Source organism: Carcharodon carcharias, chromosome 13, assembly GCF_017639515.1.
Source record: "Carcharodon carcharias isolate sCarCar2 chromosome 13, sCarCar2.pri, whole genome shotgun sequence".
Classification (NCBI taxonomy): domain Eukaryota; kingdom Metazoa; phylum Chordata; class Chondrichthyes; order Lamniformes; family Lamnidae; genus Carcharodon; species Carcharodon carcharias.
In genome coordinates, this window is record NC_054479.1 from 67,174,873 (window position 1) to 67,319,051 (window position 144,179).

The window sequence follows — 144,179 nt, forward strand, 5'->3', positions numbered from 1 at the left end:
GCCTAAGGGAGATGAAGAGTTCTGAAAAACAAAAATAAAGAACTTTTAAATGTTAAAGAACATGACCCCTCATGAGCAGGGACGTGTTATCAATGAGATGTAAATTTTTTAATTTTATTTTTATTTGCTGTTGGAAACCTCATCCCGCCTGTGGATGTGATTTCCTAAAAAGTAACCATAAGGTTGGATGGGCAGTGAAAAATTTAAGCTGATTAACACTTTAATGGCCTTAATAGGCCTTCTAATTGCCAGCAGGTGCACTGCCGACCGAACTATCACACAACTGCACGTTGACATCGGGATGCTTGCCCGACCTCATCACGCATCATCTCACGCTCGAGTGGGTCGAACATCCGCCCGCTTGCCGAGGTGAAAATTCTGCCCATGATCTATGTTAATAACTTGGATAAAGGGACTGACTGTATTGCAGCCAAATTTACTGATGATACAAAGATAGGTAGGAAAGCAAGTTGTGAGGAGGATGCAAAGAGTCAGATGTTCACTATGTAGGTGGGTAGCTCAAGTCAGAAATTTTCCTGGCTCAGTTAAAGTGTCCCAAATTTCTCAACTTTTGTTCTGGGGCAGTGGGTGTGGGATGGAATTGGGCCCCAATGCTGATCAGAGGCAGCCACAAGGGCTGCCCCTCACACCCCATCACTCCCCAGTGACCCTTCACACCCTCCATGCCAACCCATGCTGCCCAAGCACCCCCTAAGGGCCCTCATGCCATCCATGCCAGCTCATAGCACTTCCACGCCCATTCACCCAGTATACACTCTGTAGAGAACCTTGGAACCCTATAGTAACAATTGCATGTGTGGAAATGCTTTAAAACCAGCCATTCATAACATTCTTTAAAAAAAACTGCTGCTGCAGCAATCCTATAAAATTGCCAATCAACCAGGCTGTTAAATTATCAATAATAGAAACTGTAAGCACTTGAAACCTCTTGTGTAAATAAACATTGAGCCAGTCACAAAATAGATCACAGGAAAAAAATCTTATAAAGCTATCAAACAACGTTTTCCCTTTTGTGCACCTGTTTCAACAAAGAAAGCCTTTATGGAAGTCTGGGCTCTGGGCTTGCAGCCAAGCATATATATATATTTATACATATATATTAAAATCATAGAATGGTTACAGCGCAGAAAAGCCTAAGAAGCTATTTGGCCCATCATGTTTGTGCTGCCTCTCTACAGAAGAGAATCAACTATCCCCAGTTTCTAACCTTTCTGCATGGTCCTGCAAAGTTTTTCTCTTCAGCTGCATATCCAATTCCCCCTCTCTCCTCATCAGAGGATAATGACCTGAAACATTAACTCTGTTCCTCTTTCCACAGGTGCTGCCTTACTTGCCAAGTATTCCCAACATTTTCTCTTTTAAAAAGCTCCCTGAGGCAGCTCTCTGCCTTCAGGGTGCTTTCTCTCAGTGCCCACCCATGCCCGCATTTACATCATCACTCACCCTCCTCCTGCCCCCACCCTGGCAGCACTGAGCTTTCCAATTTGTGTTTCACACTGCCTAGCTGTTAACTGGCCAGTCAACATGAAATTGCGGTTAGAAGCTGATCACAGTCAGCGGTCCATTTCCCAGCCAATCCTGGATCATGCCCGCCTGCTGAGCTAAAAATTCAGGCCATGGTGATTTCAACAAGGAATGCCGCAAAATTCTAAGAAAGACTCAAATTACAGGGGAATGAATGGGATAAAGCACATTAGAGTTTCAAATGGAGCAGCACAGTATAATTAGTTAAGCATGCTCTTGTTAAGAAAATGCTAGATACAAATTGGAAAAAATGCCAGATGTCGTTGAATCACAAACTGGCGAACCATTCGTTTATTTATTGTAACACACCCCACACTACAATTGGCAGAATGCCAGCTGAACTGTTTCTTGGCAGACAGCCTAGAATAAGGTTTACATTACCGAAGGTACATTTAGCACAGTCAGTCGAAGAAAAATAATCCGGGCATCCAGGCAGGAAGAGAGTCATGACAGGAGCAGAGTGCGAGAAAGAAGTCTGAAGTTGAACCAGAAGGTTAAGGTGAAAGAGCATCACCATAAGTAGTTGAAGTGACTACCAGGAAGAATCATGAAAATATCGCACATATTTGGCAAGGTGTTTGGTGGTGGAAAGGTTAGGTTTGTGCATATAGATCATGTTTTACCTTCAGAGATTCACAAAAAAGGAAGTTCAAAAGAATCTAATGAGACTGATGAATTGGATAATTGGGATATGAATAGATAGTTACTCCAACACAACCTTGTTCAGATCAAAGTCAGTCAGACAGACATGTATGATGAAGTGGGAATTTCAATTGAAGGTCAGTGACAAAATCAGCTCTTTTGGAAAAAATGTTTCCTCAGAGTCAAGTCCAGATGGATTGAGGTCCTTGCCCAAGTTCTGAAATTTTGGATCATGATATCCTCTTAGGAATAAGAGACCAATGTTACGTTGGATCTGTAAATAAATGAAAAACAAAAAACGTATGGAATTTGAATGTTTGTGTAACTTTTTCATTAAGAAGGGTGGAGTGTAATAGCAACTTCATGTGGCTATTTGTGTGTGTGTGTGTGTGTGTGTGTGTGTGTATATGTGTGTTAGCAAACCAGAATAAACCAGCTTCAGTTGGGTACTTGACTTCCATGTGGCACACTGTTTCTTTTGCCCTGCAAAAGTATTATAGCATACACCGAGTTCCTTCCCAATCTGCAGCTACTTTAAAATGATTACGTTAAAAAAATTAAAATGATGAGTCTGAATGAAAAGACTGTTGATGCTGCAATGTAGTTGATATCTCCCTTTGCAACACCCACCTGGTTCTGCTTCAGCAAGATTGTTTTTATCATCAATGCTCAGGAAGAATTTAATTTGTTTATTACGTTCACACATTGTGTCTCCCTGGGTTATTCATAAACCTGTATACAGTGTTACAGCAAGTAAGGAATTCAGCACAATTATGGTTATCAATTACACAGGCCAATCAGTAACCTGCAGGTTTGCCACCTTTTCGATAGTCTGATTCAGCAAACCACTTTCCTTCATCTCTGACAATAGCCTGGATGACACCCCCTGATGTAAGCTTGGTTATCATCTTCAATGTATGGTGCCTCTCCTGCAAACCTTCTTGTACAGCCTGAAAACACAAACAAGGTCAGTAATTGTGAATTCGTCATATAACTTTAGGTTTTGTAATTTAAATAATGTATTCCAGAATTTTTTCCCTGTAAGTTATTGATATTGGAATGGTGTAGGTGAGGAGAAGATACACTTTGTGAGGTTCTGTGCTACTGGTGAGGTCTTGCAAACAGTTAACACTGGAGCAGGGAGAGCTCATTTAGCCCCTAGAGCCTATTGCATTAAATTAAATCATGGCTGATCTGTACTCAAGGAAGGAGCCTTTATAACATTGCTCTGGAACTTGAATCCTGAAAAAGGACTTTACAATGGAACAAGATTGGTAGTTAGGAAGACGTTTTCTTCAATGATAGATGCAGAAATCATAACAGGCAGATTTAAAGTAAATCATTATTTTCCTCGAACTATTGAATGCATCAGATGTAAACCTGCCTTTCCAACTCAGGAGGAAAAGGTTTCCAATTAGACTTTTATATTCTATGACTATAAACAAGTCAGAAGGCCAAACTTATGATAATATTTTATTTATTTTTCTAGGCCTGCTTTTACACATGTAGCTTTTCCCAGAGTGAGAAGTTTTGTTTCTGTTAAAGTCTTTGGTGAAATAATAACCAGAAATCCTGTATTTAGAGAAGTTCTGTTGTAGCAAAGACCAAATTTCACAGCTAGCATTTTGCAGGGCCTATGCTAGATCATCAATGTTAGTCTTAAAAGCTCCAATTATCCTCCAGCATCCATGTTTCTATCTCTGTGAGAAAAACTGCCTCCAGATTTCGATCCTGATTAGCCTAATTCTAATTTTAAGATTATACCCCCTCGAGAGGAAATAGTCTCTCCATACACCATCAAATTGTTTTAACATTTTAAACACCTTGATCAAATCATCCCTCAATCTTTTGTATACAAGAAATACTAGCTGAGTTTATGCAACTTTTCTTCATCAAGTAACCCTCTAAGTCCAAGTGTCATACTGGAAGACGGCAGGCCATGGACTCACAATTTGCATCATCTGCATTTGAGAGCTCACCAGCAACAGAGAGCTACACAAAATTTATCCTCTTCAGCCCACTTAGTAACCTGAATAAAAGTAATTCTAGGGCAGAATTTTGCCCTTGGTGTGTGGGATCCGTGGGTTTTACGCAGGCGGGCCAATTAAGGCCTGCCCAGCGTGATACGGGGGTGGCAGCACTAAGCACTGCTTGTGCAGGTGGGAGGAGGAGGGTGCGCAGGCCTAGCACGCACTTTGCATATGCGCACAAAAGGGCGCTGAAAAATCTCCCTGAGGCATGGAGCTGCCTCAGGGAGATGAAGGAAATATTGAAAAAATTATTAAGCAGCACAGAAAATTAATTAAACATATCCCCTCATGTGACTCTGTCACATGAGCAGGGACATGTTTTCAATTAAAAATTCAAGTTTTTATTTCATTTGTATTTGATTCTGGAAACCTCATCCCGCCAGTAGATGAGGTTTCCAAAAAATACAAAGGCTGCTTGGCCTTTTTGCCTGCCCGTCAACCATTAGGCTGAATGAGAAGTGAAAAATGCAGCACAATTGATCACTTTATGGTCTTAATAGGCAGACGTCATCGCGTGTCATTTCACGCTTGGTCGGATCAGGCGCACAGCCACCCACCGAGCTAAAAGTCCTACCCCTGGACTTACTGGGTGTCACAATCTATAAGAACAATTTATTTGGATCCAGGCATGTGGCATGAAAATCTCTTCTGTAATGCTGCAACATTTTGTATCAAATGGGTTTGTGGTTGTCTGAACCCAATGGGAATAAGGTCACAGCCTAGCCCAGAATTCACCATAAATAGTAACTCGCCCTGAATTACTCTCACATGATTAAAAACATACATTTCTGAGGCCAGGTCTAGCCCTGAATTAGACCCTATATCAATCTTCATCAGCAGACCCCTTACGGCAGGTTTACCAGCAGGTCCCCAGCCAAGGTTCACAATCTCTGGATCACGTCTTCAACAGCAACAAATGATGATGACATTAAATGATGAAATTCTTCCCCCCTCTAACAGCTTATATTTCACCTCATTTCTATTTTTCTTTAGTTCTGATGAAGAGTCATACGGACTCAAAACGTTAACTCTTTCTTCCTCTCCACAGATGCTGTCAGATCTGCTGAGTTTCTCCAGCTATTTTTGTTTTTGTTTTTGTTTCAGATTTCCAGCATCCGCAGTGTTTTGCTTTTTTCTAAATGATGATGAGAAAACCAGGTGATATTGTAACAGTCCCAGCAAGTCCTGATTTGCTTAGCTGATCCTTTCCTCCTCTCCAGTTAAAAGTGATATTGAGACCTGTTGAAGCCAGCAGAATGCTGGAAAGAAGTTCAGGTCAACAGATAAAAATGTGGAGGCACAAGACCATACAGTTCCCAGCCAGAAGGGTGGTGGAACACACACATGACCACCCTCATCACTCATAACAAACTATCCTCCCATACTGAACATGAGTTCCTGGACGTAAAAGATTAATCTCTCTGTCTGCAAGGCTTACTGACTAGCCAGTTGCCAGCAAAGACAGTTGCACAAATTGTGCAGGTCTAACTATGTGGACCAATACCAGAGGAGGTATAAGCCTTATGGTGTATGCCACTGACAGTAGCATAAATTTGCATTAGTTTAGGCTTAAATAGCTTCAAAGATCAAAGTAGGACCGCTTTTTCTGTTCACTGTTGCTGTTTTAATAAAGGCTTAATTGTGATCATATAGAACCATAGGAAAGTTACGGCACTGAACTCTCTTCAATCCTTGGTCTGTGTTGAGTTGATTTGAGAGGTGTTATGGTGATGACAATCTTAATTTACAAAGATCAGGAAGGTTAGAGGAGTTAGACCCTAGTAACTTGAGTGTTATTTAATGAAACTTGAGCAGTGCACAGCTAAATGTTCCAAAACTTTGTCTCTTGCTAATCTGGGCCTAGGCTCTCCAAGTTTAAGTGTGATATATCGCAGTATTGATGATGAGGGAACTAATAAGAGGGACAAACTAACTAAACCTCGTCCTCAACAATCTACCTGTCACATATGTATCTGTCAGTATTGGTAGGAGTGACCACTGCATGGTCCTCGTGAAGCTGAAGTCCAGTCTTCACTGAGGATTCAATGAAGAGTGCAGGAGGGCATGCCAGGAGCAGCACCAGGCACACCTAAAAATGAGGCGTCAACCTGGTGAAGCTGTGACACAGGAATACTTGCATGGCAAACAGCATAAGCGGCAAGTGATAGACAGAGCTAAGTGATCCCACAACCAACGGATCAGATCTAAGCTCTGCAGTCCTGCCACATCCGGTTGTGAATGGTGGCGGACAATTAAACAACTAACTGGAGGAGGATGCTCCATAAATATTCCCATACTCAATGGTGGGGGAGCCCAGCACATCAGTGCAAAAGATAAGGCTGAAGCACTTGCTGCAATCTTCAGCCAGAAGTGACGAGTGGATGATCCAACTCGGCTTCTTCCGGAGGTCCCCAGAATCACAGGTGCCAGTCTTCAGCCAACTTGATTCGCTCCACATGATATCAAGAAATGGCTGAAGGCACTGGATACTGCAAAGGCTATGGGCCCTGACAACACTCCAGCAATAGTATTGAAGACTTTATGCACTCTCAGCCAAGCTGTCCCAGTACAACTACAACACTGTCATCTACCTGGCTATGTGGAAAATTGCCCAGGTATGCCCTGTACACAAAAAGCAGGATAAATTCAACCCAGCCAATTACCACCCCATTACTCTCCATCATCAGTAAAGAAATGGAAGGGGACATCAACAGTGCTATCAAGTGGCATTAGCTTAGCAATTGCCTGCTCACTGACAGTCAATTTGGGTTCTGCCAGGGTCCTGACCTTGTTACAGCCTTAGTTCAAACATGGACAAAAGAGATGAACTCCAGAGGTGAGATTAGAATTACTACTCTCGACATCAAGGCAGCATTTGACCGAGTGTGGCATCAAGGAGCGCTAGCAAAACTGGAGTCAATGGGAATCAGTGGGGGGAAACTCTCAGCTGGTTGGAGTCGTACCTAGCACACCGGAAGATCGTTGTGGTTGTTGGAGGGCAATCATCTCAGTTCCAGGACATCACTGTAGGAGTTCCTCAGCGTAGTGTCCTAGGTCCAACCATCTTCAGCTGCTTCATCAATGACCTTCCTTCCATCATAAGGACAGGAGTGGGGAAGTTGGCTGATGATTGCACATCAGCATCATTCACGACTCCTCAGATACTGAAGCAGTCCATGTCCAAATAAAGCAAGACCTGGACAATATCCAGACTTTGGCTGACAAGTGACAAGCAACATTCATGCCACATAAGTGCCAGGCAGTGTCCATCTCCAACAAAGCATTCAATGGCATTACCGTTGCTCAATCCCTCACTATTAACATCCTGGGGGTTACCATAGACCAGAAAGTGAACTGGACTAGCCATATAAATACTGTGGCTACAAGAGCAGGTCAGAGGCTGGGAATCCTGTGGCGAGTAACTCACCTCCCGGCTCCCCAAAGCCTGTCCACCATCTACAAGGCACAAGTCAGGAGCATGATGGAATATTCTCCACTTGCCTGGATGAGTGCAGCTCCAACAACACTCAAGAAGCTTGACACCATCCAGGACAAAGCAGCCCGCTTGATTGGCACCCCATCCACAAACATTTATTCTCTCTACCACTGAAACAGAATGGCAACAGTGTGTACCATCTACAAGATGCACTGCAGGAACTCACCAAGGCTCCTTAGACAGCACCTTCCAAACCCATGACCACTACCATCTAGAAGGACAAGGGCAGCAGATAGATGGGAACACCACCACCTGGAAGTTTCCCTCCAAGCCTCACACCATCCTGATCTCGTTACAGCCTTAGTTTAAACATGGACAAAAGAGATGAACACCAGAGGTGAGATTACAGTTACTACTCTTGACATCAAGGCAGCATTTGACCGAGTTCCTTCACTGTCGCTGGGTCAAAATCCTGGAACTCCCTCCTTAAAAGCACTGTGGGTATACCTACAACACATGGACTTCAGCAGTTCAAGAAGGCAGCTCACCACCACCTTCTCAAGGGCAATTAGGGATGGGCAATAAATGCTGGCCTAGCCAGCGACACCACATCAGACGAGTGAATAAAAAGAAGTATCCTCCAGCATGTTGTGTGGCACTACACCGTGCTATATGAGGTAGATTCAGAACAGATCAAGGAGCCCAAAACTGGTTATTCATAAGGAGCCCAAAACTGCTCATTCTTAAAGGCTATCAGCAGCAGCTGAATTCAACCACATGTGACCGCATGGCCTGGTATATCCTGCACTCTACCATCACTGGATCACTTCAAGGGATCAATGAGTGATTCAATGAGGAATGCAGGTTGGATACCAGGAGGAGCACCAGGCATACCTAAAAATGGGGTGTCAGGCTACAACACAGGAAAACTTGCGTGTCAAACAGTGGAAACAGCATGCAATAGACAGAGCTAAGCAATCCCACAGTCAACAGATCAGATCTAAGCTCTGCAGCCCTGTTGGATTGAGTTGTGATTGGTGTGGATAATTAAACAACTAACCAGAGGGGCAGCGCCACAAATATCCTGGCCCGCAATGATGGGGGAGCCCAACACATCAGTGCGAAAGATAAGGCTGAAGCTTTTTCAGCCATCTTCAGCCAGAAGTTGAGTAGATAATCCATCTCAACCTCCTCCTGTGGTATCCAATATCACTGATGCCGGTCTTCCGTCAATTCGATTCACTCCACGTGATTTCAAGAAACGCTGTCGGCATTGGATACTGCAAAGGCTTTGGGCCCTGACAACATCCCGGCAATAGTAGATTTGTGCTCCAGAACTAGCCACACACTAGCCAAGTTGTTTCAGCACAGCCACAACAACTGGCATCTACCCACAATGTGAAAAATTTCCCAGGTATGTCCTGTCCACAAAGAGCAGGACAAATCCAATCTGGCCAATTACTGCCCCATCAATCTACTCTCGATCAGCAAGATGTTGTCGACAGTGCGATGCAGTGAACTGATGTTCAGTTTGGGTACTGCCAGGGCCATTCAGCTCCTGACCTCATTACAGTCTAGGTCCAAACATGGACAAAAGAGTTGAATTCCAGAGCTGAGGTGAGAGTGACTACCCTTGACATCAAGCATTTGACTGAGTGTGGCAACAACGAATCTGTGGGAGTGCCTACATATGGATTGCAGTGGTTCAAGAAGGTGGCTCATCACCGCCTTCTCAAGGGTGATTAGGAATGGGTGACAAATAATTGCCTTGCTAGTTCACGAAAGAATAAAAAAAGGGGAAAACATGTTTTTTTCTATGTCAGGCCATCGGAAATTATGTGGACATCTCTATGTGAGATTTATGACTATACTGAAAAATAATCCACAGACTGTGAAACACTTTGGGACATCTGAGGATGTGTTAGGTGCAAGTTATTTTGTTCTTTACTTTTTGTTCCATTTGTTCACGGAGTGTGAGCATTGCTGGCAAAGCATTTATTACCCATCTCTAATTGCCCACCCCCCTCCCCCACCCCCACCCCAGGAAGGTGGTGGTAAGCCATGTTCTTGAACCACTGCAGTCCATGTGGTGCAGTTACACCAACAGTGCTGTTAGACAGAGGGTCCAGGATTTTGACCCAGGGATAGTGAAGAAACGGCAATATAGTTCCAAGTCTGGATGGTATGTGGATTGGAGGGGATCTTGCATGTACTGGTATTCCCACCCATGTGCTGCCCCTGTCCTTATAGATGGTAGAGAGCATGGCTCTGGAACATGCTGTCCAAGGAGGCTTGGTGAGTTGCAGCAGTGAATTCTCTTTCAAGCATTGGTTGGTTCACGGTTAGAATACCATGTGTGTTTTTGGGCACCACATTACGGCAAAGTCTTTGAAGCTAGAAATAACATTCAGCATAAATTCACTGGGATGACACCAGGGATAGGAAACTAGAGTTAGAAAAGGGCTTGAGATTCTGTGGAAATTTGGGAAAGCTGAGAAGAGATTTAATAGATGTTTTTAATATTATGGAACACTTTAATAGAGTGATAGGGAAATAGTCTGGTTGTCGCTAAAAGGAAGTAAAGAGGCTCAGGGTGACTTTTAATGATAAGTTGGATTAATATTTAAAATGAAGGGAGATACAGGGATAAAAGGCTGCATATGATGTAATGTGATTAGTTTTTAGTTGCTATAGCAAAGAGCTGTCACAGGCATGATAGGCTGAATGACCACCAGCCACACTGTAAGCTTATGTGGTTCTATATTAATAAGACAGTGTATGAGATTCTTGAAGTTAACAGCCAGATTGATTGTCCCTTACAGTTCTAAACATTCCTATGCTTCACTACATTGAAATGGGGAGGTGGTGGTGTTCGGGGTACGGTGGGAGGGATGGGGGAAATACAACCGATTGACCCTATAGAAACATTAACTAATATATAGCCCATACAGAGGTGTATGCTCACAACACATACCTTCTCCACAGCTTCCTCAACTTCAATCACACTGGGGAATAGCTGATTGTGAACTCTGGGTTCAGTCACAGCCCTCTCAACATTGTAGTTAAACCACAACATGTTCATTATCACCTAGATATACAAGAGGAACAGTGAATGAATCTGACAAGAAGTAAGGCTTCTCAATAAAATAGCCTCCTGGTATTTCTTTCCTCTCTGGTTCCCTATTATTCTGGGTTGATCCTCATATAAGACTTATACAGAATTAGGCAGTCCCATAACCAATGGGTGAGATCAAGGTTCTGCAATGCTGCCACATTCAGTCATAAATGGTGGTGCACAATTAACCAACTAATTGGATGAGGCTCCCAAAAAACATTCTCATTCCTCCATAACATGGGGAGGGGGAATGGTGGGGGCAGCATGTCAGTGCAAAAGACAAGGCATTCACAGCCATCTTAGCAGGAAGAGTGGATGATCCAACTCAGCCTTCTGAGATCCCCAGCATCATGTATGTGAGTCTTCAACCAATTTGATTCACTCCACGTGAAATGGCTGAAGGTACTGGATTCTGCAAAGTCTATGGACCCTGACAACATCCTGGCTGTAGTACTGAAGACTTGTGCCCAGACGAACAGCATGTCTATCCAATTAAGTTGTTCCAATACAGCTACAGAACTGGCATCTTCCTGGCAATGTGAAAAATTGTCCAGGTACGTCTTGTCCACAAAGAGCAGCACAAATCCAAGCTGGCTGTATCAATCTACTCTCAGTCATCAGTAAAGTGATGAAAGCTTTGTTACCATTGCCATCAAGCAGCAATAACCTGCTCAACAATGCACAGTTTGGGTTTCACCAGGGCCACTTGGCTCTAGACCACACACCATCCTGAGTTGGAAATATATCGCCGTTCCTTCACTGTCGCTGGGTCAAAATCCTGGAATTCCTTACCTAACAGCACTGTGGGTGTACCTACACCACATGGACTGCAGCAGTTCAAGAAGGCAGCTCGCCACCACCTTCTCAAGGGCAATTAGAGATGGGCAACAAATGCTGGCCTTGCAAGTGACATGCACATTCCAAGAACAAATATGAAAAACAAATATTAAAAATACCATCAGTACATACCAGAGCAGTTGCTGTGATGATTTTTGATCCTCCTGAAGCTCCCACCACCATCTTCACTGACTTGTTTTTATCAAGTATAATGGCAGGGCACATTGAAGATAGGGGTGTCTTACCTATTCAGAAAAAACATACTTTTAAACGACTCAAGTTCAAGCACAGCATAGGAATGTGTTGATAAAGTGTGATATGGAACACTGAGGCATTAGTCAGGTGAATTCCACCTTAATTGTGAGGGGATTACTTTTTATTAATTAATTCAGGAAATGTAGGTATTGCTGGTAAATAGTTTTTACAACTTCCCTAAAGTGATAAGAAGATACATTATGGAGGAATGTGAGTGTAGTTTCAAAAACTATTTGCACAAAAAATAAATCTCTGTTCAACAATTTAAGGATTTAAGAATTTAAGAGTTTAAGATTCTGTATAAGGTAAAGGTGGTTTAGCCATCGTCCCAGAACTTGTAATGGCATGCTCTTCCTAAGATCTAGGCTTGTCACTTGGGTGTACTTGACCTGTAGGTACGTTGGTATCTTATTATTGTCAGAGTGCTGATTGTTTTCTTGCTGGTCTTCCATAATTTCACTCTCCGAGTCCATCTTTGGATGTGTTCTAGACATAGTTGGACTGCTAGGTGTTATACAGTTGTACAATTTCCTGAGCTGGCTTCTGTTCCTTCTTAACGTTGCTCCATTCAGTGTTGTGATGCAGGATCCAGGTCTATTGTACACTTTGGATACTTCTTCAGGTAATCAAGTCCCTGGGCAGGATAGGACCTTTTTTCCTACATGGAGTTCTGCATGTTGGTTTTTGAGAAGTTTCTTCTGTACGTCTGAGAACTGGGGTAGGCAAGGTTGTCCTAACCTGCCTTCTGAACATGATTTCTGCCCAGGTGTTGATCTTAAATATAACATTGTGATAGGGAGGCCTTCTTTTAATTCCTTGCACTTTATGATTAATGATGTAACAATGCAAATCATTTGCTTGGCAAATGGATCTGAGATAGTGTGGCAAAGGTGTCACATGGTTTATGCCTCATTTAGGACCGTAAAAGGCCTGCCAGTGTATTGTGGCCCATTGTCTGATATTATCTCTTCAGGCGTACTGAATAAGCTGAAAATTAAACTCATTGGCCAGAATTTTCATCTCGTAGACGGGTGCACACATGGCCTGAACAGGAGTAAAATAGTGTGCGATGATGTCGGGTGAGTGTCCCATGGTCATTGCACACTGGCATGATATTTTGCTCGGCGAGTGCCAGAGCCACACCCGCTATTAATTAAAAGGCCACTTAAGGCCCTTAACAGTCCAATTGACTGAGTTTTCCTTGACCGTGCGATTTTTCTGCCCGCTGCATGGGCAAAATGGGCAGGCAGGCAGGCAGCCTACATTTTCACAAAACTCATCAAAGAGCAGGATAAGAAGGGACAGCAGCATCGCCATTGAGTAATGAGGAGTTTTGGAGGTAGCTTGCAGCTGGTTACTTATTGGTACTTGGCAGCTTCATCTCTGTTTGGGGCTTCATTGTTAGCATTTCCAGGCTTCATTTCAGGACTTACTGGTGTCTGCCAGACCCCTGGAGGATTCAGGCCATGTGGACCCTTCCAAGTATCTGGCAGCCTTCTGTTACTCTGGTAATGGGGATTGTGGTCTCCGCTGGAGGCACCTCCCCTGAGGAGCAAGAGAGAGGCAGAAGGGAGAGGAGGTCAGGTGTCCCTATTCAGCTTCCAGGGGAGGGACCTGTGGGAGGAGAGGTGCAGGCACAAGGAGCACAGGGCCAACAGGTAGTCGAAGGCGGAAGGGGCTGCAGAAGATGCCACTATCCTACTGTCAGGGTTTACAGGCAGAGATGCAGCTACCTCAATATGTCTGAGGTGAAATGCCAAAGGAGGCTCTGCCTCTCAAGGGGCATGGACAGGGTGGATAGGGAGCAGCTATTCCCCTTAGTTGAATGGTCAGTCACAAGGCGGCATAAGTTCAAGGTGAGGGGCAGGAGGTTTAGGGGCATGTGAGGAAAAGCTTTTTTACCCAGAGGGTAGTGACTGTTTGGAATGCACTGCCTGGGTGGGTGGTGGAGGCGGGTTGCCTCACATCCTTTAAAAATTACCTGGATGAGCATTTGGCATGTCATAACATTCAAGAATATGGGCCAATTGCTGGTAAATGGGATTAGGTAGGTAGGTCAGGTGTTTCTCACGTGTCGGTGCAGACTCGATAGGCCGAAGGGCCTCTTCCGCACTATGTGATTCTGTAACTCAGTGATTCTGAAACCATGAACTCCATTTGCTAGATGATTGGCTCTGAGATCAGCTCCAACTGTGTGGGTGAACACCCTTTACCAGTGGCTCTGAAGGTCACAGTGGCCCTCAGCCTCTATGCCTCCAGCCCTTTCCAGGGCTCAGTAGGGAATCTGTGTGGAATCTCCCTATCAGCTGTCCACAGTTGCGTCAAGCTGGTGACAGAAGCTCTGTTCGGGAAGGTACTGACCTTTATTCTTTACTGTATGGACGAGGCCAGCCAGGCTGAGCGAGCCAGAGGCTTCGCAGTGATTGCTGGGTTCCCCCGCGTCCAGAGTGCTATAGACTGCACACATGTGGCCATCAAGGCGCCAGCGGGTCAGCCGGTTGCCTTCATCAACAGGAAGGGATTCGACTCCATGAACGTGCAGATAGTGTGTGGCCACAGGATGCAGAATCTGCAAGTCTGTGCAAGGTACCCGGGCAGTTCTCATGATGTGCGTATCCTGAGACACTCCCAGGTACTGAGGCTCTTCAGTGCCCCAACCGACTGGATGGATGGCTGCTGGGTGACAAGGGCTATCCATTGAAGAGGTGGCTCATGACACCTCTCTACTATCCAAGAACAGAGGCAGGGAATCTTTACAATACAAGCCATGCCTCCACAAGGTCAGAGGTAGAGAGAACCAAGATGCACATCTGATGCCTGGACTGTTCAGGTGGAGCACTACAATATCCTCCAGAGTGGGTGTCACTGCGCTCTCCACAATCTGGTGCTGCCAAGAGGGGACCCACTGGAGGAAGAGGATCTTGACACAGCTCCATAGGCCACAGATGATGAATCCAGAGTGAGTCAGAAGAGGAGCATGGTGAGGAAAACGCTGAGGGCATGGAGCCAGACCTTGGTAACGTGCAGGGAGGCAGGTACACCAGGGATGCCTTGATCCAACGCTACTTCAGATAGGCTATCAAAGGTCACCTACAACCATGTGCCAGAGCTGCCTCTTCCATCCCAGATGTCAGAAAGGACCCTTTCATTTGAACCCAAAGAACATTCATTGCCTGTGCAATAAAGTTCAGAGCCACCTACATCCAGCATTACATACTGGCATACCCTGCATCAATGAAATAAAAAGGTGAAGCATACTCAGACCATGATGACAAAAACAAAATTTATCTCATTTTGACAATTCCAAACTATTTACATAAACTTCTCTGGTCTTCATTCTCAGACGAGTATAGTTAAGTAAATATAAATTAACATAAAGTCACTCATGACCTGTCCCTCTTGTGCTCATGGGGCCTTTAATTTACATTTCTGAGTGCTACGTCTTGGAGCTCCCCCATCGCTGGCACCGGCATTGGAGACAGCTGTTCACTCTGCTGTCCTGTTGGCCTTGATGACCTTGGTGGGTGTCCTCTGGCCAGTGGAGCCTGTACTGTCCCCGCCTGGGAGGGAGTGGCCAGTGCCAAGGCTGGCATCTCTCCAGTTGCCGCAGCCTCATCAGATGCCACAGTCACTAGCAGAGGGGCAGAGGAGCTGCTGCCGTCAACTAGAGTGCCCTGAGAGGAGCCTATGGAGATGACAAGCAGCTCATATGCCAACGTGAGGTTGCTCTGGACCTCCCTGCTCACCATTGATGGACAGGTACCTAGCTAGGATACTGGGTGCCTCATCCATCTCTCACACTGGTACTGACCACCTGAGGTCATTGCCTGTGTGAGGGCTTGCAGGTCTGAGCGCAACCCCAGGAACCCGATTCTGTCCCTGGAACTGCCTCTCTATGAGAGTCGCCATTCTCTCCATGAAAGAGGCAGTGCGCTTGGCCATGATGTTCAACACAGTGCTCACGCTCCACATGGACTCCTCGATCACGGAGACCCTCGTGGATCTCCGCAAGATCTTCCCGCACATCCCGCTGCATGTCCAGCATCTGCCGCCTAATGGACAACTCCAGAGGCTCATCATCTGCCTTTGACCGATCATCATCCTGGTCTCCAGCAGCCCTCCGACTGCTGGTGCCCTAGGCACTCTCTGCCTCCGCCTGTACCTCAAGCAAGTGTGAAATGCCCTCGCCAATGTACACCGAGATACTAACCACCGTTCTAATGTCCACTGAGGTGTTGGTATCTGCGCTGGTGCCCTCTTCAGAGAGCGGATGTAACACTGGTGAAAATGATGCCTGGTGATCCTCCGGCATCAGTGGTGGCCCTTTGGGGTCTGGAGAGTGAACGCCTATTGGTGAACCTAAAATAGAGAAGGGCATGTCATTAGTTAAAGTCATCACACTGTCACTGTGAATGCCAGACATCCTGGTAAGACAATGGAGATCTGCATCTTGGTGCCATCATCTTCCAATGATCAATGGGGGATCCAGTTTTGAGACTCCCATTAATGAGGGGACTTCACAAGAATGTTTGCACCATCTGAAACTCTCAGCTCTGTGAATTGCACTCTTACCTTCATCAGACACCCTTGCATATGGACTGTGCCGGCCCTCCGGCTCCAGGGTTTCCTGCTCGAACCTGGTCAGCAGCAGCAGGCTGTGCAGCCCTCCGCCTATCCATGACCTCTCATCTTGGTTATGGCTCATCTTCCCCTGAGAGGACAGAGTCCAGCCTCTACCTGCAGTGCCATTGCAGCCTGGCCAACTCCAGCTGAGGTGCACCTGACGGAGAGGTGGTGGTGGCATAGGGAGGTGGTCGTGGCATAGTGTTATTGTTGCTGGACTGGTAGTCCAAAGGCCTAGAGTAATATTTTAGATCTCTGAAGACGGAGGGGCATGTTAGTGGGGTGGTGAAAAAGGCAGATGGGACACTTGCCTTTATCAATCGAGGCATAGAATACAAAAGTAGGGAGGCCATGTTGGAGTTGTATAGAACCTTGGTGAGGCCACAGCTGGAGTACTGTGTGCAGTTCTGGTCACCACATTATAGGAAGGATGTGATTGCACTGGAGGGGGTGCAGAGGAGATTCCCCAGGATGTTGCCTAGGATGAAACATTTAAGTTATGAAGAGAGGCTGGATAGACTTGGGTTGTCTTCGTTGGAGCAGAAAAGACTGAGAGGCGACCTGATCGAGGTGTACAAAATTATAAGGGGCATGGATAGGGTGAATAGGGAGCAGCTGTTCCTCTTAGTTGATTGGTCAGTCACAATGGGACATAAGTTCAAGGTGAGGGGCAGGAGGTTTAGGGGGATATGAGGAAAAGCTTTTTTACCCAGAGGGTGGTGACGGTCTAGAATGCGCTGCCTGGGAGGGTGGTGGAGTCGGGTTGCCTCACATCCATTAAAAAGTACCTGGATGAGCACTTGGCACATCATAACATTCAAGACTATGAGCCAAGTGCTGGTAAATGGCATTAGGTAGGTAGGTCAGGTGTTTCTCACGTGTCGGTGTGGACCCGATGGGCTGAAGGACATCTTCTGCCCTCTGTGATTCTGTTACCGGGCACATCTGAGTCATGGCACTCGAGCCACAAGGCACCCAGTCCATGCAGCCAGGGCTCACCCACATGGCCAGCTCTGGCATAATTGACAGTTGGCACTCTGACTCTAGAACCCCTGAGGTCCACTGGGGGACAGCCACACCTTAACACTTCTACACACTGTCCCATGCCAACACTGTACTCACCCTTCCTGAGCGCAGCAGCTCATTGAAGTGCTTCTGGCACTGCACCCATGTGCGCTGCACCACATCATGGCTGCTCACCAGGGCTGTCACCTCCTCACATGCCCTCTTGGTGAGGTGCGGTGGCCTCCTCCTCCTATCTCACGGTTGGGGCCCGATTGCGGGCAGCAGTCAGTTTCGCTGCCACTCCCAGGCCTGCCCGCCACACCTGCCTGATGAGGGGAACATCCTGCCCTCTGTGCCTGCCACAGATGCACTTGAGGTATCCTTCAATTGTCTGATGATCAGAAACTTGGAAAAGTAGGTAGTGATTAGGAGAAAGTCGTCGCCATGGATAATGAATGAATTTGTTGCAATTTTAGACCATAGATAGGATGGAATTTCATGAGGGTGTAAAGGTTCTTTATGTTGATGGGACTGGTGTCGCTGGCATGCTTCACTCATCCTCACTGTATTCTCGATATTGTTATTAATCCCTGGGCAATGCACAGTACACCTTGCCAGGCGCCTTGTCCACTCTATATCTTGGAGAAGAGCTTTGAGGGAAAGCACCTGTTTTCTCTTAAAAACCACACCTCTAGAAATACCTAGTTCATCTCCATTTAATCAGAAACATCTGAGGGTGTCTGGTACTGTTTGTACATTATCAAGCCAACCTTCTACTAAATGCCTTCAGCCGTGGATCATTTGCTGTTTCCTCCTGGAGCTTGGATGCACTTGTATTGACCAAAATTGATTAGATTGACCTTGAATACATCTTCTATGTCAATGTCTATGCTGTCTACTTGTAGCTCTAGCAGGATATCTGCAGTTCTTTCTCAAATGAGTAACCTGGTCAGTGTGCCTCAAGTAACTATTTTACTACCAGATTTGGAACGGACTTTGAAGTCATTGTAGTCTGGGTGGCAGACATGTCATTGGCCTGCCCCAAATCATTTTCAATGGTTTGTGGTTAGTTTCCACATGAATTGTTTACTAAATAGGTACGCGTGAAGCCTTGTGATACCAAATCCAGAGCGAATGTCTCTGAATAAGGGGCAGGCCATTTAAGACTGAGATGAGGAGGGATTTCTTTCACTCAGAGAGTGGTAAATCTTTGGAATTTTCTGCCCCAGAGGGCTGTGTGAGCTCAATCATCAAGCATGTTCAAGATAGAAATTGATAGATTTCTGGATACTAATGACGTCAAGAGACATGGGAATAGTGAGGGATAATGGCAGAGAGGTACAAGATCAGCCATGATCTGTTTGAATGATGGAGCAGGCTCGATGGGTTGAATGGTCTACTCCTGCTCATATGTTCCTAAGACAAGTCCTTCACAATGCAGCCATTAGTGAGTGTAGATTTTGGTCATGCTCTTTTTTGGTTTTGCCTATCATCCTATTATCATTGGTGATGCATACACATCAAGGAATATTTTCTGTAAGTCTGCCCAAATGTTGCTGGCATAGATCCTGGCTGATGGATAAACCAAAGGGTAATCTCTGGAAGCTGTATCTGAAAGTAATGGTTTCTTGAGATCCCTCTGTCAAATAAACCGACCAATATCTTTGTTTTGTGTCCAACTTGGAGAAAAACCTTGCTCCTGTGAATTTGGGATTCAATTCCTCTAATGTTAGAATCATGTGTGGCCACCTCTTTAGCGTGAGATTTAGATGTCTTGGGTCTAAACATTCCTGAATTGTGTCATCTTTATTCAGCATGCATGTGATGGAGCTGCACCAGTCGGTGTGCTGATTCCTACGACAGATAATGCTGTTACCCTCCATATCATCCAACTCACTCTTTAGCAGGGATTTTCCACAGCATCAGGTGTGTTCATTGGGGTGAGTGGACAATATAGCATAATCGGTTTCACAGTGGCATGCAACTAGTTTGCGATCGACTGCTCAGCCTGCCGATGGTGGGCTGCGTTTCCCTCCATCAGATATTGAGAACTTCATTGTAATACATCTGCATATCATTACTAAGCCTGCTGGATTGTCCACCCACGTCGGCGGGAAAGCACGCCGACGTGTTTCATGACAGCATATATAAGGCGTACACTTGGCGAGCGACACTTTGAGGGGAACACAGAGGTGAGTACAAAGTAAAGTTGCGTGGCGCTCTCCAGGGTCACCTGTTGGACTTCAAGCTTGAGGCGCATTGAGGGGGGAAGGGGGTCAAGGCAACCCTGCGATTGAGGTGATTTGGGGGGGGATGGGGTGCTAGGACTAGGGCTGCCCTGCGGTTGAATGTAGCGCACAAGCATTTGGGATGGGGGTTAGGGTGGGCGAGGGAAGCGGCCACGCATTAGGGACACCTAATATAAAGTGACCATTCCTCTAAAACTGAGACAGTTCAGACACAGCCATCGATATGATTGGAGTCGGGCTTCTAGCTTATCTGCCTACTCAAACAATACAGAGGCAAAGTGCCACCAAGTGCTCCAGAGCTTTTCACCCCTTGAGCATGGACTGCAAACTAATTTGAAGAGCAACCAGCATTAGCATTGAAGCAGTGGGCTGAATGTCCTCCTTCTGGGCTATAATTTCTGCGTTTCACTTGACAGTATGATCTGGAATGTATTACCTGAAAAGGTGCTGGAAGCAAATTCAATTGTAACTTTCAGACGGGAATTGGATATTCACTTGGAAAGGAAAGACTTACAGGGCTACAGGTAAAGAGCAAGAAAGTGGGACTAATTGAATTGATGTTTCAAAAGCTGGCACAAGGCACAGTGGGCTGCATGGCCTCCTTTTGTGCTGTAAGATTCTAGTTATCTTAAAAGACACAATTCCCACTGAGCAGGATGAAGAGCAGCATGTCACAATCTATTAAAATGGTATCTTTAATTTTCCATCAGTTGAATCTACACATCTAAACAGAGCCATACCTGGCTTGATAAAGTTGGCTGGGGAAGGTGGAACACCAAATCCATTCAAAATGACCGGCGAAGAAAAGTCATCCATTTCATTATTGAAAATAATCCCATTTGTGCTGGACCTCACCTTCGATCCAAAGCTGCAAAAACAACAAAATACGTCTTTTTACAGCAGACATCCTTCATTCCATCCACCCTGTATGCAGAAGGAGCAGCTGTCCCTTATCTTTTTCATGTTTCGAACACACCCAGTGACAGATTGTTACCAAATATTATTCCTACTTTCACACTTTTCAAGTTTTTAAAAATCCACAAATGATGCTAAATTCTGATTTACAGTGCATATTTTCCAAGTTTCTGCTGTCAATTGGAGCCTCACTGGGCAGCTGTATTTACCAACTATTTATTCCTTTGGACAACCATGGAAAATGCACCCAAACTAGCCGCAGGTGCTTTTGACTAGCAAGGTTTCTAGCCAGCAGAGTGGATTCTTCAAATTGGCACTTTGCAGACTGACTGCAACAATGACTGTTTGATCATAGCATTTTCAATTACATATTACATCAAATTTACAGCACATAAATAGGTTGTTCGGCCCACCTGGTCTATTCTAGTGTTTATATTCCACATTAGCCTCTTTCGATCCTCCTTTATCTCATACTATGGGAGGCGATGGCATAGTGGTATTGTTGCTGGATTAGTAATCCAGAGACCCAGGGTAATGCTCTGGGGACCTGGTTTGAATCCTGCCACAGCAGATGGTGGAATGTGAGTTCAATAAAAACTGGAATTAAAAGTCTAACAATGACCATGCGACCATTGTTGTAAAAACCCTTCTGGTTCACGAGTGCCCTTTAGGGAAAGAAATCTGTCGTCCTTATCTGGTCTGGCCTAGAAGCCAGACCTACAGCGATGTGGCTGACTCTTAAATGCCCTCTGAAATTGCTTAGCAAGCTACCCAGTTGTAACAAACTGCTACAAAGTCACAAAAAAGGAATGCAACTGGATGGATCGATCTAGGCACTGGAAATGACATTGGCAATCTCAGCCCTGTCGACCCTGCAAAGTCCTGCTTACTAACATCTGGGGGCTAGTGCCAAAATTGGGACAGCTGTCTCACAGACTAGTCAAGCAACATTCTGACATAGTCATCCTCATGGAATCATACCTTAAAGATAATGTCCCAGACTCCACCATCACCATCTCTGGGTATTTCCTGTCCCACCAGCAGGACAGGCCCAGCTGAGGTGGCAGCACAGTGGCATACAGTCGACTCCAAACCCCTTGAATTCTCATGGCATCAACTCAAACGTGGGCAAGGAAACCTCCTGCTGATACCGCCCTCCCTCAGCTGATGAATCAGTGCTCCTCCAGGTTGAACATCACTTGGAGGAAGCACTGAGGGTGGCAAGGGTGCAGAATGTACTTTGGGTGAGGGACTTCAATGTCCATCACCATGAGTGGCTTGGTAGCACCTCTGCTGGCTGAGTCCTAAATGACTTGGCTGCTAGCCTGGGTCTGCGGCCGGTGGTGAGGGAATCAACAAGAAGGAAAAACATACTTGACCTTATCCTCACCAATCTGCCTGCCGCAGATGCATCTCTCCATGGCAGTATCAGTATGAGTGACCACCGCACAGTCCTTGTGGAGACGAGGTCCCTCCTTCACATTGAGGATACCCTCCATTGTGTAGTGTAGCACTACCACCATGCTATATGGGATAGATTTCGAACAGATCTAGCAGTTCAAGATTAGGCATCCATGAGGTGCTGTGGGCCAACAGCAACAGAGGAATTGTACTCGAACACATTCTGTAATCTCATGACCCGGCACATCCCCCACTCTACCATTAAGCCAGGGAATCAACCCTGGTTCAATTAAGAGTTCAGGAGGGTGTGCCAGGAGCAGCATCAGGCATACCTAAAAATGTGGTGTCAACCTGGTGAAGCTATAACACAGGACCACTTGAATGCCAAACAGCATAAGGAACAAGTGGTAGACAGGGCTAAGCAATCCTACAATCAACAGCTCAGATCCAAGCTCTGCAATCCTGCCACATCCAGTCGTGAATGGTGGTCCACAATTAAACAATTCACTGGAGGAGGAGGGTCCACAAATATCCCCATCCTCAATGATGGAGGAGCCCAGCACATCAGTGCAAAAGATAAGGCTGAAGCATTTGCTACAATCTTCGACCAGAAGTGACAAGTGGATGATCCATCTTGGCCTCCTCTGGAGGTCCCCAGCATCATGGATGTCTTCAGCCAATTTGATTCACTCCATGTGATATCAAGAAACGGCTGAAGGCACTGGATACTGCAAAGGCTATGGGCCCTGACAATATTCCGGCAATAGTACTGAAGACTTGTGCTCCAGAACTTGCCACGCCCCTAGCCAAGCTGTTCTAGTACAATTACAACACTGTCATCTATCCGGCTATGTGGAAAATTGTCCAGGTATGTCCTGTGCACAAAAACACAAATCCGACCCAGCCAATTACCACCTCATTAGTCTACTCTCCATCAGCATTGGTAATGGAAGGGGTCATCAACAGTGCTATCAAGCAACACTTGCTTAGCAATAACCTGCTCACTGACGCCCAGTTTGGTTCTGCCAGGGCCACTCAGCTCCTGACATCATTACAGCCTTGGTTCAAACATGGACAAAGGAGCTGAACCCCCGAGGCGAGGTGAGAATGACTGCCCTTGACATCAACGCCGCATTTGACAGAGTGCGGCATCAAGGATCCCTAGCAAAACTGGAGTCAATGGGAATTGGTGGGAAAACTCTCCGCTGGTTGGAGTCATACCTAGCACAAAGGAAGATAATTGTGGTTGTTGGAGGTCAGTCATCTCAGCTCCAGGACATTACTGCAGGAGTTCCTCAGGGTAGTGTCCTAGGCCCAACCATCTTCAGCTGCTTCATCAATGGCCTTCCTTCCATCATAAGGTCAGAAGTGAGGATGTTCGCTGATGGATGCACAATGTTCAGCACCATTCATGACTCCTCAGATACTGAAGCAGTCCATGTCCAAATACAGCAAGACTTGGACAATATCCAGGCTTGGGCTGACAAGTGGCAAGTAACATTTGCACCACACAAGTGTCAGGCAATGATCATCTCCAACAAGAGAGAACTGAACCATCACCCCCTGATGTTCAATGGCATTACCATCACTGAATCCTCCACTATCAACATCTTGGGGATTACCATTGACCAGAAACTGAACTGGACTAGCCATATAAATACTGTGGCTGCAAGGGTAGGTCAGAGGCTAGCAATCCTGTGGCGAGTAACCCTGACTACCCAAAGCCTTTCCACCATCTACAAGGCACAAGTCAGGAGTGTGATGGAATATTCTCCACTTGCCTGGATGTGTGCAGCTCCCACAACACACAAGGAGCTTGACACCATCCAGGGCAAAGCAGCCCGCTTGATTGGAAGCACATCCACAAACATTTAATCCCTCCACCACCGACACACAGTAGTAGCAGTGTGTACCATCTACAAGATGCACTGCAGGAATTCACCAAGGCTCTCATACAGCACCTTCCAAACCCATGACTACTACCATCTAGAAGGACAAGGGCAGCAGATAGATGTGAACACCACCATCTGGAAGTTCCCCTCCAAGTCACTCACCATCCTAACTTGGAAATATATCACCGTTCCTTCACTGTCACTGGGTCAAAATCCTGGAACGCCCTTCCTAACAGCACTGTGGGTGTACCTACACTACACGGACTGCAGTGGTTCAAGAAGGCAGCTCACCACCACCTTCTCAAGGGCAACTAGGTATGGGCAATAAGTTCTGGCCCATCCAGCGAAGCCCACATCATGTGAATGAATAATAAAAATTATATCAATCATATAATTCTCCCTCAGGCACTTTACTAGCTTTCCCTTTCAGACCTCTATGCTATTCACCTCAAACACTCCAAGTGGTAGCACATTCAACATTCCAATTCTCTGGTAGAATGGTTTCTCCCAAATTCCAACTAAGTACCTGTGATTTGCAGTCATGTAGGAGATGTGTTGTAGGATGGCTGAATTCTACTATTTATAACAGAGTTGATCTGCAGGCACTTCTTGGGTGGAAGCTTTAAGTTCATTTACAATATACTCAGCAGCAACTATACCTATGTTTTCAACTTCAACTTCGTGGGCAGAATTTTCCTGTTGGCATGCAGAGGTGTAAAATGACAAGTGTGAGGACATTACCACGCACCATCATGATATTTTGTTGGGCAGGGGCGCGATATCTGCTGTGCATCCGTCGTTAATTAACGAGCCACTTAAGGCCCTTGACTCACCAATCGACTGCGATTTTTCAGAGTCCGTGCAATCTTCTGGTCGGTGCACGGGTGCAACGGGCAGGCAGGTGGGACACATTTGTATAAATCTCATCCACAGGCAGGATAAGAGGGCTCATTGGGGTCGCAAGTGTGCTCTATCAAGTATTGATTTTTCAAAGATTTTGAAACTTGCCTGTGTGATGTGCAATACTTCAAAACACATACCAGCTGCTTTGTCTGGACCCTTAACCTTCAGGTCAGCACTCTGCAGTGAGGAATTCTTTTTGGGCCTGCAGGTTTCTGGAAGCCTTCCCACAGCCTGGGAATGGGAGCTGAACTCTCCACTGGAGGCAGCTTCTCTGAGGGGAAGGGGGGGCTAGAAGGAGGAGGAGGCCAGGAGTCCACATTCAGCCTCCAGGGGAGTCACCTTTGGGAGGACAGGCACAGGCACAAGGGACGCAGGACCAGCAGGTAGTCCAAGGCAGAAGGTGCCAATATCCTGCTGCCAGGGTTTACAGGCAGCGAAGCAGCTACCTCAATATGTCTGAGGTGCAGTGCCAAAGGAGGCTCTGACTCTCAAGAGAGATAGTCAACTATATCTGTCAGATGATTGGCCCTGAGATCTCTGTTAACTGTGTGGGTGGACACTCCATGCCAGTGGCTCTAAAAGTCACAGCTGCCCTCAAGTTCTATGCCTTTGGCTCCTTTCAGGGCTCGTTGGTGAACTTTGTGCTGTCTCTCAATCAGCTGTCCACACTTGTGTCAAGCAGTTTGCAGATGCTCTGTTCAGGTGTGCATTGACCTTCATCCTCTACCGTTGGGATCAGGCAAGTCAGGCACAGTGAGCCAGAGGCTTCGCAGCCATTGCTGGCTTACCCCGCTTCCAGGGTTCAATAGACTGTACACATGTGGCCACCAAGGCGCCAGTAGATGAGCCTGGTGCCTTCGTCAACAGGAAGGGCTTCTACTCCATGAACGTGCAGGTAGTGTGTGACACAGGATGCAGATTCTACAAGTCTGTGCAAGGTACTCAAGCAGCTCCCGCGACACCTACATCCTCAGACACTCCAAGGTGCCGGGGCTCTTCAGTGCTCCAGCCTGGCTTGATGGATGGCTGCTGGGTGACAAGGGCTATATCTTCAGAAGGAAAGGGGGGAATGCAGTTGACGATGAAGACGTTGACACAGTGGCTGCGGCTGCACACAATGAGTCCGGCAGTGAGTCCGAGGATGAGCACACACAGGGAAATGCTGAGGGAGTAGTCACTGACCTGGGCACACTGTAGGGAGGCGGGGACACCCGGGAGGCTTTAATTCAACGAACCTTCACACATCTCAGCTGGACCTCCAGGACGATCCTGGACTGTAGGCTTCATACTCAATACCTATGTGGCAAATCTTCCAGGTTAGGAACAGTATCTAAGGGCCTTGTTAATAAAACTGAATGTCCCACAAAGCACTCCCAACATTTTTGGAAACCATACACATGCAGAAGAAAAGAGGCACCCTCAGCCATGGTGACATGTCTGAATTTAATATCACAGGCAAAGAAACTTAATGAAACAAAATGACAAGGGCATTCTAATTCAAAGCAAATCATAAAGACCTCATCTTGGGCCAACACAAAAGCACCAGTGATAAACCCGTGCTGTGCCTAAGGTCACTTATGTTTATGTTTCCGGGTGCTACGTCTTGGTGTTGCCCCATTGTTGGGAGTGGCATCTGAGATAGCTGACATCTGCTGACTCTGCTGTCCTGTTAGTGTCGATGACTTTGGTGGTTGCCGTCTGGCCCATGGAGCCTGTGCTGGCCCCGCCTGGGAAGGAGCTGTTCCACAGCTGGCATTTCCCAGTTGTCACATCCTCACCAGATGCTACAGTCACTGGAAGGGGGGGTGGAGGATCTGCCACCCTCATCCGGAGTGGCCTGAGAGGTGCCCACAGAGATGACAGGCAGCTGCTGCGCCAATGTGAGGTAACTTCAGACCTCCCTGCTCACCGTGGATGGATGGGCACCGAGCTGAGAAACTTGGTGTCCACACCATCTCCCACACTGGCACTGACCAGCTGAGGTCAATGCCGATGTGAGGGCCTGCTGGTCAGAGCGCATCCCCAGGAAGCCCTGACCGGTCTCCTGGAGGAGCCTCTTCACAAGAGTCGATACCCTTTCCTTGGAGGATGCATGGCGCTCAGACATTTGGCTCATTGCTTCGGCGATCATCTGCCACCACGGAGACCATGCCAAGCATAGCCTCATGTATCTCCCCCGATGCTTCCGCATACCCGACCACATTTCATGCCCCTGCTGCATAGTGGACAACTCCAGGGGCACATCATCAGGCACTGACTGAGGATGTGCCTGGTTCCCTGCAGTCCTCTGATTGCTGGTGTCATGGGCACTCTCTGTCTCTGCCAGCTCCTCCAGTGACTGTGAAGTGCCCTCACCACTGTGCCCCAGGACACTAGCTGATATTCTAGCTCCCACCGAGGTGCTAGTATCTGCGTTGGTGCCTGCCTGGCAGAGATGGTGTGACGCTGGTGAGGCTTCAGGTCCCTCAGATGTGAGAGGGGGCCTCTGCTGCTCCTCCTCCCAGCCCTGCTCCATGATGCTGAAAGGAAGAACAAAGACATTGGATCAGTTAACGTGGAGACAATATCAATGTGTATCCCTGTCCCCTGGATCATTATGCGCTCATCCTTCTATAACCAATGGTCAAGCCATGTTGCAAAATTAAATCACTGAACATTCAGCAGTGCAATTGCTGTTGGGAGAACAATGCTGACCTTACTGTTGGGTGTAAATACCTGGTGGTGGCACTCCAGCCTCACTGACACCAGTGGGCCTGGGCACATGGTGCCTCTCCAGATCCAGAGCCTCCTGCTCAAACTGGCTGAGAATGGCGATCTGCACCTGGCCACCGCCAGTCCTCACCTGCTCTGCAGCGTTTTGAGCATTCTTCTCCTGAAAATGAGAGACGAGCATTGATTCGTGAAAATTACACATGGACTCTCTTTGCGCACGGCCCACCCCAACCAGAGTGGGACATATCAGGGCTCCAGAGCCTCCTCATCCCGCTGCTGCCGAACACTCACACAAAGATGCTAGACCTGTTCCCCACCATCCACCTTGGACATATGCTGCCTACATCATATTAGGCACCACACGGTATACCCTTCCATAGTAAGGAGGTGCAAGCACATGGAGCACAGCAGATGGTTCGTTGCCACGCCACCTTGAAGCTCCTCTCCCAGCATGTCATCACCCTGACTTTGACATGTCCTGCAATTCAAATACAGCGCCTAGGTGCAGCTCCTCCAGGTTGCCCCAAAAACAGTCATGTGGTCTCAGTGTAACACATGCTGCGGGCACAGAACCCACCTCTTCACCACCCTCTCAGGCTGACCTCAGCATGGGCAATATCTGCTGGTCCACCCAGCAAAGGCACATGCCGTCAATGATTCAATGCAGTCAGACTTGTTGGCTGGGGGTGGGGGTGGGGGTGGGGTGGGGGGGTGTTGCTGGTGGGGCAGCATGTGGGGGAAGCTGACCTGCTGGGTTAAGTGACCAATGCCAACATTGGTCCTCACCCTTCCAGAGAGCAACAAGTCGCTGAAGCGCTTGCAACACCAGATCCAGGTGCACCTCCGGCCTGGCCTGCCCCGCTGGCCTACCCTGCGGCCTGGCCTGCCCTGATGGCCTACCCTCCGGCCTGGCCTGCCCCGCTGGCCTACCCTCCGGCCTGGCCTGCCCCGCTGGCCTACCCTCCGGCCTGGCCTGCCCTGCTGGCCTACCCTCTGGCCTGGCCTGCCCCGCTGCCCTACCCTCTGGCTTGTCCTGTCCTGATGGCCTACCCTCTGGCCTGGCCTGCCCCGATGGCCTATCCTCCAGCCTGGCCTGCCCATGTTGCCTCACCTCCGGCTGGGCCTGCCCTCCGGACTTGCATATCCTCCATTGCCACCCTGCACAGCCCTTCACCCAGCCATTGCGAGCAGCCTTTACAAGGCTACCAGGCCTTACTTTGTACAGGCTGCCGGGTCGCCATTGGACCCGGCGGGCTGAGCATGTCCGCTGCCACCCGCACACTCCTGCTATGCACGGGAGTCGTGAAGTATGCCGGGAGGGCCTTAATTGGCCCGCCCCCGTAAAATGGTGGTGCTGACCCGATCGCAAGCAGCGATCGGGCCCACACCCGCCCAAGCCTGCTCCCACTCTGCCCCCCATCCAGAAGATTCTGCCCCATGTCTACACTGACTGCTGAGATCACCCATGCTACTCTGCTCTTGGTTACTATGGATCATGTGATCTTCCCAAACAAATGTTATTCTTAAAGGTACATTACACACTAAATAAAACCATAATTACTACATTCCTCCCCCTTTAACTCAGATATACATATTATATTTACAAGAACATATTTTTCGAGACAACATAATATTTACACTGGGTGAGGAATTTACAAGTTCAGTCTTTCAGATGGTTTCCTGGTACGTGTGGAACATCGCAGCTCCACACCTTCAGATTCTTTGTCAGGAACCTTCTTTTCCGGAGTTGCCTGAACATCAGGTACTTTGGTGGAACTTGCAGTTCTGTATCCTCAACTCTTACAGGAACATCAGACATGTCAGTCCCGGCTTGAGTATCCTCAACAGGAAACGCAGACCCGGCCATGGTCACTGGTGGAACCAAATCTTGGTAGTTTGTCTCTCTCTTCCTTAAATGGTCCACATGTTTTTGGATGATCTGGCCTCCCACCTCCATGTGGTAAGATAGACATCCAGTTACCGCACTTATTTCACCCGGTAACCACTTTGGTCCTTCACCGAAGTTTTTCACGTATACCAGCTCTCACACGGTAAATTTCCTCTCACGTGTTTGCCAGCTATGTCTAGTTTTCTTGCTTGCCTGACTCCTTCAAACCTTCCCCTCTAAATTCCATATTATTAAGTCCTAAGATGGCGTTTCAACAGTAACTCCACAGGTGTGGTACTTGTTGTTGTGTGAGGGGTGGTCCCGTAATGAAAAAGAAATCGTGCTGGTTTGGTTGTCAAGGAATCACCAGATAATGTTTTCTTGCCTGCTTTGAATGCTTGAACTGCCCTTTCAGCCAGTCTGTTTGAGGAAGGGTGGAACAGTGCAGTTTGAGGCTGATAAACTGTTGAAACTCAGCACTCAGAAATGCCGTGCCATTATCGGAAACGACTACTCTGGTAATCTGTGAATAGCAAAACTCTGACGTAGTTTCTCAATTGTAGCGGCCGACATTGGTGACTTCACCTCATATATGTCCAACCATTTTGAATGGGCATCGACAATCAGCAGAAACTTTGTATCCAGGAAAGATCCAAGGTAGTTAATGTGTAACCTCACCCAGGGTCTACCTGGCCGCTCCCATGGGTGTAATGGAGCTGTCACTGGCAACTTTTGCAGTTGCTGACATTGTACACAGGGCTTTAGTAAACTCTTTTTCTCCATCCATCCCAGGCCACCATAGATAGCTGTGTGCTATGGTCTTCATTCTGGAAATTCCTGGATGTGCGCTGTGTAGTTCAATTAAAAGTGGCTCCCTTCCCTTTGGAGGAACTATCAGTTGTGCACCCCACAATAGGATGCCATCCTGGCTGGTTATTTCATGCCTTCTGTTGAAATATGGTTTCATTTAGTCAGATACAGGCTCCTGAGGCCAACCGTGTAGCAATTGTTCTCGTACCTGAGATAGGACTGGATCCTGACTGTCCAGTCTCTGATCTGTTGCGCACATATCAGCGAGGAATCTAAGAAATTTAACAGTAAACAGGTTCCTGTGGAACTGGGACATGCTCATCATTTTCTTGTAAAGGTAAACGACTAAGGGCATCGGTGTTTGTGATTTGGTTGCCAGGCCTATGTATGAAAGTGTATTTTTACGCTGCCAGAATTACGGCCCTATTGGTATTTCTGTATCTTCTTTCTATGTGTCTTCTTCTTTCTAGCACAGACTTTAATCTCAGCCTTCTTTATGACTTCACTATTGGCCAGACTTCTCTCAGATGCAAGCTCAACTTATCTGAGCTTAGTGGCTGCGTCTCCCAAAATTTCATTATCTGTCTGCTTCTTGGAAAATCCTGTGACTCTTTGGCTTCATTTAGTTGATTCTTCAGCTCTTCCATCTCTATTTTGTATTTGTTTGCTGCATCCTGGAAAATTGAACATTGTTGTGTCTTCTTTGCCAACTCATTCTTCAGTTGTTCAGAGAAGTGCTGAATTCTTTCTGTTTCTCTTCATACTTTTCCAGAGTACAAACTTTGACCTGAGGGAATCTTGTATTTGTGAAGATCTTTCAACAGGTTTTCCTTTTCCCTATGGAAGTTGTTCACCTCGTCTTGAACTCTGAAATCAAGCAGGGTCTCTTCAAGTTTCTTCTGCTGTTCTTTCAGGTTTTGGTTTAAGACAGCCTACATTTCTTCAGGTTGTTGAGTCCTTAGTTTTTCAGAACAGGAATGCTTCCAGCTTCCTTTTGGAATCTCAGTGGCCAATCAAGGTTGATTTCCCTTAGCCAATTTCACCCAGGAAAGCTTGGTCCTCTGCCTCTCAATGCTAACACTGGTAGCTTTGCCGAATGGCTTCCATAATGGACAGTTACTCAGCCTATGCCTTTTACTTGAATGTCTTCAACTATATAAGTTTTTATCTTGGCCACTGTTCATTCCAAGCTTAATTGATGTTCACCATTATTCAAATATCTGAAGGTATGTTCCCCAATTACAATAGTGGAAGCTCCTGTGTCTACTTCCATTTTAACAGGTTTGCCATTTACTTTCACTGTAACAAATATTGGATCTGTCTTTCCAACTTTCAGATTAAATAATGAGTAAATGTCTGAATGTGTTGTTTCAGGCTCTTCTACATTGTAGATTTCATTGGGCTTCTTCTTTTGTTTACAAGCCTGCTTGAATCTTTCCTTGTGCTGTCTCATCCATTTCTATAAGTTTAGTAGCATTCGATTTTTTTAAACTGCCAATTGCTAAAAGACTGATTGTTTCCACCCCTATTAAAATTATTCTTCAATTTCGCTGCTAAGTTATTTTTTTTTATTCTTTGGATCGTGGAGGCTGTTTCCCACTTTTTGGTAGAGTTTCGCTTTTTCACGCCGTTTTCGGCTGAGGTTTCCTGTCCGATGTGGAGGATGGCGCTATTCTGCGCACCCTGTATTGCTTTTCAATCTCTTACAGCACTTTCCATGGCCAGCGCTATCTCTAGCACCTTCTTGAAATCCAGATTTACTTCGGAAAATAATCTTTTCTGAATAGTGTCCTCTTTCACACCACACGCTAAACGATCTCTGAGCATGTCGTTCAGAGTCATACCAACTCACAATGTTCCATTAACTGCTTCAAATTTGCCATGTAGCATGCAATTGTCTCACCCAGGGCTCTATTTTGTGAAGTAAACTTGAACCATTGCATCGTGACTGAGGGCTTGAGTTGAAAATGGCCCTTCACGAGGTCCACCCATTCATCAAAATTCTTTGAATCTGGGGTGCTGGGTGCCATTAAACTTTGAATCAAGCCATAGGTTTTGCTCCTACAAGTACTCAAGAGGATCACTCCCCGCCTCTCTTTCCCGGTAACCTTGTTTGCTTGAAAAAAGAATGCGAGGCATTTTATGCATTGGGATCAATTCTCCCAAACTGTGGCATTTTGAAAGAGGATAATTTCTTTAATTCTAACAGATCTTGTTATTTACAATCACTGGCGAGGTACAGTGCTGATTTCTTTCTAACTTGACTTCTTCTGTTCAATCCTGTTTTACCCTCATTGCCAGTTTGCTGTAGGGTGGCTGAGTTGTACTTTTCATAATAGAGTTGATCTGCAGACACTTCTTGGGTGGAAACTTTAAATTTATTTACAATATATTCAGCAGCAACTACATGTGTGCTTTCAATTCCAATTCTATCTCTATACTGACCGCTGAAGTAGACCACACTACTCTCCTATTGGTTACTACAGATCATGTGATCTTCCTTAACAAGTAGTATTCTTATATTACACACTAAATAAAGCCATAATTACTACAAGATGATGAAAAGCAAGGTGAAGGTGACTGACAAGTGTCAGGAATCATCTTTTCTCTTTCCTTGCTGTTGCTGTGTTACTGGGGAGTTGAGGAGTTGTAGGAAAATGGAGCATTGGGTATTACTGCAGCTAGGCTAATGTGGGGAGAGTTACTGTCTGTCAATGGGTCACACTACTGCAAAGAATGACACCATATATCCACATGTAGAGCATATATACAGTTCTGGTTTCCATATTACAGAAAGAATATACAGGCACAGGACAACATGTAGAGAAAATTTACAAGAATTATGCCAGAGCTGTGAGGTTATAATTATCAGGAAAGACTGAAGAGGCAGATGGGAAAGTGTGACTTAATAGAGCCTTCAAAATTCTGAGAGAGTTCAATACGGTAGACAAAGAGAAAATGTTTCCACTCATATGTGGAATTCAAATCTAAGGCTCATAAATATAAGATAGCCACTAATAAATACCAGAAACCATTTCACCCAGAGAATTAGAACATTGAAAGTGCTACCACATGGAGTGATTGAGGTGAATAGCATAGATGCCTGTCAGAGGAAGCTAGTAAAGTATCTGAGGGAGAAAGGGAGAATGATATGATTAATAATGTGAGACAAAGTAAGGTCGAAAGAGGCTTGTGTGGAACATAAACACCAGAATAGACCAATTGGGTCGAACAACCTGTTTATTTGCTGTAAACTTCTACGTAACATGTCATTGAGAATGTCATTGCTACCTACTGCAGCTCATGTTCATAAGCATTAAGTAGATGCTAAAAGGAGAGACAATGCAAACTAAAAAGGAAGACTATATGGAAAGGCCAAATCTGAAATGGTCGGATCATGTGAATGAAAGAGTGACACTGGGTTGACAGTTATGGGAGTTTTGGACAGGAGAGAGTTAGATGAGGTCCTGTGAGATTATGATGTGAAAGTATTTGCATTTATATAGCATTTTAAACAACCACAATATGCCCTAAAACATTTTACATCCAGCTAAGTACGTGTGATTTGCAATCACTGTTGTAGGAGATGATGAAAAGCAAGGTTAAGGTGACTGATGTGTCAGGAATATTTTCTCTTTCATTTATTCTTATGGAGTTATTTCCCTGCCCCACATTGTCCATTCCCTGCAGTGCAGCACCTATTGTAGCTGGAAGGAGCTGTGGAAAAGTTCACATAGCAGCCCCTCCACCCTATGACCCTCTGACACTCAACTAGAGGAGAACCAAGAAGAAATGTTAAGGAGAAAGACATAAAAGCAGATATTATTACAGTGAATTAATAATTTAAGATTAGAAAGCTCTTACTAGAAATTAATGGTGCTGGTTACTGACACTGCACTGCCATCCTCTGCTACAAGGGACAAGTGGGCAGTCCCATGATCATCGGTCGTGTAGAAATCAGGCTCATAGTATCTTATAGAATGCGTCGTATTGTCTGTGATTTTACTCCAAAGCTGTGTTGCAAAATAGTTTGAGATCATATTGGAAATGAGCTGTTAATGAAAAAGATCCAAAGAATAAAATGATTAGGATAACGCAGTGGATGAGTAATTGACTTTTCACCTCTGAGAACAGGGTTCAAGTGCAGCCCAACTGAATGGATGAAAGTTCCTCTATCTGCTGACAGTTCAGGTCTTTCATGAACTGAGTTTGTACAGTTTCAGCCTAAAGCACAGAAGTACACAAGTCAACACTAGATTATCAGTCTCAGGTGTCAAACAGGGCACAAGATAGATGGTGTTGGATATGGGGGGGACAAAACTGTGGATAGTAGGAGCTGCTCTTCTGACAGTGGACCTGAAACATATCATTAGGACAATGACCAGCCAGCCTGGCAAATTCCAGCAACTGGCACACAAAATTCCAGCAACTCAGGAATGAAAGCAAAATACTGTGGATGCTGGAAATTTGAAAGTTCCAAAGAAGAGTCATATTTGACTCGAAACACTAACTCTATTTCTCCCTCCTCAGATGCTGCCAGACCTGCTGCTTTCCCCCAGCATTTTCTGTTATTATTCCAGCAACTCAGCTTCTCTTTCAGAGAATCATAATGGAATCATAGAGGGTACGGTCCTATGATTCATTCCAATCATAAAGCGCCGAACTAGAGCTCCTGGCCTGTCGTGCCAGTTTTGGCTTTTTGAAAAACCGATCTGACTAGTCCCACTCCACTGCTCTTTCCCCATAGCCCAGCAAGGTTTCCCATTTCAAGTATAAATGTAATTCCCTTTTGAAAGTTTTTTTATTGATTTTGCTTCCACAGTCAGGCAGTGCATTTCAGATCATAACAACTGTAATGGTGAGGTGAGTGTCTGCCCTTTACATCAAGGCAGTATTTGACTAAGTGTGACATCAAGGAGCCCTAGCAAAACTGCAGTCAATGGGAATTTGGGAAACTCTTTCCACTGGTTGGAGTCATACATATCACAAAGGAAGATGGTTGTGGTTGTTGGACATCAATCATCTCTTTCCCAGGGTATCACTGCAGGAGTTACTCAGGGTAGTATCCTAGGCCCAGCCATCTTCAGCTGCTTCACTGATGATCTCCTTCCATGATAAGGTAAGAAGTTGGCTGAACATTGCACCATGTTCGGTACCAGTTGCAACTCCTCAGATACTGAATCAGTCTTTTTGCCTGCACTGGAGTGCTACTTTGGGCTGCATTATAATGCTTCAGTTAGAGTTTGGTGAGAGAGGGACATTTAAGGATTAATTTCCATCTAAAGTCTAGCCTTTCTTTAATTTAGCAAATAATTAAAAGTTGCACTTTAGGTTGGGAGAAGATGAGTTTTAGTCCAGCTTCAGAACAGGGGTTATACAGGCTCTGCTTACAGCTGCAGCTAGTTAATTAGTTGACTGGCTTAAACAGGTTTTCAGAAGTTAGATTCAGACAGCATAAAAGCAAGCCTTTTGTCTGCCCTGGAGTGCTCCTTTGAGCAGCATTAGAATGCTTCAGTTGGAGTTTGGTGAGAGAGGGAGTTCAGTGAAGAGGGAGGGAGGTGATCCTTCCAATTTCCACATTCGCTCATTAAGGAGGGCAGTGGCCTTGGTAAGTAGGACCTGGTAAGTATTTCTTCTGTCCTTAATATTCTCTAAACTAGAAGAAGTAAAAGTAAAGGGAGTAATTTAAAGTTAAGTTATCGTAGGGCAGCTTGGCAAGTGGAATGCTCCTCCTGTGCAGTGTGGGAAGTCAGGGACACTTCCAGTGTCCAGGGCAACCACATGTGCAGGAAGTGTCACCAGCTACAGCACTTAAAATCTGCATTTTGGAGCTGGGGCTGTGGCTAGAGTCACTGTTGAGCATCTGCAAGGATGAGATCTTTGTGGATAGCACATACAGTGAGGCGGTCACACCGCAGGTAAAGAGTGCACAGGCAGAAAGGGAATGGGTGACTGCCAGACAGAGCAAAAGCACTAGGCAGTGCAGGAGTGCCCATCTCCCTCTCCAACAGATTTTCTGTTTTGGACACTGCTGGGGGAGATGGTTTCTCAGGGGAATGTAGGGAGAACCAAGCCCATGGCACCACGAGTGGCTCAGCTGCACAGAGAGTGGGAAAAAAGTGGGAAAGCAATAGAGGATTCTATCATAAGGGGAACAGATAGATGTTTCTGCAGCTGCAGATGTGACACCAGGATGGTATGTTGCCTCCTTGGTGCCAGGGTCATGATGCCACTGAGCGGCTGCAAGACATTCTGAAGGGTGATGGTGAACAGCCAGAGTTCATGGTCCACATCGGTAAGAAGAGAGATGAGGTCCTGAAAGCAGAATATAGGGAGTTAGGAAATAAATTAAAAAGCAGGACCTCAAAGGTAGTTATCTCAAGATTACTCCTAGTGCCATGTGCTAGCGTGTTTAACCTAGACTGGCAGGGGAAGGGGAACCTGAGCGGGGAGACACAAGAGAGGGAAACAAAGATAGTAATGAAAGACAGAAAAGTAGAAAGTAAAAGTGGAAGGCAAAGGAAACAAGGGCTACCAGCAAATAGGGCCATAGTACAAAAATTATGCAAAAATGTAAAAAACACAAGTCTTAAGGCACTGTCTGAAGGCACTGTCTGAAGGCATGGAGCATTCGCAATAAGGTAGATTAATTAACAATGCAAATAGATATAAACAGGTATGAGATGATTGTGATTATGGAGATATGGCTGCAAGGTGACCAAGGCTGGGAACTGAATATCCAAAGGTAGTCGATATTTAGGGAGGACAGGCAAAAGGGAAAAGGAGGTGTTGTGGTATTGTTAGTTAAGGATGAAATCAGTGTAATAGTGAGAGAGGATATTGGCTCAGAAAATCTCGAAGTAGAATCAGCCTGGGTGGAGCTAAAAGCAACAAGGGTAGAAAACATCAGTGCGAGTTGTATATAGGCCCCTAAACAGTAGTAGTAAGGTAGGGGACAGCATTGTCCCCTACAGGACAGGAAACAGGAAATCAAAGACGACTGTAACAAGGCTGTTACAGTAATCATGGGTGAATTTTATCTACATGTGGACTGGGCAAACCAAATTAGCAATAATACTGTAGCAGATGAATTCCTGGATTGTGTACGAGATGTTTTTTTAGACCAGTACATCAAGAAACCAATGAGGGAACAGGCTATCCTGGATTTGGTATTGTGAAATAAGAAGGGTTAATTAATAATCTTGTTGTGCGGTGTCCTTTAGGGAATAGTGATCATAACCTGATAGAATTATTTATTAGGACAGAAAGTGAAGTAGTCCGATCTGAAACCAGGGTCCTAAAGCTAAACAAAGGAAATGATGAAGTTATGAGGCATAATTTGGCTAAGATAGATTGGTGAACTTCATTAAAAGCCATGACGGTGGATAGACAATGGCTAATATTTAAGGAATGAATGTATGCATTGCAACAGTTATACATGCCTTTCTGGCGCAAAAAACACAGCAGGAAAAGTGGCCCAACCATGGCTAACAAAAGAAATTAAGGATAGTATTAGATTCAAAGAGGAGTTGTATAAAGTTGTTAGAAAATGTAGCAAGACTGAGGATTGGGAGCAGTTTAGAATTCAGCAAAGGAGGACCAAGAGAACAATTAAGAGGGTAAAAATAGAATATGAGAGCAAACTTGCAAGGAACATAAAAGTGGACTGTAAAAGCTTCTATAAGTACGTAAGAAAAAAGGATTAATGAAGATAAATATAGATCCCTTACAGGGTGAAACTGGAACTTATAATAGAAAACAAGGAAATGGCAGAGCAATTTAACAACTATTTTAGATGAAAAGTCATACGGATTCAAAACATTAACTCTGTATTCCTCTCCACAGATGCTGTCAGACCTGCTAAGTTTTTCCAGCTATTTCTCCTTTTGTTTTTGTTTCAGATTTCCAGCATCCTCAGTGTTTTGCTTTTATTTTAGTTCTGTCTTCATGGAGGAAGAGACAAATCATTTCCCAGAAATACTAGGGAACCAAGTGTCTAGTGGGAAGGAGGAATTGAAGGAAATCAGTATTACTAAAACAATAGCACTGGAGAAATTAATGGGACTGAAAGCCGATAAATGCCCAGGGCCCGATACTGTACATCCCAGGGTACTAAAGGAGGTGGCCATGGAAATAGTGGATGCGTTGGTTGTCATCTTCCAAAATTCTGTAGATTCTGGAATAATCCCAGCAGATTGGAGGGTGACAAAGGTAATCCCACTATTTCAAAAAGGAAGGAGGGAGAAAACAGACCGGTTAGCCAAACATCAGCAGTAGGAAAAATGCTAGAGCCTATTATAAAGGATGTGATAACAGGACACTTAGAAAATATCAACGGGATTAGACAAAATCAACATAGATTTATGAAAGGGAAATCATGTTTAACAAACCTACCGGTGTTCTTTGAGGATGTAGCTAGCAGAATAGATAAGGGCAAACCAGTGTATGTCATGTATTTGGATTTTCAGAAAACTTTTGATTAAGTCCCACATAAGAGGTTAGTGTGTAAAATTAAAGCTCATGGGACTAGGGGTAATTTATTAGCTGAGAACTGGTTAGCAGACAGGAAACAAAGAGTAGCAATAGGAGGATCTTTTTCAGAGTGGCAGGCTAGTGGGGTATCGCAGGGATCAGTGCTTGGGCACCAGCTATTCACAATAGGATGAGGGATTTTTCCAAGTAATATTTCCAAGTTTGCTGACGACACAAAACTTGGTGGGAATGTGAGCAGTGAAGAGGATGTTAAGAGGCTTCAAGATGATTTAGACAGGTTGAGTGAGTGGGCAAATACATGGCAGATACAGTATAACATGGATAAGTGTGAAATTATCCACTTCGGTAGGAAAAACAGAAAGGCAGAGTATTATTTAAATGGTGATAGATTGGGAAATGTTGATGATCAGAGGGACCTGGGTGTCCTTGTACACCAATCACTGAAAGCAAGCATGCAGGTGCAACAAGCAGTTAAGAAGGCAAATGGGTTGGCCTTCATTGCCAGAGGAATTTAGTACAGGAGTAAAGATGCTTTACTGTGGTTATACAGGGCATTAGTGAGACTACACCTGGAGTATTGGGTGCAGTTTTGATTTCCTTACCTAAGAAAGGATATACTTGCCATAGAGGGAGTGCAGCGAAAGTTCATCAGACTGATTCTTGGGATGGCAGGATTGAGGTTTGAGGGGAGATTGGGTCGACTAGGCCTGTATTCACTGGAGCTTGGAAGAATGAGAGGGGATCTCATTGAAACATATAAAATTCTGACAGGGCTGGACAGGCTGGATGCAAGGATGATGTTTCCTCTGGCTGGGGGGTCTAGAATAAGGGGTCAGAATTTCAGGGTATGGGATAGGCCATTTAGGACTGAGATGAGGAGAAACTTCTTCACTCAGAGGGTGGTGAACCTGTGGAATTCTCTATCACAGGAGGCTGTGGAGGCCAAGCCACTGAATATATTTAAGAAGGAAATAGATAGATTTCTGGACTCTAAAGGCATCAAGGGATATGGGGAGAGAACGGGTATTTGGCATTGAGATAGAGGATCAGCCATGATCATATTGAATGATGGAGCAGGCTCGAAGGACCAAATGGCCTACTCCTGCTTCCATTTCCTATGTTTCTATGTTCACATGCAGTAAGATGTGGACAACATTCAGGCTTGGACTGATAAGTGGCAAACAACGTTCAGGCCACACAAGTGCCAGGCAATGCTCATCTCCAACCATCTCTACTTGACATTCAGTGGCATTACCATTGTTACAGCACAGAAGGAGGTCATTCGGCCCATCATGCCTCCACCAACTCTCTAAATGAGCAACTTCCTTAGTTCCATTTTCCTGCATTCACTCCATAACCCTGCACATTCTTCCTTTGCAGACAACATTCCCTTTCAGATAAGATTCCCTTATGACTGCTTCAGCTGAGCCTGCCTCCATCACACTCTCAGGCAGTGCATTCCAGGCATTAACCATTCGATGCATGAAGAAGTTTTTTCTCAAATCATGTTTGTTTCTTTTGCCAATTGCTTTAAAATCTGTGCCCTCTCATTCTTGATCCTTTCACAAATGGGAACAATTTCTCCCTCGTTCGTCTGTTCAGACAACTCATGATTTTGAATACACCTATCAAATCTCCACTCAGCCTTCTTTTTTCCAAGGAAAGCAGTCTTAACTTCTTCAATCTATCTTCATAACTGAAGTTCCTCATCCCTGGAACCATCCTCGTGAATCTACCATTGCTGAATCCCTCACAATCAACATTCAGGTGGTGACCATTGATCAGAAACTGAACTGGACCAGATATATAAATACTGTGACTACAACAGTAGGTGAGAGACTGGAGATTCTGTAGTGAGTAAATCACCTCCTAACTCTTGATTCCCTCTCACCTAGAAGAACAAGGACAGCACGCGCATGGGAAGACCAGCAAGTTCCCCTTCAAGCCACACCCCATCCTGACTTGGAACTGTATCACCATTCCTTCACCATTGCAAGATCAAAATTCTGAAGCTTGCTTCCTAATAGCATTGTGGATGTACATGCACCAGATGGGCCTCAGCAGTTCAAGAGGGCAGCTCACCATCATCTCCACAAGGACAATTAGGAACAGGCAACAAATGCTGGCCTTGCCAGTGATATCACATCCAGGAAAGAAATTTTTTAAAAACTTGCTGTGTAAAAATTGTTCTCCTCAACTTTGGTGTTTTCATCCATCATCCTGTTCTCTGATTACTGACCCTCCTGCCTGTGGAATAAGGTCTCTCCTTATTCACTCTATCAAAATACTTTCTAATTTTGAATACCTCTACTAAATCTCACCTCAACCTTCTCGGCTCTAAAGAGAACAATCCCAGTTTCTCTTTAACTGAGGTCCCTCTTCCCTATTTACACCAATTTTTCACACACCCACCAGATTTTTCTGTTTGAATTTCACAGGTTTAGAATTTTGATAACATTGTCCAAGCTCTTTTGTCTCACTGGTGGATAAGTCCAAAATCTGAACTACCAGATCTAGTAAGATTGTGATATTTACAAATTAATGGGAACAGTCTTTATGATCTTTAAGAGGGATTGTCATGTAGCAAAGTATCGCCTCAAAGACGCATTCCAGATAAGCAATAATTTAATTATTCCCAGACAGAACTCTATTCCTTTTATGAAAAATGAAAATTACTTGTAGAAAGCTAACAATGGTTGCATTGCTTCCAAGTGGCAACTACCAACATTCACACCTACAACAAACATCTTATTATCAATGAGCTTGGTATCTCCAATCAGTATTCCAAACCCATAGAATAGCCAAACTCCTGGAAGCCTCACTGTTAAGAGATTAAAGCAGGAACCTTGGTGCTTGTCCAGTGCCACATGCACACAAACACCTGGACATACCCTAACAAGCATTCATGTACATGCAAGATGGAACGGTCTCTAATGACAACTGGCTCAGCAAGCAGTGTGACAGTACAGGTACCAGCAAAAAGAACAACTTTTGATTGACTGAACAATATTTGAACTGGTAGTTTACCTCAGTCACGTTGACAAATCGTGGATCTCCCAACATACTTCTCTTTGCATATGCAAATTTAAAGGCTTCAACTATTCGGTGATATGTCAGGGCCTTCTGTTCTGGAGAGGAAACACTGTCTGGAGTAAAATTATAGCCTGCAAATAGAAAGAACATTAAGACAAATCATTATCTAACTAAGTTCACAAGTTAATAGTAGGAATTTAGGACAAATGTCTTCCCCAGAGAGTGGTTAGAATGTGGACCTTGTTAACAAAAGGAGTGGCTGAGATGAATAGTGTAGATGCATTTAAAAAGAGGTTAGATGAGAGAAAGGAATAGAAAACCATGCTGATAGGGTGGGAGAAGGCTCACCTGGGCCATAAACACTGGCAGGGGCCAGTTGCTGGTGTTTAACGTTCATGTGAGCCTTCTATCACCCTATCAGTATGGTCTTTAATTCCTGTTCCTGTGCTGCAAATTCTACATCACATCATTATACGGAGCAGAATATTCTGGGAGACGTGCGGGCGAGCGCCCCGATGTCACTGTGCACCATCATGATATTTCATTGGGCAGGCATGCGATGAAGTACGACGCGTGCCCGCCATTAATTAATGGGCTAGTTAAGGCCCTTAAATCGACAATTGTTGTCAATTTTCAGGCACCCGTGCAATCTTCAGCTCGGTGCACGGGCGCAACGGGCAGATGGGTTAGAGACTTTTTAATAAAACTCATCCATGGGTGGGATAAGAGGGCTCAGTGGGATTGTCAATCTGGTCTGTGAGTATTTATTGCAGAAAGTGTTTTAAACTTGCCTGTGTGATCTGTAGCAGTTCAGAACGAATTCCAGCAGCTTTCTCTGTCCTTTGAACCTTCAGTTCAGCACTCTTCAGTCAGGAACTTTTATCGGGCCTGCAGCATTCCAGAGGCCTCCCTTTAGCCTGGGTATGGGTTCTGACATGTCCACTGGAGGCAGATCCTCTGAGGAGGAAGGGAGGGCTAGAATAAGGAGGAGGCCAGGAGCGGACAATCAGCCTCCAGGGGAGCCAACTTTGGGAGAACTGGCGCAGCCACCAGGGGCCAAGAGGTTGTCTAAGGTGGAAGGGGCTGCAGAAGATGCCATTATCCTGCTGCCAGGGTATACAGGCGGTGAAACAGCTACCTCAATATGTCTGAGGTGCAGTGCAGAAGGAGGCTCTGACTGTCAAGGGGACAGTCAACCACATCTGTCAGATGATTGGCCTTGAGATCTCCCCTAACTGTGTGGGAGGACACTCCATGCCAATGTCTGTGAAGGTCACAGTTGCCCTCAATTTCTATGCCTCTGGCTCCTTCAAGGGCTCGGTGGGTGATCTTTGTGGTGTCTCCCAATCAGCTGTCTACACTTGTGTCAAGCAGGTCACAGACACTCTGCTCAGACATGCATTTGACCTTCGTCCATTTCCGCTGTGACCAGGCAAGTCAGACACAGCGAGCCAGAGGCTTCGCGGCCATTGCTGGCTTCCCCCGCGTCCAGGATGCAATAGACTGTACACATGTGGCCATCAAGGCACCAGCAGGTGAGCCGGATGCTTTCGTCAACAGGAAGGGATTCCACTCCATGAACGTGGAGATAGTGTCTGACCACAGGATGCAGATTGTACAAGATTGTGCAAGGTACCCAGGCAGATCCCACGATGCCTACATCCTCAGACACTCCCAGTGCCGGGACTCTTCAGCGCTCCAGCCTGGCTGGATGGTTGGCTGCTGGGTGACAAGGGCTGTCCCCTCAGAAGGTGGCTCATGATGTCTCTCCACCATCCAAGAACAGAAGCTGAGGAGCGCTACAATAGGAGCCACGGCACCACAAGGGCTGTGGTGGAGAGAGCCATCGGTCTTCTCAAGATGCGCTTCCGGTGCTTGGACCGCTCAGGTGGTGCACTCCAGTACCCCCCAGATTGTGTGTCGGTGATAGTGGCTGCATGCTGCGCTCTCCACAATCTTGCGCTGGAAAGGGGGTACGCAGTGGATGATGAAGACGTTGAAACAGTAGATGCAGTTGCACATGATGAACCCAGCAATGATTCAGAGGATGAGGAAGCACAGGGCAATGATGAGGGGCTGAACGCTGACCCAGCCCTACACCAAGGAGGCAGGGACACCCGGGAGACTTTAATCCAATGAGCCTTCAGCTAGCTCCATACAAATGGATCAGGAGGACCAGCATTGCCTGGCGCTTCCATACGCAGCACTTCAGTGCTACATCAGCCACTTCATCAGCTGCAACTAAAGGCTTTGGACATAAGCCTCAATGTCCACTCAAACACTAAAACATACAAATGCAGCACAACGGAGCCACCCTCAGCCATGGTAACACATCTGGATTTAATTTTATCCATCATATGGTCCAAAGTGAAAGCAAAACGTTTTTACAACAGCAATAAATAATAATTCCCTAATCTAGGGTCAACAAAAAAGTATCAGTGAGAAACCCGTGGTGTGCCTAATGTGCCTTATGCTTACGTTTATGGGTGCTACATCTTGGTGCTGCCCCATCACTCGGAGTGGCTTCTGAGACAGCTGCTGACTCTGCTGTCTTGTTGGCCTTGATAACCTTGGCAGGTGTCCTCTGGCTCGTGGAGCCTATGCTGGCCCTGCCTGAGAGGGAGTGGCCAGTGCCACAGTAGGCATCACCCCAGTTGTCACAGCCTCAATGGACACAATGGTCACTGGCAGAGGGACGGAGGAGCTGCCACCCTCATCCGGAGCGCCCTGAGAGGAGCTCGCAGAGACGACAGGCAGCTGCTGCGCAGACGGGAGGTCACTTCGGACCTCCCTGCTCACTATAGATGGATGGGCACCGAGCTGGGAAACTTGGTGCCCAGACCATCTCCTGCATTGCCAATGACCAGCTGTGGCCAATGGTGCTGTGAGGGCTTGCAGGTCCAAACGTATCCCCAGAAGCTGCTTGTTCTCTTGGAAGCCCCTCTCTAGGAGAGTTGCCACTCTCTCCATGGAAGAAGCATGATGTTCTGACATGAGGCTCATGGCATCACTCATGCTCTGCGTGGATTCCTCCATCATGAATGCCAAGCAAAGCATAGTCTCATGCAACACTCCCAGATGCTCCTGCACACCTGGCCCCATTTCCTGCAGCTGCTGTGTCGCAGACGACTCCAGAGGCACATCATCACGCCCCGGCTCAGCATGTGCCTGGTCCCCTGCAGTCCTCTGGCTGCTGGCGCCATAGGCACTCTCTGTCTCTGCCATCTCCTCCAGCAATTGTGAAGTGCCCTCTCCACTGTGCCCCGGGACACTAGCCGATGTTGCAATTCCCAACGATGTGCTAGTATCTGCGCTGATGTCTGCCTCACGGAAATGGTGTGACGCAGGTGACAGTTCACGGCCCTCAGGTGTGAGAGGGGGCATCTGGAATTGAGCCTGGTCGCCAGCCTCTGATGATGCTGAAAATAACAACAAGGACAGTGGATCAGTTAGTGTGTACACAGTGACACACTTCATCCCTTTCCCCCAAGCTCATTATATGCTCAACCTTCCAGAACCTAAGGAGTCAAATATTGGTTGGGTGACAAATGGTCAGGAGGAGGCCCAAACAATACAGGCGGTTACAGATGGGCTGGTCAGATGGCCTAAGGAATGCCAAATGGAATGTTATGTGGATAAGTGTGAGGTGATGCACTTGGGTAGGACAAACAAGGTACGGGAATACACGAGGAATGGTAGGACCATGGAAAGTAAGGAGGATCAGAGGACCTTGCTGGGCATGACGACAGACCCATTAAGGTAGCGGGACAGGTACATAAGGCGTTTAAGAAGGTAAATGCCATACTTGCCTTTATTAGCCAAGGAACAGAATGTGAGAACAGGGAGGTCATGTTGCAAGTGCAGAAAATGCTGCTGAGGCCACAGCTGTAGTTCTGCGTGTAGTTCTGATCAGCGCTTCACGGGAGGGATGTGATTGGACTGAAGAGAGTACAGAAGTCTCTGACCAGGATGGTGGCTGGGCTGGAGAGTTGGAGTTATGAGGACACAAAGCATAGACTGGGGATATTTGCTGTGGAGCACAGGAGATTGAGGAGTGATATTATTGAGCTTCATAACATTATAAGGGGCATAGAACGGGTCGACAGAAAGCAAATTTTCCCCTTGGCGGAGGGATGAGTAAACTGGTGGCATTTATTTAAGGTAAGGGGCATGAGGTTGACAGGTGAGGTGATGAGGAACTTTTGCACACAGTTATGTGGGATGCACTGCCTCAAAAGGTGGTGGATGCAGAAACCCTCCTAACATGTAATAAGTTTTTGGATGTGCAGTTGCGATGCCATGGCATACAAGGCCATGAGGATAGTGGTCAGAAATGGGATATGGCGACTTTGGAAGGTGCTTGATACGCGCAACTTCAAAGGGCCGAGGGACCTTTGTTTATGACCCACACCTCTGACTCTATCAGTCTGTGAATGAGCAATGTTGCTGCATTAATGATTCCAACAATCATCAGTGCTTTGGATGGTAGGAAGACAGAGCGGATGTCACTGTGGACCTCAAATACCTGGCCGCTCCGCCCCAGCCTCACTGTGGACCTGGGTGCCTGGTGCCTTTCAAGCTCCAGGGCCTCCTGCTCAAAATGGCTCAATATCACCAACTGGGCCTGGCCGCCTGCAATGCACAAACGTTCAGAGGCATTGTGCACATTTTTCTCCTGCAAAACAGAGAAGACCATTCATTGGGGCTAATTGTACATGTACTCTGCATGCACATGCTGCGCCCCAACCATAGTGGCCTATCTCGGGCCTCCAGTGCCTCCTCTCCACGATACTGCTGATCGGTCACAAAATTATAGTACTGCTCCCAACCCCACCCACAAAGTTCACCTTGGACACATTCTGCGTCCATCACTTTAAGAAACACATGGTCTTAGCTCCCATGGCAAGGTGCTCAACTGGGTGCGGCGCCAAGGGCAGCAGGTGGCTCTTGACCACGGCACCTTGAGGCTCCCCTTCCACAATCTCATCACCGTAAATAGGACATGTGGTGCAGTTCTGAGTATGCGCCTAGCTGCATCTCCTGCAAGTTGCCCCCAGACTAGTCATGTGTGACTAAGAGCAACACATGGTATGGGGGAGAACCCTTCTCCTGGGACAGACCCTGCAGCCTGCCCTCCTCCTCTGCCCTTCCTTCAACATTGGACCTGCTGAGCAGACCCCCTGCGGTACGACCTGCAGCTGGCCATAGCGAACAGCCTACAGGAGGCTTCCAGGCCTTCTTTTAAACAGACTGCTGGGTCAACATTGGACCCGGTGGTCTGTACACACCCGCCGCAATCTTCACACTCCCGCTCTCCACGGGAGTCGGAAATGCTCTGGGCGGGCCTTAATTGGCCCGCCCGCACAAAATGGTGGCATGGCCCTGATCTCGGGCAGTGATCTGGTCCGCACCCACCCATGTCAGCACCTGCTCCCCCTGCCTGCCAAACGGAAAATTTTGGCCATGGAATCCAATAGATGGAGTAATGCTAGGATCAATCATTACTGTAGATATCTAACATTTTTTAAGGAAGTGTCAGAAAGATATAATAATTCTCACAATGTTATTGGAAGTTATTGTAAAATACTGGTATATGTGTCTGTATATGTGTTTGTGTGTGTGTGTGTGTGTGTGTGTGAGACTTAATTGGATTAAAGGCAGCTGGTCTGAAGGTTTTGATCTGGTAGAAGGTGAGCTAGGTTGGAAATGTTAAGTAGGTAAACATAGGTATCAAAGAACACTTGCATTTTTAAATAAACCAGACCAAATTGGTTTCAAAGGAGCGGTGAAATGTTCACCTAGCCAGGTTAAGTTTAAAAACAGCGTGTTTATTTTTCCCAAAAATTACTGGTAAAATGCTAAATTTGTATGATCAGAAAGATAAAGTGCAAAGACATAGTGAAACAATGGGTATATGCATTCAAAGGGGAAAATATGTATAAAGGAGTGAAGACTGTGTGTAAGGGTAGCCATTTTAAGATCTAATAAGTGTGAAAAGCCTTCAAGCTGCTGTCTTCAAAGAACTGAAGTTAAGAAAACTCACTTTGAATTCAATTGTTTCAGGGTATCATGTGTCACCTTGTCTGGGTCTTTTAAAATCTGTGTGTCTTACTGTTGCCTTAATGAAAGTGTAACGGGGAGTTAAATTAATTATGGTATTTAGAAGTTATAATAGTAGTTATTTGTGGATATGTGTGTGTGCTTAAAAATCTTTTTTCTTGTTAATAAATGTTTAATCTAGTTTTGTAAAAACCTATAAGACTTGGTGGCCCTATCACTACTGAATTCAAGGCACACAATTCAACATTTTTACAAATTGAAGAACAAGCTGAAGCAGTTGTTTCAAGTTTCCCTTTGGGATTTGAACAACTCAACATTTACCTTTGGCTGTGCCATAACAGAAAGACAATCTGCCATCCTTACCCCCTCTGTCGCATTTATAATTCCAGGCCCACAACAATATAGTTGACTCTTAGCTGCCCTCTGAAATGGCTTAACAAATGACCAGATTGTATAAAAAAAATGAAGAGTCCTATATAAAGAAAAGTGGACAGACCAAATGGCATTAACCTAAGCACCAACTGTGACAAAGGTACACCCTTCCCAGCTGAAACTCCAAAGTTCTCACTAAATCCTGAGACTGGTGCAAAAATTGGGAGAACAGTCCCTCAGGCTAGTCAAAAAACAGCCTGACATAGTCATACTGACTAATTCATACTTTATAGCCAGTGCGTTGGACACCACCATCACAATCCTTGGGTACGTCCTGTCCCACTGGCAGGACAGTGGTGTACAGTAAGGAGGAAGATCCCCTGGCAGGTCCTCAACATTGACTCCAGACCGCATGAAGTCTCATAGCTTCAGGTGAAACATTGACAAGAAAATCTCTTGCTGGTTACCACTTACTGCCTTCCCTCAGCTGATGAATCAGTATTTTGCCATTTGAACACCACTTGGAAGAAGCACTAAGAGTAGCAAGGACACATAATGTATTCTTGGTGAGGGACTTCAATGATCATCACCAAGAGTGGTTCGGTAGCACAACTACTGATTGAGCTGGCCAAATCCTGAATGATCTATATCTCATACTGGACCTGAGACAGGTGGTGAGAGAACCACTGTGCAAGAAAATCTACTTGACGTCGTCCTCACACATCTGTCTCTGGCAGTATGGGTTGAAGTAACCACTGCGCAGTCCTTGTGGAGATGAAATCAGTCTTCATACTGATTGCACCATCTATGGTGTCATGTGGCGCTACAACCATGCTAAATAAGACTTATTCAGAACAGATGTAGTAGCTCAAAACTGGACATTCATGAGGCCGCAATCTGTGACCTCATGACTTAGATTATTCCTCACTCTACCAATGCCATCTATTCAGAGGTTCAACCCTGGTTCAATGAGAAGTGTAGAAGAGCATGCCGAGAGCAGCGGCTGAAAAAGAGAGGCCAACCCAGTGAAGCCAAAGCGTAGGACATCAGATCAAATCTGCAGTCCTGCAACAAACAGTTGTGAATGGTGGTGGATAATTATACAACTGATGGGAGGAGAAAACTCCCTGGATGCCCATCCTCAATGATGGCTGAACCCAACATGTGGAAACATAATACAAGAATGCAAGTATTTTCAGCCAGAAGTGCCAAGTGAATAATTCATCTCGGCCTTTTCCTGAGGTCCTCAACATCACAGATGCCCAGTTTCAGCCAACTCGATTCACACATCTTCAATCATTAGCAACAGTCTTCCCACAGATACTTAGTTTCAGTATTACCAGAGATCCTCACCTCCAAACTTCATTACAGCCTTGATTCAAACATGGACATAAGAACTGAATTCTAGGAGCAGTGAGTGCGACTGCCCTTGATGCAATGGTTACTTCAACCAATACTGCTATGGACAGATGCATCTATGGCAGGTAGATTGATGAGGTCAAGCAGGTTTTCTCTCATGTTGGTTCTCTCACCATCTGCCGTTGGCCCAATCTGACATACATGTCACTCAGGGCTTGGCCAGCTCAGTCAGTGGCTGTGAAAGCAATACTTAACTGTATGTGGCATTGCGGAACACTAGTAAATATTAAGTCAATGGGTTCTCTTCCACATTATGCACAATCTTGATTTGGGGATATATTGCTTTTCATTCATCACCACCAGGTCAAAATCCTGGAACTCCCTACAACATTGTAGATGTAACATTAACAGAAATTGCTGGAAATAGGAAGCAGGTCTGGCAGAATCCTTGGAGAGAGAAACAAAGTTAAGGGAATGGATTTTGGCTGACAAGATGGAATTTGGGAGGTGAGGGGTTAATTAGTATGGGGCCAGGAGTGGCAGCCAGTTAGTGGTTGCGGGGAGGTGGGGGGGGTGGGGATGGAGGTCGGACACCAGGGAAGCAGACCAAGTTCTGGCCGTTACTGTAGCTGCCTTCCATGCAAAATTCAAAATAAATGAAAGCATCTGAATCTTCAAATTGACCCATGCAGATGGAGAGCTGGAACCCCAGATAGGATAGGGAAATGTTAGAATTATTAACATAATTTTCTTCAAACCTTCCACCTTTTTCAATCATTAAAACTTTATCCATTCTGTTGAATTGTGTTTTCGAATGGCTGATGCAGTTCAGCTCTGCACAGCTCCCAATGGCCTCCTATCCCTGCGAAAATTTCAATATCTTAGAAGGCGAATCCTTAAGGAGCTGATTAATTGCCTAAATACACCCATTTAATAATATGGGTGACTTCACTTTCCTGTCCTCTAGCCCCCTCTACTCCTGCCCTCAAGAATATTGGCAGGGTTGGCAATGGAGGCAGGATGTTGTCGAGCATGATGTTGTGCCACTGAAGGTAGGCTTGCAGTAGACTGTGGTAGAGAACCCCCTGGCAGGTTGATCATTTCAAATCTGAATTTGAGTGCAGGATGGAGCTCATTAAGACACTTAAGCCTACCTTCACTGGTCAATACACTCATTGGGATTCTTACAGTTCCACACGCTATAAGATTGGCTTTATCGGCAACCATGTAAATTGGGCCTGAGCCATTTGCTCACCATGCCAGCTTGATGTTGAAATAGGGGCATCAAAGGCACCCTGTGGATAATGGCTACCCTGATGAGGTCATTTTGCGCTGTATATCACACAAACTCATGAATGGGCTAAGACCGTCACTTTCAGCCCTGAAAAGTGCCCAGCCTACCTCAGATACCCTGGAAGGGCAAGGTATCTCAAAACTTTGAGCAACAGGTGAAGCCAGCTGTTTCACATTGCTACTATGTAATAGCAACACGAGTAATATTCACCCCTAACAGGAAGCTGCCATCAAGCCAAAAAGACATTCTGCCTATTACACAAATGAGTAATGTAGTTTATGATTTCAGTGCCAGTGATGCTAGGTATATAGGCCATACCTCCCAAAGACTGGCAGATCATATCAAACACCATGTCCCAGCCACTGTTTGTAATGGGCAAGGTACAGACCGTACCCAACCAGCCCGTGCTTGCAGAACCCACTATTACTCTACACAATAAATTCCAATCACATTATGAAATTATATCTTCCTGACAGAGATCCTATCTGCTCTCCCACTTTAAGTAACATTTCAATTTGATAGAGGAAGGACCTTGACCTAACATACCGATTACCAGAAAGCTGAAAGTTGCTCATGTTGCACATGAAAGGCTGCTATTCAAGTGAAACAGTGGTGAGCCCACTGGGTTACGAACAAGGACCTCCACAGAAAGAGCAGGCACTAAAAAAATCAAGGAAGGGTTAGTCTACCAAAACTGATGACCAGGAAACTATCCTATTCTAAATGGGCCATTAGAAATATAGAATTGCCTAAAAGGCATGTAATCAGAAAGCTTCCTATTGAAGATCTGAGATCAGAAATATTTAATCTTTTATCTGGCAAAACCTTGAGGTAAATAAGGAATTTGCTGGAAAAGACGAAGCATCAGGCTGGTGGAAATGTATTGAGTAGAATGATCCAAGGATCAGTATTGAGCCTTTTCTGTTTCCAATCAACATCAACACCTGGATTTAGAAAGAAAACATAATTTGACCAAATTGCATTCAGTCCCAAATTCAATGACAGTTGATTCTAAAAAGGTTACCAAGGAACTGCAAAACTAGATTTACAAGTGGACCGAACTCTGGCAGATTTTTAAAAATTAATTTACAGGATATGGGCATCACTGGCTAGGCCTGCTTTTATTGCCCAGTCTTAATTGCCCTTGAGAAGGTGGTGGTGAGCTGCCTTCTTGAACCTCTGCAGTCCATGTGGTGTAGGTTCACCCATAGTGCTGTCAGGGAGGGAGTTCCAAGATATTGACACAGTAACATTAAAGGAACAGCAATATATTTCCAAGTCAAGATGGTAAGTGACTTGAAGGGGAACTTCCAGGTAGTGGGTTCCCATCTATCTACTGCCCTTGTCCTTCTAGATGGTAGCAGTCATGGGTTAGGAAGGTGCTAGCTAAAGAACCTTGGTGAGTTTCTGCAGTGCATCTTGTAGACACTGCTGCTACTGTGCTTCGGTGATGGAGCAAGTGAATGTTTGTGGAAGGGGTCCCAATCAGACGGGCTGCTATGTCCTGGATGGTGTCAAGCTTCTGAATATTGTTACAGCTGCATTAATTCAGGCAAGTGGAGAGTATTCCATCACACTCTTGACTTATGCCTTTTAGGTGGTGGACAGGCTTTGGGGAGTCAGGAGGCCACTTACTCGCTGCAGAATTCCTAGTCTCTGACCTGCTCTTGTAGCCATAGTATTTATATGGCTAACAAAAACAAAAATACCTGGAAAAACTCAGCAGGTCTGACAGCATCTGCGGAGAGGAACACAGCTAACATTTCGAGTCTGTATGACTCTTCACCAGAACTAAGGAAAAATAGAAAAGAGGTGAAATATAAGCTGGTTTAAGGGAGGGGGGGTACAGGTAGAGTTGGATAGAGGGCCAGTGATAGGTGGAGATAGCTAAAAGATGTTATAGACAAAAGGACAAAGAGGTGATGATGGTGGTGAAATTAGCTAAAAAATGTGCTAATGGTAACATTAAGGGTAGAAAGCAGGACAGATAGCCCTAGTGGGGGGGATTGAAATAGGCTAAAAGCTGGAGATAAAACAATGGATGTAAATATATTTAAAAATAATGGAAATAGGTGGGAAAGAAAAATAAAGATAAATTATTGGAAAAAGGGGGATCGGAAAGGGGGTGGGGATGGAGGAGAGAGTTCATGATCTAAAGTTGTTGAATCAATATTCAGTCTGGAAGGCTGTAAAGTGCCTAGTTGGAAGATGAGGTGCTGTTCCTCCAGTTTGCGTTGAGCTTCACTGGAACAATGCAGCAGGCCAAGGATGGACATGTGGGCATGAGAGCAGGGTGGAGTGTTGAAATGGCAAACGACAGGGAGGTCTGGGTCATGCTTGCAGACAGACTGAAGGTGTTCCACAAACCGGTCACCTAATCTGCGTTTGGTCTCTCCAATGTAGAGGAAACCGCATTGGGAGCAGCGAATGCAGTAGAATAAATTGAGGGAAGTGCAAGTGCTTCACTTGAAAGTAATGTTTGGGCCCTTGGACGTGTGGGATGAAGGTGGGGGATGAAGGTGTAGAGGGATTAGACATCCATGGTGAAGAGGAGGCGGTTGGGGCCAGGGTACTGGAAATTGTTGATATGATGTCAAATATCATCATCCCTCTATACCTCCACACCCCATGGGGATGGCCTGATGGCTCCTCGCTTCTTCCTCGAACAGAGGCCCAAACAATCCCCATCCACCACTAGTCTCCTCCGTCTGGCTGAACTTGTTCTCACACTGAACAATTTCTCCTTAAACTCCTCTCACTTCCTCCAAATAAAAGGTGTGGCTATGGGTACCTGCATGGGCCCCAGCTATGCCTGTCTCTTTATGGGGTATGTGGAACATTCCTTGTTCCAGTCCTACTCCAGCCCCCTCCCACAACTCTTTCTCCGGTACTTCGATGACTGCTTCAGTGCTGCTTCATGCTCTTGTCTGGACCTGGAAAAATTTATTAATTTTGCTTACAATTTCCACCCCTCCATCATTTTCACATGGTTCATCTCTGACACATCCCTTCCCTTTCTTGACCTCTCTGTCTCAATTTCTGACAATAGACTGTCCACCAATAGTCATTACAAGCCTACCGACTCACGCAGCTACCTTGACTACAGCTCCTCACACCCCGCTTCCTGTAAGGACTCCATCCCATTCTCTCAGTTCCTTCACCACCGTCGCATCTGTTCTGATGATGCCACTTTCAAAAACAGTTCCTCTGACATGTCTTCCTTTTTCCTTCACCGAGGTTTTCCACCCATGGTGGTTGACAGGGACCTCAACCGTGTCCGGCCCATCTCCTGTGCATCTGCCCTCACACCTTCTTCTCCCTCCCAGAACCATGATAGGGTCCCCCTTGTCCTCACTTATCACCCCACCAGCCTCCGCATTCAAAGGATCATCCTCTGCCATTTCCGCCAACTCTAGCATGATGCTACCACCAAACACATTTTCCCTTCACCCCCTGGTGGCATTCGGCAGGGATCGTTCTCTCCGGGACACCCTGGTCCATCCCTCCACCTCAACCCCTTCCCACGGCACCTTTCCATGCAACTGCAGAAGTTGCAACAACTGCCCCTTTACTTCCCCCCTCCTCACCATCCAAGGGCCCAAACACTCCTTTCAAGTGAAGCAGCACTTCACTTGCACTTCCCTCAATTTAGTCTACTACATTCGCTGCTCCCAATGTGGTCTCCTGTACATCGGAGAGACCACACGCAGACTGGATGACCGCTTTGCAGAACACCTTTGGTCCGCAAGCATGACCCAGACCTCCCTATCGCTTGCCATTTCAACACACCACCCTGCTCTCATGCCCACATGTCCGTCCTTGGCCTGCTGCAATGTTCCAGTGAAGCTCAATGCAAACTGGAGGAACAGCATCTCATCTTCCGATTAGGCACTTTACAGCCTTCTGGACTGAATATTGAGTTCAACTTTAGATCATGAACTCTCTCCTCCATCCCCACCCCCTTTCTGACCCCCCTTTTTCCAATAATTTATTTATATTTTTCTTTTCCCACCTATTTCCATTATTTTCAAATATATTTCCATCCATTGTTTTATCTCTACCTTTTAGCCTATTTCGATCCCTTCCCCCCACCCCATCCCCACCAGTGCTATCTGTACCTTGCTCGTCCTGCTTTCTACCCTTAATGTCACCTATTAGCACATTTCTTAGTTAATATCACCACCGTCATCACCTCTTTGTCCTTTTGTCTATAACATCTTTTGGCAATCTCCACCTATCACTGGCTCTCTACCCAGCTCTATCTGTCCTACCCACCTTTAAACCAGCTTATATTTCACCTCTTTTCTATTTTTCCTTAGTTCTGATGAAGAGTCATACGGTCTCAAAATGTTAACTGTGTTCCTCTCCGCAGATGGTGTCAGACCTGTTGAGTTTTTCCAGGTATTTTTGTTCTTGTTTCAGATTTCCAGCATCCGCAGTATTTTGCTTTTATTTATATGGCTAGTCCAGTTCAGTTTCTGGTCAATGGTAACCCCCAGGATGTTGATAGTGGAGGAATTCAGCGATGGTAATGCCATTGAATGTCAAGGGGCGATGGTTATATTCTCTCTGCTTGGAGTGGTCAACACTCTGTTATTTAAACAGGCCCTACACTGGCTGTGGAATCCCAATACAATTTTCAGGGTCCATGGGTGAAGCAACCTAACCAGTTTACCAAAAAGAGATTTACAAAATACAGATGGTGTTTATTTCGTAGGACAAGCAGGCACATGAATGTTCCTCCAAGCCTGGAGTCACAACAATTTTTGGCCCATTGATAGTCCTTCCAAGAAGGGAAATGTGCCATGCTATCCAGTCTTAGTTCAACTTTTGCCTTTGAGCAGATGAAACAGCACACAGCTCTGCTGCTGATGTCCTTCAAGCTTTCAAGCTGTATTAAATGTCTCCATGTGCCTAGTCTAAATAAATGAATCCACAACATATTTACGTATTCCCAAATGAACGATTGGTACCCATATCATTGTAACATGTGGTCAAACAGCCTGGCAGCAAGGTTGAATACAGTTACGACATGGTGAACAGCCTTGGATCCTGCAACCTGGCATGAGACGACCCTCAATGTTCTTGTCAGATCACAACAGAGTTGGCAGCATTGTTGAGTGTTGAAATTGCAGCATGGTGACTGCACAGAAAAGCTTTGAAAGATCAGTGTAAAGATCGTGCTCAAATGAAATGCTGGTAAGCAGATGGATCCCTTGTGGTGAGATTGCAATGCACAGCCTGTGAGTTCAGAGAGCGGGACAGCATGTCGAGAGGACATGCATCAGGTTAGTTCAGTCAGCAAAGGCAAGTGAAAGAGGGTGTGGGCCAGATTGATATCGAGCAAAGGAGAGTCAAACAAAAAAATACCCAAAAGAAAAGCCATCATAAAAATCAGGCCAGAAAAGTTACAATTATAACAGGCAGAGCTTTGGAAAAGTGTGCGAAAGTGGCTACAGCCACACTCATCCCATATACTCTAGGAGGAGGAAGGTTAAAGGGACATTATTAAAATGTCCACAAAATTCCCCAGTTTGAATTGGGACGCAGCTGACCTACTAACCGAATTCAAAATGTTTAAACATCAGACAGAGCTATGGTTTCTTGATTCAGATATGTCTGAAACAGACAAGCAAGCCATAAGAATTCACCTAACAATTGGGAATGAAGATCTGCACAGACTGAACATGTCAGGATTAACAGCAGAAGAGCTAAAGGATCTGCAAAAGATGTGGGCTACATTGGAAAACTGGTTTAGTATTAGGTTAAAACATCCATATTCTGCATCCAGAGTTCATGTTATTTTGACAAGAAGAAACAGAATGCATAGACTACTTCGTCAGCAGATGCAGAGAAAGGATCACAGAATCTTTACAGTGCAGAAGGAGGCCCTTCGGCTCATCAAGTCTGCACTGGCTCTCTGAAAGAGCATTTTACCCAGTCCCACTTCTCTGCCTTATCCCCATAACCTTGCACATTCTCTCTTTTCATATAGCAATCTAATTCCCTTTTGAAAACCTCGATCGAACCTGCCTCCACCATCCTGTCAGGGAATTTGTTCCAGACGCCAGCCACCTTGAGGGTGAAAAAAATGTTCTCACATCACTTTTACTCCTTTTGCCAATTATTTTGAATCTGTGCCCCCTATTTCTTCATACTCCCTTGAATGGGAACAGTTTCTCACTATTTGCCCTGTCCATACCCATCAGGATCCTGAATACCTCTATCAAGTCTCCTCTCAGCCTTCTTTTCTCCAAGGAAAACAGTCCCAACTGCTCCAATCTATCCTCATAGCTACAGTTCTTTAGCCCTGGAATCATTCTTGTGAATCTCCTCTGTACCCTTGCCAATGCCTTCATCCTTCCTTAAGTATGGCGCCCAGAACTGGATGCTGTTCTCCAGATGACTAACTAGTGTCTTATATAAATTCAACATGGACTCCTTATTCTTATACTCAATGCCCCTTTTAATAAAGCCTAAGAGACTATATACTTTATTAACTGGTCTCTCAATATGCCCTGCCATTTTCAATGACCTATGTACATATACACTGAGATCCGTCTGTTTCTGCACCTCCTTTAGAGGCTCTCCCTTTATTTTGTACTGTCCCTCCACATTCTTCTTGCCAAAATGAATCACTTCACAGTTCTCTGCTTTGAACTTCACCTGCCACTTGTCTGCCCAATCCACCAACATGTCTATGCCTTTTTGAAGTTCAGGACTATGCTCATCACAGTTGACAATGTTTTCAATTTTTGTACCATCAAATTTTGAAATCGTGCCCTGCATATCACAGTCTAGGTTAATAATATATGTCAGAAAGAGCAAGGGTCCCAACACTGATCCCTGAGGATCTCCGCTACAAACCTTCCTCTAATCTGAAAAACAAGCATTTATCACTTTTCTGTTTCCTGTCACTCAGCCAATTTCTTATCCAAGTGCCTACTTTCCCTTTTATTCCATGAGCTACAATTTTGCTCACAAGTCTGTTGCGTGGCACTGTATCAAATGCCTTTTGAGAATCCATTTACACCAGATTAACAATGCTGCCCTTATCAGCCTTCTCTGTTACCTCCTCAAAAAACTCCAACAAGTTAGTTAAACTTGATTTTCCCTTAATGAATCCATGCTGACTTTCTTTAATTATCCTGCATTTGTCTAAGTGACTATTGCTTTTGTCCTGAACTATAGTTTCCAGGGGCAGAATGTTTCTATTGTTGAGCAGGCGTGTGCCCGACCCGAATGGGGGAAAATAGTGGCCCAATGACGTCAGCCGGTGTCATCCCACGCTCGCACGATATTTGGGTCGGTGGGCGCACACGTGAGTCGGCAGCATGCCTGCCAATAATTAACAGGCCTGTTAAGGTCATTAAAGTAATAATTAAATGTAATTTTTCACTGCTGTCCAACCATAAGGTTGGCAGGCAGGCAAATCAGCCAGGTGGCCTTTGGATTTTTATGAAATGTCATCCAAGGACAGGATGAGGTTTCCAACAGGAATTAAAAATAAAATCAAAATTTTTAAATCTCATTTATAACATGCCCCTGCTCATGTGACAAAGTCACAGGAGAGGACAGGTATTTAACATTTTTAAATTCTTTACTTATGTTTTTAAAATTCTTCAGCTCCCTGAGGCAGCTCTGTGCCTTCAGGGAGCTTTCAGTGCATGCACCCGCCCCCGTGTGCAAACTTCCACTCTCGCCCTGCTCCCGCCCCCACCCCAGCAGCACTCAATGTTGCAGCATGTGATTCACGCTAACTGGTCATTAACTGGCCAGCCAGCTTGAAGTCGTGGTTGGGTCCTGATAGCGGGCGGCAGTCAGTTTCGCGACCGCTCCAGGGTTCACCTGCCAGATAAGGTAAAAATCCTGCTGCAGAAGTTTCCGTCCCACTGAAGTCAAACTAACTGGTCTGTAGTTGCCGGCTTTATCCTTGCACCCCTTTTTGGAACAAGGGTGCAACATTCACATTTCTTCAGTCCTCTGGCACCACCCCTGTGTCTAAGGAAGACTGGAAGATTATCACTAGTGCCTCTGCAACTTCTACTCTGACTTCCCTCAGTACACTTGGGTGCATCTCATCCAGTCCTTATCTATTACCGTAACTATTTTCAGTAGAGATAGCTTTTCTAACACCTCCTTCTCAAATGTAAGTTCTTCTAGTGTACCAGTTACCTTCTCTCTCACCTCGGCCTAGGTAGCATCTTCTTACTTTGTAAAGACAGATACAAAGTAAATACCTCTGCTACTTCTTCTGTCTCCACATACAAGTTCCCTTTTTATCCCAAATCAGCCCTCTTTCTTTTACCACCCTTTTATTATTTAAGTTCGCTGCCAGCTTCTTTTCATGCTCTCTCCTTGCTTTTCTTATTAGTTTCTTCACTACCCCTCTGGTCCTTCTATATTCAGCCTGATTCTCCATTGTATTTTCTACCTGACATCTGTTGTATGCGCACTTCTTCCTTTTCATCTTCACCTTTATCTCTTTCGTCATCCAGGGTGCTCTGGATTTATTTGTCCTACCTTTCCCCTTCAAGGGAACATACCTTTGCCTGCAATATTTTATCTTTGAAGGTGGCCCATTGTTCAGCCACTGTCTTTTCTACCAACATTTGATTCCAACTCACTCAACTCATGCATTCTCATCCCATCAAGGTTGGCTTTCTCCCAATTAATTATCCCTGCTCTGGATTGTTCCCTGTCCTTTTCCATGATTAACCTCAATCTCATGATACACTGATTACTGTCCCCTAGAGGATCTACCACTGATATTTAATCCACTTGGACCAACTCATTCCCCAGAACCAGATCCAATGGTGCCTGCCCTCTCATTGGACTGGAAATATACTGCTGCAGAAAATTATCTTGAATACATTCCAGGAACTCTCATCCTTCTTGTCCCTTTGCAATATTCCTATCCTAGTCTATATTTGGATAATTGAAGTCCCTCATTATGATTTCTCTATAATTCTTGCACCTCTGTAATTTCTTTGCAAATTTGTTTCTCCACATCCCTTCCACTAGTTGATAGTCTATATTCTACACCAATCAATGTTATTGCACCTTTCCCATTCCTTATCTCTAGCCAGAGAGATTCCTTCCTTCACCCCTCTGGAACATCCTCTCTCTCCAGTACTGTAATGCCATCTTTAATTAATATTGCCACCCCACCACCCCCCGAGCTTTTCTTCCTTTCCTGTCTCTCCTAAACACCTTGTACCTAGGAATATTTAATGGACAGTCCTGCCCTTCTTTCAGCCAGGTCTCTGTTATTGCAATAATATCATAATTCCATTTGTCAATCTGTGCCTGCAGTTCACCAATATTATTAACCACACTCCATGCATTCACATACATGCACAATAGTCCTGATTTAAGCTTTACTTTCTGACCCTTTCTAAGGACTTACTATTGCCTACCCTAATTCTATCAAACTCTCCAAATACAGTATTTACCTTGATACTACTCTCTGATATATCCTCATTATCAGTTGATACTTCACTACTTCCCACTGCCAGTTTTCTCTCCTTTTCACTCTGAATTTCCCCTCAGGTTCCCATTCCCCTGATAATCTAGTTTAAACCCTCCCCAACAGCCCTCGCAAACCTCCCCATAAGGACATCCACCCCAGTCCTGTTAAGGGGTAACCCGTCCTTCTTGTACAGGTCCCACCTGCCCAAGAACTGATCCCAATGCCTCAGAAACCTAAAGCCCTCCCTCCTATTCCATTTCTCCAGCCACATGTTGAACTGCTCAATCTTCCTGTTCTTATGTTCACGAGTACGTGGCACTAGGAGTAAGCCTAGATTACTGCTCTTAATGTCCTTTTTAATTCCCTTCCTAATGACAATGTTAGAAACGCAGGTCCCTTTAAGATTAAACGAGGCCAAGCTTCAGAGTGAATTGAGAGCACGTGATGCTCAGTGAAGCCGATACTTAAGAGCTGGGTTTTTCCCCAGTAGGTGGGTTTTTGCTCCTGGATAGGGAAAGGATCCTAAAGGGAAGAGTGGAAACTGGTATTTGTACTGAACTATAGTTTAACAATAAAACAGTTGTAAGTCACAGAATGTCTACTGCTGCCAGATTCGGTAAATGAATATCCACCTATTAAATAATTAACTCCTTAAATACTGCTTTCAGAATCTCATCCATTTTCCTACCTATATCATTGGTATTAATGTGGACCATGACCACTGGTATTTTACCCTCCCCCAAAAGGATGTCCTGTAGCTGCTCTGTGACATCCTTGATCCTGGCATTGGGGAGGGGTGGGGGGGCAACATACTGTCATGGAGTCATGTCTACGGCTGTAGAAACACCTGTCTGCTCCCCTAACTATAGAATCCCCTAGCAGTATAGCTCTTCCACTCTTCCCCCTTTCCACCTGTGTATCAGAGCCATCAATGGTGCCACAAACTTAGCTCTTGCTGTAGTCCTCTGAGGAACCATCTCGCTCACCAGTATCCAAAATGGAAAAGTGGTTAGAGAGGAGAAGCCTCAGGGAATTCCTGCCCTACCTGCCTGTTTCTCTTAGATATGCTGACAGTCCTCCATTCTCTGTCTGCCTGTGTACCCCTTAGCTGCAGTGTTACCACCTCTCAAAATGTGCTATCCACATAATCCTCCACCTTGTGTATGCATATCAGTGACTCCAGCCATCGCTTGAGTTCTGCTACCCGGAGCTCAAGTTTCTTCAGCTGGTGACACTTCCTGCAGTTGTAGTCATCTTTGCCACTTTGTGGCACTGCACGATGACTGCACGATTGCCCACATCCCTCAGGATGCACATTCCACGTGGCTGAGCTGCACTGACATACCTTAGACTTTATATAAAGTGTTTACTACAGTATGGTATAATATAATAACTCACCTGTCACTCACCAGTCACCACCTCTGTGCTGAGTGTGAAAAAGCCTATACTTGCCACCCAATCAACTTACAGGATGCCTGTGTCATCAGTTTTAGATTTTATCTGTAAACCCACGGCTGTCTCTCTCCGCTGCTTTAAGCTCTCGGACATCTCCAGTTAACTACTAGTTACTAATTAACCTACTTTTTCTGCTGCACCAAAATGGAAGTCAAATGCTGGAGGATGAAATAGAGTGGAAGAAATGAACACCTCCTCCTCCCCTTCACCGGCATCCCAACTCAGCAAGCTCTGCTTCTTGCAACAAGCCTTACCTAAAGCAACTATTTCCCCCTATGCACCGGTATATATACTGTGATCTTTCAAACATAGAGCTAGCAGACAGAATTGCTGAGTTGGTGATCGCATCCAGTCCCATGGAAGAATTATAAAAAGGTCTGCTAGACAAACCCAAAACATATAGCGTTGAAAAACAACTCAAGGATGGACATAAGTACAAAGCAATCCTCACTGGTTGACAAAGCTTACAGATCCTAAGTACAATACCAGTTGTGAATGCACTTCCGAGAACACCCATATCTAGCAAGACATGTGGAAGGTGTGGACTTCTGCATGCACCAAGGAAATGCCCAGCTATCTATCAATTCTGCAAGGTGTGTGGCAGAAAGGCCCACTGGCAGTGGCAGTGCACTAGAGCAAAAGCTGATGCAGTTACAAAGAGCCATGCAATGATCCAAACTGACTGCTTGAAGATGCCTGTTGTGTACAATAAGAATAACCATCTGGTATCCCATCAGAAACATATACATGAAATGACTGACAAACCAGAAAATGACAATGTTCTGCATGATGAGACACACAGCAGTGAATACATGTTTCACACTATCAGGACCTAACATTGAAATATCCCAAAATGTTTCAACAAATTTGGCAGCTTTGAGGGAGCTGCAATGTTACATTTGCAGGAGATAGGCATCACCCAGTGAGCCATTTATAAAGGAAAGCAGGTCATCATACTGGAATATTTGTGACCTGATATTGTTCACTGACTTCATAATTTAAGCATGGGCGAAGACTCACAAGAGAGACAGTATTTTGGCCAGGTATGAACAATAACATTGAAGTCGTAGTCAAGAATGCAAGGCATGTCAAGAGAATATGCCAAGTCAGCACAAAATACCATTGATTCCATATGAAATTCCTACCCATCCTTTATCAAAAATTGCATTCAACCTCTTTCATGTTCATGGCACTGGCTTCATTGTCATTGTTGACTACTGTACCAAGTACCTCATTTTTCAACAATTGCACATTACATCAAGAACAACTGTTGCACAAGTGCTATTTTCAGTTCATTTGGTGCACCGAGAGAGATCATTATCCACAATTTATCAGCAAACCACTTCAGGATATGTGTGAGAAGTGGAATATTGATCACGTTGCTTTTTCTCATTACCCTAGATATAACAGTGTTGCTGAATGAATGATTCATATGGTAAGACCCCTAATTCTCAAATGTAGATGGGCCAAGCAGGATCTACACATTGTAATGTTACATCTGAAAGTGATGCTTTTAAGTGAAACTATCCCATCACCAGCAGAGCTCATGTTTGCAGACCGATGCATACCAATTTACTTACTCTTACCCATTCTACTCTCTCAAAAATCAGGGAGCAACTTTTAAAACTGCAAGAGAAGATGACCAAAGTGCATGATAAAATGCAGGTACTGAATTGCTAAGTTTACGGTTGGGACAGCAAGTTCGCACCCAGGATCCCACAGAAGGTCTGTGGCAACCAGTCAAGGTGACAAGGATTTGTTCGGAACGAAGATCCTATGAAGCTATTACACACAAAGGTGCAACGGTAAGGTGCAACCGAGGACAAATTAGATCTATTCCAGCCCCTCAACCACTGTACACTCCTATTGTCTCTGGGACAAGATCTCAAATGCAACCACAAACAACATCCAAGAAAGGCAATCCCATAGATCACTGTGAGAAATTAAATAAACCTCTACACAAGGTTACCATTGCAAGATAAAAGCAAAATACTGCAGATGCTGGAAACCTGACCATTACATGATCTGGGCGTACCAGCAGATTATCTCTATTCTTTAGAGACTCCTAGGTGCAACAGTATGTAATGGTAACTTAGCAAGAATAGGTATTGTAAATAGTTATACTTCTTTGGAAGTAGGGAAAGAGAAAGGGCAATGTTGTATTATGCCTTTAAGAGATAGCAGCATGACATCACTAGAGGGGGAGTGTGTCATGTGATCTAGTTTTAGTTATACTTTTGTCTTTGAGCAGAGCTCACACACACACATAGCTCTAATGCTGATGTCTTCAAGCTTTCTACCTATGTATGAATGTTCCTATGTGCCTTGTCTAAATAAATGAACCTATTACGTGTTTGCACAATCCCTTATGAGCGATTAGCGCCTATCTCTTGTAATGAAATGACAGATGGCAAACAAAGAATTAAAAAAAAATAAGTCTACTGCCCATTGGCTGCCCAAGCCGGACTTGAAATGAGTTGTCAACACTTTAATCAAAACAGGCAGAAGCCCTATTAAAATATTTAAATTGGGCCCTCTGCTGGCTGTGGGAGCCCAGCACAATTTTCAGGAACCATGGACAGAGTAACCTAACCAGTGAAAAGAGACTTGCAAAATACCAATGGTGTTTGTTTTTTGGGACAAGCAGGCACATGAAACATCCTGCAGACCTAGATTCACAAAAATCTTCCGGTCCATTGATTGTCCTTCCATGCTCCAACTGGAATTGTCCTCTTCTCCCCTCTCCCTAAGAACACACTTCAGACACTGACCTTTAAATTGAGAACATAAAATGCTGCAAATAATGAACAGGTCAGGCAGCATTTGCGGAGAGAAAAACAGTTAATGTTTCAGGTCGATGACCTTTCCACACTATCTTACTTCACATGTTTCAGTGACACATAAGAACGCTAGAGAAATTCCATCAGCAATGCCTCTGCGGCATCCTCCAGAATCAATAGCAGAACCATTTCTGTAAAGAAGGCTGGGTCTCCATGTCTGTGTCCGTGTGTGTGTATGTGTATGATTTAATTAAGCTGGGCAAGAGATTAAGAGGAATCAGGTTGTCTGCGGGGTATAAAACAAGGAAAGGATAGAGGTGTTAAGTTTGAGGTACAAGCAAATAGGTTGGATCTAATATTTGTATTGTAGAGTGGAAGAGGGTAGCGGTCATATGGTGTGCCTTTATTGAAGTTTGTCTTCTGTAATTTAACTAGATTTTTCTATAGCTAACATCATAGGGGAGTGTTGACTGGTGGTGTTTGCTTGTGGATTTGACCAAGTAGAGTTTTAGGGAGAATGTTTTGTAAGCCTAACCTTAATTGTATAACTGTAATCTTATGTGTTTAAGTTTTATTTTATTCTTGTTAATAAAACTTGCATTTTTAATTTTTTTAAATCCCAAAAGTACCACTGGACTTCTTACTACTGAGATCGGTATGTCTTCTTCTCTTTTTCAGAATACAAAAAAAAGGATATGGCCCGTAAGCTAAGTTTCCCTCTGGGATTTGGTTTGTGCATCAGTTAACACCGGCTGTGTTCATAACATAATCATTTATAAAAATAATGACGTAAGCACGATAAACAATTCCAGGAAGTCCTCAGGGAAGGGCTGCTGCCCAGAAACTGGAAGTTTGAACAATCCAGTCGTACAGCAACAGGAGGTTTGCCGTGGATCATATCTGCAGTGGGAACCGTAGAGAAGCAAACAGCGTTGTATTATATTGCAAGGTCCGAGCATTTTGTTATATTGCCCTCTCTGTTGAGGTGTAAATAAAGTAAGTTCAATAATGGCTGCCTGCAGATGAGCATTGGTTAGTCTGATTTAGTGAAACACACAACAGGTGGCTCTATTCCTGCTCCCAGATTTCCACTGATGTTACCAATGGTGCTGGACAGAATTTCACTGCTGTGATATCTCACCCTTCAGGATGTTCAGTATCAATCCAAGCACAAGCCCACTGGAGGGAGCGCTGGGCACGAACAATGTGTCGTCTCCAACTGATATGTTTATCACATCTTCAGATAATTGAGGTGTGTAGTTTTTCAGGTCCTGAAGATTTATAATCCCACCTGTGGAGCAGGAACTGAATTTAATACAATTATGCCAAATAAATGTTTCAAACATACAGGAGGGTGAATATGAATTCAAATGACAACAGCACCCAACACTCCTCCCAAACATACGGTTCAACAAGGATTACATACAATGTGACAAAACTGAAAACACAATTTATATGCATGTCTGCGGAAGGTTGTAATAACACATTAAAAACAATCTTGGAATATTATCCATCTCTAGTTTCCCTTGAAAAGATGATGGTGGACCTCCTTCTTGAACCTCTGCAGTCTGTGTGTTGAAGTTGCTCCCACAATGCTGTGAGGTAGAACATCCAGGATTTGATGTAGTGAACAGGGAATATGTACAATTTAATGGCCTGTGTGACTTGGAAGAGAAACTTTGAGGTGATGGTGTTCCTTGTCTTTCAAAGAGGTGGAAACCTTCTAGCGGGAGCCAGGCAGTTCTTTCAATGCCATCACTGGAAGTTTCAAAATCTGAGAACTATTCAGGGACAACAGATCTCAATTCAAACTAATTGTACTCATCAAAATTGGAGAAAAGTTCAAGATGAGAAAAGCCCAGTGAATCTCATTGCTCGAACAATACAGGTTGTTTGCCTTAGAATCCAACTGTATTTTAAATGTCCTTAATATTTTGGTCTATACTCTCCAGCTGGCAGTTTGTTTCCAACATTGATTACTCTCCATATAAAGAGCTTCATCCTAACAAGTGTGTTGATTATTTACCACTAGTTTTAATTTATACTATCTTCTCATATGTTCCCGCATTAATGTGAAATAGTAACCTGTGTTTACCTTGTCTACACCATTTCATATTTTAATCACCATCTCTCACATACACACTCTCACACTTTTTCACAGAATACTACCATATTCCCAAAAGTATTTTTTTTAAAAAGCCATCTTCACAAATCCCACAACCAGATCTAAGCTCTGCAGCCCTGTCACCCTGTCACATCCAGTTGTGAATGGTGGTGGACAATTAAACAAGTAACAGGAAGAGGACTCTCCACAAATATCACCATCTTCAGTGATGGGGGAACCCAGGTATATCAGTGCAAAAGTTAAAGCATTTACAACAATCTTCAGCCAGGAATGCCAAATGGATGATCCATCTTGGCCTCCTCTTGAGGTCCCCAACATCACAATGCCAGTCTTCAGACAATTTGATTCACTCCACGTAGTATCAAGAAAAGGCTGAAGGCACTGGATACTGCAAAGGCTACGGACTCTGACAATATTCTGACAATAGCACTGAAGACTTGTGCTCCAGAACTAGCTACGGCCCTAGCTAAGCTGTTCCAGTACAGCTACAAAATGGTTTCTAGCCAGCAACGTGGAAAATCCCCCACGTATATCCTGTCCACAATAACAGGACAAATCCAACCCAACCAATTACCACCCCATCAGTCTACCCTCAATCAATGCAAAGTGATGGAAGGTATTGTTGACAGTGCCAACAAGTGGCACTTACACAGCATTAACCTACTCACTGACACTCAGTTTGGATTCTTCCAGAATCCTGACCTCATTACAGCCCAAACATGGACAAAAGAACTGAACTCAAGTGGTAAGGTGAGAGTGACTTTTATTTCCCCTTTATTCTTTCATGGGATGTGGGCACTGCTAACAAAGCCAGCATTTGTTGTCCATCCCTAATTGCCTTTAAACTGAGCAGCTTGCTCAGCCATTTAAGAGTCAACCACATTGCTGTGGATCTGGAGTTACATGTAGGCCAGACTGGGTAAGGACGGCAGATTTCCTTCCCTAAAGGACAATAGTAAATCAGATGGGTTTTTACAACAATCGACGATAGCCGTCATGGTCACCATTACCTATACTAGCTTTATATTCCAGATTTATTAACTGAACTCAAATTCCACCAACTTGGGATTTGAACCCATGCCCCATGCTGGGTCTCTGGATTACTAGTCCAGTGACATTACCACTATGCCACCATCTCCCCTTGACCGCCCTTGACTTCAAGGCTGGATTTGACCAAGAAGCCCAGCAAAACTGGAGTCAACGGGAATCAGGTGGAAAAGTCTCCACTGGTTGCAGTCATATCCAGCAGAAAGGGACTATGACAAACATCACAAGGCACACAACCTGCAGGACTTCCAACCAGGGGAGCCAGCTTGGATCCAAGACCAAGCTCACTATGGGCAAGTGGTTGAACAGACATCACATCCACAGTCTTATGTCATCCAAACAGATACAATGAAACTGAACAGTGAGACAGAACATCTACCAATTCCCCTTCTGCCCAGCAAAGTCTGAAGGACCACCCACAGGTTTCAAACCCCTGATCCCCTCCAAAGGAGATGAGGATCTGTTCTGGTAGACTCATGAAATTGCTTCCAGGATATCACTGCAAGGGTTCCTCAGGTTAATGTCTGAGGCCAACCATCTATAGCTGCTGCATCAATGAACTTCCCTCTATCATAAGGTCAGAAGTGAGGACATTCGCTGATTTCACAGCGTTCAGTCCCATTCAAAACTTCTCAGCTAATGAGGCAGCTCACGCCTGTGTGCAGCAAGAACTGGACAATGTTCAAACTTGGGCTGATCAGTGACAAATAGCAATCGCCTGACACAAATGTCAGGCAATAAACATCTCTAACAATGGGAATAAAACCATCTCCCCTAGACATTCAATGAAATTTTCATTACTGAACACTTCACCATCATTATCCATTGAGCAAAAGCTGAACTGGACTATAATATTGTCAGTATTGACCGACTGATATAGAATACTTACTGAGTCTGCAGAGGTATGTAAAACACAAGCTTTATTGGAACACATATTGCTGCTGGCTACTAGAAATTATTCAGGATAGAATTAATAGTCACATGGAAAAATGTGAATTGACTCAGAAGAGTCAGCATGGATTTGTTAAAGGAAAATCGTGACTTGCTGGAATTTTTTGAAAAGATAACAGGGATGGTTGATGAGGGCAAGACCATTGATGTGGCGTATATGGACTTCCAGAAGGTGTTTGATACAGTGCCACACAACAGACCTGTGAGGAAAGCTGTAGGTCATGGGATAATAGCGGCAGTAGCAACGTGGATACAAAATTGGCTGAGGGATAGGAAACAGAGACTAATGGTTAATGGATATTTTTTGGGCTGGAAGAAGATTTGTAGTGGAGTTTCCCAGGGGTCGGTATTGGGACCCTTTCTTTTCTTTATATATGTAAATGATCTAGACCTTGGTGTGCAGGGAACAATTTCAAAGTTTGCAGGTGACACACAACTTGGGTGAATTGTAAACTATGAGGAGGACAGTGTAGAACTTCAAAAGGACATTGACACATTGGTGGAGTGGGCAGACAGGTGGCAGATGATGCTCAATGTGGAGAAGTGTGAGGCGATACACTTTGATACAAGGAACATGGAGAGACAGTATAAAATAAAGAGTACTATTCTAAAGGGTGTGCAGGAGCAGAGAGACCTAGATATATATGCACATAAGTCATTAAAGGTGACAGGACGTTAGAGAGAGCTGTTTCTAAAGCATACAGTACTCTAGGCTTCATTAATAGGGGCATAGATACAAGAGCAGGGAGGTTATGATGAACTTATATAAGGCATTGGTTGGACCTCAGCTGGAGTATTGTGTACAGTTCTGGGTGTCACACTATAGGAAAAATGTGAACGCATTGGAGAGAGTGCAGAAGAGGTTTACAAGAATGGTTCCAGGGATGAGAAACTTCAGTTATGAGGAAAGGTTGGAGAAGGTGGGACTGTTTTCCTTGGAGAGGAAAAGGCTGAGGGGAAACTTGACAGAAGTTTTCAAAATCATGAGAGGTCTGGACAGAGTAGACAGGGAGAAACTGTTCCTGCTCATAAACAGAACGAGAACCAGAGGGCAGAGTGTTAAAGTGTTTTGCAAAAGAAGCAAATGCGAGGTGAGAAAAAACTCTCACACACCGAGCAGTTAGGGTTTGGAATGCACTGCCTGGAAGTGTGGTGGAGGCAGGTTCAATTGAAGCATTTGAGGGCATTGGATGATTATCTAAATAGAAACAATATGCAGGGGTACGGGGAAAGGGCAGGAGATTGGCACTAAGTTAAAATGCTCAGAGAGCCGGTGCAGACATGATGGCCTTCTGCTACACCACAACAATTCTGTGATTCTGTGATCTTCCACGATGTTGTACAAGAGTGAGCAAATCATGTGGAGTTGCATCACTCCCTGTGATGATGTACATTGTATCTGATTAGTTTATTAAATAGAGTTAACCCATTATACTACATCTCCTCCCCACCCCAAATCTCTGATTCCTTTCTATATTGTGAAGATCAAACAAACCGTTTTAAATTCTGGTGTGTTGCAGTCCTTAATCTTGTTTTCTTTGCTTAGTTCCTCTTCTTTCCTCCTCCTTCTTATAAAGACAATTGCTGTATCTTGTAGCGTTTGTCGTCATTCCACACCTGGTTGGAATGATATTTCCCCCCCCCCCTCTCTCACTCTCATTTTGTCCAACTCATCAGCTTGTACCTGCAGCATGAGTGCGTGTGTGAAAGTGCGAAGTTGAATTTTCAGTCTTCTTCCTATGAGGAGCTCCCACAGTTGCAATGGGAAGGAAGATGACTTCAAATGGCTCTCTTGTCCCCTAAAGATGAATAGCACAAGTAATACAGTTTGGTGTCATCTCTTCAGGTGACTTTGAGAGACCTGGCTACTGAACGGAATATCCTGCCCTGGTTCAACATTTTGTGATTCACAAATGTCCTTGGTGCAATCATTGTAGCATGTCAAGTCTCAGAGCTCTCCGAATGACCACTGTCTCTTCATAGATGAGTAAATCATCAACTACACCCTGTTCAGCTGTCTGAGAATGGGATTGTGTAGCATGTATGCTGGCCATTCTTTGAAGCAGTACTCTCTGAATTGAGCACATTCTTCATCAGATTTCTGTGCATCACCCTAGTAGAGTTGTGGTTGTTGTCGATGCAAAGGTTTCTACCTCTTCAGCATGGATTACATCACCTTGCCACTGGGGTGTGGGTTAAAGCATTGGCTGTATTCTGCTGCTTTCATAGAACATTGTCTGCCTTTGCATCGAGCCTCATCATCCTCAGTCTGAATTGTTATACTCATGGAGGCATTTTTGCTAACTCCTTAGAATTTAAGGATGTCACAAAAGGCTTGCGGTCTGTCTCTATCTTGAATTGGAGACCAAGAACATTATCTGCAAATTTCTCATGAGCCCATTAAGCATCTAGTGCTTTGTTCTCTATCACTGCATCTCTCTGTTCAATCTCTGTCAATGAACAGGATGCCAAGTAACATTTGAAACATAACATCTGAGGGGTCTTGACAGGGTGGATGTGGAGAGGATGCTTCCTCTTGTGGAAAAATCTAGAACTAGGAGTCACTGTTTAAAAATAAGGGGTCGACCATTTAAAACAGATGAGGCAAAATTTTTTCTCTCAGAGGGTTAGAACTCTCTTCCTGAAAAGACGGTGGAAGCAGAGTCTATGAATATTTTTAAGGCAGAAGTGGATAGATTCTTGGTAAGCAAGGAGCTGATAGGTTATCAGGGATGATGGGATTTAGATTTCAGGTTACTATCAGATCAGTCATGATCTTATTAAATGGCGGAGCAGGCTCGAGGAGCTGAATGACCTACTCCTGCTCCTTGTTTGTATGTTCATATGTAAACTGATCTACACTTTTCATCCATCTGTGTCTGAAAGAGCACAGCTCCTAGTCCTGTAGAAGGTGCATGTGCAGCAATGATTGTGGGTAGTTCTAGGACATAGTGAGCTAAAATATCCAGTGGTATCAGCATGTCTTTCATTTTCTTAAATGACCTCTGTGGTGCTTCCTCCAGTGCTATGTATTGTCTTGTCATAACAGCTGACATTGCGGTTCATTGATGGCAGCTCTGTTGGGCAGGAACTTTCTGACTTGGTTTACAATACCCCTGAGTCTCTGGAGCTCAGTCACATTCCAAGGAGGTAGAAACTCCTTGACCCTGGTCGTCTTCTGTGGATTAATTCTAACATCAGAGGCATCCACAATATTCCCAAGGAACTTGACAGTCAGCTGCAAGAATTTGTTGAGTGTAAGTCCTGCTTCGTTTAGGCATCACAGCTAAGCTCACCTCTTGTGTCATGTTTTGTCTGAGTGGAACACCAGGCCCAGAGTCTTCTTTACGATCATTGAATATTTTCTCTGTTGTACATTCAACTTTCGTGAAAAGTACCCTATCGTCTTCTCAATTCCAGTTTCATTTTCTTGCAACAGCATAGCACCAATGCATACATCACTCATGTCAACAGCCAACTTAAATTGTTTGACATAATTAGGTACTGCTAAAACTGATGTCGTAGTCAATACAGTTTTTAAACTGTCAAATTGCCATCTGACACTCCTGTGTCCATTGAAGCTCTTGTTCTTTTTAAATTTTCAGTTAATGGAGCAACTACACTGCTAAAATTTGATTCAAATTTCTGGTAAGACCCACTCTTGCCCAGCTGATTAAATAATTCTTCCAGATGTTGTAAATGCTCCTCCTACGTCTGACTGAAAACTATCAAGTCATCAATATAAACATCACAATTGCTCAGTCCTGCAATTACTTTGTTTGCTAGTCTTTGAAATGTTGCTGGTGTATTTTTCATACCAAATGGCATAATTTTAAACAGACATAGTCCATCTGGCATCACAAAAGCTTATTCCCACAAATAGATCTGTGTGACAGTAATAGCTTTTCCAAATCACTTTGACACTTGTCTGGCAGGTAACTCAATATTATTTTTATGGCTTAGCAGGTGATGTGTGCCAAGTGGATCAAATCTTTTAAAGAAACTTGGTCACACTATCACAAAAGTTTTGCAATTCATACTTATTTTGAGATGCGTGTCCTGAATTCAGAAGTAATAAGTCTATCACAACTTCAGAGATTTAAAAAAAAACTAAATTAAACATTTATTAACGCAAGAAAAAATTTCAAGCTCATACATAGGTCTACAAATTACTGCTACAATAACTCCTAAGACCCCTAATTAATCCAGTTTCCAGTTAGACCCCCATTAAGGCAGCTGTAAGAAAAAATAGATTTTAAACAAGTTAAACACAATACCCTGGGCAATGGAATTCAAAGTAGCTTTTCCTGACTTTAGTTTCTGTAGACAGCAGCCTTAATGCACAAATACTGGACATTTCTCACACTTTTGGTAGATCTTACAACGCCTTCCTCCTTTATACATGTTTTGCCCTTTTAATGTGTAAATCACATTGTCCATTGGCGGGATTTTCCCCCCGTCGGGGGCGAAGTTGAAGTACGGGCGCGCATAGGTGCATTTCCGATTGGCACCCTCGATCGGGGGCGTGGCGCCATTTTCTGTGGGCAGGCCAATTAAGGCCCACCCAGTGTGACATCCACATGGAAGTGCTATGGGCTCCCTGTGTGGGCAGGTGGAGGAGGGGGGGGGGAATCCCTAAACGCATGCGCATGAAAGAGCGCACTCATCTCCCTGAGGCTAAGTGCTGCCTCAGGGAGATTGTTTCTACAGTAAAAAATATTAAAAGTAGAAAAAAAGTATTCTCTGACATGTCCCCTCATGTTGGGACATGTCCATAATATTTTAAAACCTACATGAAACCTCATCCCGCCCATGGATCAGGTTTCATGCTTTTTCTAATGCCCACCAGGGCTCCCGGCCTACCCGCCAAACTTAAGGTTGGACAGGCGGGTCCATTAATTACTTTAATGACTCTGTCAATGACCTCAATTGGCCATTGACAGATCAGCGGGCGTACAGCTGATTTTGCTGTGCCCCCGCCTACCTGAAAATTTAAATGGGGTACGATGATGTCGGGAGTTCCACCTGGTCTCACCACTCGTCATTTTACATGTTGGTGAGCGGGTCCCGCCCCCAGCTCGCTGGCGGGAAAATCATGCCCCATGTGTCTTTGGTACTCTACCTTTCTTATAATATAAATCCTATGGTGTTGCCACTATATATTGTCAACAACCCTTCAGAAAAATAAACACGTCCCTTAACTTGCTTGCCTGGTTATTTGTAAACAGACTGAGATCCCTTTGAAAACCAAATTCTCCTTTCTATCTAAAAATGCAAATTTTCTTTACACCTTACATGCTTAGACCTTAGCCATGTTTACATACTAAGCATTTCAAACCTCGCTTCGTTTCAAAAGTCAAAGCCCCCAGACTAGCTGTCTCCAATTCAACTAAATCACTCATACACACACACACACACACACACACACACACCCCCTATCAAAACCCCACTATTAACCTACTTTTACAATAAATCACAATAATATTATGAGAATTATTATACTCTCGTGACAAACACATTTAAAACTTTTAAGTACCTCCTCATTATCCAATTTGATTATAGGAAAATCAATTTTGGAATTGTTCATTTCTACCTCTTTCTCCTTATCTACCACCATTAAAACTTCTTTTTGGTCCTTTTCCCTGTCAAAGTACTTAATACGCATATTTACATGACACACCCTCTGCTTCTTTCTTCTATCTAGAATATTTATTAAATAATTTAGTTCACCTAGTTTCTCTTCAATCTTGTAAGGCCAACTAAACCTTGCCTTTAATGATTCACCCAGTACTGGTAACAAAGCTAACACTTTTTCCCCAGCAGCAAAACTACGAGCTGTAGCCTTCCTGTCTGCCTTCACTTTCATCACTTGCTGTGATACCTTTAAATGTTCCCTAGCTAACTCACATGGTCTGTTCAATCTTTCTTGGAAGTTTGATATATAATCCAGGAGAATGGTTTTCAAATTTTGACCCACCAGTTTCTCATGATTTAACTTCAGTGGTCCCCTTACCTCATGACCATAAATTAGTTCAAAAGGACTAAATCCAGTCAAAAGCATTAGGAGCATCCCTAATGGCAAATAACAAGAATGGAATTCCCCTATCCCAATCCCATGGATAGTCTTGAGCACAAGCCCTTATCATAGTTTTAAAAGTTTAATGCCATCTTTCCCAAGCCCCTTGTGACTCCAGATGTTAAGCTGTTGACTTAAACTGTTTTATCCCCAAACTGTTCATTACTTTTGTAAACAGCTGTGACATGAAATTTGAACCCTGATCTGATTGTATTTCTTATGGTAAAACATTTAGTCAACTCTTCCACAATTCTCTTTGCTGTAATATTTCACCAGAGAGTGAGGCAAAAGACAGGAAATTACAGGCCGATTAGCCTGACCTCAGTCATTGGTAAGATTTTAGAGTCCATTATTAAGGATGAGATTTCAGAATACTTGGAAGTGCATAGTAAAATCGGGCAAAGTCAGCATGGTTTCATCAAGGGGAGGTCATGCCTGACAAATCTGTTAGAATTCTTTGAGGAGGTAATGAGTAGGTTAGACAAAGGAGAGCCAATGGATATTATCTACTTGAACTTCCAGAAGGCCTTTGACAAAGTGCCGCACAGGAGGCTGCTCAGTAAGATAAGAGCCCATGGTGTTAGAGGAAAGGTACTAGCATGGATAGAAGATTGGCTGTCTGGCAGGAGGCAGAGAGTGGGGATAAGGGGGTCCTTCTCAGGATGGCAGCCGGTGACTAGTGGAGTTCCGCAGGAGTCAGTGTTAGGACCACAACTTTTTACTTTATACATTAATGATCTAGATGAAGGAACTGAGGGCATCCTGGCTAAGTTTGCAGATGATACAAAGATAGGTGGAGGGACAGGTAGTATTGAGGAGGCGGGGAGGCTGCAGAAGGATTTGGACAGGTTAGAAGAATGGGCAAAGAAGTGGCAGATGGACTACAACGTGGGGAAGTGTAAGGTCATGCACTTTGGTAGGAAGAATAGAGGCACCGACTATTTTCTAAATGGGGAGAGAATTCAGAAATCTGAAGTGCAAAGGGACTTGGGAGTCCTAGTCCAGGATTCTCTTAAGGTTAACTTGCAGGTTGAGTCGGTAGTTAGGAAGGCAAATGCAATGTTGGCATTTATTTCGAGAGAACTAGAATATAAAAGCAGGGATGTGCTGCTGAGGCTTTATACTTTATAAGGCTCTGGTCAGACCACATTTAGAATATTGTGAGCAATTTTGGGCCCCGTATCTCAGGAAGGATGTGCTGGCCTTGGAGAGGGTCCAGTGGAGGTTCACGAGAACGATCCCAGGAATGAAAGGCTTAACATATGAGGAACGTTTGAGGATTCTGGGTCTATACACGATGGAGTTTAGAAGGATGAGGGGGGATCTGATTGAAACTTACAGAATACTGAAAGGCCTGGATAGAGTGGACGTGGGGAAGATGTTTCCATTAGTAGGAGAGACTTGGACCCGAGGGCACAGCCTCAGAGTAAAGGGAAGACCTTTTAGAACAGAGTTGAGGAGAAACTTCTTTAGCCAGACAGTGGTGAATCTATGGAATTCATTGCCACAGAAGGTTGTGGAGGCCAGGTCATTGAGTGTATTTAAGACCAAGATAGATAGATTCTTGAGTGGTAAGGGGATCAAAGGTTACGGGGAAAAGGCGGGAGAATGGGGTAGAGAAACTTTTCAGCCATGATTGAATGGCGGAGCAGACTTTATGAGCCGAATGGCCTAATTTCTGCTCCTATGTCTTATGGCCTTATGGTATCACTTCAGGAAACCTTGTAGACACATCCATTATGTCAGCAAGTACTGATTTCCACTTTTAGTCCTAGGAAGGGGTCCTATGGAATCAATCATGGCCCTAGTAAAAGGTTCCTCAAATGCTTGAATTGGAATTAAAGGTGCCGGTATTATCACTGCCTGTGGTTTCCCTATCACCTGACATGTGTGACATGTTTTACAGAATTTTACTACATCTCAATGCAATCCAGGCCAATAAAAATGTTTTTTTTCGCCTGTGCTTTTCTAATTACTAAATGTCCCCCTATTGGCATTTCATGAGCTATTCTCAGTATCTCATTTCTATATCCATAAAACAATCTGAAGCACTTCCACCCATTTTTAATCTGCTGAAACTTGATACAGACGCTCATTAACACATTGCCCTTAAGGTAATAACATTCTGGAATATATTCTGTGTCTGTTTCTGAGTGAGCTGTCTAAATAACTGCTTTATTCGTCTTTTGTTGTAACTCTACCAGCTGCCTTGACCTAAACACTTCAGCTTTATTCTCTCTTCCTGAACAATCTTATCAAAGATAGTATCAACTAATTGAATTTCAACATCCTTTCCCTGCATTTTAATTTCTTCTTTTTGCTTCAACCTGTGAGCTCATGATCTTATTACTACACAACCTGGAAACAATCCAGGATGCTCTTCCTGCAACACTTCTGTTGAAAGCACCTTTACATGCTGCTCAAATACCATAAGCATCACCCACATCTGCGACCCAGCTATGAAGATGATGTCATTGCCGGTCCCTCAGAATTGAGGATGACATCTGTCAGGCTTAGTGAGACATCAGATGACTGAGGAGCCCAATTCTGGATCCACATGTTCTTCTGCAGCAGGGGGCACATTGTTGTGCAGGGGAGTGGAAATTGAAGCCCTGGGTTGGCTTCCTTCTCCTTCCTCTGCCCCCACCATTCCCCCTCGCTGTCGAGTCCCTGAGCCTCGAAGTGGCTTACGCCTTGATGGACCAGGTGGTGCCATGCCGAGCAATTGGCAGCATTCTCCTCCCAGTCTATGGAGTTAGTGCCTCTGTGCTTCAGGGCCTCCTTGAGTGTATGCTTATACTTTTTCCTTTGGCAGCCCTTTGAGCTTTGGCCAATGGAGAGCTGTGAGAAGAGAACCTGCCGAGGGAGGCGGTTTTCGGGCATCTGGAAGCAATGGCCCATCAATCGTTGTTGGTTCCACAGGAGCAGGTCTTCAATGCTGGTAGACATAGCTTCATGGAAAAAGCTTGCCTTAGTCCACCGGTCCTCTCATTTGATCCCCAGGGTTTGACGCAAGCACCGCTGATGGAAGCTCTCAAGGATCTTAATGTGGCATTGGTAGACAGTCCATGTTTTGCTGCAGTACAGGAGGGTGGTCAACACAACAGCCTTATAAACCAGAACTGTTGTTGACTTGCAAAGGTCCCTGTTGTCAAAGACACGTTGGTGCAGCTTGAAGAAGGCAGGGCTGGCACAACTGACTCAGTGTTGGACTTCCTCAGTGATGGTAGTCCCTTGGGAGAGGTGGCTGCTGAAATAAGAGAAGTGCTGCACATAATGCAGAGCTACCCCATCTATGTGATTGGCACAGAGGATGCTCAATGGGCCCGGGGAAGGATAGTGAAGGACCTTCATCTTGGCGATGTTTAAAGACAGGCCAAGCCTCTTATACGAGGTGTTGAAGAGGTCAAGTGTCCTTTGCATGTCCTGTACAGAGTGAGCCATCATGCAGCAGTCACCTGCAAACTGAAGGTGTAGTGTGCCCATGGTGGTGAGTTTTATTTTTGCATGGAAGTGACTAAGGTTGAAGAATTTCCTGTCCAGATGATACTGAATGCTGACACAAGGTGGTAGGTCATCCTGGATGAGGTGGACAATGCCGGTCAGGTAAACAATAAACAAGGTGGGGGTGATCACACAACCTTGTTTGACCCCGGTCCGGATGTGAAAGGTGTCAGTTTCAGATCCTCCACTCAGGATGGTGGGGGTCATGTTGTCCTGCAGGAGTCTCAGGATGCTGACAAACATTAATGGACAACCAAAGCCTTGGAGAACGATCCATAGACCTTCATGATTTAAAGAATCAAACACTTTGATCAGGTTGATGAAGACGAGGAATAATTCTTGATTTTGGTCCCGACATTTTCCTGGATCTGTCCAGCCACAAAGACCATGTCCACAGTACCCAGGATGGTCGGAGCCACACTGGGTTTCCGGGAGGATCTCCTCAGTGACCAGATGAGGGCGGTTCAGGAGGATGCGGCCAGGATCCTACCCATGATGGACAGGAGGGAAATCCTGCTGTAGTTTTCACAATCAGATCTGTCCCCTTGTGGATAGTAATGATGGTCGCATTCTTGAGATCCCAGAGGATGTCCTCTTCATCCCAGAGGTGGAGGATGCACTGGTAGAGTTGTGACATGAGTTGATAGCTGCCAGTAGGGTAGACCTCTGTGGATATAACATCTGGCCCACAAGCTTTGTTAATTTTCCTCTGTTGGATGGCCTGCTTAAGCTCATCAATGGTTGGTGGATCACCGAGGGAATCCTCCACAGGGTGTTGTGGGGTGGCTTGGATGGTGTCCTCCAGTGCGGCGGAGCCCTGATTGAGGAGCAGTTTGAAGTGCTCCTTCCAATGCTGACGGATGGCATCGTCGTCCTCGAGGAGTTGGGAGCTGTCCTGTGATCGGAGAGGATTTTGCCCGGTCGAGCAGGGTCCATAGATCGTCTTGGTAGCCCAGAAGAAGTTGTGCATGTCATGCTGGTTGGCAGAGACCTGAATGTCGTGTGCCTTCCCACCCACCAGTTGTTCTTCATGTTTTGAATGCACCGCTGGACTTCAGCCTTCAGTTGGTGGTACACTGCCATCACTTGCTGGGTACATGGGAGACGTTGCCAGGCGTTGAAGGATGCTCACTTCTGCTCAAGGAGATCACGTATCACATTGTCATTGGCATCAAACCACATCCATTCTGGTGCAAACTCGATAGTCTGTGCACAAATGTCTGGGATAGCAGATTTGATTTGCCTGGATGGAAATGGCATCAGTGGTGGGCACTTGTTCCAGTGCACCGTGCAGCTGGGCCTGGAACTCTTCCTGCAGTCCCGGGTCCATCAAGGCTGCAACATCCAGCTTTCCCCGCGTGGTTTTTTGGGTCCTCTGGTATCTTGGTGGCAGGCAGATGTTCATCACCAAGCGCACAAGTAGGTGATCCATCTAGCAATATTCAGAACTCCTCATGACCCTCGTGACATGCACGTCTCTCAGGTCTCTGCCTCAGACAATGATGCCATCCAGGAGGTGCCATAGCCCTGACCAGGATGCCTCCACATGGTCTTGAGCTGGCTCTTCTGGTGGAAGACCGTGTTCGTCATGATCAGATCATATTGGGCTCACTTGATCAAGAGTAGAATGCCATTGGCACTGGCCATCTCCACGCCATTCTTGCTGATAGTTCCACTCCAGGTTTCATGGTCACATCCAATTCAAGCATTAAAGTCACCTAGGAGGATGATCTTGTTGTTCGTGGGGATGGAAGCAAGGACGCCATTGAGATCAGAGTAGAACCTTGCCTTTACTTCGTGGTTAGAATCTAAAGTATATGCTGATGACAGTGGTGCACTGGTTACGACTGAGAAGCAGGTGTAGGGTTATCAGCCTCTCACTGACCCCCAAAGAGAGTTTGGAGAGCGTGGCAGCTATCCTATTCCTCATGGCAAAACAGACTTTGTGGCTGCGGGGATCACAGCCAGACTTCCCTTTCCAAAAGAAGATGTACCCTCCACTGGCCCCTCTCAGCCGCCGCTCCTCAGCGAGTCGGGTTTTGGTAAGAGCAATGATGTCGAAGTTGTGCCTCGCTAGCTCCCGAGCCACGATGGCAGTTCGATGATATACACAGTATCTGATTAGCATATTAAACAGTTAGAATTACTACACAGCCACATAAATGTTGTGGCTACAAGAGAAGATTTTGAGGTCAGTAACTCACTTTCTGACCATCCCTCAAAACCTTTCCACCATTTATGAAGCTCAAGTCAGGTGTGACATGGAATACTGTCCTCTTACCTGGATGAATGCAGCTCCAAGAAGCTCAACACCATCCAGGACAAATAATCCTGCACAGTTAGCACCACCTTCACTGTCAGCACAGTGTGTACCATCTGCAAGATGCACTGCATCAAATCACCAATGTTTTTATCAATAACAAGTTGAAAGCCCGTGAACTGGACCATCTAGAAGAACAAGGGCAGCTTACCCTGCAAATTCCTCTCCAAGACACATTCAGACCTGACTTGGAAATATATCACCATTCCCTCAATGTCACAATGTCAAAATCCTGGAACATCTTAGCAAACACGTTGTGGATATACCTACACCACATGGCCTTCAGAGGTTCATGAAGTTCGCTGATCCACAACTGGCAATAAAGGCTGATCTGCCAGTGATGCACATATCTAATTAATGAATTAAAAAAGCCTTTCCCCACCTGCATTCCTAATATCGTTCACGATTTGTTGGGAAAGAGATCCATTGTAAAATGCATCAGGTCCTTCATCAGCAAGAATCTGATAGGTTGCTACTAACTTTGTAAATTTGATGATTTCTTTTTCCCGGAGTATTCTACCATCTGAATTACAAAATACTTCACTGTTGAGAGAAAGGCAAGGTGTTCAGTCGCTCTATTTTTAACTGTACTTTCAATAACATGTTTAGTGTCACATAATAAAACGGAACTGGATTTACATTGCTTTCCTTCCTCCATCAGACATTTGTGCAATGACACACGACTCTTTCCAGTTCCTTTTGTTCTGAGTTACTAATAGATTTACTCCTGGCTATGATTCCATGAATCATTTTTCAGAGTGCCTAGACAGTGTGTTTTGACAGATCATTTAATGGTGACCAGTATTAGGCCCAAGTAGAATTTTTCCCTCATCTGATTCCAACACACACACTTTCCAGGAAGAGTCACTGGATAACAATGAAGAGCAAGAAACAAAAGGCAGTTGCAGTTGTGTCATTTCTGTCAGCCCAAACTAGAGATCAAATGTGGGGGCTTCCTGATTTATCCATACTGCCAGACTAGATGGTTCATTTATTGACTCTGGAGACCAAACTAGGTCTACTGCTTGGGAATCAATATAATCTCCACCCTCAACTAAACAGCAAGTGCAGGATGGATTTAAATTATATATCTGTGAATAAAAGAGGACATGATAGCATTTTTAGACTGATCAGAGATGCATTTTTATTGAAAAGGCAAGGACATCATCAATTTGAGAACAGATAGAAAAAAGGCAGAAAATTAGGAATAGTCATTTGGCAACTACAAGCTTGGGTTATAAAAGAAGACTTTGGGAAGCAAGGAGTCCCATTGATTTAAGGTTGTGAAAGAAAAATAATGATTTAGAGCAGGCACGGTGCAATCAGTCTTCATTTCAACACAACAAGAGTTACAGGGATTATGGAGAGATTATCAAATAGCATATTTGCTGCTTGAGAGAATCAGAGGAGGAAAGTTTAGAGGGAGACTGGCAATAGAGATAGGCAAGAGGTGGGATTTTCTGGTCATGCTAGTGGCAGGCATCGTCATGGGTGTGACGGGGCTGTTCTCTAACTTTTCGCATCCCGCCCACAATGATGCCCGCCAGTGGTGGGTTCAGAAAATTCCAGCCAGTATTGGCAAACAATGATGTAGAATAGCAACGGGTAACATTTAAAATCATGTTCAATAGAGCCTCATATAAAACAAGAACCTACTAAACACTGATGAGACACCATAGATAAATAAAGACATAAGGGATGAATTGAGGATAGGGAAAGAGTCATACGTTAAGTATACGGAGAGCAAAGGGATGCGTGATGATGTAGACTATGAAGAGATTAGGAGAAAAGGCAGAGGAACTATGAAATTAAAGTATCAAGGAACATGCAACAAAATAGAACAATATTCTCCAGACACATGAGGCAAAATTTTACTGCCCTGTTTCAGCGGGCTCGGGGTTGTAAAATGCGGCGAGACAGTCTAAACCTCTTTGGCTTTAGTGGGAACATAAAATCCCACTGCCGTAAAATTCTGCCCATAAATAAAGAAAGAAAATTTGGGATTGGAATAGGGTTACTAAGGAATGGATGGGATAAAATCATAGTGATAGCAAAATGGCAAAAAATATTAAATAATTACTTTGCTTCAGTATTTGCCAGGGAGGCAGATTAAATGGACTTGATATTAGAAGATGAGGTTAAAGATTATATATCCACACAAAATGAAAATGGAAAAATATTAAACCAACTAATTAAACTCAAGGAGGTTAAATCCCCTACTCTTGCAAAAGAATGTAAAAAAAACATTATACATATTTGATAATTTATTTGAAAAAGATGGACTGGCGAGTAGCTAGAGTTATGCCTATAATTAAGAAAGGAGATAGAACATACCAAGGAAACTATAGACCAGTTGACTTAATACTGGTGGTAGGAAAAACAATGGAATCCCTACTAAAGGAAACAATAGAAAAACATCTATAACTCAAAAAGACAGTAATGAATAGTCAACATAGTTTTAGAAGGGAAAATCTTGCTTGACCAATCTCATTGAATTCTCTGAAGGAGGTAATAGTGAGAGTAAAATGACCTCATGGGTTATGAAATACAGTATTGCCTGACAATCTCAAGAGTGAAAAGTCCAGTTTTACAATTCATGTCAAGTTCCAGTAAGCAAGGGGTGTTATTCTCAGCTGAGAGCCACATTTCTCTATCTTACCATAAAGATTGGTCTTTCTCAATGTCTTCCTTATATTTCTTTACAGCATCTGCAAGGGCCTGGCTAATGGGGAATCCCTCTGTGGCAAGTTTGATGCTTGGCTCAAACAACCATTTCCATGGTAACCGTCCATGCCGTTGATGTGCCAGTTGGTATCCTCGGATTTCACCAGGAACTGCTATGGACAATCCTCCTGTGGGTAGATACAAAAATAAATAACAAACTAGTTTCGAAAATTAAAACCCTTCCATTTCAGCGCACTCGTTTACAAGAGTTATCTGGTCCTGTTTACCTCACCAAGTAATGATTAGACTGAAGGAAGAACTTGCTTATTATACATAGCTAAGATGCTTCAAATGAATCAGAGCTTCTGCCTTGACATCAACTCTTGCTGCTTCTGCCAAACAATGTGCATTGAGATGATCTTCCTTCCAGTTTTCCCCCTTTACCATTTATCATGAACTTTTGCATATTTATTAGAGTTGTTGGGACCATGGACTGTGGATCAGTTGATGATCAATACTTTAGGATGCAAGATTTGATGGATAATCTGGAATTTGGTTTGGTTTAAATTTGGAGAGTAAAGGGAACTCTCTTTCTTTTTCAATGGATTAAGTAGAGTAGTTAGAATCCACAATAGAGTGAATTACACATTGGCTGTGGAAAGAACAGGCCATGTGGCCTTATTTACGTAAGTACATTCTTCAAAAAATGGGGTCAGTGTTGTGTAATGGAGCTTTTGTCCACTTTCAGCATGGTCATGATGAAGGGTCCCCCTGGTCAGAAGTAACTTGTATTATAGGTTTATCTTCTCTATATCCTCTTCCAATCACCACAATATTTTACATTTCACACACCAATTATCAATATGAACTCTCTGATTGGAGGTTGTCAAATAATGATGACTTTGGTGCTGGGTTCCCATGCCTAGTGCAAACATTTCATGGAGAACCCTGGCTGCTGGCAGAGAACAGTAACTCTTACTGGCATGGGCTACATTCAAATCAGGGTCTGAGTCATCAAAGTGCATCATCCAGGCATCGAGACATGTTGACCAATAAATTGGAGTCCATATTAACTTGGATTGCAAAATCCACTCTACATATTTACTCACCAGAGAATAGCAGAAATAACTAAATTAACAGATCTTCGTATGGATATCATTTATATATAGGTCTCTTGCAGAGTCAGAGTGAGAGATTTTACCAAATTGGAATTTTTTCTGTCTCCTGGTCCTGCTGGTGCTGGGCGGCCACACAATGTCCCGGTCTTATGGGAGGCAGCCAATTAAGAGGCCACCCTTGTATTCGCTGTCCATTTAAGGATGGCTGGGTTCCCAAGGTGGGAGGCACAATCAGAGGTCCAAAGCTCTGGACAGCCAGCAGCCTAATAGGAGAGGTGGGTGCTGCTGAGGAAGGTAGGACACCATGAGGGTACCTCAGCATGGTGGCACTCTCTGAAGCCTGCTGAACTTTTTTTTTTAAAATGGCCCTCTTTGTGGAGGGGAAACACCTCCACATAATTACTTGTGGCTGTGGAGTTCTCATTCCAACAGCTCAGTAATGGAGGGATTGTGAGGAGACATCAATGGCCTGCAGCAGGGAGGCCACATTCAAATACCTGCTGGGCAGCAGACAAAACAGCGATCCTGTTCAACACAGGAAGATTCCAGCAGCATAATTGGTCCCTGATTTGACCTGATTGGCTGCGTGCTTCTATGGGTGAATTGCCACTGCCACATTGACACTTCTGGCACGGTAGTTCAGAAGCTAGAACACTTTGGGGAGCTGGCCCAAAAAGCTATTTTGAAGCTTTGTTCCTGGCCTTGCCTCCAATTTAACCTCAATTTTTGAACTTGAAATTTACTAAGTGATGAGGGGTTACAAGAATGTACTGATTACAGTCCTAGTGTTTACCTTCATAAGACACCCCATCCGTCTTATTGACAAACATATCTCTTGATGCATTGCCAGGGGCCACTTCTCTGGAATTAATAGTTTCAATTTTTCCTAAAAAATAAGAGAGAAAGGATTGATCTAAATGATTGGGATCACAGTATAGGAATTCTGTACAAAGCATTCACAGCAAGAGTTAGAGTGCAGCATGAGAAGATAGAGTTTCATCTCTTAATGTACCTGAAAACATATTGACGATGATTTTAGCCACCTAACAAAAACTGGGCAAAAATTGTCAAGGCTACTTACCCTCTCTCAAGTTGCACAAAATCACCATCCATGATTTTCTTTATGCAGGCACCTGGATGGCAAGGTTGGTTGGGTCTTCTCCAAATACACAGGCTGCTCTCCGATGGACTCAGGCCTAGGCAGGGGCACAATTGTGGCTTTCCTGCCAGACTATAGGGAATCAGGATCTATTCGGAAGGTGTGTAGGCCCAAAGAGATAGTTATTTTTAGTTTCCCTGATGAAGCTAGGAGAAGCAGGAATCCTCTTTTAGGCTCAATAAAGAGGCTAAGCCTCCTGCTCCAGAGTCCCTCCCCCATTCCTGACCCCATTTCTGCCCACCTCCGAGGTGTACGTCAAAGATTCACTATTTCAAGGTACTATTTTAAGGAACAAAAGAGATTTTACACTGGTATCCCGGTCAATACCTATCCTGATTATCTGGTAGTTATTTGTTGTTTGTGCAAATTGTCTGCTGCCTTTCCTACACTACAATGAATACGCTTCAAAAGTAATTAATGTGAAGTACTTTGAAGTCATGTATAGTACCATATAAATACAAGCACTTGTTTTCTTTTCTGTTTTGAGTTTGAAATATGTTATTACCTCTTCATCATTGAGTCAACATACTGTAATCCTCCATCTAAAACCATTGTCAAAGCACCACCACCACTCGCACTATTCAAGGCATTCAGGGATAGGTAGAAATGTAGCTTTACCCACAACGCACCCATCCCAACAATGCAGGAAAAAAAATTGGCACAGAGATTGATGCACAGACTGGCCAGAATTTTGGCAGGGCAGAGATCACCACAAAGTTGGAAACTCCTCACTTAGGTCATTTCAAAGAGCCCGACTGGATTTTATCAGGCAGCCAGTGAGCTACCCTTAGGGTTCCCGTCCCTTTAAAGAACAAGATCCAATTTTGAAGAGCTGTTGGTCACTCGGAGGGCCAGTAGCTTTTTAGTCCTAGCTGTGCCCTCAGGAGCAGTGGCTACTGCTTGTCTTCACCCTGGGGGGAAAGCAGCAATGGACCCTGGTCTCAGAACATGGTGGGCACAATTTTCCGTTTGTCTGAGTCCAGCACTGATGACGTGCCTCTGGAGTTGTCCCCAATGTAGCAGCTGCAGGATAGTTGGCAGGAAGTGCATTTGCATCTGACAGGGTTGCATGAGGGAATGCTTCAGTTGCTCTCTGCGATGGAGGAGTCCAGGCAGAGTGCACGTGAAAGTTTGGCCCTCAGGACAGAGCTTCAGGCTTCCTCCAACAAGAGATTGGTGACTCTCATAGGGAGGGGCTTCAATTAAATCGAACATTTTATGATTGGGATACGGTCTGACCTGCAAGCCCTCACAGCGGTACTGGCCACGGGTGGTCATTCCCAATGTGGGAGATATTGTGGACAACAAGCAGCACTTGGTGCCCATGCATCTGCGGTGAGCAGGGAGGTCGAAAGGGACCTCCCGTTGACATAGCAGCTGCCTGTCGTCGCTGTGAGCTCCTCTCAGGGCGCTCCGGATGAGGGCAGCAGCTCCTCCGCCCCTCTGCCAGTGACCACTGCATCCGTCGAGGCTGCGACAACTGGGGAAATGCCTGTTCTGGAACTGGCCACTCCCTCCCAGGCGGGGTCAGCAGAGGCTCCATGGGCCAGAGGACGGCCACCAAGGTCATCGAGGCCAACAGGACAACAGAGTCAGCAGGCTGTCACACAAGCCACTCCGAGCGATGGGGCAGCACCTAGACGTAACACCCGCAAATGTAAACATAAGGCACCTTAGGCACTCCATGGGTTTGTCACTGGTGATTTTGTGTTGGCCTTAGAATAGGCACCCATATTTTCCTTATCGCAAAAAAGTGCTGTGTGCTTTTCTTTTGGACACAGTAAAGTCCATCTTTGTTACCATGGCTGAGGGTCTTTTGTTTGTGGTGCATTTTTCTTTTTCACATCTTTATCATGAGTGTTTGAGTGGACATTGATGTTTCTGTACTAAGCCCTTAGTTGCAGCTGATGAGGTGGAAGATGTAGCACCTAAATGCCTTGTGTGGAAGCGCCAGGCAATGCTGGTCCTGCAGATCCATGTGTGTGGAGCTAGCTGAAGGTTCATTGGATTAAAGTGTCCCGGGTGTCCCTGCCTCCTTGGTGTAGTAGCAGGTCGGTGTGCTGCCCCTCATCATTGCCCTGTGCTTCCTCATCCTCTGAGCCACTGCTGGATTCATCATGTGCAGCCTCATCCACTGTGTCAAGGTCTTAATCGTCAACTGCGTCCCCCCTTTCCAGCGCAAGATTGTGTAGAGCACAGCATTCTACCACTATCATAGAGACGCGATCTGGGGGCTACTGGAGTGCGCCCCCTGAGCGGTCCAGGCAACGGAAGCGCATCTTGAGAAGACCGATGGTTCTCTCCACTACAGCCCTTGTGGTGCCGTGGCTCCTATTGTATCGTTGCTCAGCTTCTGTTCTTGGATGGCGTAGTGGCGTCAGGAGCCACCTTCTGAGGGGATAGCCCTTGTCACCCAGCAGCCATCCATCCAGCCGAGCCGGAGCACTGAAGAGCCCCTGGGATTGTCTGAGGATGTAGGCATCATGTGAGGTGCCTGGGTACCTTGCACAAACTTGCAGAATCAGCATCCTGTGATTACGCACTATCTGCACGTTCATGGAGTGGAAGCCCTTCCTGTTGACAAAGGCACCGGGCTCACCCGCTGGTGCCTTGATGCCCACATGTGTACAGTCTATTGCACCCTGGATGTGGGGGAAACCAGCAATGGCCGTGAAGCCTCTGGCTCACTGTGTCTGACTTGCCTGGTCACAGCGGAAATGGATGAAGGTCAATGCACGTCTGAACAGAGCATCTGTAACCTGCTTGACACAAGTGTGGACAGCTGATTGGGAGACACCACAAAGATCACCCACCGAGCCCTGGAAGGCATAGAACTTGAGGGCAACTGTGAGCTTCAGAGCTGCTGGCATGGGGGTGTCCTCCCACACAGTTAGCGGAGATCTCAGGCCCAGTCATCTGACAGATGTAGTTGACTGTATCCCTTGACAGTCAGAGCCTACTTCGGCACTGCACCTCAGTCATAATGAGGTAGCTGCTTTGCCGCCTGTATACCCTGGCAGCAGGATAGTGGCATCTTCTGCGGCCTCTTCCACCGTGGACAAACTCTTGGCCCTGCGCCCCTTGTGCCCATGCCTGGCCTCCCATAGGTGGCTCCCCTGGAGGTTGATTGTCCAGTCCTGGCCTCCTCCTTATTCTATCCCTCCATTCCTCCTCAGGGGAGCTGCCTCCAGTGGAGAGGTCAGAACCCATACCCCTGGACTAAATGGAGGCCTCCGGAAAGCTGCAGGCCCGAGAAAGATTACTGTCTGCAGACTGGTTTCAAAGTACACAAGAAGTTCTTGGAAATCGATGAGAACTGTTAACAATCACACAGGCAACTTTTAAACACTTTCAGCAATTAAAGCTTCACGTAAAACATGAACAACCCCTTGAGTCCACGTATCCCACCAGTACATTATTTTTCTTAAAAAATCTCCTACCCGCCTGCCCTTTGGGCCCGTGCACCAACCCGAAGTTCACACGGGTCCCTCAAAATCCAGGACACTTGGCAAGTTAAGGGCCTAAATGAGGCCTTCAATTAATGGCGGGCGAACGCCCCGCTGCTGAGCGCGCCTGCCAACCGAGATATCGCTGTGCTGTGCACTGACGTTGGCAACATTTTAAGCGCTGACGTGTGGGCTCTGCCACCCGCAAGTCAGCTGGAAAATTCTGGCCGGTAAGTGGGTTCGGGGGTCACCAGGGTCAGTAGACAAGCCCTAACAACATTGAGGGTAGGTGGGAGGTGGGGGGGTGGCGGGAGGGTTGGTGTTTGGCTGGTGAGGGTGTTTGGTGGGGGGGCAACTTTTGCCAGGCCATTACTGTTGGTGGGACTCTCAGTGGGTCACAGAATGCCCCATCAGGAGGGACCCTTTCTGAACACACACACAGAGGCAGCAATGGTTCACCAGGTGGTCTCCCCATGTGGCAGAGACCACTTGCAAGTGACAGTGGTAAGAGGCCCTTAATTGGCCACTTAAGTGGCACAATTGGTCATCACCCACTATCCATGTCACTGAAAAGATGCCATGGCAGTGTAAAGGCAACAGGCATGCATCCACCACCCCCCACCCACTTTCCGGTTTTTTATGCTTTCCCCCACCCCCTGGTCCCACTCCTTCAGGCTTCATAAAATTCCAGCCACTTTGTGCAAAGCCCCCCAAGAAATGAAGCCTTGTTATAGCTATGACTGAGCTACAGGGAGGCACCAACAATCTGCCAAATTCTCATCATTTTAATTCATGATTTTAACTAATGATGTTAACTGCATGGTCTGTTAATGTGCAGAGAGGCCTGCTCAAGGAAAAACATTGACAAAGTCAGAAACACAGTAAACTGGCTTCAAAATTACATATAGTAAGTTCCAAAGAATTGCACCAATATTTCGTAAGTTGCACACGCCAATTCCGTGCACAACTAAATCCTTTGGAACATCATGGGCCAACTCGTCTTTTATATATCCAATGTCACAAATCCTGTGTAAAATGGGTACAGCAGAGCTGCTTGGAAATTCAGTGTAGCCTTTCTAATAACAATTCAGACCAGAGGAGTGACAGGAAAGTAACAAAATGTTTGGATAATTCAGTTCACTGGGTGGCCCATATCTAGAGGATCTGGTACTGATAGTGGGAAGAATAAAAATCAAAAACATGGGGAAGAGTGGCAGTTAATTTCACCAGCTGCTGTGGAGGGATTTCCTCCTCAATGGAACACACAGTACAATGTCACTAACTATCGGCAACTGCATGGAGCATCTCAAATTAACTTCCTGCAACAGCCCAGAGATTGTTCCTCTGGGCTGCATGGAGTGGTCTCAAACTAAGAGGCGAAGCAGTAGAATGACAGCAAGGACACAGATGGATCAAAGAGATACCTACCTGTGTGTGCATTGTAAATAGTCATGAAGAAGCCTCCTCCGATCCCCATGCTGTGTGCATTCATGAGTCCATTACAGAGCAAGGAAGCAATGGCAGCATCTACAGCAGAGGCATTCTGCCTCAGAATATCCCTGCAATGAAATCAGTGAGCGATTTAGGAATATAGGAACAGGAGGAGTCCTTCAGACCCTTGAGTTTGTTCTGTTCTTCTATTAGATCATGGCTAACCTTAACATCAGTTGCAATATCCCTGTAATGAAATCAGTGTGAGACTTAGAGTCGGTTTGATTTGTCCACAGAGCCATCAGGTAACAAGTTGGTGCCTGTTCTTTATTGGCCTCTATAACAGGATCATTGGGTAAGTATAATACTAAACTATATAGACCAGCAAGTCCAATTAAGTTCCTCCCTCTTACTGTACCTAGCTGATTTGAACAGGGACCCTGGTTGGGGATTCAGTCCCCTGTATTGGGGACATGAGAAATCATTTTGGGTTCCTGCTTCTCTTGGATATTCACTGATCCTGGCTGGAAAATGCCTCCCCAGTCCAACAGCTACCAACACTTACTCTCACACATGGAGAACGGGAACAGAGAGCCAAGCTCATCCATTCTGATAAAGATACATTTCTCATAGCTGATTTACTCGCTTCTGGAAGTTTCCTTCCTGATAATCTTCACCTGATAAATTGAGGTGGGGGAGGTGGTGGAGAGGTAGGTGTTGGTGGAGGTGGAAGGGTGGTGGGGGTGTTGGAGACGTAGAGGGGTGGAGGGGGTGTTGGGGAGGTGGTGGGGTAGTTAGCTCAGTTGGCTAGACAGCTAGCATGTGGATCAGATTAACGCCAACAGCACAGGCCTTGATCCCTGTTCCAACTGATCTAGGCTTGGGTCTTGCCTCTTGGCTTTACCTGGGGTAAAAAAAATCACAGCCCCTTGTCATGTTTCAGTGAACAATCACCAAGGACCTTCCTTCAGACAGAAAACCAAAGAAAAAGAAATTGAGGAACTCTGGCTCCATCAAGGACAGAATCAGAGGAACTCAGGGTCAGTGGTTATCAGTGGAAATAAAAAGACTCCAAAGCAACCTGGGCTTCACATGTCCACCTCTAGGGGACTTGAAGTGGCCTCTACCCAGTCTCTGGTGCAATGCAGGAGATCCCAGGGACACATTCCCACCATCTGCCTTTCCCTATAGTTTGGTACTTACTCAGTGCTTGGCTATAACACTCAATGTCACCCAATCAGAATTTACTAATTTACCTGATCCTTCCTTTAGCTGTTTTTCAGACTTATTGTGACTTGAAGGCCTTGGTCCTTCAACTTGTTTTCCAAATCATTTTGTTTTTAAATAATGAATTCCACAGGCCCCATGTTCACACAGACTGCAGTATTTGTGTGCAAAGTGATGTTCCTTTATTTCATATATTAAACTGGTCATCCACCAATAAGTATGCAGTTAATGTTGCAGACTGTTGAATACTGATTTTTAGTAAGCTCACTTTTGCTGTTCTTTAGTTAGCTCGTGCTCAGCTGTGAAAAAAAATTGAAACAACGGCTGCTTGGATCAACTAGTTGCAGACTTCTCCATTTCAGTGCTATGCTTTAGAGTCTCAAAAGTGTTGAACCCTGGCCTGGTCTTTAAAGCTGACTCCTTCATCGCAATTCCTCTGGATTAATTATTTTTCTCTTCTTCTTGGAGTGAGCTCAGATGCTAACTCGGGAATGTGGTTTATCCAATGCAGTTTTTAAATGGCCATTTCTGACCACTGAACTTTTAAAAGTTTCTCAGGAATTGCTGTTTCATAGAATTTAAAAGATTTAGCTCACCCCTGTTAGGTCTGCTGAGTCTGCACTCTGGGAATTGAAGCTGGACTCCCAAAAGATCCTATGGAGTCTTCTGCTGTAGTGAGGAATTTTAAATTTCTGCCTTTAGCTGCCAAGCCTTTCTTTGGAGGTTTTCCCTGGCGATTTTCCTCTGTGTATCTGCTTCTTGATCTTTTTTTCAGGTCAGAATGCACTTTTAATTTTTCTCTCGTCTTGCAGGATTTTTGTTTTTCTTTGCATTATTTTATGAGGTTTTTGGTTTTTCCATTCATTGCCACCATGTTGTAGGGTGATGGATACCACTTGGAAGGTTTAATTAATTCTTTGTAGTCTTAAATAAGTCAACATATATATATATACATACAGTAAAGGGTTCAATACATGAGCTGCTTCATGCTTCCTTGTGCACATGGCTCTGTCCAACACTAGACTGACCCTGATCCCTAAGCACGGGTCATATGTTCTCTTACATCATTGTGTGGGTGATACTGTACTTAGTCCCATATTAATCCTAAATGTGCCAGACCCTCATACTACAATTAGGAATCTCCTTGACAGCTATAGTCCAATCCTGAGACTAGGGGGATCCTTTCTCAATGACCTCTTCCTTACCTCAAGTCAATAGAGGTCCATGACTCAACTGTGACCCCCACCCATTTCCCCACTCAGGCTGCTCTATGCCACACCCTTCAAACTAAACCACCAACTTAACAATCCAACCAACATCACAAGCAATTAAAGAGAATGAACAGTTGGTCTTTACTTTTCAATGAATGTACCTTTGAAAAATTGGGGCTAGTTTCTTTAGAAAATGGGGAACGAGGAGAAATGGGGTGAATTGATAAAACCATGGTGCACAGGAGAAGGCCATTTAGCCCATCTCAGCAAGAGCTATCAAATTAGTCTGCTCCCACCTTCATCTTTCTTAACAGCCTTACAATTTTTTCCCCTTCAGGTATATATCCAATTCCTTTTTGAAGGTTCGTATTGAATCTGCTTGAACCACTTTTTCAGGTTATGCATTCAGGTCATAATAACTTGCTGTGTAAATAATTCCCCTCAGGTGGCCAGTGTTTAAAATTTCGAAGGGATGGGCAAACAGATATTAACGGTGATTGAAGACAAAGAGCAAGAGAAACCTTTTTACACAGTGGGTTGTAAGATTGTGGAATGGATTACTGGAGATTTTAAATAAAGCCAAGACCAAGTCATTATATTATTGTATTGTTGCGTTTGAATAGTTTCAAAAACTGCCAACTGCGAACACTCTAACTCTATTCTAACATTTACAGTTACAAGAACACTCCCTTACATGAGCTTCTTTCTATGCTGCTTTCTCCTAGACTTTCAGGTCACGAGTACATTGGTCACTTCCTTCTAATGACATCACTATCTATTGCAGTTAACTCTATGTGGGACTTAGTCTAAATTACTCCATTTAACTACATCTCCCCCAAGTCTTTGTTTAGACTTCAATATTCACTGATGTTCCTGGAAACCCAATGCTTCAGTCTCTTATTCATTCTGAACTTTTCACAGTTTTGAATTCTCAGAGGAAATGTAGCCTCTTTTTGCTCTTGGGTAAATGTAATTTTCCTTTCTGTCACCAAGTTCCCTTTTGTTCTTTCTTCTCTCTCTTTCCTCTGGTTTTTTTCTTACACCAATAAGCAATGTGGTGCCGTCAAAGATCTGCTGTTTCTTCTGACTGTGCCCTGTTCCATCTGACAATATAAGATCTCAGGTGTGGTGAATTGTCCACTCTTTCTCCAAATCTCAATTGAGCTCTGATCCAAATCTGTTCTCCCTGTTGAAGATATGATAATGCTCTTGCTCTGTGATGACTCTCATAGGGCGTAATTTTCCATAAATGAGACTAAATGCGGTGGTGGGCGGATTTGGCAGCATCCAGCCCGCTGTCTGGAATGCCAGGAACTCGCACCCGATTCTGTGTTTGGAGCCTCATTAATTATGCTAAGGCGCACACTGGTCTGAATCTCCTGGCATGTTGGGAGTTAATTTGTGAAGCCATGGTCAGCTGGCTGGTTCAAAGATCCAGGCGCCATATTTAAAGGCCAGTCCCACACACAATCTCATTTTCTCCAGTCCACCAGAGGTATCAGGCAGCCAAAAGAGGAAGGCCAAGAGCCTGCAGAAGAAGGCAGCACCTCGCTTCACACACCAGGACCTCCAGGCCTTGGTCAGAAAGTGCAGGCCCACAGGCACGCGCTCTATCCCAGGGATGGCTGCAGAGATGTATCCGAAATGCTCCCAGTGCAGGGTGAGGATGAATGATCTCATCCGGTCCGCCAGGGAAAGTCATCCTTCAACTCCCTCCAATATCAAACTCTCATCCTGACACCATGCACTCAAACTCTCTCTTCAGGGATCTCACACAAACCTTAGCGGGGAACACATGTCAACACTCGTTCTCTCACCGAGACTTTCACATCACCACCATCCCATCTATCAAGTTGCTCACACTCCATCCTCTGGCCTTTCTGGGGGGGCTCCTCCACACAGGGGACACACGTCTCACCCAACCTCCGCTCCATCCCTTCTCATCACCTGCCTTTCTTCCTTCTTCATCCAGGCCAAGCTGGCACACAACAGGCGTGAGAGAGAGCGCAGATCAGGGGAGGGATGGCCAGCACCATACCCCTCACCAAATTCGAGGAGGATGCTGCTGAGCTATCTGGGGAAGACAAGGATTGGTCTGTGGGGAAGGGGAGATCGGCCTCTCCCAGCAACCTAATACGGATCACAGCTCCATTACTTCATCAAATCCTGACAGTCACAATGAGTTACATGCAGTCTTATCCAGCTCATGCTCATTAACTGAAACTCTATTTTCTATTTTCTAGGCACCAGCAGATTGAGGCCCCCAAGCCGGTCCAGTGAGATCCCAGGCCACATCTGCAGACGAAGCTCCGGAACTGTCCCGGCGCTCACACACACCCTCCACCAGCTCAGACACACACGTTGGTGGGGCACAGCTGTAGGTTAGGCTCGGGCTCACTTTCTGGGGAATTCCTCACTGACACGTCCCCACAGCAGTCGGAGGCAGGGACAGCCCAGGTCTCCGGCACTCGGAGGGCTGCTGGAGACCAGCCACCCACTCAGTCCGAGTCAGATGATGAGCCTCTGGAAGCAGCCACCAACTCAATGCTGGAGATGCAACGACAGGTGGTGGAACATCAGGAAGAGATTTGACAGTCTCTCAGCAGACTAGAGTGAATGATAGAGGAGTCCATCCACGCTATGTCTGATGTTGTGGCTCCGACATGTGAGCGCCTCGAGGTCACCCTGGGAAGGTTGGCAACCACCATGGAGACCATGGTCCAGCAGGTTTTGCCGGATTGGCGCTCAGCCCTGCACTCCATGGCCACACACCCTGGTGGGCACCATCAGGATGTGGACAACATGGCGATGAGGCACCTTGACTTCCCTCCAGGTGCACCGTCTCCTGCAGGAGTCAGGGCGGGGCCCTCGGGATCCCACAAAGAGGAGGAGAGTCAGCCGGACACCTCAGGGACCTCCTGCCAGGACATTCTGAGGGTGTGCAGCTGCTCACAGCCCCCTCTGTCACCCCCATCCACTCCAGCTGCTCAGGCAGCCGAGGGCACTTCTGCCCCTGAGCAGGTGATCCTTATCAAGCCGGGACCCTCCAGGCCTCGGGCCACCACAGGACATCTGCCAAGGTCATCACAGACATCAGGATGTAGCAGTCAGCAGGCTGCCTCCACCTCTGCTGCAGATGTCAGGCCCGCACCCAGGTGTAGTGGTAGGGTTAGGAAAGTTAAGAAAAATTGATGTCTCTTCTGGGTCACGGACATGTAAATAAGTTGTACATTTGTTAATATATTTGCTGGTTATGTGAATATTTTGGTCAATTGAAGGCGTTGTGATTTTGTACTTTGGAATCCTCTTATTTTGAAGTTTAACCATCCTCCCACTCAGTAATAGTGTCCCACTGTGAGCTTCACATTCCTGTGATGTTAACCTCAGTTGAATTAGTCTCTGCACCTAGTGTAATGTGAGGGAGATGTGTTTATGTCTTTATTGGAAATGTGTGATGTAAGCGTTTCTAACTCCCCTTCTTCAAGGAACGTCAATGAGTGAGGGCAGCTCATCAGCATTGATAAGCTAGCGGCATTTGTGTCTCCTCAGTGGCAGTGACAGAAGAAAAGACATGAACGGGAGGAGAAGATCCCTGGGCATGTCCACATCTCAGTTGCAGCAGTGTTTGCATCATTAGATGGCAGCAAAGGCTTCAAGTCTTCTCTCACATCACTGTTGTTTCTAAGTGGACTCTCAGTTCCCAGACTAAGCTCACTCACAGGGCTCTACAGACCAAAGCAAAGATCATGGCCTGGCGATTCATCAGGTCAGAATGTGCAAGTGTGAGTGTGGGACTTATTCTCACTGTGAGTGGGTGGACATCTCCTGAGTTGAAAGAGAATGGCATTGAGGGCTGGGAGAGGTGTGGTCATATTCCTTCACTTAACTTTACTCTTCCTGGAGCAGGTCAGCGATTAATGTATCACGGGCACGTCTCCCACATCTTCCTTCCTCCATGGTGTGATCGTGCTCATACTGACCCTCGGTGGCCTCGCGAGGTCCCTGGGCCTCCAGATCATCATCTTTTCATGAGCTTTCATCCTCCCCCAGTTCATCCTCTGGCAGGGAATATGTGGGGAAGCCCAGTCGGGAGTGTATTGGAGTGAGCCAGCTGAGCAGTCCAACATCTGAAATGCATCTTCAGAAGCCCCATGGTCTGCTCTATAAGGATCGTGTGGAGCTGTGAGTAGTGTTGTACCTCTCCTTGGAACGACTCTGAGGATGGCGCACTGGGTCATCAGCCAGTGTTTCAGTGGGTCCCCCTTATCCCCAAGCAGCCGTTCCTGCAGATGTAATGGCCCCTCGAAAATCTCAGGCACCTGGGAGTGACTCAGGATGTAGGAGTCATGGCAGCTCCCAGGGTACCGTGCACCAATGTGGATTATGCGCTCCTGGTGATCACACACCAGTTATACATTGATGGAAAGGTAGCCCTTGCGGTTTATAAACATTAAGGGCTGCTGCCATGGAGCCCATACAGCCACATAGGTGCCGTCTATTGCACCCTGCACTCTAGGGAAACCTGAGATGGCAGCCAAGCCGGTGAATTTCGCAGCCTGGCTAAATTCATCCAGAGCAAACCTGACATAATGATGGGCCTTCCTGTAAAGGGCACCTGTGACCTCCTTTATGCATCGATGTGTTGTGGACTGAGAGATGCTGCATTGGTCCCCTATTGATATGATAAACCCATGTCTGGCGGGTTGCCCTTCTGGGTCTCTCCTCCTGACCCTGCTGTTCATGCTGTGGCTCCGCTTGACCATGTCCCTCCTGCTGGAGTTACGTGCAGGGTTGCTTCTCCCTCCTTCACCTCCTCCATTGCATTAGGTTCCTGACAAAGGCAGCATTGAGCCCTGGATCCATTTGTGCTTTATCCTTCTCTCTGAAAGAAAACATTGAAGACATTAATGATTCAAGGAGCAATAAAGTGAAGCTCAGGAGATGACATGTACGGAGACTGTAAGGGTTCATAGTTTTTCCTGCCCTATTTGCATGGTGGCTGATGCCTCCTTGTCCCTGAGACACTAACACACACATGGAGCTGACCAAGATGGCATCGCAGATATGTAACATATTGAGCCCTGTGTGGGATGCTAAAGTTTAATTGAGATGAATGATCCAGCCCAGCTCTGTGCTCCAATCTCTGATGTGGCATATTAATGACCAGTCAGTTGCTCATGATCAATGAGTGGATGCCCTTTGGCCTATTAGGAATGTCAAATCTGGTGAACATGTGACCAGCCTCCATTGATGGTTGCCATATATTTTACAGCTGTGTCTCCTTCACTATTGCCTGCATTCCCAAATTCTACACTCCTGTGTGTTACTCTTGAGATGCAGTGACTGATGTGAAGCCACTGAGTTCTGTTTAGCACTTTAACAGCACTAATGTGGCTTTCATCGCAAGGAGGTCTTCCTCCTTTCTTTCTAAGCAGACTCCTGCTCCAGCGGCAGCAAGAGGTTAGAGGGCGACCCCAGAAAGGCCCACATGTGTTTGCCCTTCACCCCTCACTGCCCTTGCACAGCCTTCCCTCCCTGTTGCCCCCATCGTGTTCATCAATTCCACTCTCGCCTCATAGCCCACCCCTGGTTGAATGCTAGTTTCTGAAAGTGGAGGCCTGCATGAGTACCACACACAGCAGTGTCCTTGTGGACAACGGTCTTAGGCACCAGGGGTAGAAGATCCCTGCTCTCCCCAACCCCGGCCACAGGACTGGTCACTGTCTGAAAGTGGAGGCCTGCATGAGTACCACACACAATGGTGTTCCTCGGGACAAAGAGCAGGTGCAGACCAACCCTACAGACCCAGCAGAGTGGCGTTCATCACAAGACTGGTGCTGCACTGTGGCAGGCAGGCTATGTCTGTTCCACTCACCTCGAAGTTACCAGTGAACTGATGCCCGACTTGTGCTCACTGCCCCTTTTCAATTGGGTTTGAGGCTGACGTAATTTCCCGCTGGCCTGACACAAGATTGAAAGGTGTGACGAGATTCCAGCGAGCAGCTGTTTTAATGAGCATTGACATGTTATTGAATGTAAATGGCGTTTGCACCACAGTTCGGGGAGATTGCCAACACGCCATCGGGAGAATTGCAATCTATTTTTACAACGGTGGTTTTGCGACTTTTCGCCTGCTGCTGGATTCTCCACTCCCACCTGCCACGAAACCCGCCATGGGCGGAATGGGAAAATTCCGCCCAGAGTATTCCATTTGTTTACTTCAGTAAGCTTCTTCTCTTTCTCGTATTTTCTCTAAGTCTGTATCTTTGACCTGTGACATCAATGTACGTGGAAGGGTAGGAATCTGTGTCCACAACCTTATTCACTGAGTAACTCGCATGGAGCCAATCCATTCTGCAAGGGTGAGGATCTATAACTCAAAAGCGCTAGTTGAAAATCCTTATTCTTTTTCAGTAATGTCTTTAGAGTTCTGGTACCTTTTTCAGCATCTCCATTAGCCTGAGGAGACAATAAACTTGTTGTGTGAACAAATCCAAATAGTTCTGTGAAGTCTTGAAACTACACGTTTGCAGATTGTGGACCATTATCTGATATCAGGAATCCCACGGACTGTGAAAATTTCTTTCAATGACATTATCACTGCATCTGATGTGTGACCATGTAACCGCTCCACTTCAATCCACCTCAGGTGTTAATCTACTCCTTTTCTGAACATTTTCCCTCAATGCTCAAATAAATCCATTTCCATTCACAGGCCTTGTAGAAAAAGAAGATGACAGTAATGTTTCTTTTGATTCCTGTCAGTGAATTGGATATGTGATATATCTGGATATAACTTTTTCCAATGGCTTCAAGGGAAACAGTCACCAGGCCGAAAACTATGCTCTGGCTCTGCAATTGGTAATACTGAAATGACCTTGATGTAGAGGCTGTAAGATCTCAAGTCTCAATACTCTTGGAATTACCATTCTATCATCGTATATCAGCAAATCATTGATCACTGTCAGATGTGCTCTCTGCTCAAAATATGGTCTTAAGATAGGACCATGTGGGATATATGCTGGCCATCCAATAATGCAAAATTCTCTTAACTGCTTACATTCTGCATCTGATTTTTGAACCTTTTGCATTTCACTCAATCTTTGTGTAGTTGCTAGTAATGTCATTATAGCAAACGCCTCGACTTCTTCCACAAATTCAATATCGTCTTTTTCTGGATTCTCTGTTTCAATGTGTGATAATGCATCAGCTGCGCACTTTTGTTTCCGTTGAACATATACACTCTGCATATCAAAGCTCATTAATTTTAATTCAAACCTTTGAACTCTTGATGGCATTGCTGCAAGTTCTTTCAAATCCAACAGTGTGACTAAGGTTCATAGTCTATTTCTATCGTAATGTGAAGACCTAAGGCATAGTCAGCAAATTTCTTGCTGCCCACATGGCTGTTAATGCTTCCTTTTCGATTACTGCATATCTCTCATCTGTACCTGTTAACGAATGTGATACGTAATAGACTGGCCTGCATTCTCCATCTCTGTACTTTTGGCCACTCTCCAAATTTTCTTATCCCGTCTGCGACAATGCTGGTGCTGACAGGCTGAAAAATCCCAGCCAGTACCTCTGATAGCATCAACCTCTCCTTGAATGTTTCTAAATGATTCTGAAGTGCTTCTTCCCAGCACCATTCATTGTCTTGGTGTAACAATGCAGTGGCTCGTTGAGCTTTGTTAAGAATTTTAGAAATTTTGCCACTTGTCTTACCATTCCCGTGAAAACTGTATAATGTTCCTTGGAGCTGAAAATTCTTCTATGACTCTGGTCTTCAGTGGATCAACCTTTATTCCTCATTTATGCACTCACTATGTGACCCAGAAACCTGATTGTGGATGTGAAAACTTATACTCACTGTTGAGTGTCAATCCTGCCTCTTGTAGTGTTTTTGGTACAGCTCTCACTCTTACTCAGCTCGAGTGGACTCGTGCATCAATAAGTCATCTTCAGTACTGTTGCAGGATATTGTCAAGACCCAAAGCCTTTGCTGTATCCAGTGCCTTCAGCCCTTTCTTGATATCTTGTGGAGGGAATCAAATTCGCTGAAGACCGGTAAAGATCTGTGATGCTGGGGACCTCCGGAGGAGGCCAAGATGGATTGTCCACCTGGCACTTCTGGTTGAAGATTGTTGTAAATGCTTCAGCCTTATCTTTTGCACTGATGTGCTGGGCTCCCCCATCATTGAGGATGGGGATATTTGTGGAGCCTCCTCCTCCAGTGAGTTGTTTAATTGTCCACCACCATTCACAACAGGATGTGACAGGACTGCAGAGTTTAGATCTGATCCTTTGGCTATGGGATCACTTAGCTCATCACTTGCTGCTTCCGCTGTTTGGCACACAAGTAGTCCTGAGTTGTAGCTTCACCAGGTTGACACCTCATTTTTTTTTAGGTATTCCTGGTGCTGCTCCTGGCATGCCCTCCTGCACTCTTTATTGAACCATGGTTGTTTCCCTCGTTTGGTGGTAATGGTAGAGTGGGAGATATGCTGGGCCATGAGGTTACAAATTGTGATAAAAACAAAAAACTGCGGATGCTGGAAATCCAAAACAAAAACAGAATTACCTGGAAAAACTCAGCAGGTCTGGCAGCATCGGCGGAGAAGAAAAGAGTTGACGTTTCGAGTCCTCATGACCCTTCAGCAGTTCTGCTGAAGGGTCATGAGGACTCGAAATGTCAACTCTTTTCTTCTCCGCCGATGCTGCCAGACCTGCTGAGTTTTTCCAGGTAATTCTGTTTTTGTTACAAATTGTGGTTGAGTACAATTCTGCTACTGCTGATGGCCCACAGTGCCCCATGCATGCCCAGCTTTGAGTTGCTAGATCTGTTCAAAATCTATCCCATGTAGAATGGTGTTAGAGCCACATAACGCGATGTAAGGTGTCCTGAATGTGAAGACGGGACCTTGTCTCCACAATGACTTTGTGGTGGTGGTTCCTACCGATACTGTCATGGACAGGTGCAACTGCAGCAGGTAGGTTGGTGAGGATGAGTCAAGTATGTTTATCCCTCTTGATGATTCCTTCACCACCTGCCACACACCTAGTCTAGCAGCTATGTCCTTTAAGACATGGCCAGCTTGGTCAGTAGTAGTGCTGCTGAGCCACCCTTGATGATGAACATTGAAATCCCCCACGCAGAGTACACTTTGAGCTCTTGTCACCCTCAGTGGTTCCGCCCAGTGGTATTCAACATGGAGCAGCACTGATTCATCAACTGACGGGGTTGTGGGTGGGAGGATGGTGCAGTACGTGATAATCAGCACGACAGCTCTTTGTCTATGTTTGAGCTGAGACTTCATGTGATCCAGAGTCGATGTTGAGGACTCCCAAAGTAACTCCCTCCTGACTGTATACCACTGTCCCACCACCTCTGCTGGGCCTGCCCTATTGGTGGGACCGGACATAGCAATGGTGATGGTGGTGTCTGGGACATCATTAGTAAGATATCATTCCATCAGAATGACTATGTCAGGCTGTTGACAGCTCTGCCAATTTTGGCCCTAGCCCCGAGATGTTAGTAAGGAGGACTTTGCAGGGTCAATAGGGCTGAGTTTGCCATTGCTGTTTCCGGTACCTAAGTCGAGGCAGTTTGATACAACTGAGTGGCTTGCTAGGCCATTTCAGGGGACATTTCAGGGGACATTTAAGAGTCAATGACAATGCTGTGGACCTGGAGTCACATGTAGGCCAGACCAGGTAAGGACATTAGTGAACCTGATGGATTTTTTTTACAACAACCGACAAAAGTTGCAATAGACTTTTAATTCCAGATTTTTATTGATTAAATTCAAGGTCAACCATCTGCCTTGGAGGGATTTGAACCTGGCTCCCCAGAGCATTACGTTGGGTATCTGGATTATTAGTCTAGTCACAATACCACTATGCCACCACTTCCCAGTATGTACAGTATTTCAGTAATTAGTTTCTCTCAGTGCTTTAAAGTAGCTGTTAATTCTCCCAGAACCTTCAGCTCCATACCTCCTGGTTCATGTAGCTTTTTGTAGGATGGTAACATAGGAACATGAGTAGGCCAATCAGCCCATTGAGCCTGCTCTGCCATTCAATACGATCATGGCTGATCATCCATTTCAATGCCTTTTTTCCGCACTATCCCCATATCTCTTTATGTCATTGTTATTTAGAAATCTGTCAATCTCTGCTTTAAACATACTCAATGACTGAACTTCCAGAGTCCTCTGGGGTAGAGAATTCCAAAGATTCACAACCCTCTGAATGAAAACCTTTCTCCTTAACTTGGCCCTATGTGGCTTCCTCCTTATTTTGAAATTGTGTCCCCTGATTCTAGACTCCCCAGGCAGGGGAAACATCTTACCTGCATCTACCCTGTCTGTCCCTTTAAGCATTTTTTAGGTTTCAATGAGATTACCTCTCATTCTTTAAAACACTAGAAAATATAGGCCCAGTTTCCCCAATCTCTCTCCATAGGACAGTTCCACTATCCCTGAAACAAATCTGGTGAGCATTCGTTGCACTCCCTCTAAGGCAATAGTATCCTTCCTAAGGTAAGAGGACCCAAACTGCACATAGTACTTACTCCTGGTGCAATCTAACCAAAGTTATATACAATTGAAACAAGACATAACTACTGCTGTACTCATTTCCTCTTGTGATTCCTAATTGCTTACTGTACCTGCATGTTAGCCTTCAGTGATGTGGGCACCCAAGACTCTTTGTACATTTACACTTTCTAATCTCTCACCTTTAAGAAATATTCTGCACACCTGTTCCTCCTACCAAAGTGGATAACCTCACACTTTTCCACATTATATTCCATCTGCCATGTTCTTGCCCATTCACTAAGTCTGTCCAAATCCTCTCAAAGCTATATTTCATCTCCTCACAACACATTCCTACCTAGCTTTGTGTCATCTGCAAACTTGGAAATATTACATTTGGGTCCCACATCCAAATCATTGATATAGGTTGTGAAGAGTTGGGGCCCAAGTACTGATCCTTGCTGTACCCCACTAGTCACAGCCTGCCAATGTGAGAATGATCTGTTTATTCCTACTCTCTATTTTCTGCCTGTTAAACAATCTTTAATCCAGGCCAGTATATTACCTCCTATCCCATATGCTTTAATTTTGATAATCGAGCTCCTGTGGGGAACTTTATCAAAAGCCATCTGAAAATCCAAGTATACTAAGTCCACCAACTCCCCTTTATCAAACTTGTTGGTAACATCCTCAAAATACTCCAACAGGTTCATCAAATATGAGTTCCCATTCATAAATCCATGTTGACTATGCCCAATCCCATCATTATTGTCCATTTATCACATCCTTTTGTAAAAGAAATATCAATTTTTTCCAAATATTACTGTGGTATACTAAAACAGGCTTGTGTATGTATGTTTGTGTGTGACTAATTTAATTAAACTAAAGATGGTTAGACTGTAAGGTTTGAATCATCAAAGGGATTAAGTGTAAAAACAGTTATTTTGAAATGGAGATGAGTGAGCTAAGATGAGGTCTCAGCAGATACAGTGTGACTGGAATTCGCATTTTTAGATAAGTTGAGAGGTTGTTTGATTTTCAAAGGGACAGGATAAGATATTTTACAACTGGCAAGATAAATAAGGCAAAGTTATTTGGTTATTTTTCTTGAAATTGCTGGCCAAAAGGACAACATGAAAGATTTTTATATTCTGGGAAAATTAATTACCAAAGTAAGGGTGAAACAATGGGATTTACAAATCAACAGGGAGAAAACATATTTAAAGAAAGAAGGAAAGTTGTATGGGAGTGGTCCTGTGAGATCCTGAGAGGTGGACTGTGTGAAATAAACCTGTGAAAAAGCAGCCTCTAGCCACCCCAGAGAAGTACTGGTTTGGTCCAGAGTACAAGGTTTTGTTAAAAGTCATGGAGTTCCATTGTTGAGTGAGATGGAGAGAAGCACTATGAATTACCTCCCTTATAGCAACAGTGGGTGCTTGTGGTAATATTGCTGGATGATTTTTATAAATTAAGAATTTATTTGGACTGTTGCCCGAAAGGGGTGGTCCATTTTTAGGTACCATGTTTTTATTGATCATCAGCACGCATTCTAACTGGATGTGCATGAAGTTAGATCATCGAGATCATGTGCAACTATTAAAAAGCTGTGTCAGTGTTTTAGTATACATGGCCTACCAGAAGTCATCGTTTCAGATAATGGTATTGCTTTCACTAGTTACGGAATTCCAGAAATTTATGAGCTTAAATGGGTTTAAACTTATTAAAACAGCACCATATCATCCCTCATCCAATGGGTTAGGAGAAAGAGCAGTGCAAGCCTTCAACACAGGAATGAAGAAATTATCCGAAGGAACATTAGAAACACGAATTTCAAGATTTCTTCTACAACTATGGGTTCAACACTGTCTGAATTACTAATGAAATGCTTCCTTCATACAAGATTGAGTCTGGTGTTTTCTAACTTGGAGGGGAAGGTAGAGAAGAATCAGGGTAGTCAGAAAGTGAACCATGATATTCACAGTAAAGCTTGAATATTTACTGTGGAAGAGAGAGTTTTCCTGTGAGGTTTTTGAAACAGACCTAGTTGGGTTCTTGTTATAATTGTCTCTGAAACAGGACCTTTGTCATACCAAGTGGAAGCAGAAAACCAGATTGTTCGGAAACATCTGGATCATCTAAGAAGTAGAGAGACATTCCAACAGCCAGTTACTCCACCTGACATTGAAGCCAAACCTTTAATCCCTGAGGCTCCAGATCGACATAGAATAGACATACCTGATGTCTCTGCTGAAGTGAATAATTCTGAACTGCCATTGTCTAAGGATGTCCCTGATGCTACAGTTCATGTTCAAGTTGATCCAATGGAAGAATTTCAAGTCGTAGAGCTACACTGCTCTAACCAAATTAGAAAACCACCTCAGAGACTTAGTGCAGGACTTTTACCTTGTCAGGCGGGCACAGCGGATGGGCCAGGGAGCGGTCGTGAAGCCAACCACCACCCGCAATCAGGCACCAACATCGATTTCACACTGGCTGGCCAATTAACAGCCAGCCAGCATGAAACGCACAATGCAGCACTCAGCGCTGCAAGGGTGGGAGTGAGAGGAGGGCGAACATGGAAATTTGTGCACGCATGTGGGTGTGCCCAGTGATAGCTCCCTGAGACACAGAGCTGCGTCAAGGAGCTGAAGATTTAAGAACTCAAAAATAAAAAAGTTTCTACTGTTAAAAATGTATATCCTCATGTGACTCAGTCACGTGAGCAGGGGCATGTTATGAATGAAATGTAAAAATTTTAATTTAATTCTTAATTGCTGTTAGAAACCTCATCCAGCCCGTGGATGAGGTTTCCTAAAAATCCAAAGGCTGCTTGCTTGGCCTTTTCACCTGCCCGCTAACCATAAGGTTGGACCAAAATGTCACATGAGAACATTCTCCCAACATAATAGCGCATCATTTTATGCTTGAGCTGGTTGGACGTATGTCTGCCCACTCAGCAGAAAATCCTGCCCCTAAGAGGGAGGAATGTAATGGTTGTAAGTAAAGGCATTTACACTATTTTAGGGATCACATGATTGTACTGCTGAATCAGCCCTAAGTGCGGGTAATCTTAGGGCCGGAGCTTTCTAGTTGTGGACCTGGTTCAAGCATGTAGCTTCTTCATGAGCTCTGTAAATGAAGTTTACTGTTTATAACAAGAAACCTGTCCAGTACACCAAGTTTATTACAATACTGTTCTAGAAAACCATCCCTAACACACGTCTGAAACTTGTCCTCCACAGCATTAGTGCTCATTAGGTTTACCCAGTCTATGTGCAGATTGAAGTTGCCCATGATCACTGTATTACCCATGTTTCATGCTTCTCTAATCTCCTGATTAATACCATGCCCCACACTACCATTACCTTTTGGTGGCCTATAAATAACTCCTACCAATGTCTGCTGCCCCTTGCTGTTACTTAACTCCACCCAGATAGATTCCACATTTTGTTCTTCCGATCTGAGATCCTCCCTTACTAATGTCCAGAGCCCATCCCTTATTATCAGCATAACATGACCTTCTTATCCTTTTTGCCTGACCTTCCTAAATGTCATTATCCTTGAATATTCAGTTCCTAGTCTTGGTCATCCTGTAGTCATGTTTCCATAATGGCAATTAGATCATACCCATTTACCTCTATTTGTGCCTTTAAATCATCTACCTTGTTACGAATGTTGCTTGAATTCAGGGACAGTGCCCTTAACTTTCTCTTTTTGACATTATTCCTCATTCTAAGCTTAGTTGATGCCTGCCTTCAATTTGTCTACCTTTTAATTTCACTTGCTACTTTTCTAATTCCTGTTACCAGCTTGATTTCTTTTCAATTTGATCTACCCGTCAGGTTCCGAAAAGCTAGTTTAAACACTCCCTAACAGTACTAGCAAATCTCCTTCCAATGATATTAGTGCTGATCCTGATAAGGTGTAATGCCTCCATCTTGTACAGGTCCAACCTACCCCAGAACCGCTCCCAATGCCTCAACAATCTGATGCTTTCCCTCCTACACCAATTCTCCAGCCATATGTTCAATTGAACAATCCTCCTACTCCTATTCTCACTAGCATGTGGCCCTGGAAGTAATCCTGAAATTATTGCTCGAGTTCCTATTTTGTAATTTTATTCACAGCTCCCTAAAACCCGCTTTCAGGACCTCATCCGTCTTCTTACCTATGTCACTGGTACCAATGTGGATCATGACCTCAAGCTATTCATCCTCCTGCAGAGGATGTTCTACCATCGCTCCGGGGCATCCTTGACCCTGGTGCCAGGGAGGCAGCACACCATCCTGGAGTCATGTTTACTGCCACAGAAATGCCTGTCTGATCCCCTATCAAATCGCCTATCACTATTGTTCTTCTATTCCTCTTCGTTCACTCCTGTGCAGCTGAGCCACCCATGATTCCATGGACTTGGATCTGGCTGCACTCCCCTGAGGAACCATCACCCTCACCAGTATCCAGAATGGAAAACCAATTAGCAAGCAAGATAGTGCAGAGTCCCTGAATCTATCTTCCTGATTCACTTAGACTGCCTGGTGATCACCCATTGCCCATCCACCTGCATGCTCCTAACCTGCAGTGTGATTATCTCCCCAAATGTGCTATCCATTTATTCTTGTATCCTGCCTTGGAGATTCCAGCCACTGCTTGATTTCTGAAACCCAGAGCTTACACTTCAGCAGCCGGTGACACTTCCTGCAGATGTATTCATCTATGGCACATGGTGCGTCCATGACTTCCCGCATACTGCTGGGTGTGCATTCCACTTGGCTGAGCTGACCTGCCACACCATAACTTTAAACTATTTATTACAATTAGAATAAGTAGAATAACTTACCAGTTATCCACCAATCAGCTTCTTCTCCTGTACCGAAGTAAGACACAACTACTGGAGGCTGAAACGGTTAGAAAAAGGAAGAAGCACCACCCCGACCTAACTCTCTTACTCACCAAACTCTCACTTTACACTCTGTGCACCCGAAGCAGCATTCTCAATGCAGACGAAGCAGCACTGAGGAAAGCCTCTTTTTATGCTCCCTGAAAAACAACTGCTTCAAGCTTCTGAAAGCCAGGTTAAGCTAGCTACCTAATTAACTAGCTGTAGCTGCTCTCAGAGCACTTGTATACTCCTGTTCTAAGGCTGGTAAAAAACTTATCTTCTCTTAAATGTTACAAGCTCAAAAACCACAGTCTTTCTGGTGTATTGAACTGTGTAAGATGGCTGCCTGCAGGGATTCCCTCATGGTAGAGGTCACGTAACTACAGCAAGCTGGATAGGCATGTAGTAATGATTGCATTTCAAAACCAAACATCCCCCTTTTCATAACAAACAAAAGACAAATTTGCATGTGCTATCATCTGTAGCTGTGAATTACCCAGTTACTCACTATACCAACTTGTTTTCATGCATTAACAAATTGTTCATTATTTTCATTAGTCTTTGCAAATGCATTGCATACATTGTCCTTAAATCATGCAGGTCCCTTAATGGTACAGGTGCACATTGTCCTTGGCTATCCGTCTGGATGATGTACCTTCTCCAGGGAGTGTTGTTCCCATGGCACTTGTTGTTGCCATGGTGACTGTTGCTGATTTCCATTTCCATTTTGTTGTTGGACTTTTGGGAGTGGAGGTCGTTCTGCACTCTGTGCAGCTGATGAGATCCAATCTTCCAGATCAGCCGCCTGTGAAGGAACAGCTTTTCTAGTTGTTCCTATAAGTCTACAGTTGCACCGGTATCTTTGGTTGTTCACTTCCACTGCATATGATCAAGGTGACAACTGCTCTACTCATGTCCCAATTTGCCATGTGGGCTGATTCCTGTTGAGGGCGTTGAAGGTTTGTACCCTGACTGGCTCCCCAGTGCTCAACTCTGATAATGGTTTGGCAGTCTTGTCAAAATGATATTTGGCTTTCTGCTGCTTCACCTTGATTTTGTCACTCACACCTGTTACTACTTCTGGTTTCAGTAGATTTTTTGCTATTGGAAGAGTAGTTTGAGTGCAGCGTGACATTAGTATTTGGACTGGACTACTTTCCGTGCCTTCAGTCAGTGTGTTTCTCCACTCGAGGATTGCCTTGTATCCATCTGTGCTACATTTACTCAATTTCTTGATGATTCCTTTGGTGATTTTTACTGCCACCTCAGTCTTTCCATTCGACTGGGGATAGTACAGAGATGATATATAGTGTTGAATTTCCCAAGCCTTTGTGAAGCAGCTGAATTCTTCACTTGTGAACTGAGGGCCATTGTCACTTGTCACTATGTCTGGAATGCCTTAATAACTGAAGTGTGCTTTCAGGCATTCTACTATTTTTCCTATCGTTGAAGTCAGCTGGTCTGAATACGAGCCAGAACAATAGTCTACAGTGACAAAATAATAAGTTCCTGTTGTAAGGAAGAGGTCTACTCCCAGCTTCATCCACGGTCTGTCTGGGATGTCATGCGTCACCAACGGCTCTCTAGCTTGTTTAGCTTGGTACTTGTTACAAGCTAAATGTGTTACTAGCCAATGTGGTCTTTAAATTCATTGCTCATGGTTGGCCAGTAGAGCACTTCTCTTGACTGCCTCAATCTCAATTCAATACTTTAATGACTTGCATGGATGCATTTCAGCATCTCTCCTCTCATCTCCTTAGGGATGATGACTCTATTTCCTTTGCACAAGATGTCATCTTGGGCTGTCAATTCATCTCAGTATGCCCAATACACTCTTCTGAACACAAGTGTGTCCTTGATGCTCTCAGTCCATCCTTTCAGCACTATTTCTTGCAGCACCTGGAGAGTTGCATCTTTTTGGGTATTTTGCTTGATTTCAGCAAGGTGCTCATCTGTCAGATTCGATGTCTCTGCTGGGTTGATAACTTCCAGAGCATATTGAGCTGCTGCTTCACGTTGAATCTGGAAGATTTCCACATTCTGTTGTAACAATCCTCAACTTTCTTCATAGGGAGTGCTTCTGTCGACAGCATGTCAGCGATGTACATCGGTTTTCCTTGCTTGTATGTCACATTCGGATGATATCTTTGTAAACAAATTAACGTTCTTTGCAGATGCTTTGAAGCAGATAGTAGCGGTTTGAGAAAAGTGCTTAAAGTGGCTTGTGGTCAGACTCCACTGTTACTTTATCAGTCCCAGGCAAGTATTGATGAAAATGTTCACAAGCAAAAACAACGGCCAGGCACTCTGTCTCAATCTGAGAGTAGCATTGTTCAGTTTGCATTAATGCTCTTTATGCAAATGCAACTGTTTGTCCTTGTTGCATTAGGGTTGCTCCAAGACCTGTCTCACTGGCATCACACAACAAGGTGACTTCATCATTGATGTCATAGTACCTGAGCACTGGTGTTGTTATCACTAGTTGTTTAATTTTAGTGAACGCTGCTTCTTGTTCTGTTCCCCAATACCACTGCACATCCTTGGAAGTGAGTTTATGTAATAGTTCACACTCCAATGACAAATTAGGCAAAAGTTTTGCTGAATAGTTCACAAATCCAACAAATCAATGCACTTCTTTCATATCTATTAGTCACTGCATCACTGTTACAGCTCTCACCTTGTCATGATCCAGGTAAAAAGACTTTTTGCTGTCAGTACATGACCTGTGTACTTGAATTCCGGCATCTTCAGTTGCAATTGTTTCTCGTTCAGCTTCATCTGGTGAGCTCTCTCTAGCAGTCGTATTACATTCTGATCGCAGTCAACTATGGCTTCTTCCATTGTGTCTCCACATCCTTAGACTAGGAGATGATCCGCTATGGTTTCCAGTCCCGGAAGATCACTGACTGATTATCTGATGCTGTGTGTGTTGATACTCTTCTGGAGCCACGGAAATGCCAAACGGCATGCACAACCATCTGTAACTCCTAAACAGCATCCAGGATGTAATTAAAGCTGTTGTTTTTATCCAGTTTCACTTGCCAGTAACCATCCTTAGCATCTATGGTAGTAAAGATCTTTGCTTCGGCAAGTTGTGGCAATATTCTTTCGATGGTTGGCAGGATGCAAATACTGCAGAGGACATTATATAAATGAAAAGAAGGATTGTCCAGCATTGGGAAAGGAGTGTTTTAACTGCAAGAAGCCAAATCATTTCGCACACAAGATCTCTTTAGCGCTTTATTTAGATCCTTTGGGTCTAAGCATACTCTCAGCTTTCCATTGTTTCATTGCTACCATGCTGCTAATCCAGCCTGAAAGAGCTGTCACTTTCTTGATTACTCTCTTCTTTTCCAGCTCTTCTATCTTGTCATTTAAGCTGGACTTGAGGGCAGCTGGAGCTCTTCTCGACAAGCGCTGAATTGATCTTACATCCTCATCTACTTCTAGATGATATTCTCCTGGTAGACACCCCAACCCTATAAACACATCTGTGTACTCCTCTAGGATCTGTGCAGCAGGCAATGGTCTTGTGTGCTGCGAAATGTAAATCTCTGTTGGCACATTCAGGGTTACCAGCCCAAGCCTCAGACTCGTTCCAGCTAAGATGAGGGGCTGTTGCATACCATCTATGATCTGGAACTCCAGGTTTTCATTCCTGCCATTTCAATGGGCTCTCAGACTAATTTGTCCTCTCGGTATGAGTATCGTATAGCTTCATCCTTACTTTCAAGGGCTTCATTTTTGGATCACCATGTTGTGCCACTTCACACAGGCCTGTGAAAGTCATGATGTTGCAGACACACTAGTGTTTATCTGACACTTCTTGTTCACTTGGCACTCTCCTGAGGTCATCATTGTAACAGTCACAAACCATTGATCACCTACTGACTTGATGGAATCAACCTGCTGTATGGTTTATAGTGCTCAGACTCTTCTGCTGATATCTCTCCAGTGGCCATCTGTGTAGGCTTGATTTGCTTCTTTCTAGCCAAACACTTGTGTGTGAAATGATTTCGCTTCTTGCAGTTAAAACACTGCTTTCCCCACATTGGACAATCCTTCTTTTCATTAGTATGATGTCCTCCGCAGTATTTGCATCCTGCTCTTTGTCCCGGATTGCTCTGCTCTTTCAGAATATTTCTCAGCATAATGTATCTCCTGGTCTGTTCTGCCATAGATGTGCTCTAGCTGACATTTTATAACCTCCATGGTTCTGCACATGTCTATCACTTTCTTGAGGGAAAGTTTCTCCTCCCTCGGTAGACTTACTGTCACTGTCGGGTCTCTTATGCCTAAGACAACTGTATATTTAACATGATCATCTTTTAGTCGCCCAAATTCACATGATTCTGCAAGCTGTGTTATTGTAGTCACATACGGAACAATGGACTTTTTTTCACCCTGAGCCCTAATGTTGAATAAATACAGTTCTTAAGCTACATTCATGTGGGGTTTAAAGCGTGTTTTCAAAATCCCTGCAGTTTGTTTTTTCTGTTCTTCGGAGAGCTTTAGGGTGCAATACAATTTGTAACAGTCTCTCCCCAGCAGTGTTAAAAGTGTTGCTACTCATATTTGCTCTGGCTTGTTAATCTGTTGCAATCTCATGGTTTTGCCATTGCAAGTGGAGAGGTTAGCTGTAGCTGCTCTCAGAGTAATTGTAGACCTGTTTTACAAGTTGAATAAAACTCAACTTCTCTTAACTTAAGGAGTAACTTTTAGTTAATTGCTAAATTAAAGAAAAAAATAGACTTTGGATAGAAATTATCCCTTAAAATTGTCTCACTCACCAACTCTCAGTGCAGGCTATTTGAAGAACTCTCTTGTTTAACCATGGTCCAGCATTCAAAAGAACTGAAACTGCTGCTCCAGTGTCTAATTTAAAGTGTGTCCTGTGACCTTCTGCCAGGATCTCTGCAATCCAATAGTTTCCCCTTTTTTAATCTCTCCTAAGAAGGGTATTTCAATGTCTTGAGAATCTTCAACCTCTTGGACTTTGTTTTCTCTTTGACTCTTCTGCCTATTTTTTTCTACTGTGAAGTACTGCCTGAAAATGCCCATACTTTTGCACCAATGGTATTGCAAGTCTTTGGTGGGACAGTTTCCACACCTGTGCCTTTCTCTTCCGCACCAGCAACAGCTGGACTGGGCTGCCACCATTATTTGCTTTTCATGCCACACATTTCACCTTCTCTCTATTTTCCCTATTTTATGTCTGACAAATTCTATTACTTTGGGATTCAGGCTGTCTCTCCTCTGAGTACCGATCAGTTCTGCCTCCTGATCTTGGCCCCCTACATAAGTGAAACTCCTTAGCCAGCATCGTCATCTAGAAATGGCAAATTACCTGATAATGTATCAGTCACTACTTCAAAAACTATTCTTTTGCAAATTAATTCCCCTTTCAGGTTTCTTTACACACAGTCTTCTGCTAATCATTAACAATGCATTGATGCTTTTCCATGTCTCTGGGTGCATCTATTGAACCTCCTTCTTCATTCTGCCTATGTTGTTGGTACCTACATGGACCATGAACACTGGATCCTTCCCCTTCCACTGCAAGTTCCTTTCCAGCCCTGAGCAGATGTCCAGAGCCCTGGCACTGGGCAGGCAACACAGCCATCCGGACTCTCACTCTTTGCCATAGAGAACAATGTCAATCCCCCTCACTATACTATCCCCTACTACCACTACATTTCTGTTTCTCCCCCCATTTGAATGGCTTCCTGTACCACAGTTCCATGGTCAGTTTGCTCATCCACCCTGCAGCCCCCACTCTCATCCAAACAAGCTAAGAGAACCTCAAACCTATTGGATAATTGCAGAGGCTCACACTCCTGCACCCTGGGTCCCCATAATTGCCGGATGCACAGTCACACCCTCCTGTCCCTGGCCACTGACCAAATCAGAAGACCCTATCCTAAGTGGTGTGACTGCCTCCTGGCATAAAGCATCTAGGTAACTTTCCACCTCCCTGATGTATCACAGTGTCTGCAGCTCAGCCTCCAGCTTAATGACTCTGAGCTGAAGTTCCTCAAGTCACAAACACTTACTACAGATGTGTTTGCCTTGGATCACAAGGTTATCCAGGAGCTCCCACATGCTGCAGCCTTGACACATCATCTGTCCTGCCACTCTTAATCTGTTTTAAATAATTACTTAATTATATTAATCACTTATGTTACTTTCTTATATATTTTATTAACTTTGCTACCAAATTGTGTACTATTTTAAACCTTAGGGTTAGAATAGAACTTACCCAGTTACCAGATACTCACCAAACAGCTAACTCCTTTCCCTATTGTAGAGCAAGAACCAATTTCTACGGGGTGTAAAAGATAGAAAAAGGAAACAAATGCACCCTCCCCACTTCATCAAAATCCCCCTGTCACCAAACTCCAAGGGAAGAATTTTCTGTTGGCGAGCAGGGGCAGGGCTCGCTCACCGACTCGTAAAATGATGCGCGGTGACATTGGGCGGGCGTCCCGACATCACTGTGCATCATTTAGATTGTCAGTTTGGCGAGCATGCAGCCGGGTTGGCTGTGTGCCCACTGAACTGTCAAAGGCCTATTAAGGCCATTAACAAAGATATTAAACAAGTTAAGAATGCTGCCCGTCCAACCTTAACGTTGGCGAGCAGGCAAAGAGCCCAGGCGGCTTTCAGATTTTTCATGAAACCTCATCCATGGGTGGGATGAGGTTTCATGAAGGGTTTATTAATTACATAAAAATTTGTGAAAAAATTAATGGACATGTCCCAGCTCATGTGACAGTTTCAAATGAGGGTTCATGTCCTTAAAATTTTTTTTAACCTTTATTCTATTTTTGAAAACTTAAACTAATCTCCCTGAGGCACCTCTGTGCTCAGCGCTCCCGGTTGTGCTTCACAATGGGCGTGCCTTAATTGACCTGCCCACGTAAAATGGCGGCAAGCATCCAATCAGGACGCTGATTGGGTTCGCATGTCGCTCCTGTCCCCCCCTGCATAACCCCCCCAACGGGGAGAAATTTCTGCTCCAATTCTTCACTCAACCAGCTGTATTCTGTTTGCCAAGGCTGCACTCAGAGCCGTGAATTTATAGTAAACTGAACAGCGGCTACAGTAGCCAGGTTCAACCAGTTAGCTGTAAGAGCTGAGTAGTTAATTAGCTAGGAGTGAGCTTACCCTGTCTAAACTGCGAGAAAGAAAGAACTTAGCCTGCTTACACAGTACTTTGCAATTACTGCTAATTACAGGCTACATTAGATTTTAAGAGCAAAATTTAAGAACAAAATTAACACTTAAAACTCCCCTCTCACCAAACACCAAACCTTAATTCAATTAGTCATCTGCACTCTTGTTATTTTAGTAAATGACTTAGATAAAGCTGGGAAAGAGGTTCTGCATAGGGAGTTTGAGGAGCAAGGCATTAAACTAAAAAGCAGAACCTCAAAGGTAATGATCTCTGGATTATTACTTGAGCCACGTGCAAATCGGCATAGGGTAAATAAGATTAGAGAGATGAATGCATGGCTCAAAGACTGATGTGGAAGAAGTGGGTTCCAATTCGTGGGACACTGACAGCAGTACTGGGGAAAGTGGGGGCTGTACCGTTGGGAGGACTTCACATGAACTGTGCTGGAGCCAGTGTTCTAGCAAGTCATATAGCTATGGAAGTAGAGAGGGCTGTAAATTAAAAGATGAGGGGAAGAGATCATGTAGGTGAAGATTGAGTAAATTACAGGGAAATGACAAGGCAATAGATTAAGATAACAACAAAGGTAATGATAATCAGAGTATCGCAGGTAAAGATAGTGATTGCATATGAGTGTGCAGAAAGTAGGACTAGAGTTTGCAAATACAGTAAATAAAACTGAACTAAGGGCTGTGTATCCGAATGCCTGCAACATTTGCAATAAAACAGATCAATTGTCAGCTGAAATAGAAATTCATATGTATGACCTTACAGCCACTACAGAGACGTGACTACAAGGAAACCAAAGCTGGGGCCTGAATATCCAAGATACGTATCATTCAGGAAGGTCAGGAAGCTGGGAAAAGGTGGTGGGGTAGCTCTATAATTAAAGAGGGTACATTAGTACTGTAGTGAGAGATGAACTTAGTTCTAAAGATCAAGATTTAGAATCAGTTTGGGTGGAACTAAGGGGCAGGAAATATTGGTGAGAGTTTATAGGCCAACAAATAGCAGAGGCTAAGTGAATGGGCAAAAATTTGGCACAAGAAATTGATAGGAAAAGCAGAAATACAGTGTATTTCTTAAATGGTGAGAGGCTGGGAAATGTTGAACTTCAATGGGACGTGGGTGTCCTTGTTCATGAGTCGATGAAAGCTAACATGCAGGTACAGCAAACAATTAAGAAGGCAAATAGTATGTTGACCATTACTACAAGAGGATTTGAGTATAAGAGTAATGGTGTCTTACTGCAATCATATAGATCCTTGGTGAGACCTCACGGAGTATTGTATACAGTTTTGGTCTTCTTATGTAAGGAAATTTATACTTGCCATAGAGGGAGGGTAACAAATGTTAACCAAACTATTTCTTGGGCTGGAGGAATTGTCCAATAAGGAAAGATTAAATAGACTGGCCTTTATTCTCTGGAGTTTAGAAGGATAAGAGGGTATCTCATTCAAACCTACAACAATCTTACAGGGCTCCAAATGGTAGATGTAAGAAGGCTGTTTCCCATGGCTGGTGTGTTTAGAACCAGGGGACACAGTAAGAATAAGGGTCAGGTCATTTAGGACTGAAATGAGGAGGAATTTCTTCACTAAGAAGGTGATGAATCTTTGGGATTCTCTGCCCCAGAGGGTGTGGAGGCTCAGTCATTGAGTATGTTCAAGACTGAGACTGATAGATTTCTACATATTAAAAATATCAAGGGATACGGGGACAGTGCAGGAAAATGATGTTGAAGTAGAAGGTCAGCAATGATGTCACTGAATGGCAGAGCAGATTCAAAGGGCTGAATGGCCTACTCCTGCTTCTACTTCTTATGTTCTTATGAGTATAGTCACTTCCTTCTGTGACATCACAGACTATGAGGTTATTATAGTTAAGCCTTTGTGAGACTTAGACAAACATATTCCATTATACTACAGTCATCATTTAAAAGTAGATTAGATTGTTGATTGTAAAAAAAACAGAGCAAAGGGGTAAAGGACCAAGTGGACACATAGGATTAGAAATACAGGTCATCTGGAGGATAAACATCGATATGGACTAGTTGGGATGAACACCCTGTATCCTTTTTGGAATCTTCTAAAACAGTTTTGCATTATTCCTCTGACAGACATTGTGAGCCAAGGCCCTTAAACAGACACTCACCTGCCAATCTCTGAACATCTCTCTGCATCTGCAGCAACAACAGCTCTCTCAAAGGAATAAGCTGGCACTTCCTTGGACTTCAGCCCAAAGCACAGGCTTAGGAAGAAGATGAGGTGACCATTTTCACAACTAAGATTGTAATGAATCCTTTTGTTCCACATTTTTTTCTAAAAGGAAACAGGAGGGGAGGTTCAGGTCTGGGTGTGATCTCCAAGAGGATGTCAGAAATGGCTACACTTCAATGAAGTACCTCATTGGCTGTAAAGCACTTTGGGGCATCCTGTGGTTGTGAAAGTGCTACAAAAATACAAGTATCTCTTTCTTTCTTTCAAGTAAGGCAGATGCAATATGTTTGGGTGATGGATCAGTCATGGTTGAATATCTTGTGGCTTGTGCAAGGTGTAGGATGTGGGTGTGAAGCTTCAAGCAGTGCTGAGAATGGAATGTTAGGGCAAAGTTATAAATATTAGGCATGGGTAGTGATTAATAGAGATTGTTGGTTGGTGTATAAAGGCTTGTGGTGAATTGAATCATGCACAAAGTTATCGTTTCAGCTTTAGTACGGGCACGTGAAGATACATTTATGTGAGGATAGCATCTTTTAAGTGCATTAACCACTGAGACTACTTGCTCCCATTTCTTTTTATTTATTCTTTTATGAGATGTGAAAAATTGCCCTTAAGACGGTAGTACTGAGCAGTCTTTTTAAACCGCTGCAGTCCATGTGCTGTAAATACACTCATGGTGCTGTTAGGAAGGGAGTTCAAGTTTTTCTAAATTTATTCATTTATGGGTTGTGGTGCTAGTCAAGCAGGTTGCTTTGTCTTGGATGGTGTTGAGTTTCAGAGACTAGGAATCCTGCAACAAGTAACTCACCTCCACATGTCCACACTCAACAAGGCACAAGTCAGGAGCGTGATGGAATACTCTCCATTTGCCTGGATGAGTGCAGCTCGAACAACACTCAAGAAACTCAACATCATCCAGGACAAAGCAGTCCACTTGATTGGCACCCCATCCACAAACATTCACTCCCTCCACCACCGACGCACAGTGGCAGCAGTGTGTACCATCTACAAGATGCACTGCAGCAACTCACCAAGGCTCCTTAGGCAGCACCTTCTAAACCCACAACCACTACCGTCTAGAAGGACAAGGGCAGCAGATAAATGGGAACACCACCACCTGGAAGTTCCCTTCCAAGCCACTCACCATCCTGACTTGGAAATATACCAGCGTTCCTTCACTGTCGCTGGGTCAAAATCCTGGAACTCTCTCCCTAACAGCATTGTGGGTGTACCTTTACCGCATGGACTGCAGTGTTTCAAGGAAGCAGCTCACTACCACATTCTCAAGGGCAATTAAGGATGGGCAATAAATGCCAGCCAAGTCAGGGCTGCCCAGATCCCACATCCCATGAACAAATAAAAAAAAGACACTGTGCAGACTAATGTTACACCTAGAGACACTGTGCAGACTAATGTTACACTTATACAATAACTATAAAGCTACAGGCCCAGTGTTCATTCAGGTGGAACTTTCAGTGCCCTGACCTGCTGGAAGCAGAGCAGTGAAAAAATTGTGTGGACCAAGAAACCAGGAATCCTCCATGCTGTGGAGCTTTCACTCCATAATGAGACACTTACATCACGGATTCATTGGGGAGCACATGTCTGCAGCCGGTTAGTCTAGGGCGGAGATGGATCAGACGGGGTGCGGTTAATCAGAGGAAGGGGCGGTGGAGTTGGGGGTGGGGGTGGGGGGAGGGTTGATCAAAGTATTGGCAGCCTGAGGTTTGAAAGTCAGAGGCCTCATGTGGATGGGTGGGGTTGTTGAGATTGTAAACCTATGGGGTCATCAGGACCTGTTTGAGAGGATGTGGAGGTCAGAGGATTCAGGAAGGGTTTGGAAGCCTTGGAGGGATGGGCCGGGCGGGGGCGTGGTCGGGTGGGGCGTGGTCGGCGGGGCCGGGCGGGGGTGTGGTCGGCGGGGCCGGGCGGGGGCGTGGTCGGGTGGGGCGTGGTCGGCGGGGCCGGGCGGGGGTGTGGTCGGCGGGGCCGGGCGGGGGCGTGGTCGGCAGAGCCGTGGTCGGCAGGGCCGGTTTATGGATGAATCACTGGCTGATAGGTGGATCTGGAAGGTAGGCACATACCTCCTGAAACCAAGAATCCAGCACCTCAGGAATCTCGGCTGACAGCAGTTAAAGTTTAAAAGTTGAATGGCTGGCAGCCTCATTATCATATTTAAAGTTCCGAACCTCCTCTTTGGATTAGAGTCTTTACCCGCCCACCTTCCGTGGAGAAACTGATTGTTAAGACTTTAACTATCTCCACCCAGTGATAATCAAGTGATTATCAGGGACATCCTTTGCTTTCAAAATCAACTTAAAAAAAAAACTCAGATGAGGAAAAGACGTGGAACCGAATTTTCAATCGCCTATGGGGTGAGATCGGGTGCAGGTGCATTTTGAAAATTGCATTCCAGGATGGTCTTCCTACACCTCCACAGCATGCTGCAATGAAAGCGAGGCCGGGCGGCTATTTTAATTAAACCAAGTAAACTTAATTAACAAAATGAGGGACAAATTAAAAGGCAGCCCCTTAAAAGAATACTGCAAAATGAAAAGCAATATCTTAAAGGAAACTTACAAACATCAAATCAAAACTTGATTAAAAGGGGTCGCTAAAATACCACAGACCCCGTGGTGCCCGCTGAGCAAGGCCAGGACGGGGGAGTGGGTAAACCTGTTCACCTCCAATTAACCAGCTGATAAGCTCATTGAAGAGCTTGTTAACAGGCTGGAGAGGAACAGAACAAAGATTTGAATTCTGAGAACGGGAAGAGTGAATGGCCTGGTGCATGGTATTGCGTGGGAGCACAGTGGTATGTAGTGTTGCTGCAGATTTAACTATTTGAAAACAAAGGGAAATTTTAACTGAGGTGCTCAAGCAGTGACACAAGTTGCCATCACTTGACCAGAGCAGTTCAAGATAATGATTGAACATTTAGACACTTGTTTGCACTGTGACGGTGCTGGCCTTCTGCTCTGCTCCATCCTGCAAGGCAATGGCAAGCCAGTCATAGCAGCTGTCTGCCATCGCGATATGCCCTCCAGGCAGCATCCAACTACAAACTTACCTCCAATTCAAATAGGAGCTTTGTATACACAAATATCATTACATCAGCGACACAGACATGGTATATGGTTGAGGCATGGAAATGATCCCAGCATTGGGCATGTGGGTTTTTCTGCCCATTCTCCTGGGGCTATTGGATAACCTGGGTGTAGCAAATTAAGGAATATTGTATTGGGGAAGTGTGCCTGACTTTTCAGTCAGAAAATTTACAGATATAGAAAATTGGAATGGCTCCTTCGTAACAGGAGCACTCTTCCCTTACCATGCGCTTGTGCTATGGCACAGCAGATGGTAAATGCCAAGCTACTCAAATGCCAGAGGGAAACTTGAAACAGCTGCCAAATTGGTTTTTGCAATTTGTATAGTATGAGGAGCAACACTGAAATCAGGAAATGATATCCCCAGCTACTTGTGATGATTTTATAGTAAAGTAAACATTTATTAAAAGAATAAAGAAAAAAATGCAATTACACTTAAATAAAAGAATGGCTTCACACAGTCAACAGTACTTTAAAGCAGTTCCACAAATCTTAACTACCCTCAGTGTTAACCTTCCCCTTTTCTGTTCAACAACTATACTTATAGATTTTAAAATCTATGGAAGCCCAGTAATCTTACCACACAGTGCTTTTTACTTGGGATGTTCTCTGATGCTAACTGCAACTGCTTCTTTCAGTCTAGTCTTGCTCACACTGTCTTCTGGGAGTTCTGACCAGCTATCCTGCTGTCATCTGGGAGATCTAAGCAACTATCCCCTCACATAGACTTCAGTATTTCCTTAAATACGTTCCTTTCATCTCTCTTTTGCTTCAACCAGTCTCTTCATAAATGCTTTCTTCCCAGGATTGATTAAATTGTTCTTTACTTTAGCTCTTAGACTTGTAAAAACAAACTTACTCTATCTTTATAAAAGCAAAATACTGCAGATGCTGAAAATCCAAAACAAAAACAAAACTAGCTGGAAAAACTCAGCAGGTCTGACAGCATCTGTGGAGAGGAATACAGTTAACATTCCGAGTCCGTACAACTCGAGACATTGACTGTGTTCCTCTCTGCAGATGCTGTCAGACCTGCTGAGTTTTTCCAGCTAGTTTGGTTTTTGTTACCCTATCTTTATCTTATATCTTTTTATAACCTGCATATACCCACTTTGAACTACAACAACTCAGTTCAAACTGTTGCCGGAAGTCACCGGTAATGGTTATTGGCTTAGTAAAAAGAAGAGAATAGTCAATTCTCTCTTATCTCTAAACTTGCTTTATTCACGTTGTTAGATCATCTACATATAGCTTATAAGTCTGGTTAAATATAGACATGCAGTTTTCAGCAGGTTATACAGTTTTATACCCAAAACTAGGATCTAAACGCACACCAACTATGTTTCTCTGACACTTCCTGAGTGGTCACAGAATATAAAAGCTAATACCCAAAAAGGAGAGCTGACGCTAGCCAGGCGTTCCGTTCTCTCTCTCTTTCGATGTCGTCTCTACGTCGCTGATGTAGGTTCTTCCACTTCCACGATGGTTGTTCTCCGAAGTTCTCACTGCTTCCATGCCCAAAATCCTCCAATCTTATACTGAATCTTATCTCTCCAAGCTGTGCTGTCTCTCTCCCGTTGGTTTAGGCCTGCTTGCCTAGTCTGTGGCATATTCTCATTGGCTCTGTTCCAAGACTTAGGTAGCATTAACCTCGTTACTCCTTTCTAAATAAAGACTTGTGTCTCAACACATTTCCTTTATCTTTGCTAATTCAAATTGGTTCTAGCTAGCTCGGGCCAGTGACTGAGCTTAGGTTTCAAAAGTTGCTCAGGAGTTTCTCTGCAGCCTCTGGCCAACAAAACTATTCCTGTTATTGCGTTATGTAAAACTCTGATTGAAGTTCATCTTGGTTCATTAACATGTCAAACCACTTCTTACTGTTGACTTTAGACTCTTGCTGTCACTCTAGCTCTTAATCCAATTACAGCCTGACTTCTAGTTCATAAGAAAATATGGCAGGGCTATTACCAGAGGAAAAATATTACAATTTCTTGTTTTCTTGACACTTGATTTTCAAAAGCCCATGAAGGCAAGGATATGGGTTTGGGCGCCAAATGTAAATCCCAATCTCACATGGTATTACAGATTCCTGACGCCTTCGGAACACGTCATTGTCAAAACGAAGGCAAGGTACAGGAGATAGACAGTAACCCACTTACCTCCAATTAATTGGCTGATGAGTGCCATGAAGCTATTAATGTATATAATATTTTGGAAAATATTTTTCTTTTAAAATAGAGGTTTAGTCTGTGGGTGGTGCATCTTAATTAGATTAAAGCCAGCCACTCTGGGTGCTTTGATATGTAAGAGAGATAGCATTCATTTGCATTTTTTGAATAGAGAATTCAAGAAATAGGGTGAAATCTGATGCCCATCAAGCAGCTACCAAGCCATATGTTCACATTACTAATAAAATTGGTACAATGAAAGGATTTTCATTGTTAAAAGGTGAAGTTCAAAGAGGCTGGTGAGACAATGAGAATTTGAATTGAATCAGTGGTGGTAGGTATAACTTCAGCAGTTTTGTGTGTGCAGGGCAGAGGCAATGTGAGATCAAAAGGCAGCTGTAAGCCTCCAACTGGCTCCACAGGAACCATAGTGAAAAGAACCTCATTTTGAATTCATACGGTGAAAATGCTTTGCGTAGTGCTTAATTAAGTCTATGGGTTGCTGTTGCCTTAATTGCGATTAGTTTGGGAATTTGTTAAAAGTTATGATAGTAATAATTTGCAGCCACGTGTATATATATTTTAACCTGTGTAAATTAGTAAAATGTTTCATTTAGTTTAATGTAAAACCTCGAGAACTGGTGGTCTGATTCCTGAATTTAGAGTCACATCTCAAAAATAACACTTAAAATGATAGGTTATGACAGTTGTTTAAAGTTTCCCTCTGGGATTTTTAAATAACTCAGCTTTACCAACTGCAATTGGTCATAATAATAAACTCCCCAATGAGATCATTGTTATCAGTGCTTAGAGCAGCAGTTTGCTATTTTCAATTGGGAAACCTGGGGAAAATGGAGGATCTGTGACTACAGCTACGGTGAACATTGTGTGGAGCCATTATTTGCTGTGGCTGCTGTTTTAAGATCAGGTAATAAAAATTGTTTTTGCTTCAAATTTCCACTACTCTCTCACCTTCACATGCTCCATCTCCGACACTTCTCTTCCCTACCTTGACCTCTCTGTCTCCATTTCTGGTGATAGACTGTCCACCAATAATCATTACAAGCCCACCAACTCCCACAGCTACCTCAACTACAGCTCCTCACACCCCGCTTCCTGTAAGGGCTCCTTCCCATTCTCTCAGTTCTTTCGCCACCATCTCATCTGTTCAGATGATGCCACTTTCCAAAATGGCCCTTCTGACATATCTCTCTTTTTCTTTAACCAAGGATCTCCCCCCCACAATATGGTTGACAGGGACCTCAGCCGTGTCCGATCCATCTCCCACACCTCTGCCCTCACACCTTCCCCTCCCTCCCAGGACCATGGTAGGGTCCCCGTTATCCTCACTTTTCACCCCACCAGCCTCTGCATTCAAAGGATCATCCTCTGCCATTTCCGCCAACTCCAGCATGTTGCCACCACCAAACACATCTTCCCCTCACCCCCCCCCCCCCCATCAACATTCCATAGGGATCAGGCCCTCTAGGACATCCTGGTCCACTCTTCCAACACCCCCAACTCCTCATCCCCTCCCCACTGCACCTTCCCATGCAATTGCAGAAGGTGCAACACCTGCCCCTTTACTTCCCCTCTCCTCACTGTCCAAGGACTCAAACACTCCTTTCAGGTGAAGCAGCATTTCACTTGCACTTCCCTCAATTTAGTCTACTGCATTCACTGCTCCCAATACAATCTCCTCTACACTGGGGAGACTAAACGCAGACTGAGTGACTGCTTTGTGGAACACCTTTGGTCTGTCCGCAAGCATGACCCAGACCTTCCTGTTGCTTGCCATTTCAACACACCATCCTGCTCTCATGCCCACATGTCCGTCCTTGGCCTGCTGCATTGTTCCAGTGAAGCTCAACGCAAACTGGAGGAACAGCACCTCATCTTCCGATTAGGCACTTTACAGCCTTCCGGACTTAACGTTGAGTTCAACAACTTTAAATTATGAACTCTCTCCTCCATCTTTACTCCTTTTTTAATCAAATGTTTTTTAAAAATGTTAATTATTATTGTCTTTTAATCCTTTCCCCCCATTGCCTGCACCCCACCACTCACCCCACCCCTCCCACCGCCTCCCCCTGCCCCCGGCCACCACACACACAGGACCATCAGTCGCTGATTTCTATGTTGTGCTCAGAGCACTGAGCCTTGTGTTGCTATTAACACATTCTGCTCTTACCTTTATGCTACTACCAGTAGTTCTTTAACCCAACCATTAATGCTCCCTTTGTCTTGTGTCCATGATATCTTTGTCAATCTCCCCTGAGTTCTCACCTGTCCATGACCTTCTACTTTGCTCCAACTGCTCCATCCCCTTACATAGTTAAAATTTCATCACATTTCTACTTCTCATTAGCTCTGAAGAAGAGTAATTCGGACTCAAGTCATTAACTCTCTTTCTCTCTCCACAGATGCTGTCAGACCTGCTGAATTTTTCCAACATTTTTTGTTTTTATTTCAGATTTCCAGCATCCGCAGAATTTTGCTTTCATCTGAGGTGCTCCTGTGATGGCACCAAATTAATTGTTTGAGCAGGTCGCATTAATGACCTGATCAGTGAGCATTTGGGCACCTGTTTAGACCGTGGGTCTGTTGACTGTCTGCCCTCCTGCCTTCTCCATTTTTCCAGGCAAAGGAAATCCCACTCATGGCTGCATCTATCTTTGTAAATCACCCTCCAGAACTGGCTCCTGGCTACAGGCCTGGAAATGGTCGAGTGCCAAATTTGCCTTCAGTCCAATTGGAGGCTGTTGTATTTAAAAATCATGTTGTGTTACTGACACTGGTGCAACACGAGGTCGTGACTCAGAAATGATATGGATGTTGGGTAGAAGACCCTGGATTGAAAGCCCAGCTCCATGTATCTATTTGAACTGTGTTGAGCTGATTCACATCTTAACTTGCATCAAGTCCTGTCCCCCATTGCACCTTCGATCGCCAACCTACATTGACCTTGATTTTTAAATTCTCATCCTTGATTTAAATCTCTCCATGGACTCGCCCTCCCTATTCTGTTATCTCCTCTGGCCTCACAACATTCTGACATCTCTGTGCTCCTCTAATTCTTGCTTCTTGTGCATCCCTGATTTTAACTGATGGTCCCAGCTTCAGTTATCTAGGCCCCAAGCTCTGGAATTCCCTCCCAAACCTCTCCACCCCTGCCTCACTTTCCTCCTTTAAGGCACTTAACATCTATCTCTTTGTCTTTTGGTCATCTGACCTAATATCTTCTTTTGAGGTTCAGTGTCAAAATTTGTTTTATAATGTTTCTGCGAAGGACTAGGGATATTTTATTATGTTAAAGGTGTTATATAAATAAAAGTTGTTCTTGGATGCTTAAGTCTGACACTAGCTAACAAAAGAAATTAAGGATAGTATTAGATCCAAAGAGGAGTCATAAAAGTTGCTAGAAAAAGTGGCAAGCCTGGGGATTGGGAGCAGTTTAGAATTCAGCAAAGGAGGACCAAGAGATTGATTAAGAGCATGAGAGTAAACGTGCAAGGAACATAAAAACGGACTGTAAACATTTCTATAAGTTATGCAAAAAGAAAAAGATTAGTGAAGGCAAACGAAGGTCCCTTACAGTTTGAAACGGGAGAACTTAGAAGAGAAAACAAGGTAATGGCAGAGCAATTAAACGACTACTTTAGTTCTAACTTCACAGAGGAAAACACAAATAACTTCCCAGAAATGCTAGGGAACCAAGGGTCTAGCGAGTAGGAGGCAATGAAGGAAATTAGAATTACTAAAACAATAGTTCTGGAGAAATTAATGGTGCTGAAAGCTGATAAATCCCCAATGCCCAATAATCTACATCCCAGGGTACTAGAGGAGGTGGCCATGCAAATAATGGATGATTTGGTTGTAATCTTCCAAAATTCTGTAGATTCTGGGACAGTCCCGGCAGTTTGGAGGGTGCCAAATGTAACCCTAACTATGCAAAAATGGAGGGAGGGAGAAAACAGCGAATTACAGACCAGTTATCCTAACCTCAGTACTAGGGGAAATGCTGGAGTCTATTATAAAGAATGTGGTAACAGGACACTTAGAAAATATCAATAGGATTAGACAAAGTCAACATGGATTTATGAACGGGAAATCATGTTTGACAAACCTACTGGAGTTATTTGAGGATGTAACTGGCAGAATAAATAAGGGCGAACCAGTGAATGTGGTGTAATTGGATTTTCAGAAAGCCTTTGATAAAGTCCCACATAAGAGGTTAGCGTGCAAAATTAAAGCATACGAGATTGGGGGTAAAACATTGGCATGGATTGAGAATTGGTTAGCAAACAGGAAACAGAGTAGGCATAAATGGGCCTTTTTCAAGGTGATCTAGACAGGTTGAGTGAGTGGAAAAATACATGGCAAATGCAGTACAAGTGTGAAGTTATCCATTTTGGTAGGAAAAACAGAATGGCAAAGTCTCATTTAAATGATGATATATTGGGAAATGTTTGTGTATAAAGAGACCTGGGTGTCCTTATACACCAATCACTGAAAACAAGCATATAGGTGCAGCTAGCAGTTAAGAAGGTGAATGTTATTATGTTGGCCTTCATTGCGAGAGGACTTGAGTACAGGAGCAAGGATGTCTTACTGTGAGACCACAACTGGAGTATTGTGTGCAGTTTTGGCCTCCTTACCTAAGAAAGGATATACTTGTCATAGAAGGAGTGCAGAAAAGGCTCACCAGACTGATTCCTGGGATAGCAGGATTGTCGTATGAAGAGAGATTGGGCTGACTGGGCCTGTATTCACTGGAGTTTAGAAGAATGAGAGGGGATCTCATTGAAACATATAAAATTCTGACAGGAATAGACAGGCTGGATACAGGGGTGATATTTCCTCTGGCTGGGGGGTCTAGAACAAAGGATCACAATCTCAGGATATGGGGTAGACCATTTAGGACTGAAATGAGGAGAAACTTTTTCATTCAGAGGGTGGTGAACCTGTGGAATTGTCTATCACAGAAGGCTATGGAGGCAAAGTCACTGAATATATTTAAAAAGAAAATAGATAGATTTCTGGACTCTAAAAGCATCGAGAGGTATGGGGAGAGAGTGGGAGCATGGCGTTAAGATAGAGGATCAGCCATGATCATAATGAATGGCGGAGCAGGCTCGAAGGACAGAATGACCTACTCCTGCTCCTAGTTTCTATGGGCAGAAATTTTTGTTCGGCAGGTGGGCGAGTGTCCAACCCGCTTGAGCGTGAAATGATATGCGTTGATGTTGGCAGAGCATGCCGACGTCAATGCACAGTCGCACGATAGTTCGGTCAGTGGGTGGGTGTGTGCCAGAGTCAGCAGCGTGCCTGCTGACAATTAAAAGGCCTGTTAAGGTCATTAAGTAATCAATAAACAATAATTTTTCACTGCCCGTCCAACCATGGGCAGGATGAGGTTGCCAAAGCAAATAAAAATAAAATAAAAACTTTAATTTTTCATTAATAACATCTCCCTGCACTTGTGACAGAGTCACATGAGGGGACATTTTATTACATTTTTACGTTACCTATTTTTTGTTTCTCTTCATCTCCCTGAGGCAGCTGTGTGTGTATGAGCTCAACCCACTCGCACTGCCGCCTCTCCTGTATAGGCAGCCCTAAGCGTTGCTGCTGCTCACGTTTCACACTGGGCAGGCCTTCATTGGCCTGTGTGAAATCGTGGTGTGACACTGACCGACCTTGCCCACCCCTGCCAAGCCTGCCCGCCAAGGGCAAGCTTCTGCTCCATGTTCCTAATTGTTTTCAGAATGAATTTTGCAATGAGCACTAAATGCATTTGTCAGTAAGAATCTATCAGAATTGGGCCAAAATATTAATATTGTTATTCTATGGAGAGCCATATAATGTTCCAGCCCAGAAAGGATATTCAATCCATTGAAGTGTACAAGTGGTTTTCCCAACCAATCACCTAGTCTAACATCATACACCTGCTCACCCCTCAACCCCTTCAAACTTCCTCTTCTTCAAATAAAGCGTTCCCTTTTACAAAAATTCTGCTTCAACAGCCTAACCAAACTTTCTACATGTTGTTCTTAGCTCCCTTTTAATTAGTCTGTGCTTGTGTTTAATTCCTGCCTCTCTATTTACTGACTCACTGACCAGGATAAACAACTTATCACTGTTTAACTTCATAGGACTCTTCAGAATTTCACACACTTTCAGTAAGTCACCAGTTAACGTTCCCAGAGTCAACAAAAATAGCCATAATTTACTGTAATCTCTTATCCATGGTGACAGAATCTGCTGCACCCTCTGTCACTTGTTGTACCTAAAGTACACGGGAACAGCAACAAGTTTCAGTGACACAGAAACAACACGATGCAAACAGCTGGAGAATAACATCACATCCAGACAAACCTGCCAAGGGCAGGGATCAGGAACCTGATCTCTGGGGCTCGGCTGTTAAAAGGGGGATTCCATAGGCAGAATGGATGGCTGAAGTCATTTGTTTTAGATGAAAGGAAGGATTTGCATTGCTATAGCATTTTCACATGCTCAGGATGCCCCAAAGCACCTTTCAGTTAAATAAGTGGTTTTGAAGTGCACTAACTGATATAGGAAACTTGGTGGCTAAGGGTCTATGAACAACCATGAGATTCTTCTTCAAATTTTTGCCCAAAGGCAGATCCTGACTCTACCCCAGTTAGAATGGGACTGAGCCAATTTTGGATTCAAAATTGTCATTTTCCCCTTTATCCCATTGGGTTTAACTTTTCTGACCAGCCTTCTATGTGGGACCTTTTCAATTGCCCACATCTTGTGTATCAAATCCAAGTAGACAACATTTATTGCACTACCCTCATCGATCCTCTTTGTTACTTCCTCAAAAAAGTCAATTAAGTTGGTAAGATATGATCTTCCCCTAACAAAGCAATGCTAACTATCCCTGGTCAATCTGTGCATTTCTAAGTGATGGTTTATCCTGTCCCGCAGAATTTATTCCAGTAATTTGCCCACCATTGAAGTCATACTGACCGGCCTATAAACTTTCTGATCTATCCCTCGCACCCTTTTTAAATAATGGTACAACATTCACAGACCTCCAGTCCCCTAGTACCTTGTCTGTTTCTAGTGAGAATTGGAAAATGATCATCAGAGCACCTGTTATTTCCTCCATGGCTTCTTTTAACAGCCTGGGATACAATCTATTTTTTCAAACTGCCAGCCCCCTGGAGGCTGAAAAAGATAGAAAAAGAAATGAGAAAGAAAAGATCACTTCCTTCTCCTCCTCACCAAACTTCCCTACCCACCAAACTCAAAGTAACTCCACTGTGTGCCAGCTGCACTCTGTGCCAATTGCATTTAGCTTCTGTTATTTGTACTATTGAGATTCAGCTGAGTCTACTGTCTAGCAACTACAAAACCAGATAAGCCTATTTACTTAATTTGCTGATCTCACCTGCTCTGCAGTAGAGAGCTTGATTTGCTTGATTAGCCCTGTCCCCAGCCGAGAAGAAACTTAAAACTTAAAGCAGTAAATGTAAGATAAATGCTAAATTGCAAGCAAGCAATACTAGATTTTATAAAAGACATTAACTCATAAAAGTTAAAATTTCACTTTCCTACTCACCAAACTCACAGTATTAGCCGCACTCCATTTAATCTCAATCCATCTGGAGTAATAATCAAGAAATATGAGGACTGGTCAATAAGGGAGACTATGCCTAAGTGAGATAGAGACAGAGTGAGTACATGGGAATTATATTCAGAGTGGGAATTCAGCTGGTAAATCTTTCTCAAATTTAATTTTAAATTGAGAGTCAGACCCTGGCCTAGGAGTAAAAGTAACTAACCTTCAAACAAGCTAAGTAGCCTTGCTGAACAGAGACCTGCCTAGTTCCGGCAGTTACCTGTCAATTAGGTAAAATCCCTTGATCCAATTGGTGCTAATTACTGAAGCAAAAAGCTAAGTCAGCTGATGATTCATTCAGTCTCTCTATATAAGAGAGAGGCTTTTAAACCACATGGTCAGTAAGATAGATGATGTCTGGTTAAGATGGAGGCAGAGTGAATACTTGGGAGTTTGATTCAAAGTGAAAATTCAGTGCATAGTGGGGGTAAGAGGTGCTCTAGTTAAGGTTTATTGCAAGAAGTAGAGCTTGCTGAGTTAGGAGTTTGGTAAAGGGGGGAGGAGGTGCTCATTTTTTCCACTATTTTTCAGCCTCCAGCATTTGATTTCTACTTTGGTACAGTGGATGGAGTAGGTTAATCATAATATAATTAACTGGAGAGGTCCAAGAGCTTAAAACAGTGGAGAGAAAAATCCAGGAGTTCACAAATAAAATCTAACAGTGAAGTCATGGGAGACCTATAAATTAATTGGTTGGTACGTTGGTAGGCCTTTTTTGATAAGGCACAGAGGAGATGATTGGTGAGTGACAGATGAATTATCATGTTATACCATACTGTAGTAAACACTTTATATAAAGTCTAAGGTGTGTCAGTTTTGCTGAGTGATGTGGGAAGTTGTGTAGGCACAAAGTGCCAACAATGACTATATCTGAGAAGTGTCACCAGCTATAGGAACTTGAGCTCTGGGTTGCGGAACTTGAGAGGTGGCTGGAGTCACTGTGATGCATCCACAAGGTGAAGGATTACATGGATAACACCTTTTAGAGAGGTGGTCACACCACAGCTAAGAGGCACATAAGCAGAGAGAGAGAGAATGGGTGACCACCAGAGTATCTAAGAGAAACAGGCAGGAATCCCTGGGGCTATCTCCTTTCTAACTACTTTTCCATTTTGGATACTGGTGAATGAGATGGTTCCTTAGAGGATTGCAGCAGGTGCCAAGTCTGTGGCACCATGAGTGGCTCTGCTGCACAGAAGGGGAGTAGGAAGAGTGGAAGAGTTATACTGGAAGGAGAATCCCATAGTTAAGGGAGCAGACAGGCATTTCTGCAGCCTTAGATATGACTCCAGGATGTTATGTTGCCTCCCTTGTGCCAGGGTCAAGGATATCACTCAGCAGCTGCGTGACATCCTTTTGGGGGAAGGTGAACAGACAAAGGTCATGGTCCACATTGGTACCAATGGCGTAGGTAGGAAAAGGAATAAAGTCCTTAAAGCAGAATTTAGGGAGTTAGGAAGGGAATTAAAAAGCAAGAACTCAAGAGCAGTAATCTCAGGATTCCTCCCAGTGCCACTTGCTGGTGAACATAAGAACAGGAAGATTGAGCAGTTCAAAATGTGGCTGGAGAAATGGAATAGGAGGGAGGGCTTTAGGTTTCTGAGGCATTGGCCATCAGTTCTGGGGCAGGTGGGACAAAGATGGGTTACACCTTAACTAGATGGGGACTAATGTCATTGTGGGGAGGTTTGCTTATGCTGTTGGGGAGGGTTCAAACTAGATTGGCAGGGGATGGGAATGTGAGGGGAAATTCAGTGAAAAGGAGAAAAAACTGGCAGTGGGAAGTAGTGAAGTATCAATTGATAATGAGGATGTATCAGTAGTATCAAGGTAAATACAGTACTTGGAGAGTTTGATAGAATTAGAGTAGGCAATAGTAAGTCATTAGATGGGATCAGAGAAGGGGGAAAGTTTAAAAAAAAAAAGACTAAATCAGGATTAATGTACGGAGTGTGGTTAATAAGATTGGTGAACTACAGCCACAGGTTGAAAAATGAAATTGATATTATTGCGATAACAGAAACCTGGCTCAAAGAAGGGCAGGACTGGGTGTTAAATATTCCTGGGTACAAGGTGGTTAGGAGAAGTGGGAAAGGAGTAAAAGCGGGAGGGGAGAGTGACAACATTGATTAAAGATGGCATTACATGGTACTGGGAAGAGAGAATGCTCTAGAGGAGTCAAGGATCAAATCTCTCTGGCTACAGGTAAAGAATGAAAAAGGTGCAAAAACTTTGACTGGTCTAGTATATAGACCACCAACAAGTGGGAGGGATGTGGAGAAACAAGTTTGCAAAGAAATTAGAGGTGCAAGAATTAGAGTACTCATAATGGGGGACTTCATTTATCCAAACATAGGGGACAAGAGGGGCCAGAGTTTCTGGAATGTGTTCAAGATAATTTAAGCAGCATGTTTCTGATACAATGAGAGGGCAGGCACTGTTGGAACTGTTTCTGGGGAATGAGTTGGCCCAAGTGGATCATATATGTGGTAGAACCTCTAGGGAACAGTGGCCTTTGTATCACAAGGTTTAGATTAATCATAGGGAAAAAAGGAACAATCCAGAGTAGGGATAATTATTTGGGGCAAAGGCAACATTGATGGGATGACAATGTATTGGAGTTGAGTCAGTTGGATTCAAATGTTGGCAGAAAAGATGGTAGCTGAACAATTTTTTAAAAATTCATTGAGTATGGGCGTTGCTGGCTAGGCCAGCATTTATTTCCCAATTGTCCTTGCTCAGAGGGCATTTAAGAGTCAACCCAAATTTCTGAGTCTGGAGTCACATGTAGGCCAGACCAAGTAAGGACAGCAGATTTCCTCCGCTAAGGACATTAGTGAACCAGATGGTTTTTGCAACAATCAACATTGGTTTCATGGTCATCATTAGACTTTTAATTCCAGTTTTTTTATTGAATTCAAATTTCATTATCTGCCATGGTGGGATTCAAACCCAGGTCCCCAGGGGTATTACTCTGGTTCAGTGGAACATGAGTCCAGTGACAATACTACTAGCCACCATCTCCCCATAATGGGCCACCTTCAAAGAAAAAGCGTTGTAGGCAATGTCACGTTTAGTTGCTTGAAGGACAAAGGTAGGACAAATAAATCCAAAGCACCCTGGAATGAGAGAGAGAATATGAGAGATAGAGGTTAAGATGAAAATGATGAAGTGCGTGTACGACAGATGTCAGGTAGAAAATACGATGGAGAATCAGGCTGAATATAGAAGGACCAGAGGGGAAGTGAAAAAACTAAAGCAAGGAGAGCATGACAAGAGATTGGCAGCAAATATAAAAGGGAATCCTAAAAGGGTGGTAAAAGGAAGAGTAGGGCCAATTCGGAATAAAAAAGGGGACTTGCATGTTGTGGCAGGAGAAATAACAGAGCTATTAAATGAGGACTTTGCATTTTTCTTTACAAAGGATGAAGATGCTACCAGCCTGAGGTGAGAGAGGAAGTAACTTGTACCCTGGAAGAATTTACAATTGAGAAAGAAGAGATGTTGGAAAAGCTATCCTTACTTAAAATAGATAAGGTGCCAGGACCAGATGAGCTGCATGCAAGGATACTGAGGGAAGTGAGAGGAAATTGCAGAGGCACCAGTGATAATCTTCCAACCTTCCTTAGACACAGGGGAGGTGCCAGAGGACTGGAGAATTGTAAATGTTACACCCTCTTTCAAAAAGAGGTGCAAGGATAAAGCTGGCAACTACAGGCCAGTCACAGTGGTAGGGAAACTTTTGGAAACTATAGTTCAGGATAAAATCAATAGTCACTTAGACAAATGCAGGATAATTAAGGAAAGTAAACATGGATTCATTAAGGGAAAATCAAGTTTACCTAACTTGTTGCAGTTTTTTTGATGAGGTAACAGAAGGTTGTTACAGGCAGCATTGTTAATCTGTTGTATATGGATTCTCAAAAGGCATTTGATACAGTGCCACACAACAGACTTGTGAGCAAAATTGTAGCTCATGGAAAGTAAGCACTTGGATAAGAAATTGGCTGAGTGACAGGAAACAGAAGTGATAAATGGTTGTTTTTCAGATTGGAGGAAGGTTTGTAGTGGAGTTCCCCCAGGGGTCAATGTTGGGACCCTTGCTCTTCCTGATATTTATTAATGACCTAGACTGTGATATGCAGGGAATGATTTCAGAATTTGTAGATGACACAAAGTTTGAACACATTGTCAACTGTGAGGATTGTCTTAAACTTCAAAAGGATGTAGACATGGTGGGTTGGGCAAACAAGTTTAATGCAGAGAAGTGTGAAGTGATTCATTTTGGCAGGAAGCATATGGGGACAATATAAATGGAGAAACCCTAAAGGAGGGGCAGGAACAGAAGGACCTAGATATAGTCCTGTTTCCAGGACTGTCACTGACCTCATCTCCTCTGGGGATCTTCTTCCCACAGCTTCCAACCTGATAGTCGCCCAACCTCAGACGGCCCGCTTCTACCTCCTACCCAAAATCCACAAACAGAACTGTCCCGGTAGACCGATCATGTCAGCTTGCTCCTGCCCCACAGAACTCATCTCTCATTATCTTGACTCCCTTCTCTCTCCCCTTGTCCAGTCCCTTCCCACATACATCCGTGATTCCTCTGACACCTTACGTCACATCAACAATTTCCAGTTCCCTGGCCCCAACCCCTTCCTCTTCACCATGGATGTCCATCCCCCACCAGGATGGTCTGTGGGCCCTTAGCTTCTTCCTCAAACAGAGGCCCGAACAATCCCCATCCACCACTACTCTCCTCCGTCTGGCTGAACTTGTTCTCACACTGAACAATTTCTCCTTCAATTCCTCTCACTTCCTCCAAATAAAAGATATGGCTATGGGTACCTGCATGGGCCCCAGCTATGCCTGTCTCTTTATGGGGTATGTGGAACATTCTTTGTTCCAGTCCTACTCCGGCCCCCTTCCACAACTCTTTCTCCGGTACATTGATGATTACTTCGGTGCTGCTTCGTGCTCTCGTTGGGACTTGGAAAAATTTATTAATTTTGCTTCCAATCTCCACTCCTCCATCATTTTCACGTGGTCCATCTCTGACACTTCCCTTCCTTGACCTCGCTGTCTCAATATCTGGTGATACTGTCCACCAATATCCATTACAAGCCTACCGACTCCCACAGCTACCTTGACTACAGCTCCTCACACCCCGCTTCCTGTAAGGACTCCATCCCATTTTCTCAGTTCCTTCACCTCCGTCGCATCTGTTCCGATGATGCTACCTTCAAAAACAGTTCCTCTGACATGTCCTCCTTCCTTAACCGAGGTTTTCCACCCACGGTCGTTGACAGGACCCTCAACCCTGTCTGGCCCATCTCCTGCGCATCTGCCCTCATGCCTTCTCCTCCCTCCCAGAAACATGATAGGGTCCCCCTTGTCCTCACTTATCACCCCACCAGCCTCCGCATTCAAAGGATCATCCTCCGCCAACTCCAGCATGATGCCACTACCAAACACATTTTCCCTTCACCCCCACTGTTGGCATTCCGTAGGGATCGTTCCCTCCGGGACACCCTGGTCCACTCCTCCATCACCCCTTACTCCCCAACCCCCACCTATGGCACCACCCCATGCCCACGCAAAAGATGTAACACCTGCCCCTTCACTTCCTCTCTCCTCACCGTCCAAGGGCCCAAACACTCCTTTCAAGTGAAGCAACATTTCACTTGCATTTCCCCCAACTTAGTCTACTGCATTCGTTGCTCCCAATGCAGTCTCCTCTACATTGGAGAGACCAAACGTAAACTGGGCGACAGCTTTGCAGAACCCCTGAGGTCTGTCTGCAAGAATGACCCAAAACTCCCTGTTGCTTGCCATTTCAACACCCCACCTTGCTCTCTTGCCTTGGCTTGCTGCATTGTTCCAGTGAAGCCCAACGCAAACTGGAGGAACAACACCTCATCTTCCAACTAGGCACTTTACAGCCTTCCGGACTGAATATTGAGTTCAACAACTTTAGGTCTTGACCTCCCTCCTCCATCCCCACCCCCCTTCTGTTTCTTCCCCCTTCCTTTTTTTTTCCCAATAAGTTATATAGATTTTTCTTTTCCCTCCTATTTCCATTATTTTTAAATATTTTTAAATCTTTTATGCTCCCCCACCCCCACTAGAGCTATACCTTGAGTGCCCTACCATCCATTCTTAACTAGCACATTCGTTTAGATAATATCACCAACTTCGACACCTATGTGTTCTTTTGTTCTGCTGTCTGTGACATCTTTTGATGATCTGCTTCTATCACTGCTTTTGCCTACAACCACACCACCCCCCTCCTTCTCTCCCCCCTCCACCACCACCTTAAACCAGCTTATATTTCAACCCTTCCTGGGATTCACCTAGTTCTGTCGAAGGGTCATGAGGACTCGAAACGTCAACTCTTTTCTTCTCCGCCGATGCTGTCAGACCTGCTGAGTTTTTCCAGGTAATTCTGTTTTTGTTTAGGACCTAGATATATATGTACACAAGTCATTGAAGATGACAGTGCATGTTGAAAGAGCAGTTAATAAAACATGTACTATCTTAGGCTTATTAATAGGGGCATTAAGTACAAGATTAATATTGAACTTGTATAAGACATTGGTTAGGCCTCATCTGGAGTACTGCATCCAGTTCTGGGCACCATTCTTGAGGAAGGATTGAAAGTATTAGAGACTACAGTGTAGATTCACAAGAATGATTCCAGGGCTAAAGAACTATGTAACTATGAGGAGAGGTTGGGACTTTTTTTGGAGAAAAGGCTGAGAGGAGACTTGATAGAGGTATTCAAGATCCTGAGGGGTATGGACAGGGTAAATAGTGAGAAACTGTTCCCACTTGAGAGCATGAAGAACTAGAGGGTACAGATTCAAAGTAATTGGCAAAAGGAGAAAGTGATATGAGGAAAACTTTTTTCCCCCAGAGGGTGGTTGGAGTCTGGAACAAACTTCCTGAGGGTGGCAGAGGCGGGTTCGATCAAGGTATTCAAAAATGCATTGGATTCCTATATGGAAACAGAATATGCAAGGATATGGGTTTTAAGGCAGGGGAATGGGACTAGGTAGCATGTTCTTTCAGAGAGCCAGTACAGACATGTTGGGCCAAATGGCCTCCTTCTGCACTATAAAGATTCTGTGATTCTTAGGAATGTCTTCCCCTTGAGCTCAAAGATCCATTCCATTGTGTTCCTACTGACTGGATGAAAATGAGGATACAATCAGTGTTCTCAGTTCCTGCTGGTGATGGATTGCAAAGCTGATTCAGATCAATCATTTCCTCTAATGATTTAGAGATCCTGACCACCAAATGGAATTTTGCACTTTGCTATGCTGAGGTGTCCCTGGTGTATTCTCTGATGGATCTTCAATCTGAGGACTCTTGGTGTAAATCACTCACCATAAATCAGCAAGCTGTCCACCACAGAGATGTCTTCATTTCTCAAAGTACTCTTCAGGATGAGACCTGAATATATTCTGGTCACCCTGTGATGCAGCACTCCCAAATTTTAGCACATTCTTCATCTGCCTTTTGTGCCTTTCATATTTCATTTAGCTTCTGTGCTGTTGCTGGTAGAAATTTTGCGGACAATGAGATTGTTAGGACTCCACATTGTCGACAAACTTTCTGTCCCCTTGTTCAGGCTTTTCAATAGGAATGTGTGACAATGCATTTGCTGTTTTCCTTGCTCAGTTTGTCCATCTGTTTCTTGCTTGATGCAAGCTGCCCTTCCTGGTAATGAACTTGTGGCTCTTCACCTGCTGATCCTGGGCTTCAGAGCATTTTGGAAATTCTGTCAATTCTCTTGGTTTTCTTGTGGCTTCCCAGTTCATTTACTTTATCTACTTTGTAGATCTGCACAAGGCTTTTGACTTAATAGTGAACACTCTTGTTTTTGATCACGTACAAAGTTTTCATGATTTCTCTTCATTTGTATTGAAGTTCAGCAGGCAGCTGTCTCTTAACTTTCAGTTGAATGCCTCCTGGACTGTGGAGTTGTATGATCAATAGCTGGAGGAATTCTTGTTTTAGCCACTGCTGTGTCTGAAGAGGAGTGTTCATCAACTGCTATGGCTTCCATGGTTGAATATTAAGATGTTTGCTTTTTCAGCTTAACTCAGTAGGTCAGCAGGTTTTTTGGGAGAGAGAAGGTTCCCCATTCTTCGCTACTTCTGTGGTTACAGCATTTACAGATTGCCTGGACTCTTTCGGCAGAAGAGCTGTTGATTTTTCAGACTTCCCTAAACTCTGGGGAGGTGCCAGAGGACTGGAGAATTGCAAACATTAAACTCTTGGGCAAAAAAGGTTGTAAGGATAAGCCCAGCAATTGCAGACCAGTCAGTTTAACTTCAGTGGTAGGCAAGATTCTAGAAACAATTATTCTGGATAGAATTAGTAGTCACATAGAAAAATATGGATTGATAAGGAAGAGCCAGTATGGATTTCTAAAGGGGAAACCATGTTTAACTAACTTGCTGCACTTTTTTTTTGAAGAGGTAACAGGAAAGGTTGATGGGCGTACTGCTGTTGATGTGGTGTACATGGACTTTGAAAAGGCATTTGACACAGTGCCACACAACCAACTTGAAAAGTTATTGCTCATGGAAAAAGGGACAGTAGCAATGTGGATAAAACATTGGCTGAAATATAGGAAGCAGAGAGTAATGGTCAATGGATGTTTTTCAAGCTGGAGGAAGGTTTGTAGTGGAACTCCTCAGGGGCTGATGTTGGAACCCTTGCTGTTTCTGATATATATTAATGATCTAGATCTTGGTGTGCAGGGGACAATTTCAAAGTTTGCAGATGATGCAAGACTTGGGAGTGTTGTAAACTGAGGATGACAGAGTAGAATGTCAAAAAGACAGACAAGTTAGTAGAAGGGGCAGATAGGTGACAGATAACTTTCAATGTGGAAAAGTGAGGTGATGCATCTTGGTAGGAAGAACATGGACAGACATTAGGAATTAAGGGATGAAATTTTTAACGGGTTGCAGGACCAGGAAGACCTGGGTGTATATGTGCATAGATCATTGAAGGTGGCAGGACAGGTGGAGAGAGCAGTTAATAAAGCGTATAGTATCCTGGGCTTTATTAATAGGAACACAGTACAAGAACAAGGAGATTATGCTGAATTTAAAAAGTATTTGTTGGACCTCAGTTGGAGTATTGTGTATAGTTCTGGGCACCACATAGGAAGGATGTGAATGTATTGGAGACAGTGAAGAAGTTTACAAGAATGGTTCCAGAGATGAGAAACTCCAGTTACAAAGATAGATTGGAGAAGTTGGGACTGTTGTCCTTGGAGAGAAGGCAGTTAAGAGGATATTTGATAGAGATGTTCAAAATCATGAGGGGGCTGGACAGAGTAGATAGGGAGAAACTGTTCCCACTTGTAAAAGGATCAAGAATGAGAGGGCACAGATTTAAAGTTGCAAAAGAAGCAAATGTTACATGAAGCAAAACTTTTTCATAGAATGAGTGGTTTGAGTCTAGAATGCACTGCCTGGAAGTGTGGTGGAGGCAGGTTCAATTAAGGCATTCAAGAGGGCATCAGATAATTATTTGAATAGCAACAATGTGCAGGGGTGTGGGGAAAAGGCAGGGCAATGGCACTGAGTTATAATGCTGATTTGGAGAGCCGGTGCAGAGACAATGGGCTGAGCAGACTCCTTTTGTCCTGTTAAAATTCTCTGATTCTGTGATTCTTAATATCTTCCTCTTAGTTCTCCCTTGGCCAAGAACCCTCTCTAATGTTGTCTCAAAGTTATTCCTGGGGTTCTGAACCTTGCCACCCAAGATAACTTCTTATAGCCTCCCTTATACAGATCAAAGATGGCTGTAATGTTATTGTTCCAAACAAGCAAGGAAGTTAATTACACTGAGGTCCTTTGAAGTCCTTTCATGTCTCCAGTTCCCTTAGAAGGTAAAGGGTTTTCACGTCTTTTGGAAGATTCAATAAACATCCATGGAGGGGTCTTTGCATTTTAGTGACTCTTCATAGCCAGCTCTAGAGAGAAGAGTCTGAACAACAAAGGTGCCAGGTTGCCTGTCCATACTTACATTTTGAAAACAGCTTTTAAACTCAATGTAAAAGTTCGGAAACAGAAATGCACCTGCAAAAAAATTGCCCTTAATATCTGTAATACCACAGTTTTACATTCTGGCATTACCAATAGCCTTGCCTCCAGCAAGATCTGTAAGTCCAGGTCATGAACAAGCCCCTCTAAGACCCACAATGATGATAACAGAGGAGTGAGCATTGCTGCCTCAAACACCTCATGCCCTATTAAGAGCTGGTATGAAGCTGATGGGGTTGGCATTCTGCCTGTGTGAGAGAGGGTAGCATCCCACATGCTTGGCATTGTTGAAGGCATTCATCATCTTAACAGCTGTAGACAGAGCAGTTCAGGGAGGTCAGGTTGGTTGCAGATCCTCATGTGATGTGTGACACATTTCCCTTATTGCCTCTTTGATGAAGTGCAGTCATCCATTGCACATCTCTGCACTGATACTGCAGAGGACAGCATGCACATGGAAAGAAGGATTATCCGGTGTGTGGAAAGCAGTGTCTTAACTGCAAGAAGCCAAATAATTTCACACGTGTTTGGCTAGAAAGAAGCAAAACAAGCCTGTACAGAGATATCAGCAAACGAGTCTGATGAAGCACTATAAACCATACAGCAGGTTCAGTCAAGTCTATAGATGGTCAGTGGCTTATGACTGTTACACTCCCTCTGTGGTCGTCATGGTTTCAGGAACAAGAAATGCAAGACACTGGTGTGTCATGCAACATAATGACTTTTACAGATCTGTGAAGTGGCTCAACATGGCAATCCAAAAATGAAGCCTCCAACAGTAAAATTAAGGCAAAAGATGACACGATACTCATACCAAGAGGACAAATTAGTCTGAGAGCCCAATGCAATGGCAATGAGAAAGATCTGGAGTTCCAGGTCATAGATGTGATGCAACAGTTGCTGGTCTCAGCTAAAGCAAGTCTAAAGCTTGGACTGATAACCCTAAACATGCCAACAGAGAAAGGGAATTAAAAGATTCTGGTCCAGGAGAGGGTCCAGAGGAGGTTCACGAGAATGATCCCAGGAATGAAAGGCTTATGAGGAACGTTTGAGGAATCTGGGTCTATACTCGATGGAGTTTAGAAGGATGAGGGGGGATCTGATTGAAACTTACAGAATACTGAAAGACCTGGATAGAGTGGACATGGGGAAGATGTTTCCATTAGTAGGAGAGACTAGGACCTGAGGTCACAGCCTCAGAGTAAAGGGAAGACCTTTTAGAACAGATAAGGAGAAACTTCTTTTGCCAGAGATTGGTGAATCTATCGAATTCATGGCCACAGAAGGCTGTGGAGGCCAGGTCATTGAGTGTATTTAAGACCGAGATAGATAGACCCTTGATTGGTAAGGGGATCAAGGGTTACGGGAGAAGGCAGGAGAATGGGGTTGAGAAATTTATCAGCCATGATTGAATGGCGGAGCAGACTCGATGGGCCAAATGGCCTAATTTCTGCTCCTATGTCTTATGGTCATATTCCAGAGTGAGGGAGACAATATGTAAGTAAACAACAAGATGGTTGCCGACCACATCAGTGCAAGGAAATGCATGAGCCAAAGGTAAATGAAGCAGTTCGATAGGAAAATGTACACATCAGAACTGAACTGGAAGATTCAAAGGGCAAGATTCCAGCTGAGTGTATACTGTTGAAAGCGTATGATAAAGTGAAGTCTTCAATGAACCAAGCTGTGCAAGATCAGAATGAACAAATTTCAGAGACAACACTAAGCTACCAGGAGGAAAGAATGGCCCACAGTTCCACAGTTGACAATTCAAAGCAGGAATTTTAAAAATTCAGCCAGACAAAACAGTAGGCAGCAAAGGCACGCGAAGATGTAGTGACCTTGAAAGACTCCTTGAAGAATCAATATGTAGGCACAGAAAAACATGAGCCACTCAGGGTACAAACCTTCAATGCTCTCAACAGGAGTCAGCCCACATGTGAACTTGGGAGTGAAGCTGTTCCTTCATGGCAATCAGCTGGTCAGGGAGCAGGGATCTCACCAGCTGTACTGAGCATAGAACTACAATCAATACCAGTGATCCACGTGTCCCCAACAACCCAGAAGGAATAACAACAGTCACCAAGGCAACATGGGTCATGGAAATGACACACGCTCTGGATAAAGAAAATCAACCTGATAAACAACAAATTTCAGCACGCATGTACACCAATACAGACTTGCATGATTTAAAGATTATGGGCAGGTTTTTCTGGTCAGCAAACGGGGCAGGGCCTGCTCGCCAACACGTAAAATGATGCAGGGATATGTCGGGCATGCTCCCTGATGTCACTCTGCATCATTTAGCTGAACTGTCAGCAGCCTATTAAAGCCATTAAGAAACTAATTAACATGATTGGACCTGTCAGGCAGGCCAGGAGCCCTGGCAGGCTTTGGAAAAATCATGAAACCTCATCCACAGGCGGGATGAGGTTTCATGAGGGTTTTAAAATTTTTATTAAATATTTAAATAAAAGTTATGGACATGTCCCAACTCAGGTCAGTGTCACATGAGGGGGCTTGGCAGGGAAATTTTTTAACCTTTTTAATTGAAAGTTTTTAATTCTGAGCTGATCTCCCTGGGGTAGCACTTAGCCTCAGGGAGATCTGTGTGTTCTTTTGCACACATGCGTGATAGAGCACACTTCTGGCTGAAGGAATCCCCTCCCTGCCCGCACAGGGAGTGCATACAGCTTCCTGGTGGATGTCACGCTAGGCAGGTCTTAATTGGCCCACCCACATAAAATGGCGGCCCACCCCCCAACTAGAGGTAACGATCGGAAGCCCACCATCCATGCCTACTCCTACACTTCCCCCACTGTTGGGGGTAAAATGTTGCCCTATGTGTGCAATGCATGTGCAGTGACTGACAGAACAAAGTACATTATTTTAGAACAAAGTGTTTAATGCATGAGGTCAGAGGGTGTATAGTGGATAACTTAGGTAACTCAGTCATGCAGGATCATGCATGCAAAGGTGTCTTTTCTTCCTTAGGAAAAGGGGAGTGTTGTACCTTTTTTGTTCAATATGAAAAGGGTGATGCTTGGGTTTTGAAATGTAACCAGTCTGATTGTCGTGTCCAGCTTTCTGTAGTCGTGTAACTATGCCATGAGACTGCCTCTTGAGGCAGGCATCTTACAGCAGTTCTGTAAAGCCATTCACAGACAGAGGCAGATCCTGATGAAGACCTGATGTCCTTATACATGAAACCTCGCTATCCTCTCCTCCTCAGAGGTTTAGTGCTGCCAGAGTGCTTCTCTGTCACCTCTGACCAGGGCCCGGGAGAGGAGGCTGCAGATGTTACTAAACACCAGGGCCCATGGGCCAGGGGGCCCCGGGCTCAGTGTTTTAAATGGAGTTCTTGCCTCTGCACTGAGCAGGCGAAGCTTCGGACATGACAGGCTACCTTACAAAACATCAAAAGGTCTGATTTTTTTTTTTTAAAGTCCATCTGCCAGGTCAATTTTATTCATGCTGCAACGTGCGACATTTCTCCTGTCTCAGGAGTTATATCCTTC

General features: G+C 44.5%; 1 protein-coding gene across 1 annotated transcript; it reads right to left on the reverse strand.

Annotated features, from left to right (window-relative positions):
- Positions 1-2,984: 2,984 nt before the first annotated feature.
- On the reverse strand, positions 2,985-117,690 carry LOC121286054 (glutathione hydrolase 1 proenzyme-like). Its single transcript, XM_041203065.1, has 12 exons — positions 117,601-117,690; positions 90,415-90,545; positions 85,175-85,267; positions 83,259-83,451; positions 80,982-81,142; positions 65,718-65,867; positions 41,779-41,915; positions 34,123-34,310; positions 20,478-20,605; positions 11,738-11,850; positions 10,628-10,741; positions 2,985-3,137 (listed from the first exon to the last, which is right to left on the reverse strand). Exons 2-12 carry the CDS (start codon positions 90,476-90,478, stop codon positions 2,985-2,987), a joined length of 1,494 nt encoding a protein of 497 aa, XP_041058999.1. The 5' UTR covers positions 90,479-90,545; positions 117,601-117,690.
- Positions 117,691-144,179: the final 26,489 nt, after the last annotated feature.

Excerpts from the sequence above, each read along its gene's own strand:
- LOC121286054 (XM_041203065.1), bottom strand. The coding sequence starts at position 90,478 with ATGAATGCACACAGCATGGGGATCGGAGGAGGCTTCTTCATGACTATT. Across the intron at positions 81,143-83,258 it reads GAGAAAGACCAATCTTTATG|TGAAGTATTTTGTAATTCAG; the intron begins GTAAGATAGAGA and ends TTCTCTCAACAG. Across the intron at positions 20,606-34,122 it reads ACCAGCACCATTAATTTCTA|CTTTGGATCGAAGGTGAGGT; the intron begins GTAAGAGCTTTC and ends TTGTTTTTGCAG.